This window comes from Tasmannia lanceolata, unplaced genomic scaffold, assembly GCF_043159265.1.
Source record: "Tasmannia lanceolata isolate RefF3 unplaced genomic scaffold, GAP_Taslan_0.1 ptg000026l, whole genome shotgun sequence".
NCBI classification, from domain to species: Eukaryota; Viridiplantae; Streptophyta; class Magnoliopsida; order Canellales; family Winteraceae; genus Tasmannia; species Tasmannia lanceolata.
In genome coordinates this window covers 9,237,636-9,381,814 of record NW_027518703.1, presented here as the reverse complement: position 1 = coordinate 9,381,814, position 144,179 = coordinate 9,237,636, and the positions used below count along the sequence as shown (strand labels likewise).

The 144,179-nt window shown below is 39.1% G+C and overlaps 8 protein-coding genes, 2 long non-coding RNA genes and 3 pseudogenes across 12 annotated transcripts in view; 7 read left to right on the top strand and 6 right to left on the bottom strand.

Moving 5' to 3' along the window:
- The window catches only part of LOC143858696 (uncharacterized), a 4,820-nt gene extending 518 nt beyond the window's left edge, over positions 1 to 4,302 (bottom strand). Inside the window, exon 1 of the long non-coding RNA XR_013239001.1 lies at positions 3,710 to 4,302. This is a non-coding gene — a long non-coding RNA (uncharacterized LOC143858696). The remainder of the gene's footprint in view (positions 1 to 3,709) is intronic.
- A 2,934-nt stretch (positions 4,303 to 7,236) lies between these two features.
- LOC143858570 (F-box protein At3g58530-like) lies at positions 7,237 to 19,674 on the top strand. 3 transcript variants are annotated; one of them, XM_077369236.1, is made up of 12 exons: positions 7,237 to 7,413; positions 7,973 to 8,032; positions 8,140 to 8,223; positions 10,441 to 10,571; positions 10,743 to 10,818; positions 13,565 to 13,635; positions 18,527 to 18,613; positions 18,749 to 18,821; positions 18,924 to 18,991; positions 19,082 to 19,150; positions 19,226 to 19,331; positions 19,436 to 19,674. In XM_077369236.1, the coding sequence occupies exons 1-12, from the start codon at positions 7,285 to 7,287 to the stop codon at positions 19,499 to 19,501; spliced, it is 1,020 nt and encodes a 339-aa protein (XP_077225351.1). In that variant the 5' UTR covers positions 7,237 to 7,284; the 3' UTR covers positions 19,502 to 19,674. The 3 variants fall into 3 exon arrangements, with proteins under 3 accessions (XP_077225351.1, XP_077225350.1, XP_077225352.1); XM_077369235.1 differs by having other exon boundaries at positions 7,237 to 7,417; XM_077369237.1 differs by lacking the exon at positions 7,973 to 8,032 and having other exon boundaries at positions 7,237 to 7,417; positions 8,145 to 8,223.
- Positions 19,675 to 20,325: 651 nt separating this feature from the next.
- On the bottom strand, positions 20,326 to 21,593 carry LOC143858656 (non-specific lipid transfer protein GPI-anchored 6-like). The gene is made up of 3 exons (XM_077369356.1): positions 21,081 to 21,593; positions 20,675 to 20,749; positions 20,326 to 20,533 (listed from the first exon to the last, which is right to left on the bottom strand). Exons 1-3 carry the CDS (start codon positions 21,424 to 21,426, stop codon positions 20,370 to 20,372), a joined length of 585 nt encoding a protein of 194 aa, XP_077225471.1. The 5' UTR covers positions 21,427 to 21,593; the 3' UTR covers positions 20,326 to 20,369.
- On the top strand, positions 20,379 to 21,686 carry LOC143858657 (uncharacterized). The gene is made up of 2 exons (XR_013238989.1): positions 20,379 to 20,790; positions 21,111 to 21,686. It is a non-coding gene; the product is annotated as an uncharacterized LOC143858657 (long non-coding RNA).
- A 2,315-nt stretch (positions 21,687 to 24,001) lies between these two features.
- Positions 24,002 to 26,463, bottom strand: LOC143858494 (non-specific lipid transfer protein GPI-anchored 6-like). Its single transcript, XM_077369131.1, has 3 exons — positions 26,118 to 26,463; positions 24,339 to 24,425; positions 24,002 to 24,165 (listed from the first exon to the last, which is right to left on the bottom strand). Exons 1-3 carry the CDS (start codon positions 26,461 to 26,463, stop codon positions 24,002 to 24,004), a joined length of 597 nt encoding a protein of 198 aa, XP_077225246.1.
- Positions 26,464 to 32,175: 5,712 nt separating this feature from the next.
- On the bottom strand, positions 32,176 to 34,799 carry LOC143858855 (non-specific lipid transfer protein GPI-anchored 6-like). Its single transcript, XM_077369563.1, has 3 exons — positions 34,385 to 34,799; positions 32,588 to 32,674; positions 32,176 to 32,414 (listed from the first exon to the last, which is right to left on the bottom strand). Exons 1-3 carry the CDS (start codon positions 34,728 to 34,730, stop codon positions 32,251 to 32,253), a joined length of 597 nt encoding a protein of 198 aa, XP_077225678.1. The 5' UTR covers positions 34,731 to 34,799; the 3' UTR covers positions 32,176 to 32,250.
- A 16,032-nt stretch (positions 34,800 to 50,831) lies between these two features.
- Positions 50,832 to 66,474, bottom strand: LOC143858521 (carbon catabolite repressor protein 4 homolog 1-like). The gene is made up of 12 exons (XM_077369164.1): positions 65,776 to 66,474; positions 62,631 to 63,396; positions 61,910 to 61,996; positions 61,738 to 61,821; positions 61,577 to 61,663; positions 61,386 to 61,472; positions 60,400 to 60,453; positions 60,203 to 60,294; positions 59,975 to 60,089; positions 59,751 to 59,901; positions 59,432 to 59,586; positions 50,832 to 51,261 (listed from the first exon to the last, which is right to left on the bottom strand). The coding sequence occupies exons 1-11, from the start codon at positions 65,931 to 65,933 to the stop codon at positions 59,441 to 59,443; spliced, it is 1,827 nt and encodes a 608-aa protein (XP_077225279.1). The 5' UTR covers positions 65,934 to 66,474; the 3' UTR covers positions 50,832 to 51,261; positions 59,432 to 59,440.
- Positions 66,475 to 81,745: 15,271 nt separating this feature from the next.
- Positions 81,746 to 84,126, bottom strand: LOC143858689 (CLAVATA3/ESR (CLE)-related protein 25-like). The gene is made up of 2 exons (XM_077369404.1): positions 83,581 to 84,126; positions 81,746 to 82,298 (listed from the first exon to the last, which is right to left on the bottom strand). The coding sequence occupies exons 1-2, from the start codon at positions 83,862 to 83,864 to the stop codon at positions 82,259 to 82,261; spliced, it is 324 nt and encodes a 107-aa protein (XP_077225519.1). The 5' UTR covers positions 83,865 to 84,126; the 3' UTR covers positions 81,746 to 82,258.
- A 7,228-nt stretch (positions 84,127 to 91,354) lies between these two features.
- LOC143858493 (germin-like protein subfamily 2 member 1 pseudogene) lies at positions 91,355 to 92,026 on the top strand (annotated as a pseudogene).
- Positions 92,027 to 96,176: 4,150 nt separating this feature from the next.
- LOC143858492 (germin-like protein subfamily 2 member 2 pseudogene) lies at positions 96,177 to 96,845 on the top strand (annotated as a pseudogene).
- Positions 96,846 to 113,403: 16,558 nt separating this feature from the next.
- On the top strand, positions 113,404 to 114,075 carry LOC143858491 (germin-like protein subfamily 2 member 1 pseudogene; annotated as a pseudogene).
- A 20,992-nt stretch (positions 114,076 to 135,067) lies between these two features.
- On the top strand, positions 135,068 to 135,736 carry LOC143858490 (germin-like protein subfamily 2 member 2). The gene has a single exon (XM_077369130.1). The coding sequence runs from the start codon at positions 135,068 to 135,070 to the stop codon at positions 135,734 to 135,736; it is 669 nt and encodes a 222-aa protein (XP_077225245.1).
- A 5,528-nt stretch (positions 135,737 to 141,264) lies between these two features.
- LOC143858489 (germin-like protein subfamily T member 1) lies at positions 141,265 to 142,218 on the top strand. Its single transcript, XM_077369129.1, has one exon. The coding sequence runs from the start codon at positions 141,265 to 141,267 to the stop codon at positions 141,934 to 141,936; it is 672 nt and encodes a 223-aa protein (XP_077225244.1). The 3' UTR covers positions 141,937 to 142,218.
- The last annotated feature ends 1,961 nt before the right edge of the window (positions 142,219 to 144,179 follow it).

The window sequence follows — 144,179 nt, the reverse complement described above, 5'->3', positions numbered from 1 at the left end:
ATGCGTCAATCAGCAACAGAGGGGATTTCATTCTTTTGGAGCATATATTGGTAAGCATAAGAATTTCAACTTATAAGTGAAAGAACTTCACATAAAATGCAATAGTTACTAACTGAATTGCAATTCTACAATAGGAAAGGAACACAGGTAAAGCTTCCCGGGTCATATTTGGGCTCCAAAACCAAACCCATTCTGTCGTTCTTAAAACAAGTCCTTACTAGTCAACGAGCAAAACCAACAGCAAGAGACGTTGCCCCGTTGATACTTGATAATCCATTTACATTTAGACATACAAATTGAAACCTTATCCACATGGACCAATATATAAGATCCAAAGAACCAGAGAAAGCACAACTGGATCATCCCCAAAGCCCTGGGAAATCACACACAGCTTTTCCAAGACCAAGCGAAATACTCTCCAAGGTCATGTGCAACAACACCCATGGTTGTAAGCTATACACGAGTGACAACATGTAATTCATCAGTCTCCTAAAAATAACTTCTACCAACCAAAGCACACGAGTTACATGTAATCCATCGGTATCCTTTAAAACAACTTCCACCAACAAAACTATAGTTATGAATCAATAGGTAGCTTACTGTTGCAACCTTTGGCTTGTGTAATTGTGTAACTCTTGACAACAGTCAATGCCAAGAAGTACCTGCCTTTCTTGGAATTTCCATGTAAAAAAATTATATGGGTTCACAATAAGAATCAACTATACAGATTTTAGAATTTGTTGGTATGTATTGACAAGTATATTACAAATTTGGATGTATATAAGAAACTTCTGTATCTTGTTTTATTAATACGACGGCCATTTCAAATCCATTTTTAACCTTCTCCTCTCCGTTCTCATTTTCTGATATTTTTTCTATTAATTTTTAAGCTATTGAAGTTTTAAACACATTTTTTCTCTTGACATTTTTTTCCCATCACTCGTGTTGCTAACTATGCTCATACATACAATATTCTTGATCAGAAGGAGCTAGAAGCCTACAATTAAAAAAATAGCTAGAACCATCAATTATAGGAGTGTAGGATGTGTTCCCTTCCTTTTTGTCTTAAATATGAGTTCAGTTAGATCACAGCTTTCTACTAAGTGTTTGGAAGTAGCTCCAGGAGTACCTCTCACTGAGAGATGAAAAAGGGTGGCACAGTGCACGAGGCTCCCACCATTGCGGATTCTGGGGCCACTGAGGGATGATAGACCATAATTTAAAAACCAGCACTTGGCTTAGAACTCACAAAAAGGCCGGCCTGAAAGAATCAACTAAGCCAAAATTTGGATAAAGTGAAATGTGTTTTTCATTTACTAGGCCAAGCTTTTCAGACTTGGTTCCTCTCTTTCAATTTTTCATTTATCAACTGGATTTTCAATTCTCCGTTTACTCAGCCTTTTTTCTTTTCTTTTTGAGATGTTTATTTTGATATTTTCTCTCTTATGCCACACTTAGTCAACACATCTGAGATCTGGGTTGACCATGTGAGTTTTTTTAAACGCTTATCTAGATGTCTTCTAAATTTCTAATATCACTTCAAGATGAAAGTGAAAGGAATGTGCACATTACATCAGCCTCACGTAAAAAATGTAGAACCATGCCTAGAATGTGCAGTTAATTTGAATGAAGAACTACACAAATTATTCCTAAGAGAAGTGGTGGAAGAAGAAACATAAGAATATGGAATGGAAAAACAGAGAAGTTGTGGACAGCTCACATTTAGAGATGGCTAAGGAAATCTTGAGATCTCGTTACAAAGAAACCATGACAAATGCTAAGGAAGTTTGAGCATCAACAGATGGGTCACTAATAGAAGATGGTGAAAATGATGTCAAGAAACCATGTATAACCATTTTGTGGTCTTCCAATCATTTATATGGATATAGATATGCACACTCATTTGTGTGATTGACTTGTGACTTCCATTTGCCTTAATTGTGATGGTGTTTTTTGTCATTATGCATGTAGCATATGTAGTACTAGTAGGACAAATAATGACAATGATAAAGTAGTATTATTTATGGTAGCAAGCCAGCTGTTTCTCAAACTGTAAACACTACTAACAGCTATCTGCTATTCACATGCTGAGGTGATCAGTCCCTTAGTTATGCATGTAAATAGAATGGCATGCCATCTAGGATAGGATCAAGTTGATCACTAGTATGCCAGAAAAAGGAAGAATACGAGAGGAATGAAGATGGGAAAGAAAGAGAACATGAATAGAAGCACAAATTTCTAACATGGAGAGCACGAACAAAAAAGTATCTGTTTATTGATTTCAAAGAGGATGTGTTGGGGACTTCGGTGTTTTTATTTTTTGTAAAATAAGTCAGTCATTTGTATATGAGATTGGTTAATCTCCAGGCAGAGGTAACATTATTCCAAAGGAAGGAAGAAAAGCGTAGACTAAAGCTATTGCATGCAAACGACCGTGTTGGCCTTAGGAAGCCCCACAAGTTTATTCTAAATAAGCTGATTAGGCTCAAATGGAAAATATCATCAACTCATCCCCAAATCAAGATCACAAGCTAACTAATTTCCTAATGTGACACTGACCCTCTTGCACCTCCAAGATCCAATCCAGTTTGTTGGTTATAAAATTTTGTGTCCCTCTCATTGAACATTTCATGCTAGAAATGAGTACTATCTATGAGGACAAAAGGCTACGAAAAGCATTCAACATTTGGTTTGGTGGGATTGTGATTTCAACGGCAAAATAAAATAGACATTCAGCCTAAAATAAAGTAACAAACCCATTATTGAATTCACTCGCTTCAGCGTAAACACATTTTTGGAATGTAAGCAATACCTATTAGGTTTCATTCCCGTGAAACAAAAACCAAAAAAATTGCAAGTTATGTTTACAAAAGTCCACGTAATGATCTGTTTTCCTATGCAATTTGAGTACTGGGGTTTTGGGGCATTCAATCAAAACCACAGTATTAGGGTTTTGGAGTAATCCATCAAAACCCAAATTGGAGTATTCGGGTTTTGGAAAACTCCATAAAAACCCACAGTTGCTTTGTTGGGATTTCGATAGCATTGGCTGACTGACTAAATATTACATCTAAAACAAACCCGCTGGGAAAATTGCCTTGTTTCCTATGCCAATAAGTTTCCAAGTTGTGGTTTTCTAAAAATCCCACCAAAGCAGGTATGGAAATAGAAGATGAAAGTTGTTCTCGGTTTTCTAAAAACTAGGTTTCTCTTTGGCGTAGAAGGCTCTTTGTGTGGTGGCTGCAAAGAGGAGACAAGAGAGAGAAGGAGAAAGGGTTTTTCTCAGGTTCCTTGGCTTTTCTCTTGGGTTTATCACGGGTTTCTCTTGTGTACAGTGTTGGTTGAGAGGACAAGGAAAGGGTTGCCAGATTGTGTTAATCTATTGTAATCCTGGTCGCCCGTGGATGTAGGCATCTTGGCGTGTTCATCTTGTGGTTTGTTTTGTTTTTCTTGTTTTTACTTTTCCGTTTATTTGTGCACAATCCGATCTGATTTGCCCAGCAGATTTTCTCAACAAAACCCTATATAACAAATTGTTAAAATGTAAGAAATAGTCTTAATGTTTTATGCCTATGAAGCAAATTCGAGTATTTGGCTTTAGTACTCTATCCAAACAGTAGATCTTTAACGACTAATCTAATGAAAGAACATATAACAGAATATCAAATCAAAAAAAGAAAAGCGAAGTAGAGAAAAAAAAAAAAACTACCTGCAAGAAGCTTTTACGGGCGCGTTGAATAGAACCCTCAGCCTTGCAAGATCGAACGGTCTTGAACTGCCCAATTTGAAGTTTCTTAGTAATCCATCCAACCTCAAAATAGATGGAATCAGAGTTCGGCAAATCGACCCTGATCTCGTCCACATCAAACCAAAGAAAGAGTCTCTTAACCTGAATCCCTTTCAGATCTTTAATCGACCCGTATTTGATCGTACCACTAATTCTTCGATCGTAATAAACCAAATACTCGAACTGAATATAACAGGGTCTCTCCAATTCAACAAAGAAATTTCCATCTTCGGATAGAGAGAAATTTGTAACAGAATCCGGTAAGAGTCCGATGGGCAGTCCGAATTGTGGGAGCAATTCGTATACCGTACCGTTGGATACTGAAATCTCAGAAAGAACAAAAGTGGAAGAAAAAAAGAAGAAGAAGAAGAAGAAAAAGAGAAGGGGTTTCGAAGAGGGGAGCATTTTATTGAGAGAAATGATTTTGGGTTTTGGGTTTTGGGTTTTGGGGAAGAGGAAGGGAAGGTTTTTGCAGGAGGTTTTGAAGGAAAAGATTTGTATTGGAGAGAAAAGATTTAACCGTTTAAATAAAGAATGAGAGATTTGTTGGACGAAGACTATCACAAAAACAGTCGGTTTTGGGGCCGTACGGGGAATGGGTATGGAAAATCAAGACCGTTGATCTTGTAGACTGGACATCTTGATGGATCAAAGGACTAGATCATCTGATCAAGATGTCTCAACGATATTTGGCCGGAATTAAGGTTGTTGATCGGATAAAGGGATCCGATCACGTACATGTGTTAGAAGTGGGGCCCAATAAGTGTAGACCAACAAGCTCTCTTATTGGAGGCTTTTCATCTAGTGGGTCCCATTATTGTAGATGCCCTAGAGTAAAAAATTAAAAATCACTCTATTCGATTGACCTACAGTAACGAATCATTTAGAGGTCTTGAATTTGGATTAACTTCTTAGAGGGGTTTTATTTAAGGCTTGGATCATGCTGATGTCCTGTGGGTGGGCCCCAAATAAACCTTCCATATGCTCCAGTGGGCCCCATCATCGATGATAAATCTATGGTATAAAAACCAAATAGTAGCATGTTCATCCAGCAGTGGGCTCCATCATGGATGATAATCTATGGTATAAAAAACCAAATGATGGAATGTTCATCCAGTGGGCTCCATCACGGAAGATTAATGCTACACAGATCAAGTTATGGCGTGGGGCCCATTATGGTTGCCTATTGTACAAAAATCAAATTCTGAATGTCTATCAAGGGCGCCCAGCATAAATGAACTCTGTACACTTCCTTATGAATGCTTCTTCTGGTGTGGTTTTGACCTTTGGATCTCTCATGTGGTGGGTTCTTGATAGAATCAAAGAGAATTGCACCAATCTTGTTTGAATTACAATGAGCCTAACGATTGTTTATGTAGAACACTGAAAGGAAACGTAAAAAGATAAGCATTGACTGTGGAAAGATAAAGCATACTAATCTAACCTAACTACCCGGTTTAGCATAGTTGCTTAATCTAGCACCTTAATCAAATCTCATCTAACATATTTTAATATGCCCCATCAAACATATGTGGATTGAAAAATCGACATACATTTGATAATAATAAAATTCCAAAATATGAAAATAAAATTTTCCACCAGAATTCTCCGTAAAAATAAAATAAAATAGAATCCTCCGATTTGAAGCGCACTGTCAAAGTTTGATAATAAATATTCCCTGAAGCTTTGATGATGGCTGATACTGATTGGCGAAGAAGATGCCGCTTGTTGATGCGTTGCGAAGAGAGCTGACAATGACTGTTAATTGTATGTTTTCAAACCCCATTCAATGAAAACAAATCGGAGTGTTGGAATTGTTTGATGGGAGGGGATTTCGATGCGTAGCCCTTCCATAGCGAGGCTTAACTGAGATCATTGAACAAAGTGGGCCCCACCAGTTCTTTTGGATGCTCATTTGCATCCATTATATTTGACAGAAGTAGAAGTAGGGTCCAGTGTTTCCATGATCCAAGCCATTCATATGTTACGCCTTGCTATGGATGGCCATGCATCAAATTGAAGGGTAAGAATCGTCCAATCCATGTGGTTTTTGATGATGCATGGCCCATCCATAGCAATGTCTAACATTTTAAATGGTGGTTTTGATAGTACAATAAGTAAGACCAACTTGTATTTCTATCCACCCAAATTTTCTTTGAAAAATTAGAGGAATGAAATAATTATTCCCTTTTGGATCTTCCCTTGTTACCCCCTTCGGTGTAAAAAGAGTACTCATAAATACAATAGAGTTGGGGTTTCAATGGATTTACTCCGGATCTGATCCCCCTGTCTTAGTCACTATCCATTCAAATTCCTTATTGGTTGGATCGGATTCGGAGTGTTATTCACATCTTATTTCCCGTGTGTCTCACAGCCCATTTCAAATCCGATCATCCATTGGAGTGTCGTAGTTGGTCTTAAATACATTTAACACAGTCAAAATTCTCAAAAGAGTGCAACCGAGGGCAAACACGAGCGTTAGCTGCAGCGGCCACAGCGAGTGGGCTAAGGACTTTGGGTCAATATATGTGGTCAGGAAGAGGGCGACTTCAGACTTCAGACTTCAGAGAGGGATCAATGAAAAAATATAAAAAGTAGGAATAGTTATAAAAAATGCATGACTTATTTTTACTAAAACACCCCTGAAATAATACTGAATGTGATAAGAATTAGAGCGTATTTTTGTAAAATAGTATAGTAAATCAGTTTTAGGATTGTCCCACAGGCTACTCTTAGTAGGGGTGCAATTCAGGTCGGGTTTTCCAAAAGCCTACCCTACCCTAGAATTATCTTAGGTAGGTTAGGGTCTAATTTTTTATAGAAAAACTCGAGATTCGTAAACACAACCCTACCCAAGATAGTTTCAAGTCGGGTCGGGTCGGGTTTTCATTTTTAGCGTAGGATGGTGACTAATTTTAAAGATTGTAGAAAAAAACAAAGCTTCATACCAAAAATCTCTAAATTTATGTCATCAAGTGTATAAATTTAAGGACACTATATTTTCACATAACAGACATGATCACCTCAATGAAAACAATTGTATTAGTATATTAGAAAATAATTTACTATGTTATTCAAGAGATATTTAAGAAAGTCACGGTACGCCCTTATGAGTCGGGTAGGTTTCAGGTTTTTTTCTATAAACCTGGTCCTACCCCAAGATTGAGTCAGGTTTTCCAATTTAAAACCCGATCCTACTCAAGACCCATGATTTCTAAACACGACCCATGTTATTTTCGGGTCGGGTCTATGCGGACCCAAGTTGCAGCCCTAATTGTTAGTTGTCTAGGTCCGTTCCGTAATAGTTCCGGATCCTACAAGAGGGTCCCGAAATGTGTCCACGGATCATGGTAGGATGTCTAAATCCTGTCCGTTTAAGTCAGGATTCGGGTGGTCCATCGGACCGTCTGGGTCCATTAACACCCTTAAATAGAGGGTTGGCCCGGGGAAATGAAAATACACAGGAGAATGGAAGAGAAACAGGAAGAGGAAGAGGAATGGAACAAGGTGACTGTGCCTCTGGTGTTTCAGATAGTGAGCACCAGGGTTCCACAGAGAGATGCCATTTCCCTATTGCTCGTCAGCCCATGGTGTTATCGAACACTCGTGTCCCATCCACCTCTCTGGCAGGTCTTCTCTTCCCCATCTTTTTTTTTCTCTCTTTTTGGAATGAAATGTGCAATTCATTCAAGGATGCAGAAACCCAAATTGTAATATGATGTTATACTCTTGTCTAGTTATAAACTTATAATAACATATGATCCTGTTTTCTTTTTGTAATGAAATGGGCAATTCATATGAAGATGCAGATATAATAGCATATGATACTGTTTTCTTCTTGAGTGACCTCTGTTGTAAAAATCATGAGGTCATGGGTTCAACCCAGCTCACCTATAAAAAAACACCCCTTTGCTTTCATCCTCAAATTCTCTCCAAACACCCCTTTTTCTTTATTATTGCCTTTTTTTTAATGAGGTGGGCAATTCATTCAAAGATGAAGATACCCAAATTGTGATATGATAAATAATATTGTCTAGTTATAATAGCATATGATCCTGTTTTCTTCTTGAGAAACCTTTGTTGACTCTCAGAAACTAATGGTCACACTCATCACTTATTCTCAAAAGCAATTAGTCTCAACCCAATATAATTTCTAATGATACTCTGTGATTGTTTATTTTATAGTCCCTTGATTTGCATGAAATGAGTAATGCTGGCGATCGACTGATTGCTGCTCTTTCACTGGTCAGTTATATCTCTCTCTTGCTGAATAAGCTAGCATTAGCTAATTCAAATTGATTGGCATATCAGTGATAGTTCAATGTTGATGATCTTTGGGTTTTATTTTTCAGACCAGATACCGCTATATTAAGGAGATAATTCTTGAGTTTGCGCAAGATATTGAAGATAAACATCTTACTGTGCTTAGAAGCAAGGTAACACTGTAAATTTTATGGGATTCGATTGTTCTTGATTTTCCGAGTTCACTTATTTAGTTAGAACAATTGAAAGACACAATAGAGTAGGCTCAATGCACCATTACAGCACAAAGACCTACTTCTCCTTTGGCATACATGATTTCCTCTCTTTTATACTTTTTTTTCAATGATAATCTTCTAAGCACATTGATTTGGGTCTCTGAATTCTTCTTTTACGTACTTATACCTTGCAAATACGGAAGTTGTTGTTGAACCTATTTATTCAGTTGAAGTCTGTAATGATGTGTAGCAAGTTAGCAACTGGCTGGAATTTACTTGAAAATCATAATGGCATGATAAATTTCAAACCAAAAACTTCACACACACACACACACACACACACACACAATTTCAATTTTTTGTTCAAAGGTCGCAGAAGTGTAAAAGAGCTTTTTTTGTAGGTCTTTGGGGCCACACAATATATACTATCGGTGAAATATTACACATTCAACATAAAAGATGAAAATGTTGGTTATATACTCGTTTCTGTTCAATTATAAAGGTCAGGCTACATAGAATGCCGAAGCCCGAGTTCAATGGCGTGTAGTTGTTAAGGATTCCCCTGGTGGGGTTAGGAAGCCTTACTGCATAAAGTGGTGCGAATAGACTATATAATACGTATGTATATATGTATATAACCCATTCTTGAACAATATATAATACCAAACTGGTCCTACCCCCATGTACCATGGTTTGAAGGAGGTCTTTACTGCCTATTGTGTACTCGTACCCTTTACCAGGTTTTCCAATGTACTTAGTAATTATGCCCTCACCTTGCAAAATACTCCTTGTTCACCCATTTAAGGTGAACTGCAAAAAATCATTGCTTACTCAAAACCCATGCCCAATCTCAACCATGTAGGATTTCTCCTCTGATTTCCTTCAAAAATCATCCCCTTCTCTCATCCATCAAGGATGACGGTTTCTCTTGTATGGAGTTCGCCACCTCTCATGTTGCCCTTTTAGCATCCATTTCTTACTTTGTCTTTTGATCATTTGATGTTTATACCATCTATCAGGGGCGGAGGCACATATAGCATGAGGGGGGCCGTGCCCCCCCCCAATGACTAGCAAAATCCCTTTTATGGGTCATGGCATCATTGGCATGCACATGCATGCTTGGATAGTTTAATGGCCTTGGACCCCCAATGACCAATGCAAACCAGTGGAAATTAGTCCGCCCCCCCTCCCCAAGTGTAAATTCCTGGCTCCGCCCCTGCCATCTATAAAATTCTATCTATTCCTTACACTTGTTTTATCCTTGTATTGGTTGTCAGAAGTTATCATCTTACTTGCCATGTTCTCTAGTCTTATCGTAGTTGTTAGTATTCCTCTATAAGTGTGAATTGAGTTTCGTCATTTGATCATCTCTTACTAATGAGAAAGCAGGCCCAATGCAGTCATCCATTGTATTTCTAGCTGCTGTACTTTTGCTGGGCATCTTAGTATTAGATTCTCTCTTTTATCAGTCACTTTCTTCTGCCTATCTTACATGCATGTATTCTTTTTCAGTGTCGTGATTTTTTCAACAGGTCATTATTATTCAAGTATTTTTTGTATTCTGTCCCACTCAACAAAATAAAATAAAATATTAGTCCCTGTTTGTTTTAGATTTTGACAACCGATTGTGAGTCCAAAACCAATTATTGGACTCAAAATCACGTATAATTTTGGGTCCAATAACCGGTTTTGGACTCACAATCGGTTGTCAAAATCTAAAATGAACAGGGCCTTAGTATTATGTTTTAGTGTTTCTGATTTTAAGTCCCTTTATAAACAAGTAGATCATGACAAACAAGACTGGAGCAAGAATAAACGAAAATCTAGTACATTTAAGATGAGGGAATTGATATCGGCATTTTGTTGTTTCAATAGTGGCACTCCGATCTTTACTTTACACTTTTCTAATTTTCTTTAAAGGGTGTTACAATTCCTAAGATGCTCCCGATAGCCAATTAGAGAAGCGGTTAATAAAGTGTGGAGTGCCATTATCTAAACAGGGAGTATGTATATCATTTCCCTTAAGAAAAATATAACAACATTTGGCTTGGTTCACGAAGCCAATAGTGTATAACAAGAATTGCTCTAGAATATGGTTTACCATTATAACATTGGAAAGATTTTCCTTTTATTCTCTAAATATTCTGTCATGTAGTGATTGTTGTGAATTGTCAGTGTATGGGGTCACTTCAAGACTTGCAGTCTCTAAATCTGAATGGCTGCCAGAAGATCTCTGATAATGGAATTGAGGCTGTGACTAGTGCTTGCCCAAAACTCAAGGCCTTCTCTATCTATTGGAATGTAAGGTAATACCAATCTTACCTGTTTTATATGGTTACTTATGATGCTTTCAATGCAGTCTTTAAGATAAATTTATCTTATTTACTTGTAACTTATGTTGTGTTAAAAAATCAATAGTCTCTAAGAGACAATTATCGTCATTGCTACTAATATGTTAGGATATGAACTGAGCTCAGGGTAACAGATTTAGGTATAAAGCATCTTGTGAAGAACTGCAAAGGGATAATTGATTTGAACCTGAGCGGATGTAAGGTATAAACATCATTTGCTGTTTTTTGTTTTTTGTCTTGGGAATTTTGGTGGTATCCTTGTAAGTTCTAACTATCGCAGTTGGCCACCAACTGAGTGTTATTAATGCATAAACATATTTTATTATTCAGTTGTTTTTATGCAGACTAGCATACTCCACATATTTAATTAGTTGATGAAGATACCTTGGTGTCTGAGTATTCTCGTTTATATCAGCTTGCAGTTCCAAATCTAAATTTTAAGTTAATTAGAAATTTATGGCTGAAAACAAAACATTTTGAAGTTATGTAGGTAATAGAGTATGATTTTTCTTTTTTTGAAATGAAGGTATTAGAGTATGATAGATCATATCTTTTCTATCTTCTTCTTTTCAATTCTCCATGATTATTAGTTACTTCTCACATCAGTGCAGAACTGCAGATGAAAGATGTTAATTTTATTATTGAATGATGGAATTTGATGCATTTTTGCTTGCTTTAAATTGTTGATTTCCTCGTTGAGGGGTTCTTGTAACTCTCAAGGTAGCAACTTTTGTAAGGCTTCTTAGTTTTTCCACGTCTTCCCTTTCTATACTCGTTCTCTCGTTCATCAATAAAGCATGCCACTTGTTGAAGAAGGATAAATTGTGAAGTCTAATTTTATTAGATTTTCTATTTTCTTCTAAAGCACAAAAAATGATATTCTGAGTTTGGGCGGTTGAAATGCTTGATTCCAAACCTAATAAAATGATCCTCTTCGAAAATTGAGCTCAAGTCACATCACCCTTGAGTCAATAAGTCAGCTGGGCAAACATAAAATATAGCATAAGAGAAATGATACAATGAGGGGCATCCTGTGATAATATGATGATGCATTCCTGTCTTGCAAATAGGTGGACCCCCACCTTCCATTGATCAGACAATCCACCTGGTAAATCCCACCTTGGATTGCCTGTGCAAAAATTGCTTTGATTGGATGATCCTAACCATCTGGTAAATGTATTTTTGGGCCATTGCATGGGAATTTTCTTTTCATCATACATTTGCAGGATCTTTTGATGGTTGGGATTGTCTAATCAGAGGCTGATGGTGTGGATCAAGTGATCAACTAAAGGTGCAACCACCTATTTTCAATGACGGTGTGCCTTGTTGGATACTTCTCTTTGCTTTGGCTTGATGATATGGTTGAATCTTCTCTTATGAAGATGGCGTGGTGATCTTTGCCCGTGCAGGACCAAAATTGCTTAACCAATGCAATGGTGGGGGAGATCCTTTCCATAAGGGAGGGAATTAAACTCCTTGCAAAAAATTACTTGTGGTTCTTTGGATCAAGTTAGCCAATGTAATCAAATGGGTAAGGGGAGATTCTTCTCCCTAGCACCATTACCCAAAGCTTCAAAAGATGGACCTTTCATTTATAGCAGTTGACTTATTTTCACAGGCATGTAAAGAGATATATAATTTCTCAGACAAATGGAAAACCGCAGAACCATTGTGATTCATTGTTAACTTGGCTCTCCATGCAAACACATGTTTGTCATGTCTTGAGTTCTTCATAATAGAACGAAACCTTTCACTTTTTAAGTTGTTTTACCTAGTAGATAAGTTGAGATGCTTGTTGCTTGACCATGAGTCGTGATATTAGAGCTTCCTAAAATCCCATTCATTACCCAATAATTTCTGACGAAAATTGTATCTAAAAAGCAATAGCGATTATTGTTTTTTTATTACTTATGATACAGTGGACCACCACTTGTCCAGTATGTTTATCATGTTCATTCCTTCCACTATGGATGAGTAATCCACCATCTTTATTCCTTCAAGTATTCATAAGAACACTGTTGGAGTGAACATCTGTTACGCTACTGATATGATGTGATAACTGTCAAGATTGTTGTACGTTGAGAAGTGAAGGAGATGAAAATAGAGGAGAGGCAAGCTCTAATGTCGCGAGGTTCGATCCCAGCTTACCTACCAAGAAAAGGTGTCTATTTAGAAACAGAGTATATTTAAAACTTAAAAAAACTGATTTTAAGTTTCAAATAGAACTTATTTGATATTTTTTTTCGTGAACTTAATGTTATCTCTAAATAAGTAAGACATCAAGCTTGTAAAACTCTAAATCCCTGAAACTTGTAATTCTAGTTAGCCGTGAAGTCCTCTTTGACTAATTGTAATCCTAACCTACACGAACCCATCCTCCTAACTTACTATAACCATCTCCTTTTTTACGTGCTTCTCATTCACTTTCAATGAAGCTTATTACATGCATAATTTTCACTTGACGCTTCCCACATGTCTCCTCTTTACTTTCCCATTACTTCCTCAGTGATATTATGCTTCCCATATTTTCTCTTTTTTAGATCCCATCTTTTTGCTTATGCTTCCCACGTTGCTTCTCATTTCGACAACTATGGTATATACACAACATATACTATGCCAAAGTCCCAAACTGCATGACTTTATACACTACAAAGGTGTGTATATAAGCTACTTTCCACAATCAAAACAGCTTTAGGCGCATAAAATATGTAACTTGATGCATGCAATACATTATAAAAGCTGATGAGGTACTGTGTAGGGGTTTATTGACAACATTGTAACATGCTAAGAAGCTTTCTGTCTACTCATATGTAGAATGCAAAACTACTTAACTACCAAATATTTTCTTGTAATGGTTCCCATATTTATCTCCTGACTGGTAAATCTTAAGATATGTTTATCTTGAGGCATGTTTTCTGATTAATTTATTTTGGTGTGTTTACTTGCAGAATATTTTAGATCAAAGTTTGCACTTGATTGCTGACAATTACCAAGAATTGGAAATACTGAATTTAACAAGGTATGCAAATTCAATGCCTAAATGATCTAAGCTTTGAAAGTAATCAAATATATCCATCAGTTGTAATTAGTTCCACTTCTTAAATAACTGCTGATGTATTCTTTTATTGAAGAAGAGGAGGATAAAGCACTGTGATAGTCATACCTGTTTTCCTTGATTTTCCATACACTAAGCTTATTGTATTGTGGGAAATGATATATTCGTCCCTTTTTTCTACTTGAGGCAGCCCCTTCCAGTGGAAAAGAGTAGTCATAACTAGACGGGGCTGTCCCAAGTAAAAAAAGGGACTGATATATTACTTCCCTTTATTATTTATAATTGTACCTTTAATTCCCTACTAATGTTTAAACATGTCTTCCAAGGTCAATAGAAAGAAAAACTTCTCTCCATATTATTTTCTTCAATCTTCGATATATATATATATATATATATATATATATATATATATATATATATATATATAGAGGAAACTGTCACCAAACTTATGGTGAGCTAGCTTGCCCAATCACATGGGGGCCCACTTTGTTAGGATGATCCAAACCATTCATTTGCAAGGCCTTATCATAGATAGGGGGTGTACCAAAAATCAGCTCCATAGGATCATCCTAACCCCTCCATTTGTGGAGGACAAAAATGGGGCAAATTTGTGTCTGTCCATTTTTCTCCTCCACAAATGGAGGGGTTAGGATGATCCTATGGAGCTGATTTTTGGTACACCCCCCATCTATGTAAGGGACTTTCAAATGAATGGTTTGGATCATCCTAACAAAGTGGGCCCCCATGTGATTGGGCAAGCTAGCTCACCATAAGTTTGGTGAGCTTAAGCTCACCAACAGTTTCCTCATATATATATATATATATATATATATAGAGGAAAGTGTTTCTGCGCAGGTGCGTAGAGGAGATATCTGCGCACTAACCAATCCGGTGTAATTGTCATATTTAATTATTATTTTCTTTGTAATTGTCATACTTTGTCACCCTTGTTTAGTAATATTTCATTTAAAACTTATCATTTCTGTCACAGATCTAATAAACCGTAATGATTACTCTTTTGTTTTCTACTTTTTCTAGCAACATTTGCACCAATTTACTTCTTCCAATCTTTGCATCCGGACGGGCCACAAGCTGAGCAAGTGGAATCGGCGAAGGTGGCTAGCAAAGATTGGAAGAAGTAAATGGGTGCTATGTTATCGGCACTACTTATTTTGATGAGGTCACTCTTACTTTATTAAAAGTACGGTATGGACCGCATAGGATGATCCAAACCGTCCATTAGATGGGGCACAACCTTTTATTAAAAGTACGGTATAGACCGCAATATAGGATGATCCAAACCGTCCATTAGATGGGTTGTGGTCTGTTATCGGCACTACTTATTTTGATGAGGGCACTTACTTTATTAAAACGGTATGGACCGCAACATAGGATGATCCAAACCGTCCATTAGATGGGGCACAACCTTTTATTAAAAGTACGGTATGGACCGCAACATAGGATGATCCAAACCGTCCATTAGATGGGCCAAAACCCATATAGGTTGTGCCCCAAAAATCATTTCCGTAAGTTGATCCTAACCCTCGGATCTGAATGTTAGAGGGTTGATCCAACCACCTAACAATATTGAGGGTACCACCTTTCACTGTGAGATTGTCCATTTCTCTTCTTCTTGCCATCAATCACGGTTGCCATATAGGGGTGTGAATTTATTTTTCTCCTAAAAAAGCTAGTAAATTGAGACCTTTTTCTATTGCATTACGAATCAAGATTTCGCACCTAGTATACTTAATCAATGTCCTTGAAATCAAGTAAAAATCACATTTTTTTGCAACGAATCCTGTGAACCCAACTCAATGGCTTTGTTGAGTTGAGTTGGGTTCACAGGATTCGTTGCAAAAAAATGTGATTTTTACTTGATTTCAAGGACATTGATTAAGTATACTAGGTGCGAAATCTTGATTCGTAATGCAATAGAAAAAGGTCTCAATTTACTAGCTTTTTTAGGAGAAAAATAAATTCACACCCCTATATGGCAACCGTGATTGATGGCAAGAAGAAGAGAAATGGACAATCTCACAGTGAAAGGTGGTACCCTCAATATTGTTAGGTGGTTGGATCAACCCTCTAACATTCAGATCCGAGGGTTAGGATCAACTTACGGAAATGATTTTTGGGGCACAACCTATATGGGTTTTGGCCCATCTAATGGACGGTTTGGATCATCCTATGTTGCGGTCCATACCGTACTTTTAATAAAAGGTTGTGCCCCATCTAATGGACGGTTTGGATCATCCTATGTTGCGGTCCATACCGTTTTAATAAAGTAAGTGCCCTCATCAAAATAAGTAGTGCCGATAACAGACCACAACCCATCTAATGGACGGTTTGGATCATCCTATATTGCGGTCTATACCGTACTTTTAATAAAAGGTTGTGCCCCATCTAATGGACGGTTTGGATCATCCTATGCGGTCCATACCGTACTTTTAATAAAGTAAGAGTGACCTCATCAAAATAAGTAGTGCCGATAACATAGCACCCATTTACTTCTTCCAATCTTTGCTAGCCACCTTCGCCGATTCCACTTGCTCAGCTTGTGGCCCGTCCGGATGCAAAGATTGGAAGAAGTAAATTGGTGCAAATGTTGCTAGAAAAAGTAGAAAACAAAAGAGTAATCATTACGGTTTATTAGATCTGTGACAGAAATGATAAGTTTTAAATGAAATATTACTAAACAAGGGTGACAAAGTATGACAATTACAAAGAAAATAATAATTAAATATGACAATTACACCGGATTGGTTAGTGCGCAGATATCTCCTCTACGCACCTGCGCAGAAACACTTTCCTCATATATATATATATATATATATATATATATATATATATATAGAGAGAGAGAGAGAGAGAGAGAGAGAGAGAGAGAGAGAGAAAACGGTTCCTACACATGTGTAGATAAGTTATCTACACACTAGCTTAAAATACAGTGGGGGCCACATTATTTGGGTGATCCAAACCATTCATTTTTAAGGCCCTCACATAGATAGGGTGTCCACAAAAATCAGATCCATAGGATCATCCTAACCATTCGAACTGTGGAGACAAAAAATGGATTAATTTGTGAAGGTTTAAAGACATCCATTTTACCTCCACAAATCATAGGGTTGGGATGATCCTATGGATCTGATTTTTTGTAGACACCCTATCTATGTGAGGGCCTTTAAAATGGATGGCTTGGATCACCCAAACAATGTGGGCCCCCACTGTATTTTAAGCTAGTGTGTAGAGAACTCTCTACACATATGTGTAGGAACCGTTTTCTCATATATATATATAGCGAGGTTTTTGAGCTATAGCTCAGCCTGAGCAATCCACTATAAACACACCATCTCCATGTTGTTTGACTCGTCCAACCCATTCATTCCATAGAACCTCACATAGATAGGGTGTTCCTAACAAACCATCTCCATACAATCATCCTAACCACTCGATCTGAAGAAGCCCACTTTCTAGCCGTCCATTCTAAAACTCCACAAATCAACAGATACCATGACCCTATGGAGATGATTTCTTAGGGACACCCTACCTATGTTAGGTCCTATAGAATGAATAGGTTGGACCAAAAAAAAAAAAAAAAAAAGGTTGGATGAGTTGAAGTCAAACAACATGGGAGATGGCGTATATAGAGGTCTGCTCAAGCTGCGCGATACCTTGGAAACCTTTTCCTCTGTGTGTGTGTGTGTGTATTTTGAATAGTTTCAATCTTCAATATTTATTAGGGAAATGATAAATGTGCCCCTTTTCATCACTAGGGACACCAAACTTCAGTGTACGTGGCAATCAAATCTGTTGAATCCTTCTGACGCGAAGTACATCAGCAGCCCCTCTGCAGTCATTGATACACTGCTGTTGGGTGTCCCTAGTGATGAAAAGGGGCGCATTTATCATTTCCCTATTTATTATGGTATCACTGTGGAAGAATTGTGATTGATGATTCATTTTCCAATAGATCCCCTGCCAGATTGATGATTCATTTTCCAATAGATCTATTGGCAGGGGATGTATTATATACTTCATTCTAAACTGGGACAAGTAAATTGGCAACCATTGTTGCACTTGCACTCATGTATTTGTAATTTGGGATTTGCTAGGGACCATCTTAGAAGGCATATAACAGATCCCCTGCCATTTTACTTGTCTCAGTTTAGAATGAAGTATATAATAGATCCCCGGCCAACCATTGTAATTGATGATTCATTTTCCAATAGATCCCCTGCCAGAATTATGATTGATGATTCATTTTCCAATATATCCCCTGCCAGATAGCATATAAACTACTGCAAAATAAGGATACAAAGTGATTTTCATGCCAAAATTTTTCCATACTTGGTAGTGTACAGAGCTGGGTAGATTCTTTCACCTTCTTCATGAAAATTTTCTAAAGGATTCATTAGCCGACCCCAACTAGTTTGAGAAAAAGGTTTAGTTGAGTTGAGTTGAGTTGGTAGTGTATAGAGAGAGAACTAGTGAATGTTGTTGGAAAAAGAAAGGCTGAGTAGAAATGACGCACCAAGGGCCAGCTCCAGAGATGTGGCTGCAGTTCTCACAATGTGATTGAATGGTGGTTCCTAGACCCCAAGTGGCAGCGACAATTTTCATAACACAAAATAATTATACACATTTGGAGTAGAATACGTTTCGTATTGATGATCTATTGGCAGGGCCGCAGGGGATCTAATATATGCTTCATTCCAAACTGGGACAAATAAAATGGCAACCATTGTTGCACTCATGTATTTATAATATGAGATTTGCTAGGGACCATCGCAGAAGGCATTTCACAGGCCGCCTATTGCATGAGTGTAGTATAATCTTTTCATTGTTCTTATAGGTGCATCAAGCTAACAGATGGTGGATTGCAACAGATACTGCTCAAATGTTCTTCCCTCCGAAGTTTAAACCTTTATGCCCTTTCGAGGTACACAATAACAAAACTATTGTTCTGGTTCAGTTCATATTTAGGTGCATGCACATCTATGATTTTCTTTAGGGTCTTTTATTTGCAATCTTGAACAAGCATTCATCATGAAACAAAGGCGGGTTTTGCTTGCAGCTTTACGGACAATGCTTACAAAAAAATTGCATTACTACCTCAGCTGAGATTCTTAGATCTCTGTGGTTCACAGGTAACATTGCGCTGCAGAAAACATCCATGATCCACACTCAAAAGTCACAATTTCTTTACTAGCTGAAACCCTGAAACTAATAATTGAAACTTTTGATGCCAGAATCTATCTGATGAAGGTCTTTGCTGTATAGCCAAATGCAAGAATCTTGCCTCCCTGAATTTGACATGGTAAGTTAAAGCTCACATCTCCCATGACCAATTTTTTGTCACGAAAAGATGCAAGCCATGAAATTTTTGAAGCATATGTGATCTCAACAGGTGTGTACGTGTCACTGACTTGGGAGTATTAGCCATTGCAGAGTCTTGCACCTCTCTTGAGTTTCTCAGGTAAACTTTAAGGTGATTTTCAGTCTTTTCTATATGTGGTTTACAGATCAGTAATATGTTATAAGTGAAATGCAGTTTGTTTGGAATTGTTGGGGTGACCGACAAGTGCATAGAGACGCTCTCAAAGTTCTGCTCAAACACGCTTACAACGCTTGATGTGAATGGGTGTATTGGCATTAAGGTCTGGATATGCTGCTACATGCGGATCTTCTTTTCTCTTATGCCTTTTCACAGCCAATACTTAGCAATCTGTCTCATTGTCTGTCAATTTTTTTCCCTTTCCAGAGACGGAGCCGCGATGAACTGCTTCAACTGTTCCCACATTTGAGATGCTTCAAAGTTCATAGCTAATGGTTTGTTTTTGTATACTTGCACGGTTGCACCTATTAGTATCTATTATGGTGGCTTCTATCATACTCCCATGTTTAAGTTGCTTGATATGAGTAGCAAGCCATCTACAAAGTACAAACATGGTTAAGTTGTACGAAAATTTAAAATTCCATGCAAACAACTTGCACTGTAAATTCTGTATTATGGGCAGGGTAGCCAATCCGTGGGGTTTATTCAAGATGGAATTATCCAATCAGGGTAGTAAATCCCAGAAACATCTTATTCAAGGATTTCTATCCCTGTAGAAAACAGCCCCATTCAATGGGAATAGCAATATAGGGTTTATTTTATCCTTAGATAGGATTGCTATCCTCCATTTACGAGGTTATATTGTACAAGCAGGGCAGCCAATCCCAAGGGTTCTCTTAAGATAAAAATTATCCAATCAGGGTTGCCAATCCAAGGAATAACTTATCCAAGATTTCTATCCTTACCATTTATAGCTGGGCTTGGTTTAGGCCCACAGCAATGCATAGGTTACTATTTCTTTGCCTAAAAAAGGTCAACACACAATGAAGTGGTGAATTCACAAGAAATTGAAAATTGTGTATTCCCACAGAAAACTGTGAACTCCGTAAATTTATGTGAATTCTACAAACGTACATGAATTCTAAAAATTTGCAAAAGGTTGTGAATTCATGTAAAATTTGAAGAATTTACATAAAATTTATGTAAAATGTTTACGAGCTTTTTCAAGGGCGATGATATTTTCACCCCCTGATAAGGTGATTTGACGTAAAAAGCGTGCGGCACGCTGTCTACTTTAATGAGGTATTGAGAGAGAGTTCTATGAAAAATTGAGATTGAAGTGCATGGGTTAGGAGTCTTCCTAACCACTAAAAATCACAAGGCATACAGAAAACAATATACAAACCCCAACACTTATATCCTTCAGAAGCCACCCTTTATCACTTCTCCCACCATTACTGTTCCCCACATTCGTTCCACCACTGCTGCTCGGACTACTGTTCACAACCGTCGAGTTCCCATTCCCTGAAAAAACCACCAAACAAAATTTAGTAAAAGATATGCCCCTCCCCCTTTTAACCTTTTCCACTCCTTTTTGTCTGTCTTTTCCCACATGAAATATCAATACTCCACAAAAACCCACCTCAAAAAAAATAAAAATGTTACCAGTAGAAGTGTGCGTGCCATTAGATTGCTGGAACACCGTAGCCTCTGCCGACTGTGGAACCAAGTGTAGAAGATCTACCATGAACACAAGTGGGTCTCATCAGAAGCATTGTTAAGTAAGTAAATAATATAAATAGGCCAGGTTATATTTAGGGAATTGGGGTCGATTTATCACTCCCCTATATTTATTCGTGCGTACAAAAATGTAGGAAATTTTAGAAATATTCTCTCCTTCAAAGCTTTTTCAGAAAATTTCTTCGAATTTCGGCCTTTTCCGATATTTCGAGAAATTGTAATTTAGAAAAAGAAAAAATATGTTACAAAATTTCGGCCGAAATTTTGGTTTTTGGAATGACCAAAACTGGTACCGAAATCGAAATTTTAAACCATGATTATGTGTACTTACCTATGCATTGAGTCATATTTGCGTTTGTAGAGGAATTGCAAGCGGTGGGGAGATAGACAGCTAGGGAGCCGTTAATCTTAAACCCGAGTTGTGGATCATCTCTATCCTTGATGAGGATGCAAATACATTTCTTGTTCTTCTCTAGGACTTGCCCCAGACCCGTGCAACAATCTGGTGTGGGCACCTTTATACCTCCCTGTACATAAGAAAGACAAGGGGCGATAGGGGCTAGGGAATTGGCACACTCGGCACTATCACTAGCAAAGTCCGATCTCGCAATTCCGATCAACAAAAACACTACGATCATCGATAATCCGAAGGTTGGTATGCCTCTAGCTGTTGCCATGGTTGTGAAGAAAGAGGATGAAGAGGTTGTTGGGTATGAAGCTGTGTAGTGTTCACCCCTTATAAACTATGGTTTTCTCTTTGCAGAAGGGAAAGAAATGAGAAAGAAAGGGATGGGTAAGAGGGCCTGCAAAATATAGATAGTTTAAAAATGGTAGAGGCACCGGTGTGAACATTGACCAGAGGTGCTTGACTTGGACTTTGAGGTAATTTGTTATGGGATAATGATGGATTATTATTTCAATCGATATATGTTGCTTTCTTCTTGTCTTTTTGGCAAGTTTTCAAATCTCATTGACTGTATATAATAGTTAGGGAAATGATATCAGCACAACCATGTTTTGATATTTGCACTAAACCATCTTGTCTTTTATTATTTAAAGAGCTCTCAAACATCATTATAGGTTCCAAAAAGCGTTCACAAGTCTGTTAAAAAAGATACAACAAGATAGGTTTGTGCAATTATTAAAACATGGTTGTGCTGGTATCATTTCTTAATAGTGACATTTGAGAATAATGAACCATGGAATGATGGCCGCCAAGTAAGGGTGTCAATTTTGGCTCGGGCTCGGAAGCTCGAATCCTTAACAAGCCGAGCCCGATTTAGGCCAGGCTCGGCTCGGCTCGGCTCGGCTCGGCTCGTTAAGGCTCGTTAAGAATTTAATATATTTAAATATATATATATATATATATTATATATTAATATATACATTAAAAGGGCTGTCCAGGGAGTGAAGGGGGGGGGGGGCAAAATATGTCACTTCATTTTTGGAACCCCATTTGTTACTAGGACCACCCCCCATAGTGTAAAAAAAGTAGTCAAATTACACTAGTAGGGCTGTCCAGGGAAGATGAGGGGTGCGAACTTAATATAACCCGAGCTCGGTAAGGCTCGCGAGCCTAGCCGAGCCTGACGGAGCCGAGCCGAGCTTTTGAGCTTAACGACCCGAGCCGAGCCTGGCCAAGCTCGGCTCGGCTCGGCTCGTTTACACCCTACCGCCAAGGATAAGTATTTTACATGGGTTGTTTATTTTTCTAGAATAGAACTTTGGCCTATAAATCCCTAATCTTTAAAATATTTCCAAATTAGCCATTGAAAATGATAACATTAAAAGAACTAGGCTCTGTGCTTTCTCACATTTAAAATTATTGCAATATCATAGGATATAAAATAAAAAATTTAGGCAAAAAATCATGCTTCTAGAGCTATTCGAAGGGAAAATATTTTTTAAAACTCCATAAATACTAAGCCGAACTTTTTACGATAAATTTAGCATAAAAATTATGTGAGGAACGATAGATGCAAGGGCCCTCTTTATGTAAGGGCCGGAGAAAGGCCCTTGAATAGATCCACGTCATTTCTAAAGTCGGTTGAGAAACTGAATTCGGTTGGAGTTAATGACGTGGATCTATTCAAGGGCCCTTCATTAGCCATTGCATAAAGAGGGCCCTCGCATCCAAGGTTTAAAATTTCAGTTTCAGTACCGGTCTTGGACCTTGAAAATTTGAAATTTCGACCGAAATATGAGTGAAATATTAAATTATATATTAAAAAAAAAAAGATTTTTTGGGTCAAATTTCAGAAAAACCGAAATTTCGACTGAAACTATGAAATTTCGACCGAAATAAATGACCGTTTCGGTTTTTACCCATTTCGGTGTCGGTCGGATTTCGGTCGAAATTTAAAACCATGCTTGCATCTATCATTCCTCAAATTATGTTTATTTTTTTTCTCATATTAAAATTGATTGTAATTATAGAGAATAAAAATACAACAAGGTACGATCATTACTCTCTCTCTCTTTCTCTAAATGATTTAGATCTTGGAGAAGGTGGACCCCATAAAAAGTATGTAATTTTTAAAAGAATACATGGACTTACCTAGTTCAAAGATCCAAACCACTCATTTGTTGGGCCCCAACGTGAAGAGGCATCGCTCATAAAATCATCTCCATAGGATGATCCAAACCCTCCGATCAACCTTTACGAATCAGAGAATTAGAATTCATCGTAAAGAGATGATTTTATTTAGGAAAGGCCTATTTACAATGTGGTCCTTCAAATGAAGGGTCTGGATAATGGAATAATGTGGTCCGCAATGAATTTTTTTTAAATAAATATGAGTGCACGTATTTTATAAAAATAGAGTTGACCCGTCTGGTTCAAAGATCTAAAAGGGCGCGTCGCACTTTTCAGCCACCATAATTTTTGGGGCGTCCTTCGACAATTTCAAATAACTCAACTTGTCACATGAGAGAGAGAGAGAGAGAGAGAGAGAGAGAGAGAGGACTATGGTACTAACTCTACTTGTCATGAGAGAGAGAGAGAGATTCACGTTGCATGAAATGAGGTAACACGTTGCGTAACAACATAGTAATATAATGTTGAACTATGAAAAATCTAAGCTGAAATGAATTGGGGTGGAGTCTTCCTAAACCCTAACCACCAAAAATACAAGGCATACAAAACACGAGAGAGATTCACGTTACTGCATTACTGGAATGAGGCATAGTAATATTATGTTGAACTATGAAAAATCTAAACTGAAATGAATTGGGGTGGAGTATTCCTAAGTCCTAACCACCAAAAATCACAAGGCATACAAAACCCCATATATAAAACCCAACAATCATATCCTTTAGAAGCAACCCATTAACACTTCTCCCACCATTACTGTTCCCCCCATTCGTTCCACCACTGTTGCTCGGACTACTGCCCACAACCGTCGAGTTTCCATTCCCTGAAAACACCACCCAACAATTTTTACCAAACGTTAAAACATAGAGGAAAAAGATATGCTATCCCCTTTTTCTGATTTTCAACTCCTTTTTGTTTGTCTTTTCCCAAACAAAATATCAAAATTACACAAAAACCCACCTAAAAAAAAAAGAAAAGAAAAAACTTGTTGATTACCAGTAGTAGTGTGCGTGCCATTAGTAGTGGCAGCAAATTGTTCGAACACCTTAGCCTCTGGCGAATGTGGAACCAAGTGTAAAAGATCTATACAAAATGAACCAGAGCACGTACACTTGCCATGTTAGTAAATAATATATCCATATATTGGGGAAAAAACGAAATAAATGTAATTTCTGCCCCTAAGGGATTTGTTATGGAGTAGGGACCATCCCAGTAGGCATTTCGCGGATGGGCTGTTGCATGTGAGAGCAGCAACCTCAGTTGAATTACATGAATAAGACAAAATCTGAGCCTGTGTGGCTGCTCTCACACGCAACAGCCCATCCGTGAAATGCCTTTTGCAATGGTCCCTAGCAAATCTCTAATAAAAATATTAATGAAAAAAGGTTTCCTTTTACCATCCATGATTTAGAAGGAAATGATACGATTACGGTTAGTTTCTAGGGATATAATCATAAATAGAAGGTTCCTCTAATAAAAAAAAATATAGGGTTGGTTCAAGTAGGAAATTTTAGAATTTTTTTTCTTTGAGGACTTTTTAGACAATCCTTGCAAGGGAAATGATAAATTGCCACCATAATTTGAGGAAGAGCCAGAGATCTAGGAAGTTGAATCAGAGGATGGGTGACGTCTTGGAACTTGGGGTTAAAGTGGTTCGTTTGCTTGGATATTATTTGTAAGGTTAGGTCCTGTCTTTGCTCTCTTTGTATGTATCCTTATTCTTGCGATTAGGGGTACAACTCGGGTCAGGTTGAGGCCAACCCGAGATAGCATTCCGTTAGCACTAAGCCGACCCAACCTGAGCCTCGGGTTGAGGATGGTCAACCATAACCCATCCTGCCTCCAAATCGGGTCGGGTTGGGTTCGGGTTGAGTCGAGTTGGAGTCGAGTTCATCTAAGGCAAAAAACATAATCCTAAGAATATCATGAAAAAATTAGAGGACGGAAGTTGGGTTTGGGTTGGGACAGGTTGCCAAGGCCTCAATCCTAAGCAAACCCAAAATTAAATCGGGTTGGCTTTTGCAAACCCAACCCTAGAAAATGCCAACCCAACCCGAACCAAAATCGGGTTGAACCCGTCGGGTTCGGGTTGAGCCCGACCCAAGTTGCTCCCCTACTTGTGATAGGGTTAATGCTGTGTGCTCGCTGGTTGTAATACTTTTCACATTTTAATAAACCGGAGGGGTCCCCGCCAAACCTCAGCTTACTTATCAAATAAAAAAAGGAAATGATAAATTCGTCTCTTTCCTTTATATGGGACAGCCAACTCCAGTTTATTATGTGGCAATTAGGCCCATTAAACGCCTCCCGCGTGAAGTACATCAGCCCCCTTTGAGATACAGGGGAGGAGTGGATATATCACTTTCCAGTTCCCATAAAGGTTGTTACAATTCCCAAAATGCTATCAACAAACGATTTAAAAAGGGACATGATATCAGTACAACCATGTTTTGATAATTGCACTGACCCATCTTGTCTTCTATTATAAGGGCGTCAAAGGGTTACTACAATTCACAAAACGCTCTTACAAACCAATTAATAAGGAAGACAAGCTGCGTTTATGCAATTATTTAACAATGGTTATGCTGATATCATTTCCCTTACTTCAAAGAGTAATGTCCTGAGAATTGTTGAAGTATAAATGATTAAATAACACAATCTCTAACAACTTAAGCTTACGGAGTAAATGCTTGTTTCACATGGTATCAGAGCTAGTGCGTCCCAAAATTTTTGCCTCTCTTAAAAAACCTATGAATAACTATTGTGTGTACTTACCGATGCATTGAGTCATGTTCACATTTGTAGAGGAATTGCAAACGGTTGGGAGATTGACGGCCAGGGTGCCATTGATCATTACACTGAGCTGTGGAGCATCTCTATCTTTGATGAGGATACAAAGGCATTTCTGGCTCTTCTCCAGGGCTTGCGCCAGAGCCACGCAACATCCCGGTGCGGGCACCCTTGTGTTTCCCTGTATATAAGAAAGACAAGGGGAGATAGGGATTATCGAATCGGCACACTCGGCCCTATCACTAGCAAAGTCCGATCTCGCAATTCCGATCAACAAAAACACTACGATCATCGATAATCCGAAGGTTGGTATGCCTCTAGCTGTTGCCATGGTTGTGAAGAAAGAGGATGAAGAGCTTGTTGGGTATGAAGTTGTGTAGTGTTCACCCCCTTATAAACTATGGTTTTCTCTTTCTAGAAGGGAAAGAAATGAGAAAGAAAGGGAATGGGTAAGAGGGCCTGCAAAATATAGATAGGTTAAAAATGGTAGAGGCACCGGTGTGAACAATGACTAAAGGTGCTTGACTTGGACTTGAGGTAATTTACTAATTTGTTATGGGATAATGATGGAATATTATTTCAATAGATATATGTTGCTTTCTTCTTGTCTTTTTGGCAAGAATTTGGAAAGTTTCCAAATCTCATTGACTGTATAATAGTTAGGGAAATGATATCAGCACAACCATGTTTTGATATTTGCACTAAACCATCTTGTCTTTTATTATTTAAAGAGCTCTCAAACATCATTATAGGTTCCAAAAAGCGTTCACAAGTCTGTTAAAAAAGATAGAACAAGATAGGTTTGTGCAATTATTAAAACATGGTTGTGCTGGTATCATTTCTTAATAGTGACATTTGAGAATAATGAACCATGGAATGATGGCCGCCAAGGATAAGTATTTTACATGGGTTGTTTATTTTTCTAGAATAGAACTTTGGCCAATAAATCCCTAATCTTTAAAATATTTCCAAATTAGCCATTGAAAATGATAACATTAAAAGAACTAGGCTCTGTGTTTTCTCACATTTAAAATTATTGCAATATCATAGGATATAAAATAAAAATTTTAGGCAAAAAATCATGCTTCTAGAGCTATTCTAAGGGAAAATATTTTTTAAAACACCATAAATACTAAGCCGAACTTTTTACGATGAATTTAGCATAAAAATTATGAGAGGAACGATAGATGCAAGGGCCCTCTTTATGTAAGGGCCGGAGAAAGGCCCTTGAATAGATCCAGGTCATTTTAAAAGTCGGTTGAGAAACTGAATTCGGTTGGACTTAATGACGTGGATCTATTCAAGGGCCCTTATTTAGCCCTTGCATAAAGAGGGCCCTTGCATCCAAGGTTTAAAATTTCAGTTTCAGTACCGGTCTCGGACCTTGAAATTTTGAAATTTCGACCGAAATTTGAGTGAAATATTAAATTATATATATAAAAAAAAGATTTTTTTGGGTCAAATTTCAGAAAAACAGAAATTTCGACCGAAATAAATGACCGTTTCGGTTTTTACCCATTTCAGTGTCGGTCTCCACCGAAATCCGAAATTTTGGACGAAATTTAAAACCATGCTTGCATCTATCATTCCTCAAATTATGTTGATTTTTTTCTCATATTAAAATTGATTGTAATTACTAATTAGGGCAAATCATTAAAAAAATGCAAAGTTTATGCGAAATTGTGAATAAAGGGTAGTGATTTGAAATTTATAAAAAATGTGTTGTCAAGTGAGAGAAGAAGGCTTTTAGGACAAATATACCCCTCCTACCTCTTTTTTCTCTCCACCTTTTTGCACTTATCCCTATGCACTTATTACCTTCTCACCTACCACATTCTTCTTCCTCAAGACTTTTCTAACGTGAAAAACTCCATGGAAGGGTTTTGAAGGTTGCCATTTACAACAGGGTTTGGTAATTATGAGGGTTTATTCATGATAAACTTATCGAATGAGTGTTACAAAATGCAGAGAAAATGAATTTTGAGTTTAAAACTGAATTTTGTTGTTTTCCCCATTTTCAAGATAAATCCATTTTCTTTGCATTTTTTTATTCTAAAACATCAAAATCAAGCTTCAATTTATGGTTGCCTGCATGACACTAAGATCACAATGTATATCCCTATTATCCTTCGAATTTTTACTCAATTTGAAAATAAAAATCTTTGGAATTATCCCTATTCTACTGGCTTCCGAATGGAAGCCAGTATACATAACCAAAATATTGGTTCCATTCGGAAGTCCGAAGGTTTGTTCGGACTTCCGAGTTGGACTTCCGAACAAACGTTCGAACTTCCGACGGAAGACAGTCAAACTTTGTAGTTCGGTAATTGTCATATGTTAGTGCATTCTTTTGGTATTTTTTTCTTAATTTTAATACTTTGCTTCCATTTTTTCGTAATTTTTAGTTCGGTAATTGTCATATGTTAGTGCATCCTTTTGGTATTTTTTTCTTAATTTTAATACTTTGCTTCCATTTTTTCGTAATTTTTCATTTAAAACTTAGCACTTCAGCCACAAATCCGTAATGATTACTATTTTTTGCAAGTAATGATTACTATTTTTTGCAATTATGCTTTTGCTAGCCACCTTTGCACCCATATTACTTCTGCCAATTTTTGCATCAAAGGATGGGCCACAAGCCGAGAAGTTGCCTCGGCAAAGGTGGCTAGCAAATTCCCATACAAAAAAGGGAAATGTTATCCACACTACTGTATTTTGATGAGGGCACTCCTCATTTAATTAAAAGTACGGTATGGCCCCCCATAGGATGATCCAAAGCGTCAATTAGATGGGCCACAGCCTAAATTGGTTGTGTCCCAAAAATCATTTCCATAGGTTGATCCTAACCCTCCGATCTATAGAGGGTTAGGACCAACCCTCTAACATTCTAATCAGAGGGTTAGGATAAACCTACGGAAATGCTTTTTGGGGCACAACCTAAATTGGTTGTGTCCCAAAAATCATTTCCATAGATTGATCCTAACCCTCCGATCTATAGAGGGTTAGGACCAACCCTCTAACATTCTAATCAGAGGGTTAGGATAAACCTACGGAAATGCTTTTTGGGGCACAACCTATTTAGGCTGTGGCCCATCTAATGGACGGTTCGGATCATCCTATGGTGCGGGCCATACCGTACTTTTAATAAAGTGAGGAGTGTCCTCATCAAAATACGGTAGTGCGGATAACATTTCCCAAAAACATCTTAAAAAATACGGCAAAAATCCGGGTGACATGCGGGTCGACCCGGCCCGTACGGGCCCGGCGTGAGAACCACATTTTCTACTCCGGAACCACTAGGGAACCAAATTTTATACCTCGGAACCACTAGGGAACCAAATTTTATACCTCGGAACCACTAGGGAACCACATTTTATACCCCGGAACCACTAGGGAACCACATTTTCTACCCCGGAACCACTAGAGAACCATATTTTATATGCCGGAACCACTAGGGAACCACATTTTTTACCTCGGAACCACTACGGAACCACATTTTATACCTTAGAACCATTAAGGAACCACATTTTATACCTTGGAACCACTATGGAACCACATTTTATACCTCGGAACCACATTTTATACTCTCGAACCACTACCGAACCACATTTTATGCCTCGGAACCACTATGGAACCACATTTTCTACCCCGAAACCACCCCGGAACCACTAGGGAAACACATTTTATACCTCGAAACCACTAAGGAACCATATTTTCTACTTCGGAACCACTAGGGAACCACATTTTTTACTCCAGGACCACTAGGGAACCACATTTTCTACCCCGGAACCACTAGGGAACCACATTTTATACCCCGGAACCACATTTTATACCTCTGAACCACTACGGAACCACATTCTATACTCCGGAACCACTACGTAACCACATTTTATACTCCGGAACCACTAGGGAACCACATTTTATACTCCGGAACCAGTAGGGAACCACATTTTATACTTCGGAACCACTACGGAACCACATTTTATACTCCGGAACCACTACGAAACCACATTTTATACCCCGGAACCACTAGGGAACCACATTTTATATCCCGGAACTACTAGGAAACCATATTTTATACCCCAGAACCATTACGGAACCACATTTTATACACCAGAAACACTAGGGAACCACATTTTCTACCCTGAAAGTACTACGGAACCACATTTTATACCCCGGAACCACTACGGAACCACATTTTATACCTCGGAACCACTAGGGAATCACATTTTATACCTCAAAACCACTAGGGAACCACATTTTCTACTCCGGAACCACTAGGGAACCACATTTTATACCCCGCAACCACTACGGAACCACATTTTATACCTCGTAACCACTAGGGAACCACATTTTATACCCCGGAACCACTAGGAAACCACATTTTATACTCCGCAACCATTACGGAACCACATTTTATACCTCGTAACCACTAGGGAACCACATTTTATACCCTGGAACCACTAGGGAACCACATTTTCAACCCCGAAACCACTTGGGAACCACATTTTATACGCTGGAACCACTAGAAAACCACATTTCATACCCCAGAACCACTAGGGAACCACATTTTATACCCTTGAACCTAGTACGGAACCAAATTTTATACCTCGGAACCACTGGGGAACCACATTATATACGCCGGAACCAGTACGGAACGACATTTTCTACCCCGGAACCAGTACGAACCAAATTGGGTAGAAACAAGTAATGGTCTTTTTCCAACAGAGAAAATTGTGGTTCTAACTTTCTTTTAAAACCCAAGAAAACAATTATACAACTAACATAGAACAAATTGGGTAATTTCTCTGTTTTTTTGAACACAAAACAATGAAAACAATGAAAACCTTGATAAAATGTTAAAACCCAACAAAACTGAAAACCTTCATAAAATGTTAAAACCCAACAAAATATGAAAACCTTCATAAACTGTTAAGCCCTATTCAAGTAGAGGAGCATAGACCTACTTGGAGCTATGTTTATCACCGAAGTTCAAATTTCTCACAAATAATGGTGTTTTTTTTTTAACAAAATACAATGGGATTTGAGCTTCCAAATGATGCCAATGGCTGCACTGGGTGTTTTTCACGTTGGATGGGTGAGGAAGAAGAAAGAAAAACGTGAACATAGGGATTAGAGCATAAAAATGGTGGGAAAATGAAAGTGGGGGTATATTTGTCCTAAAACTCATTCTCTCTCACCTGACAGCCCTTTTTTTACAAAATTTATATATCTACCTTTTATTCACAATTTAGCATAAACTTTGCATTTTTTTAATCATTTGCCCTTGTAATTATAGAGAATAAAAATACAACAAGGTACGATCATTACTCTCTCTCTTTCTCTCTCTAAATGATTTAGATCTTGGAGAAGGTGGACCCCATAAAAGTATGTATTTTTTAAAAGAATACATGGACTTACCTAGTTCAAAGATCCAAACCACTCATTTGTTGGGCCCCAACGTGAAGAGGCATCGCCCATAAAATCATCTCCATAGGATGATCCAAACCCTCCGATCAACCTTTACGAATCAGAGAATTAGAATTCATCATAAAGAGATGATTTTATTTAGGAAAGGCCTATTTACAATGTGGTCCTTCAAATGAAGGGTCTGGATAATGGAATAATGTGGTCCGCAATGAATTTTTTTTAAATAAATATGAGTGCACGTATTTTATAAAAATAGAGTTGACCCGTCTGGTTCAAAGATCTAAAAGGGTGCGTCGCACTTTTCAGCCACCATAATTTTTGGGGCGTCCTTCGACAATTTCAAATAACTCAACTTGTCACATGAGAGAGAGAGAGAGAGAGAGAGAGAGAGAGAGAGAGGACTATGGTACTAACTCTACTTGTCATGAGAGAGAGAGAGAGATTCACGTTGCATGAAATGAGGTAACACGTTGCGTAACAACATAGTAATATAATGTTGAACTATGAAAAATCTAAGCTGAAATGAATTGGGGTGGAGTCTTCCTAAACCCTAACCACCAAAAATACAAGGCATACAAAACACGAGAGAGATTCACGTTACTGCATTACTGGAATGAGGCATAGTAATATTATGTTGAACTATGAAAAATCTAAACTGAAATGAATTGGGGTGGAGTATTCCTAAGTCCTAACCACCAAAAATCACAAGGCATACAAAACCCCATATATAAAACCCAACAATCATATCCTTTAGAAGCAACCCATTAACACTTCTCCCACCATTACTGTTCCCCCCATTCGTTCCACCACTGTTGCTCGGACTATTGCCCACAACCGTCGAGTTTCCATTCCCTGAAAACACCACCCAACAATTTTTACCAAACGTTAAAACATAGAGGAAAAAGATATGCTATCCCCTTTTTCTGATTTTCCACTCCTTTTTGTTTGTCTTTTCCCAAACAAAATATCAAAATTACACAAAAACCCACCTAAAAAGAAAAGAAAAGAAAAAACTTGTTGATTACCAGTAGTAGTGTGCGTGCCATTAGTAGTGGCAGCAAATTGTTCGAACACCTTAGCCTCTGGTGAATGTGGAACCAAGTGTAAAAGATCTATACAAAATGAACCAGAGCACGTAGACTTGCCATGTTAGTAAATAATATATCCATATATTGGGGAAAAAACGAAATAAATGTAAGTTCTGCCCCTAAGGGATTTGTTATGGAGTAGGGACCATCCCAGTAGGCATTTCGCGGATGGGCTGTTGCATGTGAGAGCAGCCACCTCAGTTGAATTACATGAATAAGACAAAATCTGAGCCTTTGTGGCTGCTCTTACACGCAACAGCCCGTCCATGAAATGCCTTTTGCGATGGTCCCTAGCAAATCTCTAATAAAAATATTAATGAATAAAAGTTTCCTTTTACCATCCATGATTTAGAAGGAAATGATACGACTATGGTTAGTTTTTAGGGATATAATCATAAACAGGAGGTTCTCTAAATAAATAAAAAATATAGGGTTGGTTCAAGTAGGAAATTTTAGAATTTTTTTTCTATGGGGACTTTTTAGACAATCCTTGCAAGTGAAATGATAAATTGCCACCATAATTTGAGGAAGAGCCAGAGATCTAGGAAGTTGAATCAGAGGATGAGTGACGTCTTGGAACTTGGGGTTAAAGTGGTTCGTGAATCCTTTGTGTGTTCACTTTTGCTTGGATATTGTTTGTAAGGTTAGGTCTTGTCTTTGCTCTCTTTGTATGTAGCCTTATTCTTGCGATTAGGGGTACAGCTCGGGTCAAGTTGAGGCCAACCCGAGATAGCATTCCCTTAGCACTAAGCCGACCCAATCTGAGCCTCGGGTTGAGGATGGTCAACCATAACCCATCCTGCCTCCAAATCGGGTCGGGTTGAGTCGAGTTCATCTAGGGCAAAAAACATAATCCTAAGAAAATCATGAAAAAATTAGAGGACGGAGGTTGGTTTTGGGTTGGGTCAGGTTGCCAAGGCCTCAATCCTAACCAAACCCGAAATTAAATCGGGCTGGCTTTTCCAAACCCAACCCTAGAAAATGCCAACCCAACCCGAGCCAAAATCGGGTTGAACCTGTCGGGTTCGGGTTGAGCCCGACCCAAGTTGCTCCCCTACTTGTGATAGGGTTAGTGCTGTGTGTTCGCTGGTTGTAATACTTTTCACATTTTAATAAACCGGAGGGGTCCCTGCCAAACCCCAGCTTACTTATCAAATAAAAAAGGGAAATGATAAATTCGTCTCTTTTCTTTATATGGGACAGCTAACTCCAGTTTATTATGTGGCAGTTAGGTCCATTAAACATTTAAACGCCTCCCGCGTGAAGTACATCAGCCCCCTTTGAGATACAGGGGAGGAGTGGATATATCACTTCCCAATTCCCATAAAGGTTGTTACAATTCCCAAAATGCTATCAACAACCGATTTAAAAAGGGACATGACATCAGTACAACCATGTTTTGATAATTGCACTGACCCATCTTGTCTTCTATTATAAGGGCATCAAAGGGTTACTACAATTCACAAAATGCTCTTACAAACCAATTAATAAGGAAAAGACCAGCTGCGTTTGTGCAATTATTTAAGAATGGTTATGCTGATATCATTTCCCTTACTAAAGTGCAAAGAGTAATAATGTCCTGAGAATTGTTGAGGTATAAATGATTAAATAGCACCATCTCTAACAACTTAAGCTTATGGAGTAAATGGTTGTTTCACATGGTATCAGAACTAGTGCGTCCCAAAAATTTTGCCACTCTTAAAAAACCTATGAATTACTATTGTGTGTACTTACCGATGCATTGAGTCATGTTCACATTTGTAGAGGAATTGCAAACGGTTGGGAGATTGACGGCCAGGGTGCCATTGATCGTTAAACCGAGCTGTGGAGCATCTCTATCTTTGATGAGGATACAAAGGCATTTCTGGCTCTTCTCCAGGGCTTGCGCCAGAGCCGTGCAACAACCCGGTGCGGGCACCCTTGTGTTTCCCTGTACATAAGAAAGACAAGGGGCGATAGGGATTATCGAATCGGCACACTCGGCCCTATCACTAGCAAAGTCCGATCTCGCAATTCCGATCAACAAAAATACTACAATCAATGGCAATCCGATGGTTGTAATGCCTCTAGCTGTGGCCATGGTTGTGAAGAAAGAGGATGAAGAGCTTGTTGGGTATGAAGTTGTGTAGTGGTCACCCCTTATAAACTATGGGTTTCTCTTCTAAAAGGGAAAGAAATGAGAAAGAGAGGGAATGGGTAAGAGGGCCAGCAAATTTTACATTGGTTAAAGATGGAAAATGGACCCATGTGAACATTGACTAGAAGTGCTTGACTTGTAATTGAGAAAATTTGTTCTAGAATAATGATGGATGATTTTAATGGAAAAATACCTAGCCAAGTATATAGGTCACTTTGTGCTTGTCTTTTTGGCAAGCATTTGGAAAGTTTTCTTTGAGCTTATTACAGTTATTAGTCACTTCTGAGAATAATGACCATATTTCTAAAAAGTCCCTAAATACTACAAACTTTTTATTACGAGTTTCACATTTGTAGAGGAATTGAACTGAGTAGTGTTCACGTTTCACGTTTGTAGACGAATTGCATTGAGTCTCGTTCACATTTGTAGAGGATTTGCATCGAGTCATGTTCACATCTGAGTCATCCTTGAAGGACAAATATTCGTAAAAAGTCCCTATTTACCAACACAAAGTATTTATGATTTGGATGATCTCAAACAGGATCACTTGGAACTCTCTGAAAATGTTCAAAATCCCTTCGACACACAAAATTTTCAAAGAAAGTAAAACCCTTGAGAAATTCTAATTTCGGCGGATCAAATGAAACACACTGGAAATGAAAAAAAAAAAAAAAGCTTTTAGGGATCAAATGAAACACACTAAAAATTCTATTTTTTTAAAATTTTCGCCGGGATAGAAAATTTAAAACTCAAAGGGGCATTTTTATAAACAAAAAGTTAGTGCTGCTTGTATGTGAACATAAGTAGCATCAAGGGACTTGTTGGAAATGTTTTTTAAAAGGTTAAACTTTTAGCTTAAGTCATAATTCTTGATGATTAATCGGCATCCATTCTTTCAGCTAAAGATCTAATTTTTTAATTAGTATTAAACTATTAATTGACTGTCAATCGAGGTTTAGAGATTAGCGTGATCAATTCTCCAGCCCACAATTTTTGGTTGGTTGATACCTGTCTCGTTTTTTAGAATCTGTGATTACCCGTGTGTCGCCATGCATAGGATGGTTGTGATGATGTGGGCCCAATCTTAAAATCTCATTTACCCCATGTCATTAAATTAAGCGGGTGATTATTTAAGTGAATGCAGGATTAATTAGTGGAGACATGAGAGGTGAAGAGTAAATGCATTTGAGAGGATGGGGCCCACTTCTAATTGAAAATGTGTTGCTTGAGAGCTTGGCCGCGGCCAGAAATATTTTGGTTCTTGGGACTTTTGTGGAATAAAAAACTTCCTGGGAGATTGGTGGGAAAAAAAACTCTCTGGAAGTATTCCGGTAAAATAAAAATCCCATGTTTGGTTGACCGGACTATGGTGGGAAAAAGGAACCAAAATAACTTTTTTCTTCCCAACAGTTCAAGCAACCAAACAAAGCAGGATTTGAGAGGATGGGCCGACTTCTAATAGAAAATGTGTTGCTTGAGAGCTTGGCCGCCCACAGCCGACTTAGAGATAGAGAGACTTGGAAACTGGAGAGACCTCTGAATGTAGACCTTGGAAAATCTCATGATGCCGGTCCTGTAGTCAGTAGTCTGCACCAATCTTCAATAGACACGTGGGAGACGGCAAATGCAGCCAATTAGAAGGGACCATATTGAATTGAATTTTACTAACACCCTTTCTTCCCCGGTCTACTCCCTCGTAGCGTGAAAGGAGTCAGAAACATGGTTTCAAATTTCAACCGAAATCCATATTTCGGTCAATACCCAAACCGAAATGCTCCGAAACCGAAATTTACCAAATTGACTCAAATTTCCTTAAAAAATATATATTTTTTTTACCAAAATCCTGCCCAAAGAAACGACATTTCTTTGTTTTTTACCGTATTTCGGTTGAAATTTTGAGACTTGGGCAGAAATTTGTACCGAGACCGAAATTTAAAACCATGGTACTTATACATGGTTTTAAATTTCGACCGAAATTCGACCGACACCGAAATGATGAAAACCCAAAACGGTATTTTATTTCGGTCGAAATTTTGATATTTCCGAAATTTCACCCAAAAAACCTGATTTTTTTAAGTTAATTTAATATTTCACCAAAATTTCGGCTGAAATTTAATATTGAATAAAATAGTCTTTTCTTTGTTGTACCGGATTTCGACCGAAATTTTAAACCATGCTTATAAAATACACTAAAAGGAGGTGGCCGGGGAAGAAAAGGGGGAAATATATCACTTCCCTTTTACCCATTCAATGTGAAGTAGTTGGCTAATTCTATTTTGATTGCCCATTGATTTATCAGTAGGAACACTCGACACGCAACAATTTGATAGAATTTGAAACGAGTCAAGTGACAGGCCCCACGTGAAAGGACATTTACACCTTCAATATGAACTGCTATCCGTGATATATTAGGCCCTTTTTTCACTTGGGACAGCCGCATCTAGTGCATTTATGACTTCTCTTTTACACTAGTGGGGGCTGTCCCAAGTAAAAATTAGGGGCGAATGTCATTTCTCTTTTGTCTTGGTCGTCTGTTTTTTATCTTCCACGCCCTAAAAACAACGTTAACCAAGAAACATGACAATTGACTAGAAGGATACTTTCTTTTGGAAGTTTTCATACAGTGTATTCTTTAGGAAATTACGTCAAACGGGTCAAAGGGTTCGATTTTGCTTTTCCTAACAAGTTTTTGAACGAAATACCCTTCCACCCTCGAAATACACATTAAGGCATAAAAAATAGATAAAACAGTGTTCCCTTCTTTTTCTACCAACCCTTCTTTTCCCCTAATCCCCATTAACGCCCGGAACAAAAAAAAGAGAAAAATGTGAGTTTTATTTTTGTCATATTAAGGTTTGTGCTTGTAACCCCTAATATCTCATCTAATATGTTTGATAACTCTGCCTTTTTATGATGGTGTATAAGGGTGTATTAAGGGTTTATAAGGGCTCATAAGTGTTATTAATGTTTGATGGCCCTACCATTGAGTTGAACCCTTGCTATGTATTTCTTAACTGTCGTGATTAGGGTTGTCTACGGGTTTATAAGGGTTGATAAGTGTTATTAATATTTGATGGCTCTGTTATTGAGTTGAACCTTTGCTAGGTATTTCACAACTGCCGTGACTAGGGTTGTCTAAGGGATTATCCAAAAAATAATCTCTTATTTTTTAGCTTTGATAATCCCATAGAAAATATATCACTTCCCTTTTACCCATTCAATGTGAAGTAGTTGGCTATTTCTATTTTGATTGCCCATTGATTTATCAGTAGGAACACTCGACACGCAACAATTTGATAGAATTTGACACGACTCAAGTGACAGGCCCCACGTGAAAGGACATTTACACCTTCAATATGAACTGCTATCTATGATATATTAGGCCCTTTTTTTTACTTGGGACAGCCGCATCTAGTGCATTTATGACTTCTCTTTTCCACTAGTGGGGGCTGTCCCAAGTAAAAATTAGGGGCGAATGTCATTTCCCTTTTGTCTTGGTCGTCTGTTTTGTATCTTCCGGGCCCTAAAAACAACGTTAACCAAGAAACATGACAATTGACTAGAAGGATACTTTCTTTTGGAAGTTTTCATATAGTGTATTCTTTAGGAAATTTCGTCAAACGGTACCTCAAAATATCTGAAATAGTGAGATGGAACTCTTGAATTTCAAACTTGTCAAAGGGTTCCATTTTACTTTTTCTGACAAGGTTTTTGAACGAAATACCCTTCCACCCTCGAAATACACATTAAGGCATAAAAAAGGGATAAAAAAGTGTTCCTTTCTTTTTCTACCAACCCTTCTTTTTCCCCAATCCCCATTAACACCCGGAACAAAAAAAAGAGAAAAAAGTGAGTTTTATTTTTGTCATATTAAGGTTTGTGCTTGTAACCCCTAATATGTACTGGAAACCACCTTTAAGTCCATGACCCTATTTTATTCCAATTTGTCCAATTGAAAACACCATAGATAAGCTCCATTAAGACACAACTTTATAGCTCCTTTTAGAGTCTTGAAGTTTATGTTAGAGAGTTTAGAACCCCTGTGTAAAATTATAGAAAAATGCCCGAATCAATGGTTACTCTTCTTTTACAGTATGATGGACATTTGAAGGATGATGTTTCTTGGGACTATGTCGGGGGGAGGAAGACATTGTTATCGGTTTTCCGCCGAATTAATTTTGATGAATTTCAAAGTGCAATCCAAACAAGAATTGGTATAAAAGAAATGAATGTTTTACTATCGATCAAATGTCGATACGTTGTTGATCCATATATAATCACTTTAATCGACGTTGATGATGATGATATCCTTCAAACAATGTTGAGGATGTTTGACAGAGACATGTTTAATTCTGTGATGATATACATAACGAAAACCATAAGTGAGGACGGTATTAATTCTTTGAATTCATCAATGCTTCCCCCAAACAATGTTTGTAGTAGTAGAACCTCTACTAATCCTAACATTCCATTTACTCTGATTCCGCTCCAAGAATGTGCACGCGAAGGAGATAATGTCAAACTTCGCCCGCGTTTTGAAGTGGACTTGCAAAAAGACTACGAAAGTGAATTTGTAAGTGAAGAGATCCTTGATACCAGTATAGGAGTTGGTCCAGGAGAACACAGCATAAGGTATTTTTGTTCTTTGGTAATCTTTCAAGACTTTCATAGTTCAAATTATGAATTAATCATATGGATCGAGGCTGATTATATATTTTCGAACTATACAGGTCTCGATTTGACTTAAATGAAACATTGGCAAGTGGTTTGCATGCTAACCATGTTATCGGAGGTATGGATGAGTTACAAAATGTTGGAGATCAACGCAACATAGGGTATTTTTGTTCTTTGGTAATCTTTCAAGACTTCCATAGTTCAAATTATGAATTAATCATATGGATTGAGGCTAATTATATATTTCTGAACTATACAGGTCTCGATTTGACTTAAATGAAACATTGACAAGTGGTTTGCATGCTAACCATGTTACCGGAGGTATAGATGAGTTACAAAATGTTGGAGATCATGAAGTGGACGTCAATAATGTTTCTGAAAATGATTTCTGTGTAAGAGGTTTAGATTATGAAGAAGAAAGAAATGATGATAATGATGATGATGATTATGATGATCATGAAAATATCGTTGTTAGTCAAACCGCTCAGCCTATCAACAGAGGCTACAACGGAGGCTTTCCTATCAGAGGGGGTACTCCTATCAGAGGTCGTACTCAATCGGTTCTGAGTGACGGTAGTGGGCCAATGGAAGTATATGACATGTTTGTTGGAGCCAAGAGATAGAAGCTGATACATTAAAATTTGACCAGTTAACAGTTGGGGCAATGTTTTATGACATGAGACACTTCAAGAAGGTTGTTCGAGAATATGATATTCGACAGAGATTCATCTTTAAGAAGGCAATGTCATCACGCAAAAAGTACTCCGTTCGATGCAAGGAAGATGGTTGCAAATGGCGTATAACGGGTGTGAATCATATGATTTTTGTGGTAGTGAAGTTGTTTGTTGCGGACCATACGTGTACAGCTAAAATAAGGGGCAATGATCACCCACTCGTTACAGCAGCTTGGGTAGCTGAGACATGTTTACGTTTATTCGCTCGCCCAGAGGACGTCTGTCCGTAAAGTCCCTTGAAACTACAGATTCCGTCGATTTGATAACTCGAACGTGTAGTTGTCGTGCCTTCCAAACATATGGACCTCCGTACGGACATGCAATCGCAGCTATTAACATCACAGAATTCGAGCCGTATGATTACTGCGACGAATGTTTTGATGCAGAGAGGTATCAGGATACATATGCTAAGGTTGTACACGCAACAGTAGATCGGACACAATGGCATGAAAATCCTGAACCGTTGATGACAATATTACCACCGCTTGCGAAGCGACTCCGCGAAGGCGACGTACGAGAAGAACGGATAGCGAGTTGAAAGGTGGATTACATTACAAGTGCACCCGATGCCGACAACTTAGTCACAATAGAAGAAGTTACAAAGAACCTCCCGTCGTCGGACCGAATCTCGACGAAACTGCTATTGGACCTTCTGCACCAATACTCATGAGGTCGGGCATACCTTGTTAAGCTCCCTTCTTTGCATAAGGGTGTGGTTTTTTTGAGGAGAAGTTGTATATGATTTTTTTATCTACTCATATACTCTTATGAATTTTTTTGTTATTTTGTAAACAGTGCTTGTATTCAGATACACTTATAAATTTTTGGGAGTAGAAGTCACCCTGTTTTTGAAACGGTAACGGATCGATTGCTCAATTATTACAGTGGGTCCCACAGTTTAGCATAACTCGGCCTGATATGGTCAAGTAATAATAGAGGTCCCCTCCATCCCTAGTGATTTCTAAATTTTCATATGTGATACTCCCATTTCATCTCTTGGTTACCCCATTTTCATATGTGATACTCCAATTTTCCTTGACCTCGTAACCCCTTCCAAGCCCAACAGACATGAACCAAAAAGTTTCCAGGTGTGATAACCCCCAATTTCATCTCTTGGTCACCCAATTTTCATATGTGATACCCCCATTTTTCTTGACCTAGTAACCCCTTCCAGGCCCAACAGATAAGAACCGAAATTTTTCCAGGTGTGATACTCCCATTTCATCTCTTGGTCACCTCATTTTCATATGTGATACCCCCATTTTCCCTTACCTGGTAACCCCTTTAAGGCCCAACAGACATGAACCAAAATTTTTTCAGGTGTGATGACCCCATTTCATCTCTTGGTCACCCCATTTTCATATGTGATACCCCCATTTTCCTTGACCTGGTAACCCCTTTCAGGCCCAACAGACATGAACCGAAAATTTTCCAAGTGTGATAACCCCATTTCATCTCTTGGTCACCCCATTTTCATATATGATACCTCCATTTTCCTTGATCTGGAACCCCTTCCAGGTAAAAGAGGGTTGTAAGCCTGTAATATTTTTAAAATAAACAAAACCGCCTGAGGGGTATTTAGTTAAAAAAAACATGTCAGAAAAAGTAAAATGGACCCATTTCACAAATTTGAAATGTGGGGGTACCGTTTCACTATTTTTGCTATTTTTTGGACCCTTTTGACCAAATTTCCTATTCTTTATAGAATAAAGTGGGACCTACATTATTATAGGATCCCAACGTGGTCTCTTGGGCCTTAACAAAGTAGGCTCTGCCTTAAAAATTATCTCCATAGGATGATTCCAATTCTTGGATCTGTTGAGCTTTCTATAATGTCCTGTCCTACTACATATCAGCCCTAGGATCATACCATGTAGATGATATTTGGAGCACGACCTATTTAAATTGGGGCCCAACAAATGAAAGGTAGATAAAATCCATTTAAAAGTGGTGAATTGTATTTACACCATCAAAATGTATTCAATTTAAGAGTGGTAAAAATTTAGAGTGGTAAAACCTATTTAAGAGCGGTAAATAGTATCTGTAACTGCAAGGCTTATCCGGAGTTTGTAGGAGCAGTAAAACATAAGAATGGTAAAATCTAATCTAATCTAATCTAATCTAACTACTATATATAAAGGCAAAATGATGAGTTAAGTTCTTCCACCCTTTGCCGTTATTTCCGCTTGTGTCCCACTGCCATAATTCCAATTGTATCCCACATGTAAGGGCATTTGTGTCATTTGCCGTTATTTCCTCTTGTGTCCGCCTTTTGATCCACACGTCAGGATTACTCTAACATCTGTCTCTATGAGAAATTATTTGAGGGTAAAATCGCAATCTACATACGAAAAGTACCGACACAGGGTACCTGTCTATGACAATTATGGCAAAAAACTACCAAGAAGAAGTAAAGACATATGACAATGATGAAAGAACTACTTTATATTACTCATGCAGGACACTTGTAAAATATTGATGGATTTCGGGCACCTGAAGAGGAACAATAATTATGGAAACCCCTATCGATTGGAGGGCTAGGATTAGCCTATATCGATTGGAGGGCTAGGATCAACCTATGGAAATGGTTTTACGGGCACAACCGATTGATGTCGTGTTCCATCACATGACGGTTTAGATCAACCTATAACCCTCTATAGATCGGAGGTTCGGATCAACCTATGACAATTATTTTTGGGGCACAACCTATGTAGGAAGTGGCCCATCCAAAGAAATTTCTTTTCTTTTTGTCTGGGATTTACACGTCAGCATTACTCTTCTACCATTAACCCCTTTGTTGATATCTAACATCCATCTCTATGAGAAATTATTTCAGGGTAAAATCGTAATCTACATACGAAAAGTGCCGACACAAGGTACGGGCCATACCGTACATTTTAATAGAGTGAGGAGCGCGATCATCAAAATACAGTGAGTAGTGCCATTATAAAATATGGTAATGAGAACATTAGCACTATATATAATTCCAAACCTTCGTTGTTACCTGGATGTTCCCACGCAGGTTGGGTTCAACCCGAATTTGGGTTGGGTCGGGTTAAGCTTTTTCGCAAATCGGGTTGGGTTGGGAAAAATCAACCCCAATTGAAAATCGGGTTGGGCTGTCGGGCAACCCGACCCGACCCGAAACCCTAATTTGGGTTCCATATGAAGAAGTTCTGTATATGTGTGTTTTTCTTTTTCAACATTGAAATAGTCTCCACAGTCCAGGGTTGGGTTGGGAAAAATCAACCCCAATTGGAAATCGGGTTGGGTTGTCGGGTAACCCGACCCGACCCGACCCAAAACCCTAATTTGGGTTCCATATGAAGAAGTTCTGTATATGTGTGTTTTTCTTTTTCAACATTGAAATAGTCTCCACAGTCCACAATAGACAGTTTGGATAATCCTATGGTGCGGGCCATACCGTACTTGAATAAAGTGAGGAGTGTGATCATCAAAATATAGTAGTGCGGATAATACTTCCCTTTGTTAACTGTTAGCCCCTATTTGGTTTGGATTTTGAGAACCGATTGTGAGTTAAAAACTGATTATTGTTGACTCACTATTGGATCTCAAAATTCAAAACAACTCGGCTTGAGTTGAGGTGGTCAACAATTGGTACCATATCAAATCGGGTCAGCCCGACCCAACCCAACCCGAATTAGGTTGGGTTGACACCCAAGTTGCACCCCTAACGATGACGAAAAAACTACTTTTCCTTATTCACTATGTGCGGGTCAAATTACAGAAATGTTGATATTACGAATGCAGGACACCTGTAAAAATATTGACAAATTCTGGGCACCTTAATAGGAACAACAATCATGGAAACCTCTATAGATTGGAAAGCTAGGATCAGCCTATGGAAATGATTTTACGGGCACAACCTATTAATGTTGTGTTCCATCACATGGACGGTTTAGATCAACCTATGATGTGGTATGTACAATTTTAAATGGATAATTTAAATGGATAGCACGTGCATCGCACGTGCATTTTTACTAGTTAATACAAGGACAAAACATAAACTTAATTAGAACGATAAAAAGGGGAAATGTTATCAGCACTACTGTATTTTGATGAGGACAATCCTCACTTTATTCAAAGTACGGTATGGCCCGCACCATAAGATGATCCAAACTGTCCATTAGATGGGCCACAGTCTAAATAGGTTGTGCCTCAAAAATCATTCCCATAGGTTGATCGATCCTAACCCTTCAATCTATAGAGGGATAGGATCAAGCCTCTAACATTCAGATCGAAGGGTTAGGATAGATCAACCTATGGAAATGATTTTTGGGGGCACAACCTATTTAGGCTGTGGCCCATCTAATGGACGGTTTGGATCATCCTATGGTGCGGGCCATACCATACTTTGAATAAAGTGAGGAGTGCCCTCATCAAAATACAGTAGTACTGATAACATTTCCCAAAAAAAGTTTATTATCATTACTTTCTGTTCTTCCGCATTTTCATGGTTTTTATTCTTCATCTTCCTTCACTTTTTTTACACGTTTTCGGATTAGTTTTATTTTGTTCCATTCTTGATATTTTGTATAGATTTTTACCTATTTTCGAATATAATATGACTGAAAAACTTGGTTCCAAACCAATAAATCGAACCGAACCGGGCCTTTCGGTTTGGTTTTTCTGGGCAATGGTTCGGTCATGGTTAAGACTTTTACCAAACCGATCCCATCACCCCCTTCCTGCACAAAAATAAAAATAAAAATGGCACCTCCCTTCTTTTGTCTTCTTATTAGAGGGAATTTTTGCCATTTTGGATAGTCTAGGGGAATCATGTCAATGCAGTCACCTAAGGGTATCAAACCTAGATATAAATGTAACATAAAAGCCTCATTTGAGGGAGGATTTTGTTTTAAGCTGTGCAAAGCTACAGATTGCAGAGAAAGGAGAGGGCTGGAGTGTTAGAGAGAACGAGTAGAAGAGAGAGCTAAGAGTTGAGGAAGAGAGAGAACAGAGAGGAGAGAAGGGAAGGAAGGCAAAACCGAACCGGTCAAAATTGGTTCAGTTTGGTTCGGTTATACCCCCCATCAGTTCGATTACGGTTTGGATTTTTTCCAAACCGATGGGATTGGTTCGGTTCAAAAAACCTCCCTGAACCGAACTGGACTGAACCATGTGCAGCCCTAGTTTGACTTCGACCACTGAACTTGAAAAAATAAGACGACGACAAAAGACAGGAAGAAGAAAAGGGGGAAGAAAGAAAAATTCAAAAAATTACATAGGATAGGAAGAATACAAAACGAAAAGAAAAAAGAGGAAAAAGCATGGGAAGAAAAAAAATAGAGAAATAAAAGAGGAAAAACCATGGGAAGAAAAAAAATGGAGAAATCAAAGAGGAAAAAGCATGAGAGAGAGAGACTTCGGTCATCATCTGAAAAACAAACGAACCAATTGGGGCAAACTTTGGTATCATTTGACAAACAAACCTAAACAAACAAACCCACAAGTGTGTATGTGCATATGCCGGGATAATAAACTCTACTTTACAAATAAAGAATGCAAAACCGAAGAGCAAGAAAGATAATAAGTGCAAGCACAAACTAAACCACAACACCAAATTTACTTGGAAAGCCCTCCAAAAGAAGAAAACAATGGGACAAATCCAAGAAAGATCCACTAAAATAAAAGAATAGAATATCATATTATTTTCCTTCTCAAGTTCTCTGTCCTAAACTTGAGGTTTATCATAAATATGAAGAGACAAGAAAGACAGAGTGATACAAGGTTACCTCAAATCACTTTTCTCCCCGCCACGAAACACCAAAGAATTAGGGGTGCAACTCGGGTCGGGTCGGGTTGAGGCAACCCGACCCAACCCGAGGAGCTCAATCTCCAACCCTAACCCAACCCAAGCCGATTCTCAACCCGGCATGGCTAACCCAACCCAACCCAAATTGGTTTTTCCCTAACCCGAACCCAACCCAACCCAACCCGAATTCCCAAGTTGGATCAGTTTAGACACTTCAGATGAAATATTTAGGAAGGGAAATGGCATCCAAGTTCAAAACCCAAGGGAAAAAAAACACTAATAGAACATGTGCACAGATTAAATAACTGCAAATGAAGCAAGGAAAGCATGACAATCACAATCACAAGGACATGCACCCTCTGTATCTCCACCTCATCTACACAACAGCAGCCATCTCTCCAGAGAATTATAGTTTTAAGGACAAAAAGTAGAAAAAAATAAAACGTCAAAAACTAAAAAAGCCAAAAAAAATGTTAATGTTTGCCGGGTTCCGGGTCGGGTTGCCTGATGCCCAACCCAACTCAAATTTTGGTTGGGTTGCCAAATCCCAACCCAGACCCGAACCCAATCCGAATTTTGTCAACCCAACCAGCCCAAAAATCGGGTTGAACCCGTCGGGTTTGGGTTCAACCCGACCCAAGTTGCACCCCTACAAAGAATAAGCCTTCTAACGAGTTGGATATGATCCGGTGTACAACCACAACAATACCCACTTTCCGTATAGAAAACCTCGAGGTTGGCTGTTAACAAGTAAGAATAGTCATGAAGCAATGTACTATTCTTCTTCTTCAAGTGCCTCAAACGAGGATGAATTTGATGGCTTCAAAACTTCCCTGGGAATACACCCTGAGAAAACACATTTTTTTCTATACTTTTTTCATCTCTTATCGAGTTTTTCCTTTCTCCCACGACATCTCATATCTCATCGCTCTCTCCCTTTTAAAAATAAGATCCTATTTCCCATTACAATTAAGAAACTCATAGTGGGTGTGTGTGTAGATATATGGCCCGTCTCATGGGATGGACGCCAACAATCTCCCCCTTTAGACCTATGAGGAGGGATACCCCATAGTTAATGCTCACATGATGCTCATCCCTACCAAGTTTCTGCATAGTTCAAGCTTCTCCTTTGGCACTGTCATCGTCATCATATCGAATGGTATATATGAATTCTCCTTTGGCACTGTCTTCGTCATCATATCGAATGGGTTTCAGTCTATATGAATCTTCTCAAACATCGTGAGTTCATTCTCTAGCACATCTCTCATTGAGTGATCTTCAAGTTAATATTGTAACAATGATCCTTTAGTAAACTAGTTAACTTTTAAGTTCTCTATTAATATAGAATCTTAATCATAAAAGGACACACATAAGAATCAAAATAACCTACAAGGGTGTCTGTGCATATGCCGGGAAAAATAAATCACACCACAAATAAAGAAAGCAAACCCGTAGGGCAAGAAAGATAATAAGTGCAGGCACAAGCCAAACCACAACACCAAATTTACGTGGAGAACCCTTCGGCATGAAAGAAGAATCACATGAAAAATCCGATAGAGATCCATTAAAATAACAGAATATTATACTATTTTTTCGTCTCAGGTTCTTTGTCCAAAACTTGAGGTTTATAATACATATGAAAAAGCCAGAAACAAATAGAGAGAGATATGGTTACCTCACATATCACTTTTTCTCCCCTCCAAGAAACACCAAAGAATAAGCCAAATGACCGAGGATACAATCACAACAACACCTACTTTCCGGGTAGAAAAGATTCAGGCTATAGATAACAAACTTGCCAAAGCACGCTGTCATTAACTTGTGAGAATAGTCCTGATGCGATGTGCACTTTTTCAAACCAAAATCGAATTGATGGCTTTAAAACTCCCCTGAGAACACACCCTGAGAAAATCACACTTTTTCTGTACTTTTTTTCTGGCTTCTTTTTTCTCTTTCACACTTCTTTTTCTCATCGCATCTCACGTCTCATCTTTCTCTCCTTTTTTAAAATAGGATTCTATTTCCTATTATAATTTGGAAACTCATAGTGTTATGTGTGGGTATATTGGCCCATCTCATGGGATTGACCCCACAACAATCTCCCTCCCTAGACTTACGAGGAGGGCTCCCCTGTATTTGGTGCTAACATGAAAACATGGCCGCCAAGGCTCTACATAGCTCATGTTTCTCCTTTGACATTGTCTTTGTCATTATATCTGATGAGTTTCGGTTTGTATGAATCATGTCATGAGTTCAGTTCTCTAGCACATCTTGTATCCAATGATACCTAACATCAATATGCTTAGTTTTTGAGTGATAAGTATCATTCTTATATCCATATCGCTTTGACTGTCAGTTTAGCACATACTTTGGTTCAAGTCCAATTCTTGAAGACACCTCTTCATCCACAACATCTCATTGTCGGCTTCAACACCTCTATATACTCAACTTCTATACTCGACTTCTAGAGTGGATAAAGCAACAAACTTCTACAACTTAGACGTCCGTGAAACGGCTCTCCTTGCAAAAGTAAATTAGTCTAAAGTAGACTTCCTGGTGTCCAAGTCACCAGTCATATCTGCGTTTGTGTAACCCTGTAACACAGGTTGTGAGCCTCCAAAACACAAACACAATTTTCATGACCCTTTTAAGGTACCTGAAAATCCATTCCATTGTGGCCCACAAGAAGCCCGCTAACCACACTGACGACATGTGCAAGATATATTGCCTTGTGCAAACCATAGCGTACATCACTCTCCCTAAAATTGATGCATGGGAACTTTCTCCAGTTATGATTTCTCCTTCTCAATTGAAGGACACTACTTGGAAGATAGCTTGAAGTGATTAGCAAGCGGTGTGCCAACTGTCTTAGCATCTTTCATATTGAACGTGTCAACTGTCAAGTACTCATTCAATCTACTTTTCTTGTGACAAACATAACTTAGCCTTCTTGTAAAAAATTATCCCCATGCCCAATATTTGCTCTGTTAATCCTAAGTCCTTCATGTCAAGGATTCGTTAAGCTCCTTTTTCAACTTATTAATCACATTAATATCTTGACCCACAATTAGCATGTCATCGACATAAAACAAAAGAATATTTAAGTTAGTTACAGAAAAGTATTTAGAATAGACAAAACATTTGTTCTTTTATATAATCTTGACCGACTATGAATGAGTCAAATTTCTTGTACCATTGCTCGGGGCCTGTTTCAACCTCTAAAGGCTATTCAACTTGCAAACTGTGTACCTTACCTTTTTCAAATCCCTTTGACTGCACCAGGAAGAAAAGTAGTTTTAACAGCTAATTACTCAAATTCCAGGTCTCGACTTGCAATTAAACCTAATATCACTCTAATCGATGTCATTTTTACCACGAGAGAAAAGATCTCATCAATACCCTGTTTCTGCCTGAAACCTTTCACTACCAATCTTGTCTTATATCAACTTGATGTTTTGTTCTTATGCAAGGCATCCATTTCCTCTAAATAGTTTTCTTCCACTCACAATTATGCTTGTCAACTTGGGCTTCTTAAAAAACTTTCAAGTTCACCCTCATCTATAAGCATTACATATTCGGCAGGAGACTATCTTTTTGAAGGTCATTTCTCAAGTGGATCTTCTCGAAAGAACTATTGATCATTCTCGGGGCTCTTGAGGATGGTGCTCAACATTATCATATACCGGCGCATCATTTTCAATTTCTTGACATTGGTCTTCTTGGATCTCTTCTCCATCTTCAACATGCGACATTGGAGGAACTGAAGTAAGATCGGGTACATCACCCACAACTTGTGGCTTCTCAACTTAATTAAAGTCTTCAATGGTCTGATCTTCATGGAAAACCATATCTCTACTTCTTAGCATTTTTGTATTTTCTAGATCTCATAATCTGTATCAAAACTCATCATCTCCATAACCCAGAAAGATGCAAGGTATAACCTCGTCATCAAGTTTAGACCTTTTTTCTTAGGTGCATGCATAAAAATCTTGCAGTCGAACACATTTAAGTGAGAATAAGAGACTTCTTTCCACCCATACCTGTTTTCGGGATATGATCATCTAAAGGAAATGGAGATAGATTAATTAAGTAAAATTTTGTTCCTAAATCCTCTCCCCAAAACGATTGAGGCAAGTACGTCATAGAGAGCATGCATCTAAATCTCTCCACAATGACGTGATTCATCCTCTCAGCTACACCATTGTGTTAGGGGTATGAGGACCTAGCTTCTCACGTCTCATCCCATGTTTAGCATAGTATCTGTCAAACACATAGAGGTATATTCTCCCTCACTATCAGTGCAAAGATACATCAATAGTCTACCTAGTTCTCTTTCAACCACAGCATTAAAAATTTGGAAATGTCTCACAAATCACTTTTCTCCCCTCCAAGAAACACCAAAGAACAAACCTTCCAACGAGTTGCATATGATCCGGTATACAACTGCAATAATATCCACTTTCTAGGTAGAAAACATTCAGGTTTGAAATAGAAAACCTGCCCAAACACTGACCTTAACCTGTGAGAATAGTATTGATGCAATTTATCTTCTTCTAACCGCTTCAAACCGACATCAGTTTGGCTTCCAGATGGCTTCAAAACTCCCCTGAGCACAACGCCCTTAGAAACACACACTTTTTCTGTACTCTCTCTCTCTCTCTCTCTCTCTCTCTCTCTCTCTCTCTCTCTCTCAAATAGGATTCTATTTAGTCTGGCGTGTTCGGATAAAACAAAAAACATGCAATAATTGTGAAGTTATAATAGTAATATTCCGAACAAAAAAACATATAAAAAAGATCTAGAAGTGTGAGAGAGAATCCTTAAGTTGGACACGAGTAGTTGGCCCATTTTTAGAAGGGATAAAAATAACTCATCAACAGATACATCAGATCTTTTTTATTCATATGTTGAGTCAACAAAGGCTCTCAGGCTTACAAGCATGCCCTTTGGCCTCCAAAACTGATCTGCGAACCCATATCATTCATATCTATAAAGCTTTGGTGAGGGGAAAAGAAAATCTCTAAATATATTGAACATATGATGGATAATTTCTGAATAATATTTATACTAGATAACGGCCAGAACATGAATAACCCAAAAATTTCAATAAAGACATTTCATAATTTTCTATGAAACAAAAACGGCATGATACATGTAGATCAATGCACTCCTTAAGCAATCATCTGGAAAGAGACTACAAGGAGCGGGATCTACCACCGTCGGATCCATCTCTTTGACGGTATTAACTTATCCATCAGCTTCTCTCAAAGAAAATCACCAATTCAAGGACCTACAACAGACGGCGTCGTACACAAAATTAGGCCATATACAAACTAATGCTGTATGGAATTTTAACACAAGAATGACGAGAAGTTCAGCACAAGTACTAGCATCCCTTGACATATTTTTTCTGAGCTCAAAATTATTGGTTAAGATGTTGTTCAGTTTAGTGGACAGGGGCTTGCAGTAAACATAACTACACATTGGTTTCAGTGCATATTATTATTAGGGAAATGTTATCAGCACTACTGTATTTTGATGAGGGCACTCCTCACTTTATTAGAAGAACGGTATGGCCCGCACCATAGGATGATCCAAACCGATACCTAAATAGGTTGTGCCTCAAAAATCATTTCCATAGGTTGATCCTAACCATCCGATCTAAATGTTGGGAGGGTTGATCCTAACCCTCTATAGATTGGAGGGTTAGGATCAACCTATGGAAATAATTTTTGGGGCACAACCTATTTCGGCCGTGGCCCATCTAATGGACGGTTTGGATCATCTTATGGTGCGGGTCATACCGTACTTTTAATAAAGTGAGGAGTGCCCTCATCAAAATACAGTAGTGCTGATAAAATTTTCCTATTATTATTATTATTATTATTATTATTATTATTATTATTATTATTATTGAATGATTTCAGTGCATATTATCTATAACACTAATATTTCAAAATCTTGTATTAAGCCAAAGATGAGGACTTCCAACAGGTAAGGCCCTCATGCTAACCTAAGATGGGATCCAACTTGGACTTCCAAACAGCTTACAACAGATTGGGCTTTCCAATACTTTTGCAGGTCAGATTGTCTATGACATCGCATGGATTTAAATGACGGAAATACAAATAAAGCTAAATAAAGTCATGGGATTGGATAAAAAACAACTTAGAACAGAGAAATGCCTGTTGTGTGATTCTGGAATCCTCGGGATTTTCTTGAAGTAATGACTGGTGTAGGTATCTGGAATCCTCCCAGCTGTGTTACTGGGGCTAATGCAGTTTTGCTTGGGAGAGTGGATCCCTATGGAGGCCCCTATCGCTTAGCTAGTGGTGCTAATCTTATCCCATGGGAAGCAGGGAGAGCAGAGGGTACCAGGTTGATGGAAGGAGGTCCTAGCAAGCCACATCAGGAGCAAGGGTGGATGATCTCAAAAGGGAAGAGAGCAAAAAGAGTAGACCGAGTTCATCGAAGAAGGACAGAAGGAGGGTTAGGGGATTGGCGGTGCTGCAGGTGTGGCTTCAAAAACTTCAAGAAAAGATTAGTGTGCTGGGAATGTAAAAAAGTGTGGTCAGGGAGAGACTTCAACTTTCCCTTTCAGAAGAGAGACAAGGGTCCAGAACCGGGGAGCTGTCAAGGGGAGATTTCGCCGCTAACTTCTGAAGGTGTGGCCATTAACTTAGAAGTTATTTCCTTGAAATCCATAAGTAATGCGGATATGGGTATCTGGGGTTGATTGGATCTGGATGGTCTGGAGATCTTCCGGCAATGGAAGAATGGTTATCTAAAAGAATTGACGGTCATGGGAAGGTAATGGTGTATAAGATTGCTGAAAGGGAGATTCTGGTCATCCTCCAAGCGGGGGTTGACAGAAGGATCTCAATGGAGGTGTGGAAGAAAGCTATCAATTCCCCTTTCCGTGAAATCTCGTTATGGCTAGATAAATTCAAAGGGGATCAAAGTTCTCAATGGTGGTCAATAGAAGGGGTACCGCCTGAGGTGTGGTGTGAGGAGAACTTTGTAAAAGTAGGAGAAAGGATTGGTAAGGTTTTGGAGTTGGATTCTTCCTACAAGGCCGGTTCTGGATATGCAAGGGCTAGAATGCTAATAGTCACAGAAGGAGTCCCTGGTCATGAAGTTGTTTTGCAAGTTTCTCTTAGGGGTTCTATCAGATGGGTTAGAGCGTCTCGAGAGATGGAGGTGGAAGGTATTCTGGAATCTGAGGAAGAAACCTCAAATGAAAGTGGTTCGTTGGGAAGTTTAAGTGATAGAGAAAGCTCCCTGGGTGATGATAATCAAAGCTTGGAGGGGGGATTAATGGCGGTTGGTGAGGTGGGTGACAGTTTCGTTAGCATTCCCGAGGTAGGCAGAGAAGCTGAAGGGGCGCATGTTAGCATGGAAGGCTATACTGCACCACAGAGGGTGTACGTAGCCTTCACAGACCTGGCGGCTTTTTTGAATTTCAAAACGGTGGGTCTCCTAATGCTTACAGGTGGCGTAGCATTATAGGTGGGAACCCTATCGAGACGGCAGTGGTGGACCCCACATCTGTTTTGAGTAGATATGGTGAATCTTTGAATGTTTATCCCTTTGACTGTGATCTTACGATGGCCCAATTATCGCCAAGTATCTCTTGGGCCTCTTCTGGTGGAAGCCCATTAGGAGAGACTAATCATTGGGCCTTGAACTCTTTAGAGGCCTCTGGTGATAGTATTCTGCAAAATAGCCCTCGGACGGTTCGTTATTTTCAATCGGGTTCTTTTAGAATTCAAGTGAATGGGTCCAAAAATGAAGGGTCTTTTCTGTCCTTAAGCTCTCTGTGCGAACAGACAAGGGATAGAAGAAATATAGGTAATGAGGATTTTAGAGCTTCTTTGATGCTGCAAAGAGAGGTTTCTAATCCTGAAAGGGAGAGAAGGTCTTGGGTTTTATGTCGGAGATGCAGAAACGTGGAAGAATTGCTTTGTGCTTGGACTTTGAGGAAGAGGAGCAGAGTTTCTTCGAAAACAGCCTCATGGACAGGGGTAGTGGCGATCTCATGGGGGAGCAAACTCTGGAAGAGCAGAGAGGTTACTCCTTATGTGGGGAATTTGATAAGAGAATTAGTTAGTAGTCTAAATGCCCAGAAGTCCACGTCGAAATCAAGGTATAAGGGGAGGAGAAGCCTCTCTATTTCGTTGGAATCCTCCGATGAGGGCCCAATTATGAAAATATCAGTTGAAAATTTGGTGAATGCATCTATGGTAGATATTATTGGTGTGGGTAGTATCATCGAAGATTGCTTTGGAAAGCTCAGTAGCATGATTGGGTGTATTCCTAGTGAAAGGGTAAATTGCCAGGAGGGAAGTCTGGCGAGAGTAAATCACCTTTCACTGGTTCCTGGGGTCTGTGAGGGGGTTTGTCTTGACCCTAGGGTTGAGGGGGGTGGAAATGATTTTTGGGATGGGAAGTTAGAGCTGGCGGTAGGGGTTTTCAAGAATTTGGGGGTGGTAGCATCTGGGGGTGAGGAGAATCTTAAGGACCAAATTAGATCCTTAGAGGCGAGGGATAGGGAAGCTCAAGACTATGCTAAGAGATCAGCTGAGTCAGCCAAGAAGAAGGAAAGAGAATTAAAAAGGTTAGAGTCTGGGATCAATTACAGTGGAGGCCAGTGTGAGGAGAGGTCTGGTATTGAACAGGGAGGAAGAATAAGTGAAGGCCACAAGGGGAGGAATACCTCTAAAAAAAGTAATCCATGAAGATTGTGTCATGGAATTCAAATGGGTTGGGGTCGCAGGGGAAGAAATTGCAAGTTAAGGAGCTGGTAAAGAATGTTAAACCGGATTTGATTTGTCTGCAAGAAACAAAGTTAAATGTGGTGACGAGAGGGGTCATTGAGGGTATGGGCCCCAGGGAGGAGTGGGAGTTTGACTTTATTCCGTCTCAAGGGGCTTCTGTAGGAGTTGTTGTGGCATGGAAGGATAGTTGTTGGAAGAAAATTGATTTATGGAAGGGTAAGTATTCTCTTTCAGAGGCGCTTAAGAAGGTTGAGGATGGATCCTTGCGGTTGTTTTCAAGTGTCTATGGTCCGTTTACCAGGGAGGCAAAGCAAGAATTTTGGGAGGAATTGGGTCGAGCTAGAAATTCGTGCCCCTTTCCTTAGTGTATAGGTGGTGATTTCAATGTAATCAAGGCAGTTGAGGAAAGGCTTGGATGCTCAAGAATTTCGCAGAACATGCAAAGCTTTATAGATTTTATTGCAGATAATGAGTTAATCGATCTGCCGTTGGCAGGAGGATCTTTTACTTGGGCCAGAGGTGAAAGGAGCCGATCAGATCGTTTTTTGATGTCTTCAGAGTGGTTGGAATTGGCCCCGGAGGTTTTTCAAAAGACACTTATACACTCAGTCTCGGATCACTGCCCCATACTGCTTGATCCTTGATTGGAGTCATGGGGTCCCAGCCCCTTTATATTTGAGATTGCATGGCTTATTACCCCCAAATGGAGGAGAAGATGGAAGAATGGTGGGAGATGTGTACGGTAGAAGGTCCAGCTAATGTGGTGATTGGCAAGAAATTAGGGTTTGTGAAGAAGAAACTAAAGGAGTGGGTAGCGGTTAAAAAAGAAAGTTTGAATGAAAGGAAAAGTTGACTGGAGTGTAAGCTAGTAGAGCTAACTGCTCTAGAAGAGAGTGGTTTGGGGGGCGAAGAGGAGTGTCAGGAGATGGGGAAAGTAAAACAAGAACATCAGACTATGTTGTTGCATGATGAGATCACGTGGAAGCAGAAGTCCAGAGTTAAGTGGCTGGTTGAAGGGGACAAAAATACAGCGTATTTCCATGCAATGGTAAGTGCTAGAAGGAGAAGGAATAGAATTGTGGTGCTCAATGAAGATGGTAGGATGGTGTCATCAAAGGAAGGTATTTGTTCAGCCAATATAACTTTCTATTACAAGCTCTATTCCTCTGAGAATTTATTCCGTCCTATCCCGGAAGATGTTGCTTTTAATTGTCTTTCTTTGGAGGAAAGTTCAAAGCTGGAAGTTCCGTTCGGTGAGGAGGAGATTGAAAAAGCCCTATTCTCTCTTTCAAGGGATAAGGCTCCTGGTTCAGATGGTTTTTGTTTGACATTTTTCCAGTCTCGTCGGTCGGTGGTGAAATGTGACATTTTCAGATTCTTCAAAGAATTTTATGAGGGTTTGCAACTTGATAAAGGAACGGGAGCCACGTTTATTACCTTGATCCCCAAAATGGAAGGAGCCTCAAAGATTTCAGATTTCAGGCCAATAAGCTTGGTGGGATGTCTATATAAGGTGCTTGTAAAGGTGCTGGCGGATCGAATAAAAGTAGTGTTGCCTAAGCTTATTTCCAATAGCCAGAGTGCTTTTGTGAACAAGAGGCAGATTTTGGATCGTTCACTGGTAGCCAACGAAGCCATTGATGATTATTTCAGACACAGAAATAAAGGGGTGGTTTGTAAGTTGGATATGGAAAATGCTTATGATAGGGTAGAGTGGGATTGTTTTGACTATCTTCTGGGTAAAATGGGTTTTAGTAATGCATGGAGAGGTTGGATTAAAAGATGTATTTTGTCAGCGTGGTTCTCAGTGTTGGTTAATGGTTCGGCAAAATGATTCTTTAAATCATCGAGGGGGTTGAGGCAAGGGGATCCTTTATCTCCCTTTCTTTTTGTCATCGTGGCGGAAACTCTCAGCAAGCTTATTCAGAAAGGTAGCGAAATGGAGCTAATAGAAGGTTTCAAGATAGGAAAGAACAAGGTGGAAGTTTCAATTCTTCAATTTGCGGATGATACATTACTTTTCGGTGAACCGGATAAAGTTAAAGTGATGAATCTCAAGGCAATCCTTAGATGCTACGAGGTGATTACAGGTCAGCAATCTAATTTTGCGAAATCAAGTATGTTCGCAATCAATTTATCTTCTTTTGAAACTAGAAGTTGTACTGCTATTCTGAGGTTGACAACCTTCCTTCTTCTTATCTTGGTCTTCCATTGGAAGTGGGGAGGCCTAATAAAGCTCTGTGGGAACCAATAGTTGCAAGAATTGAGAAAAAGGTTGGAGACTTGAAAAAGAAGAATATTCTCAAAAGGGGGTCGATTGACCCTAGTTAAGGCAGTTTTGGCAAATCTTCCAGTTTATTTCCTATCGCTATTTAAATGCCCGGTAAGTGTGGGGTTGAGGATAGAGAAGATACAAAGAAGATTTCTTAGGGGGGGGTCGAATGAAAAGAAGGGTATTCCACTGGTTAAATGGGAGAAGGTTTGTGCTCCAATTAGAAAAGGTGGTTTGGGAATTAGGAAAATTAAGGGTTTCAACTCTGCATTGTTGTGTAAGTGGTTATGGTAGTTTGGTGAGGAGGATCAAGTTTTGTGGGCTAGAGTAATTGGGAGTAAATATGGGGTGCTTGCTGGTAACTGGGAGACGGCCGATGCTTTCGAGAGGAGAGGGACTTCTATTTGGAGGGATGTGCTTCGCCTTACAAATGTATTTAAAAAGGGTTGCAAGTTCAGAGTGTATTCTAGTAGGCGTATCAGGTTTTGGCATGATGTTTGGTGCGCAAATGAGCCCTTGGGATCGCTATTTCCAGATTTACTGAGTGGCTGCAGATAAGAATGTTTTTGTGTGCGACTGTTTTGAAAGAGTGGATCAGAAAGTAATTTGGTGTCCATGGTTTCGAAGAAATTTTTTTGAAAGAGAATTAGAGGATCTATTTTCCTTGTTTGAGGTGCTCGAGAAAGGCTATATTAAGAAATCCGGTGAGGATAAAAGATTATGGATTTGGAATTCCTCCAGAATCTTCTCCGTGAAATCTGCATATGCTAAGATTGTTCCAGATGGTGATGATTCTTTTCTGGCTAAGGTTTGGTCCTTTCATTGCCCCCTAGAGTGTCTTTTTTTGGTTGGTTTGTTAGCAGTGGGCGTATCCAAACCATTGAGTTTTTGAGAAGAAGGGGCTGATCACTGTCCGTTATGTCTGGAGGATGGCGAATCTATTGATCACTTGTTTATACATTGTAAAGTAGTAAGGGTGATATGGGGTTTAGTTTTAGTAAGATTTGGTATCCAATGGGTTTTCCCTCAATCTTTACCTATGCTTTTGGATTGTTGGGACTTTGTCCTTTGGAAAAAGAAAGGGAAGGTGATGTGGAGGATTTGCTTGTTAACTCTATGGTGGGCGGTATAGAAAGAAAGGAATGGCAGGGTTTTCGAGGGCACAGCCACTTCACCCTTCAGTATTTATCAGAGGATTATAGCTATGTCTATCCAATGGGCGAAGAGTCTTCCTATGTTCAGATTCGTGTCGGCTTACGATTTGGGGGAAAGATGGGATGTTATCTGTATGGAAGGGTTAAGAACGCAAAAGACAATTCAGAAGTGGGCTCCGCTGCCTGTGGGTTTCAGCAAGCTAAATGTGGATGGATCATCCTTCGGGAACCCGGGGTCTTCAGGTTTTGGTGGCCTGATGAGGGACAATGTATGGGCTGTGGAGTGGGCGTTCTCTGAACCGAATGGGATTTCAGATTCGTCAGAGGCGGAAGTAAAAGCAGCATATTATGGTATCCTTCACATTGAAAGACATGTCTTGGATAAAGTCACTGTGGAAGGGGATTCCTCCAATGTTATTAGATGGATTGCTGGTAAAGCTCCTCCTCCTTGGAGATTTCTAAGCCTTATTGAGGAGATTTTGGACTGGGTGTCAGGATCGGAGATTTCTTTTGCCCATGTTAGAAGATCAGCCAATGAAGAAGCTGACGGTCTAGCTAAATCTGGGGTCATTAGGCAGGGTATAGAGTGGTTCGATTATTTACCACCTTAATTGTATTTTGTTTCTCTGTTGTGTTTTCTCTTCTATCTTCTTTCTCTTTGTATTCTGAGGATCATCTCGGTTCCATTTAATCAATATATCTCGCCATTTCCAAACAAAAAAAAAAAAGAAGTCATGGGATTGGATAGATATGCAGTCCAACCAACTACCAGTGAGCTACAGACGATGGCACATTTGGAATTGAGGTAAATGCTCCGCACAAACAATCCATGTTTGTACCTCTCAGGCCAAGAAGATAGAATGGAAGTTCCACATTTCCAAGATCACTCAAGCCCTACTTTCTAACAGAGGTCTACATGAAAAGAAACACAAAATACTCGACATTCCCTTGTCATCAAAACAAGACTTGGCCAACATAATGACAATAAAAGGTGAAGCACTAACAAAATATCCACAAATGTCCGACACTTTGAAGTGCTGACTTGGGAATGCCTAGAAAACTACACAATCCAAAAATGAAGTATTGGCTAGGATTCTGGCCCAGGAAAAGGCAAGAGAAGAAGTTGATTCTCAAATCCTAATAATGCAAATCCAACAGGTTGAGAAAGAAAGCCCAAGTTTTGGTAGCATGGATCTCTGTCTAGCCAAACGAAGTTAACATTAGAATAGAAGCAAGAAAAAAAAAACAGTTGCATACCCTACAGTGTCAGCGTCTGATTCTAGGTTTGCAGCGGAACTCTGCTAAAAGTGCTATGTGATCAGAGGACCACTCTGGAGAAGGAAGTGCCGTGTCTTTGCGTAAGCTTTCTTCATCCAAGAGCTCTAATAATGATTCCACCGTCAAAGAATCCGCTGAAACACAGCCCAATCTGACATCAGAACCCAACCACCAAGTTTTCCAATAATGTCTAAACAATGAATTGCAACATGGATGATGAAATTAAAATATTAAAAAAAAAAAACTGGAAACTAGAAAAGAAAGCCGGGACAGAAGAATCTTGCAATGAGGACTCTACCAGTGTAAAATATGTAATCGAGGGTGCCAATGAAATCTCTAGTGCAGTTTGTAAATAATGGTTCATTTGTTGTGGGGTCCATTCTCCGTCTTTGTTGGTCTAAACCAGTTCTAACTCCCACCATTCTTGCAAAGGATGAGTAAGCACTAACCTGTAAAAAGGTGGTGTCAGAACCAACACAAATACTCAGATTACAAGGAAAGCACTACGAAATGTCGTGTTACCAATGGAAGTTGATGAGTTAACTTGCTGGCAGGTCGCAAGATTCCTAAGGGGTCCACTTGCAAGTCGGGATGCATCGGATCAACCTTCCCCATTGCAAGAAGTGCATGTGGAGCGCTGCCATCAAGTCCAATATTCTTTTAAGATAATCAAGAGATTGCTAATTGCCTCGAGACCAATTACATATTTTGCATCAGAAACTAAAATTTTATCAGAAAAATGGCACATACCTTCCAGGACTCGAATTAAAATCCCCACAAACCAACATCGGTATGTCTGCACTAACAGCTATTTTCTCCAATCCTTTTAAAAGAGTATGTACCTGAGATGATTAAATAAATATCCAAGAAAAAATTCAAGTTGAATGGCTACGAATCCAAAAAAACTACAATAACTCCACAGAAACAGAAAATGCCAGGATGATAACCTGCCAGAGCTTAACATCCTTGAGATCTTGATGGACATTTACATGTGTGTTCGCCTGTTACCACATGACATGAGAAAATAAATAGTCACAAAATGTGGCCAAATAATGCAACACATCCATATATTCAGCCTTGAACAAAACAGCAATATCATACCAACAAATGTTGTAGAAACAAAAAAATCATAAGAAAGTTTAAAGATTTTGTGAAAATGGTAATGCTATGACAAATGGAGGTCATTTTTTAACATTACGTGGCAAGAGAAGACTGAATTGACCAAGAACTCGCACACATAATACTAATAGATCAATGATGGTGTGGAGACGAGGGATACACACACACACACACATAATACTAATATATACACATATGAATACATAGAAACAGGCGTGTGCGTGTGTGTGGGTCCCGCTGTATTAGTACTCTTTTAGCTTCTGAGCAACGTAATAATAGACAAAAGAAATGAATTTTCTAAAATTTAAAATATAAGGATGTAATAGTAACCAAAGCAGAAATAAAAAAAGGGAGGAAAGCCACCACTCTCAAATGCAAAATTAATGAAGAAAGGGAAATGGCAGAATCACAAAGAAGTGAATTATCTGACAGATAAGACGGTTAATTGCCCAATCAACTTTCCTTCCGTCTATACTTAGACTAGTCTACATTACCCTTTTACCTATACAACTCGCACAGTTTGTTTTCCTTCCGCTTTGCTTAGTTTTTGGCAACAATCTGTGTTTTCTTAATTCATAGAGAATGACTATGCAGGCAGAACTGTAAGCAACGATGTAGGTACAGAGCAAATTGCATTCATCTTGTCATAATGAAACAGAAAGTATAGTCCTGTACAGATTTAGGTAGTGCAAAAAATAGTTCCATACATGAAAAAAAAAATTGGACAACAATTATGGAAATTCAAATGCAAGTCATATTGCCATTTATGCACACAAGAATACATAATTAAAAAGAAGTAAGCTAAGTTTCTCACCACACAAAGAAGCTGTCGTTTTCCAGCAGGATCGGCCCCATGGTTACTAAATCTTGCTTCTAAGACCGCAATCAACGCAACATTATCCTATAAACAGGAATATGACGGTTAAGACCGTTTAAAAATCAAAATATGTCTGTGGTTTGAGGGAAAAACTGGGGATAAGCTTAAATAGAGTGCGGTAAACCAACCTTAAGCAATCTATTTAGAGCAGTTTTCTTCTGAGCACTTGGAACCAATGCATCCGTCAACGACTGTGCAGCTTTATTGAATTCAACCTGCAGACAAGAATGATGCACTCAGCATGTGAAAGAATGCTAGAGACCGTGATTTACACAGAATGTGTACGTACCTCGTATTTTTTGACATGGGAAAACCGGTCTCTACGAAAAAAAATAGCACAACCATCAATTGCAGAGGCACTTCCACTGTAAACCTGCAACCAATAACAATAATTTAATAATACAAAATATGAAGAAACCTTGCAGGCTACAAATTTGAAAAGTTACAAATTGTAAAGCAACCTCCGCGGTCTTTTTCTTGTAGAGAGCTTGATATCCATGTTTATCCAGTTCAGGGGCAAAAAACTCCTCAAAGTGATCGCTCAGAACCTGAAAAAAAGGAAGACAGGGATTGGGTTAGGTGAACTCACAAATGAGGGTCTGTTAAGTTCGGAAACTGGGAAGAGCTCCAAGCAGTAAGGACATCCATGCAGTTTACAAACTTGAAAAATAAATTTGGTATTTCATAGATGTTAGGGTTGTAAGGCATGTCAACTTGGCAAAGATATAGAAAACTTCAGGTTAAGGTCGGGGTGAAGGTTCCAAATCTTGAGCTTTTTGTTCAAGACTAGGCAGGTCCCATAACATATAGCCTCCAGTTGAAAGGGCCTAGAATTCTAGTCCGATGTTTAATCTTTGAAAAAGTGTTTCTTGGACAAATGTTAAGGTTCAAATATATAGTTTGACTGAGGCATAGAACAAGGTGTACAAACTACAAATATGGAATCCTAAAATTCGGTCGATAAACATTTCCTAGTTCCCATTACTATTTCGGACTTCAGAGCCGGCTAAACCTAAGAAAAATATGGGCCTATAATTCAGATTTTTGGAATTCAAGCCTATCCACTTGTAGTCAAATAACACGGGCCTGAGAAACACAGGAAAAGGTGCTAAAAAATACATTCTTTTATCCCCCAAAGCAAATAAATCGACAAATGAACTGGCTTAGTAAGCGTTCGTCTACCTCCTGAAGACAAAGGATGTCCGCATGATAGCCAACAATTTCTCGTAAAAGATTCTGCCTGCGATAAGCCCACGAAAGGGCCCACGATGGGCAATAGCTGTATTGCTCGCTTGTAGCATACACCTCTGACAGAATGTTGTACGATAGCACAGTGAAGGTTCCGGAAGATGCAGTACGCCCATCTGAATCCAAATGTCCCATCACATCAACTCCATTCACTGGAATCAAGCGGCGTGGAGTAGGGGAGGGAGCCGGGATGACACGTGATGTCAAAATGGTGTTCACGGCTCCCACGGGTATTCTTGTTTCCGAATCCACAGCTACACACTCAAACTTCAGAACGTGGCCAATATCATCAGCAGTTGGTGTATATGTTTTAGATAGTCCAACTTCAAACCAAGTCTCACCACCATTCCTTTCCGAAACAACTGAAGGATATGAAGGTGTAGAACCATTATTCAAGCTTGGATTTTGTCCTATGGTCGATGTTGAACCAGACAGTCCAGGATTAAGGGCTGAAGCTCCAGAACTACCAACACGCCCAAATAACTCTTCCTCGTCATTTCCATTTTCATTCACGGCACTAGCTGCTCGATCATGCAAAGCTCGATGGTGTTGCCATGCATCTGAAAAACACCTAGGAGAGCAATGGTAACTCTTACCTACAGGTATTTTTGCCTTAACGCAACCTAGGCACTGGAGGGTTGCTTGTTCAGATGGATGTATACTACATACGGCAATTTTTTTGTCGCTCTGTATGCGATACCTGCAAAACGGAATAAAGGAATCAGATATATGAAAAATGTCTAGATAAGGCAAGACAACTTCCACAAGTTAGCCCAAGTACCACAATAAAGCATGGACGAAACACCACACTGTATCGCAAGTTCAATGATTTTAGGGGTTGGACCTGTAGCTCAATGGTTGAGAAGTGGTTTCTCAACCTTGAGGTCGCAGGTTCGATCCCAGCTTACCAACCAGAAAAAAGTTCAATTGTTTGCATTCTTTTTTTCTAAACAATAACAGAAAATTATATTTAAAAAAAGAAACAGACAACTATAGCAACGGCATAGATCGCCCCAGACATATGATGGTCCATTTACTCCCTTTCTTGCAAGCCTTTTCCACTAGCTCACTAGCCTCGCTTCCAACATGAACAAAAGAAACACATATCATCTACTAATATCATTAATTTAATTAATCAGAAATGCAACCCTCCAAGGACCCGAGCTATAGTTTGATGCCCATGTTTGATGAATCTCCTTCCACCAAAAGCGCACCCATCCACCCCCACCCACCATTGTCATTTATTTCAAAACGTTCGACCAATGTTTCAAGTTTCAGTTTTGGTATCTGTTTCAGTTGCGCCGGAAATGGAAATATGCACTTTTAGATGGAAAAATCAGTGGAAATCCTATAAAATATGATTTTTTTAATGATGAAAAATATTATTAAAGTAAGAAACCCTAGGACCGAGATGTCCTGTAAAATATGATTATGTGTTAGATACCGATATAGTATAGCACTAATACACTTATGATTTTAGTTTCGGTGTGCGTTTTGATGGGGATAGAAATGTACCAATATAGTATACCACTAATACACTTACAGCTATGTTGCATCAGCACGGATACGTGTGTCGGAATCCGACACGGGTATCGAGTGTCGGATTCAGCAAACCTAAAAAAGGACGATTCGTGGATTCGCCAAAATATGTTAATCAATTTTTAATTTTTTATATAATAATTTGAATATAATAAGCAATATATTGAACATTTTAATTGGCTAAGTAGATATAATATTTTATTTCCATTTAAAAAACTTACTATTAGATGGGTAAAACTCAAAGCATGCGGTAATTGTAAGGTTGTAGTCGTAGTATTAAAAGAAAGGATAAAAAGATCTAGACGTGTCTTAGAGAATCCTAAAGTATTGGAATCTGAGACGTGTCTGACACGGATTCTTCACCCATTAAGAAGAATCCATGTAAAATGGACTTACAGTTTTAGTTTCAGTGTGTGTTTTGATGGGGATAGAAATGGGAACATTTTGTTTGTTTTGTCACTTTGAGTGGAAATTTAAAACCAAGCGTACAACCAAACCATGCCGCCCTGATGCAGGCCAGGAGAAGAGAAAGAGAAGAGGAGAAAAGGAGGAGAAGAAGAGAAGAGCAGAAGAGGGTAACAAAGAGAAACGAAGGGAAGAGAAAGGAAAAGGTAAGAAGAAGAAAGAGGGGAGAAAATATGTAATCAATCTTATTCCAAAAACTACCAAAGTTCACTTAATGAGGCCTATATATAGGCAATTGAAATAATATGGAAATAAAATAACATGGAAATAAAATCCCTAAATCTAAATAACATGGAAAAAATCTAAATAACATGGAAATAAAATCACGAAAAGTCCTATTGGGCAAATATGCCACTTATTGGACCCCACACGCCTACGAAACTCGTCACTAGTGCTTTCTTTTGCCAAAAACTTAATATATATTATATCATATTGGACCTTAAGCAAAATTTCTACTAACGATCTTTCAAACCTTTCAATGTATTACATGTCAACATTCAATATCCTTAGATGTCAACATTCAATGTATTACATGTCAACATTCAATATCCCTAGAGAGATACTTGGTAAAATTGTAAAGCTTCAAAGGGAATTCTTGAGGGAAGGATAGGAGAAAGGAAAGTGCCTAAAGCATATTTTTAATCAAAAAATGTGTAAATCTATGAGGAAATTGGAAATCAAAAGTTGAGGAAGTATTAAATGTCAATGTTCAATTCAATATCCCTAGAGAGATACTTGGTAAAATTGTAAAGCTTCAAAGGGAATTCTTGTGGGAAGGAAAGGAGAAAGGAAAGAGCCTAAAGCATATTGTTAATCGAAAAATGTATAAATCTATGAGGAAATTGGAAATCAAAAGTTGAGGAAGTATTAAATGCCAAAAACAAGTCAATTACCATCAACAATATTGATAAGTTTAAGCAACCATATAACAGAGTTACTAATAATAACAAGGTCTCCAGTACAAATCAAGTTCTCAATGAAGCAGGGCAGGAAGTAATCAAACAGCAGTCATTCAAAAAAAAAAAGTAATAAAAAAAAACAAAAAACAAATCAAAGGGGTTTAAAAAGACCTTACCATTTGTACCTCAAGTAGAAACCATCTTGAGGGGCCGATTCGGGAACATCATCAGTTGTAATTGAACTATCAGGGTGGCGCAAAAGCACATACGGCGTAAGCTCGCAGCCTACAATGGGAATATCGGACGGAAGGTGCACACGCAGCACACTCAGCATACTTCCCAACCCAACAATTCAGCACCAATACCGTCGTTTTTCGCTAACCCTAACCCTAATCCAAACCCTAATATCGCCGATTCTGCAACCTCTAAGAAAGCAAAATGAAAACCAGGCGGATCCGCCATCAGCAGACCTTGAAATCCGCCAGCGTTAATCAATCCGAACAAAACCCTAGAAATCAAATTCCTTCAAATCCACATAAAAACCTCGAGAGATTTCAAAAACCCTAAATACAAAAAGAGACTTCAATCTCTTTCTCTTTGTCTAAATAATGAAAAGAAGGGGGGGGGAAAAGGTTCGATTCGAAGATACGAAGTGAAAAATCAGATTTTTAGACTCCCGATCGTTACAATGATAAAGGGAAAAGTCTCAAACAGTGATGAATCGAGAAAGAAGAAGAAAAAGGAAAGCTAGGGTTTTACACGGGGGGGGAATGAACTGACCTTGTTTTGTTGGTCTCTCTGGTTTTTCCCTTTAGAAGAGAAAAAAATAAGAATAATAAAATGGCAAAATGGAGAACACGCTATATCGAGGCTGCTCTCTATCTCTCTACCCCTCTTATTTATATAGCTAATAAAAAAATAATGTGAGATGATTAAGATGTCCCTACTTTTATTATTATCTTGAAATAATGTAAGATGATTAAGACACATTTATTATCTTGAAATTAGAGGATTAAGCTAATGTTTTATTATCTTTTATTTTAATTTTTTTTTGTTAATCGCTATGTTTATCATTTATTATATGGAAAACACTTTCAAAACAGAACTCTTCCTGATTTGGTAGGAGTTCTGAGAGCGAGGCTTCATCCTTCGCCGGAATTATGGGGTGCGGTCTAGATGTCTTTCCCGCTACCTATTTGGGTCTACCTCTCGGGGTGGGCCGTCCGAGACACAACCTATGGGCTCCTATTATACAAAGGATTGAGCGTCGATTGGCCACATGGAAGCGCCGTTTGGTTTCCAAAGGAGGTAGATTGGTGCTTATAAAGGCTGTTCTATCTAATATGCCTATTTATTTTCTATCCCTTTTTCATTGTCCAGCTTCTGTTGCTAAGCGCATAGAGCAAATTCAGAGACGATTTCTGTGGGGTGATTCAAGGACTTCCAAGGGGGTCTCCCTTCTTAAATGGAGTCTAGTCTGCTCTCCAATTAAAAACGGAGGTTTGGGTATCAGGAGAGTTCAACTCTTTAATCAGGCCCTTATGGGCAAGTGGTTGTGGAGATACGGAGAAGAACACTCCTCTTTGTGGGTTCGGGTCATTGACAGTAAGTATGGTTCATCTCCTGGGAATTGGGACTCCGTTGATACTTTCAAAATCAAAGGAATCACAGTATGGAGGGACATATTGCGTTTGAAGTTCTTTTTTGCCCCTGGAGTTCGCTTCAGAGTCTATAGGGGGGATCGAATTCGGTTTTGGCAGGACCCTTGGTGTTCGTCCCATTCTCTTCAAGTTTTGTTTCCTGACTTATATATTGTATCTTCTCAGAAAGAAGCTTGGGTATCGGAATGTTTCGAACGGGTCCAAGGGCAAGTGGAGTGGATTCCCAAGTTCCGTCGAGCCTTTTTTGTTCGGGAGTTAAGCGATTACAGCGCCCTCATCTCCTTATTGGACTCTTGCTTCATCAAGTCTTCGGGCTTAGATCGTCGTATTTGGATTTGGAATCCGTCGGGGATTTTCTCTGTTAAATCTTTTTATCTCCATCTGATCCCCACTCTAGTGGAGCATGCGTCCTCCGCGGTTTGGCGCCTCGCATGCCCTCCAAGAGTTGCTTTCTTTGGGTGGTCGGTTAGCTGGGGACGAATTCAGACGATAGATTTCTTACGGAAGAGAGGAATGTGGCTGGTGGATCACTGCCCACTATGTCTATCCGCCGGGGAATCCATCGACCACTTATTTATACATTGCCAGGTTGCTTCATATATTTGGGGTCATCTCTTTTCTAGATTTGGAGTCAGTTGGGTTGCTTCCAATTCTATGGCCGAATTTATTACGAGTTGGGACTGGGCTCCGTGGAAGAGGAAAGGTCGAATTTTGTGGAAGATGTGTCTCTTAGCCTCCTGGTGGTTCTTGTGGAAAGAGCGGAATGCGCGGGTCTTTGAAGGGAAGGTCAGGTCCCCATATTGGATTTATATACAGGTGGTAGCAGCGGTCATCTCCTGGGCCCGTTCCCTTCCTCTTTTTCGGTTTGTTTCTGCGTATGCCCTTTGGGAAGGGTGGTCAACCATATGCATGGAATCGGTTACCAAAGTGAAATCTCGACCCTCCTGGTCCCCCCCGCCACCGGGGTCTCTGAAGCTCAATTTTGACGGTTCCTCTATCGGTAACCCAGGAGCGGCTGGAGTGGGGGGGTTATGTCGGAACCATAAAGGGGAAGTCATTTGGGCCTATTCGGGGCCTCTTGGATTTGCCGACTCGTCTGAGGCGGAGGTTCGAGCCGTTCACAGTGGGATTCTTTCCATGCCTCGCTTGGAGTGTGACAGTCTGATAGTCGAAGGCGATTCCGTAAATGTTATTCGCTGGCTTTCGGGAGACGCTTCTCCCCCTTGGAGATTTGTGCATTTCTTTGAGGAGATAGAGGATAGAGGAAAGGGCTACTCCATGGTCTTTCAGCATGTCCGGAGATCGGCCAATGTGGCAGCCGACTCTCTGGCTAAGAGTGGTGTTTCCCGGGCCGAATTGGAGTGTTTTGACTATCTCCCCCCTTGAGTCATTGTCTTGCTATTTTATTTGCTCATTGTTCCGACAGGATCATCTCGGTTCTGCTTATTCATATATATAAATATATATTCTGTTGCTTTCTTCAAAAAAAAATATAAGTAATATACTTGGGGAACAATTTATGATTGAACAAAGCAGTTCTAGCTACCATATCTAAAGAGAGGGACAGTTGCTTGCCCTGGTTTAATTTGAACAATGAGACTCACCTTTGGTATTCTATTTGGTTTGAAAAAAAAAAAAAAAATGAATTGATGAAGGCGTGGAAATGATAATTGGGTAGAATTAGTTAGGGGGGTACATGCTTAAATATGTTTCCCGCGCCGAGAGGTGGTATTTTGATTATGCCTCAGATGGAATTGAATCATTATATTTTTTATTTAAATTTCTTTCCATTCTATTCCAAGGTAATAGGAATAGGAATCGGATTATGATGCTGGTGTCGATACCTGATTCCGGTAATCCAAACGCAACCGAAACGTAATTTTTTGTACGCATCACACACTTTGATTGTCGTATACATTTATACTATGAGATCTGATATTGTTTTCCTTCTTTGGATCTGTATAATAATATAATGTTGCGGAATTTGAAGCTTTGTAGATATTTATATTTATATTTATGCTACATATTATATTAATTATGGGGTCTCCATGACAAGCACTAGACTGTTTTTTTTTTTAAATCAAAAATTGTATTTAACTATAGATAGACAGGTTAATTAATGTATACAATGTGGGAGATTTTATAGGTTGTACCCCACAAATCACTTTCAGGATGATCTCAACAAACCAATCTATAGAGGGACTACACATTATAGAAACATCTATAGATCGGAGGGTTAGGATCATCCTGACAATGATTTGTGGGGTATGGCCTATTTTGAGTTGTGGTTGAACAAATGGACGGTTTGGATCATCTTATAAAGAGAGCCCAACAGTAAATTTTGAAAAAAGAAATGGACTTCATGCGCACACATCAGGCTAGTATCTATTTTTTCTGTCATTTTGAAATACATTATTCCCTCTTCTTCATTCATACGACCCGTTTTTCTCTCTTGTGACATTTTCCACTGTCACCATCCAAAAACCCTAGAATTTCGTGTGATTCTTGAAGATTCAATCACATATCTTTCAGCGTCAAGTCCATTGAAGAAGGTGCAATCGAAAGGAGGAGACGGAGAATGCGGATAGGAACCAGAGAAGTTGGGAGGCCACATATGGTCTGATGTATGATATAGCAATGTTTGGCGAATTTTTGTGTGATTTATGATTTTTGCATAATATCATATTGCTTACCAGGATTCATAATTGTTTTTTTTGTTGTTGAAATGGAATACGAATACGGTTAATTTTTAGTGATATAATCATAAATAGAAGGTTCCTCTTAATAAAAAATAAATAGGGCTGGTTCAAGTAGGGATTCATAATTGAGAAAACGGTTTCTACACACAAGTGTAGATAAGTTATCTACACACTAGCTTAAAATACAGTGGAGGCCCACTTTGTTTGGGTGATCCAAACCATTCATTTGATTGGCCCTGACATAGATAGGGTGTCCATAAAAAATCAGTTCCATTTGATCACCTTAACCCTTCGATCCGTGGAGGCAAAAAATGGATAAATTTGTGAAGGTTTATACACGTCTATTTTACCTCCACAAATCGTAGGGCTGGGATGATCTATGGAGCTGAGTTTTTGTGGACACCCTATCTATGTGAGGGCCAATCAAATGAATGGTTTGGATCACCCAAACAATATACCCTCTACTGTATTTTAAGCTAGTGTGTAGAAAACTTATCTACACTTGTGTGTAGAAACCGTTTTCTCTTCATAATTATGTTTAGTTATCTAAATTTTGTTATTCATTTTTTCACCAATAACAGGGTTTCTCTTCAAAGCTAAAGGGGGTATTGTGTTGTATAAAGTAAGCGTTCTTTCAGTTATTTGGAACTGATCTCTTAGATTTTGTATTGGGCAGTGATAAATCGACCCCCCTAAATGATAAATCGACTCCTCATGTGTCTATCTCTCTCCTCTTTCTCTCTCTAGCACAGAGGAGAGAGAAAGACACATGGGGAGTCGATTTATCACTCCCCTTTTGTATTTCGTACTATTTTTGCTTCACTTCTCCTTTGTTCACTAAGAAGTGTTTTTTGTACAAAGCTGAAAGGGGTATTATATTATATATATTAACTACAAAGGGAAGCGATATATCCGCCCCTTTTGATTACTAGGGACACCCAGCGCCAGTGTACGCGGCAATCAGGCCCATTGAATTTTTCTAACGTCAAGTACATCAGCCCCACTTTAGTCATTGATACATTGTTAGGTCCCACCACATCCAAGAGTAAGTGAAAGGAGGCACTATTTTTGAGGTATAGTGCGGTAGAAAAAAAAAAAAACTCTGGGAACATTGATTTGACGGTCATTTCACACCACCACGTATAGGTCTTTTATATCCATCGCCGTTGGTCCACCATGATCGGATGATCTTAGCCCGTGATCCGAAGGCATCGTATTAAGATTTTAGGGACAATAATTTAACTAATTATCTTCTACAGTCCTCGGTCTAATGGATATGATCGTTGTTTACACGAGACTTATCCAAAGGCCAATGTGTTTTAAAAAAGAGAATACATAATGTACAAGCATTCTTGCTTGCAACTGATTAGCATTGCATGGCTAAGTTAGGATAGAGATATCCGAATAAATAACCTGAGTTATTGTATATATTGTATAATATATTGAGTTAGACTTGTTCAATTGCAGTGTTAGTGTCAATCCTAACAATCAACATTAGGTCCCATATGGAACATGCAGGTGTAATTGGACCGTTGATCTGGTGGACCATCATGAGGTGGGTGACCTTCATGCTGCTAGTTTCATGCAAAACGGGCACTTGATATGCATAAGATTAAAGCTTCTAGATATCAACGCTTTAGATTCTCTTGACAGAACCATAGACGAGACTTAATAGTTTAAGGGGCTAGGGCCATTCATCCAAGGTGGAGCCAATGACAATGGGCCAAACTTGTGTTCGCTGATCGGATTTAAAAAAACCCGATCGCATCCATGCGAAATGGGACCTAAAGAGTGATCATTAGGAAAAAATAACCTAACCATCATTTCTTTTTAACGTTTCTCTTAGTATAAACAAGAAATTAAGTTTAAAATTTTGAATTTGAATCTAAAGTGTCTATTAACAGTATAGAAAAAAAAATTGAATTTAAATTTAGCAGGGAAGTTGAAAAAAGAGGGATTTTAAGATTAAGTGAGATCTCAAGGTTTGATGGGATTCGTAGTCTAATGAGTTGTTTGAAGTTTATTGGATTAGGGTGATTCCAACGATAGAAGTTTAGTTTATTTTAGCTAATGGTTTAGTTTAGATAAGTAGATGCGATCTAAAATCTATGTTTAAAGTGACTAATTGCAATGGACTAATATTTATAATTTTTTATTAAAGTTAGGACATATAAGTTGAGTTATATGAATCGAATAAATTTAGTCTGACTTAAGATGCTGAATTGTCCACTTGAGATTCTAAGATTTTGCCTTTCTAGATAGCTTTAGATATGTTGCAATGTATGAATATACGTTTAGCCACAATAGTAAAAATGTCCAAACTGAAGAAGCTGTGGATGAAATGAAGTAACCCACATTTAAGGAGATTATAGCCCTATTTTGGACAATAATATATAGTGGTAATAGTAGACCTGGCAAACGGGTGGGTCGGGCCGGGTCAACGCGCGGGTGATGCGGGTGCGGGTCACACGGGTCGGGTGAGGAAATGACCGACATTTTTGCGGGTCAGAATTTAGGTGACCCGCGGGTGGGCCGGGTCAACCCGCGGGTGGGCCGGGTCAACCCGCGGGTCACCCGCAAATTCAAACATTTGCTTTTTTTGGGAAATGTTATCACTGGATTTTGATGAGGGCGGTATGGCCGGCACCGTGGGATGATCCAAACCGTCCATTAGATTGCCCACAGGCTAAATAGGTGTTGCCCCAAAAATCATTTCAATAGGTTGATCCTAACCCTCCGATCTATAGTGGGTTAGGATCAAGTGATCAACCCTCTAACATTCAAATCGGAGGGTTGGGATCAACCTATGGTGCTAGCCATAACCTATTCAGGCATCAAACCCTTAAAAAATAGATTAGCATGACAAAATCACCATCCTTGGCATTAGAAAAAAAAACCCATCTAACTAGATTAGCATAACAAAATCATCACCCTTAAAAAAGCGGGTGCCCGCGGGTTGACCCGACCCGACCCGTGTTTTTGCGGGTTGGGTCACCCGAGGGTTAGTTTTGACGGGTCACTAAAACTCAGACCCGTGCCCGCAAATTTGCGGGTGGGTCGGGTCGACCTGCAGGCACGGGTCGCGTTTGCCAGGTCTAGGTATAAGATGGCGACATGTTAAAACTAGGACATTGCATAAAATATGCTATAACAATATTTATAATTAAAACTATGTCACACGTCTACAGAAATTAATATAATTTAATATAAAGTGATCTAACCATGCAAATTACTAGAATACAAAGAAGGATTAAGAAACTTATCTCGATCGGTCATGACCGTGATCGATCGGGCAGGATCTTCTACTACCTCTTTGGTTTGCACGATCTCTTGTGGGAGAGATCTCATTTAAACAGGTTAGATGGCAACAAAGACTAACCCCTTTATTTATAGGAAATATCTCCTAGAGTCCCACTCACAATAGAACTCTATTTAGCTCAATTTGTTTAACCAACTACATTATCCAGACTTCGTTGATGTAGTTTAATTGGGCTACACAAGTCATCCATGTCTCAGAGCGATGCACCGATTACCCTTATACCATTTACTAATCACTCTGGTCAATGGGTAGCTCCAATAATTTCCCTCTTAGTCTCATTCTTCAATCTAGATTGTTGATCTTAGATCAATGACGGCTACACAAGACCTTACGCTACAAGCTAAAGTTAAAATTTTTAAAGTTATGACTTGCTTTCTTGGACGGTGATTTAACTAATATGCATATAGGATGTCAATAAATGAAGAATATTAATGTAGTAAGTATGTGATAGACAATTTCACTTCAGTTTCTCATAGATCGAGTTTAAGATAGAGAGAGTCATAAGAAGAAATGAAAAGAACCAGAATAAGCTGATTTATAAAGATTAGGTAACTGAGCTTTATATATATATATATATATATATATATATATATATATATATATATTAGAGGAAAGTGTTTCTAAGCACATGCTGAAAAACACATGTGACCCACATTTTTTGGGGGATCCAAAGCATTCATTTGGAAGGCCCTTCCATGGATAGGGTGTGTACCAAAAATCAACCCTATGGGATCATCCTAATCCTGCCATTTGTGGAGGGGAAAATGGGTAGAAACATGGACACACAGTGTCTCCATTTTCCACTCCAACTTTGATTGCGTTAGGGTGATCCTATAGGGCTGATTTTTGGTACACACCCTATCTATGGAAGGGCCTTCCAAATGAATGCTTTGGATCCCCCAAAAAATGTCGGCCACATGTGTTTTTGAGCATGTGCTTAGATAAGTTTATCTATGCACGTGCTTAGAAACACACACACACACACACATATATATATACAGTGGGGGCCCACATTGTTTGGGTGATCCAAACAATTCATTTGAATGGTCCTCACATAGATAGGGTGTCCACAAAAAATCAGATCCATAGGATCATCCCAACCCTATGATCCTTTTTTTTTATTTAATCAAGTGTAAACCAAAGTAATGTTTAGCTAAAATTTCATATAAATGAGGAGGAACCTAGACAAGATGCAATTTTTTTAAACCTAAACTAGATGCAATTATTCTGTTAAAAGTTCCTTTTTTGCATTCTTTCCTACAAGGAAAATTAAGTGGCACAAAATTGGATAGGGATGAATGTGAGAGAAAAAGCAGCTATAAGAAAATAATATATTTTTGGAAGATGATTAGAAAATAAAAGGAGGATGTATATCAATAGAGGGTATATATCAAGATGCTCCAGCTCACGCTCCTCATCCTCCATGGAAAAGCTCGCTCAAGCAGACGATTTGGGAGACCTAAACATCATCCCATTTCAGTTATCATGTCTTTTCAACCACTAGGCACAGTAACTGTTTGTTGAAATCCCTCACTATTCCCTGCAACCCTCCTTGTCCCCCCTCCCTTGATCTCAAAGGGAAGCCATGGACAATCCAATCAAGCTCTATAGACCTCTTCTGTGACATTAGTTACAAGGTAGATTCATAGAGAGCCTACTATTGTTAGCTAGTATCAACTTTTTGCTAAAAGCAAAACTTGCAACCTATCCTCAAAGTTCGACTACGTTGAACCAGAAACCCCAGCTGAAAAGCTTACAGCCCAGATTGAAGAAGGAGATCATACAGAAACAAAAGAAAAATGGACCCATTGTCTAGTGGGATATCTCGTGGGAAAAAAACCATATTCCTTGGCAATGAGAAGTTTTTTGCAACAGAAGTGGAATCTGAAAGGGGAGTTCCAGATGTTTGCCCTTGTCAACGGGTTTTTCCTTTTCGAGTTTGCAAATGAGAAGGATTGCTCCCATGTCCTGGAATCTAACAATAACACCTATGGAGGAAGACCACTTGTCCTTCAGAAATGGACTCCATAATGCAATCTGCCGGAAAGATTGAAGCTATCTACCATCCTGATCTGGGTAAAATTCTTGGGTCTTCATTTGAGGTTCTGGACTAAAATAGGACTCAGCAAGATCTCAAGCTTAATTGGTAGACCCCTATACATGGACACACCAACTTCAGAAGCAACTAGACTCATCTATGCTAGAGTCTGTGTAGAGGTGAGAGCAGAAAAGGAATTACCAAGATCTGTTCGCATCCAAACTCCAACTGGACTGGTATTTCAGCCTGTTGAATATGACCGGAAGCCCTCTGCCTGCAAGCATTGCAGAGATTTCAGTCATCAAACTGAGAGATGCCCAAATACCCCAAGTACCCAAGAGTCAAAACCAAACAAAATCAGGCAAAAGAGGATCCCAAAGAAGAAAACCATGGATAATAATCTGGAGGGTCTGGAAGATATAACTAAATCTCAGATAGCCAGAGTAGATCAAATCGTGGAACCTGCAGAGGAAAAACAGATAGCCGAGCCAATTACCACTTCAAACACTTTCAAATTACTGAAAAATTCAGACCAAGACGAGGAGAACGAAAGAGATCATCGAAGTACAGATCTTGAGATCCTAAACCCAAGCCATGGGTTATTGGGCTCTTCCCCTAACCCAACTATGGAAGATGGCTATGCTATACCCAAAGAAGAAGGATTAGAGAGTGAGGAGGACACTGAATCAGAGGACTACTCCGACCCTGAAGAGGTTCCCTCCTCATTAGAATCCTCATTAGAAAAGGAAGATGATCCAACAAACACAAAAGGTCCCAAAGAATCTCAAAAAAAAAGTATCATGGGCAGATGAATGTAATCTATTCTACCTGATCCCAGTCGAGCAAGAGGATACTTGTGAAGAACAGAATCCAAAACTTGAGGAGTCAATTGAATCATGGCGGGAAGTTCATAAGAAAAATTGGCCTAGACGTTCACAAGGAGCCCAACATACCCCTACCAAATTAGTTGATTATGTAATTCACCGGCATTTAGATCTCTTAGGTTTAGTGGTTGTTGCTCTTAGGCTTATTGTTTGTCACTCATATGTGCTGAGCCTTGGTTTCTCCCTCCCTCGCATGTTCCGAGTTAGGGATGGTTGTGTGCCTATTATTGTATCATCTTTCTTTTTATCAAATAAACAGGTAGGGGTCCTCACCAAACCCCAGCCTACCCATAAAAAAAAATATCAAGATGTAACCAGGATAGGAGTTTAATACCTAGAGCTTAAGTATCTTACAAGCAAAAGTACAAGAGAAAAATTCAGATTTAAGGTAGGTAGCTCTGAAATTTTAAAAAAAAATCGCAAATGATAATGATCTAAAGATCTCAAAATTTCCAAACAATAGCAAATAATCTAGATTTATATATCTTGTTTAACCTTATTATTATAACGGGAGAAAATTAGAGCCTACGCACATAACACAAGAAGGAGAAGGAAATCATAATAGGGGTTTAATAATCAAAACTTAGGTCTTTACGGGCAAAGAAACATGATCAAAATAATCCTGATTGAGGGTAGACAGATCTAAAATTTCCCAAAAATAACAAATAATGTATGACACACACACACTATCTTGGTGGTATAGAGGTGGAGAAATTCATAGCATTTGCATCAAATAAAGAAAAAAAATCTTAATCTTATGCAGCAATCAAAATAATTCCAAAGAGGAGTTTAGGCCTTCCCATTTTGTAAACTCCTGTTCCGTGGTGAATCAGTGAAGATATGCCATCAAGGAGGATGAGGTAGGTCTTGGAGACCTTGTTTGAAGGTCGTTGAAGGAGATGAAAAAATGAGGAAAAAGAATGCTTATGAAAGAGGGAGAACTTTCTTTGCTATGACATTCTCTCGATGAGAATTCTATGTAGATGATGCAATTAGATGGGTTTCTATAGGGGCAGAGAGGGAATGTACAAATCAATCCTGAGCTCTCAAAGGTTCACTTGAGGGTTTCTTTTGGGAAGAACTCATTCATTCTAGCTATAATTTTTTTCTAAAACAATTGTGAAGGGGGTGATTTCAGACCAGGTGGAGCAAGAGATGCGCTTTACAAATTTGGTAGGATTTTGAGATTTTTAGCTGATTTTTTCTGACAAATTTGGAAAGAAAATATGAATGGAAGGGTCAGAAACTTTTAGAGAGCAATGACACGTTTTGTAATTTAGATGGTGCTTTTTATTATTCTGTTATTTAAAGGAATCCCTAATGGCATGTCTATAGTTATGCAGAGTAGTTCCACTTTGCACTATTTTACTAGGTTTACAGGGAAGGACATGTGCTATAAATATAAAAGAAAATAAGGCTCTGTTCACTTGTTTTCCCGGGAAAGGAAAAGAAAATGTTTCCCGGGAATCTAACGTGGCATTAGGAAAAGAAATCTAGGGAATCTGTGCAGGAAAAGGTTTTCTGGACTGTTTCTGGACTGTTCACTTGCGCAGGAAAAGGTTTCCAGGGAAACTGCTTGCCCTTTTTTTTGCACTAGTTTTCTCGGGAAACGAAATCCGAGTGTTTTTGGTCTGAAATGAAATCCCTAAAGGGGGGAAAATGGGCTTTTCCATGTCATTTTTTGACTTATTGTAGAAATTCCACATGTGTAATTCTATTTTCCCGGGAAAGCAAGTGAACACCAGAATTCTATCTTGTCAAGGAAAAAAGAGGCTGTTTTCTAGGGATTTGCTTTCCCGGGAACGCAAGTGAAGAGAGCCTAAGGGCTGTTTGGAGGCTGTTTAAAAGTAGGGAAAGAAGACAAGGAATTTTGTATGAAAAATTTCATGTTTTTACTTACATATTAGTTTTCCTAAAATAAGTACACACCTAAGTGGGACCCATATGTCTAGACCCACCAGTGGACCTGATTCGGATTAAATCCACCCATGTTTGGGTCACAGTTCGTTTGGATTCTATTCAATCTTATCCTAATCGTATAATTCGTCATATCCTACTTTTGGAGTCTGGATCATGATCAATTTCTCATTGGATCATCCTGGATCAAACGTTAAAAAGTTCAGCTTGAAATGATTTAGTATATCAAGACCATGTTTTGGCTTTTTATGAGGATGAAGTTGTTTGAGTACCCGAAGCGGTGCGCAGTGCGGTTATGCAGTGTGTGATACGTGTGATGGGTGCGTGGGCATGCCATTGAATAGAATGGATGTCCAGTGTTCAATTCAAGGGGTATTCAATTCCATCCCATGGGATTGGATTTCATAGGATTGAAAAGAAGAGGGGAATGTCACTTCTTCCTTGGGCTCTTAATGCCTTTTAAACAAAGGACACTTTAAAAAACACATTGCCAATGTCGATGCACGTAGAATGCAAATGACTCTATGGAAATCGATAAGAGTTCGGTTAAATTCTTAACAGTAAACACAAACATGCGGTCAGTGCGATGAATATAGGATAGGAATTAAAGGGACATGGTCACCAGAGGTGATGAATCCATTCCTTCAATGCGATGAATATAGGATAGGAATTAAAGGGACATGGTCACTAGAGGTGATGAATCCATTCCTTCAATGCTTCAATTCCTGGAGTAAAACTACAACTAAGGAAAAATAAAAGACATTGCAGAAAAAGTAAAATAAATATTAAGATAAATGTAAATTATGACATGTTTTGGGTTTGTTCTGAGTCCTCTTCCTTGGATGCAACCATCTCTTTATATAGATTTCTATTAAAATCATCCACAACTGCTCTTGATTTTTATGAGGAAACCCATTGAGAATAAATATCATCCCCAATCTTTGGAAAAATGGCCATTGGTAAATAACTGCTTTAATTCTAATATATGAATAATTAACCAATGATTTAGTCTGACGTGACTGGTCTTAAATTAAAAAATGGGTGTAAACAAAAGTAAGACTTTTTTTTAACTTTTTTATAACTCATTTTCAAATGAAAATATAAAAAATTCTTCTCACTATTTAGTTGTGCATATGAAATACAAAGGATCATTTTCATACATATAGATTATAATCGGACATGAGACAAACAAGCAGAGTATCCAATTAGATGTTGAATTTTATTAATTTGTTATTTAAAGGAAGCGCTTAATGGCATTGTGTGGGTCTTTTGAGCTTCAAAGAAGGTATATGAGCCACTGATTTAGATTCCGCATGTACACTAAAGATCGGACTCGGTTTTGGGTAGAGTTATGGTGCTCTCAAATCCCACTAAAGGACCTTTTTCTCGATTTATTTGCAGTGCATAAGGAAGTTGTGGTGAAAGATTGTTTTGAGAGAAGTGGAAACCAGATCTTATGGAGGCCGGCTTTTAGAAGGAACTTCTTTGAGAGAGAGAGAGAGAGAGAGAGAGAGAGAGAGAGAGAGGTGGCGGCAGTGGTGTAGTTACTTGAAATGTTAGATGGGTGCTACATGAAGCAATCTGGCATGGATAAAAGGGTATGGATCTGGGAATCTACTGGGGATTTCACTGTCAAATCTTTCTACAACAAGCTTGTGCCTTGCCATGTGCTCTTAAGAGAAGCCAAAGTATGGAAAATCCAAGTGTTGTGAGCCAAACATTTGGGTTCCATTCTTTGGACATTTGAGGCCCTGTTTGTTTTGGATTTTGAGAACCGACTGTGAGTCCAAAATTAATTATTGGAATCAAATTTACACTAAATTCTGAGAAGCCATTGTGAGACCAAAACTGATTATTTGACTCAAATTTATGTTTAGGCCCTGTTTGCTTTGGATTTTGATTACCGAATGTGAGTTTGAAACTGATCATTGGGCTCAAATTTACGTTTATTTGAGTACAATGATAAAATTTGTATTCATTATTGGTTCTCAAAATCCAAAACAAATGGGCCGGATTCGGGTTATCCTCGGCCCACACCATGTACCAATGGGCTGAACCAACAATTTTATTGAAACCAAAATTTTACACTCCAACTGAACAATTTGGGGCAATTAATTTTTATGCAAAGGCTCAATTGGCCCAGCCCGTTAGCATCTATACTCCCAGAAAAAAACTGTCAGCTCCTCTTTGGTCCCCCCTAAGGCCCTTCTAACTTTTTATAATCTCAAATGAGCTCACAGCTGCAAAAATCTAGATTATCGTTCTTATAAAGACACCCATTATTTAAGGCACTGAGGGCCCCAAGCGCATCTGTTATTGGCACCATACTAGTTGGAGTTGTTATCATAGACTAGGCTTTTCTTTCAAGCCCATCTGCATATCTACTCTGTTCTTCATAAATTGTGAGACTCCTCATGTTCGACATCTTATTCTTATCCATGTAACTTTGGCCCTATTCGTTTTAGATTGTGACAACCGATTGTGAGCCCCCAAACCTATTACAGACTCAAAATTAAGTCCAATAATAGGTTTGGCTCTCAGAATCAGTTGTCAGTTGTCAGGTGGGCCTTCACACTATTAGATGGACTACAAAGATGCTTCTTAGACAAACATCAAAGCCAATCACAAGCTTAGCCTAGGTTGGAGCTTTCACAGCTTTTTGTGCCTTTGCCTTTAATCTAAACCAAGCCTATTTGAACCCATAACATATGAAGTAGACGTGAGTTATAGTTTGTATCATAGTACCGACACTCGATGACTCAACTTGAAACTCGGTTGAGTTGACTCAACAATAGAATGAGTTGACTCGAGGAAAAGCATAAAATGTTGCTAAAGAACTTGAACCCACTGCTAAAATCTTAAAACCTGAAAAAATCTACATGTAGTGAATTGATATACATACGTCCTGCATGCACTCAAGTTTTTATCGAGTCACTAGTGACTTAGTCGAGTTGACTCGACTCGGCCTATTTGCGAGTAGGTGTCTAGTTTTTGGGTTTTTCAATTATATTTGGTTTGTACATGTTTATACGTACCTATTAAAACCTTATCTATAGTTAGTGTGCATCTATCTATCTATCTATCTATCTATCACGGCGTTAAGGGCTCTAGTCTCCATGCATCGAATAAGAGGTCTTAATTTGAATCTTTTACTACTTTAGACTGGTCTTTGCTTCTCGATCCATTCAAAAGATGAAGCAAGAAAAGAAGTTAAAAAGAGAAAGTAGATAAAAAAGAAAGAGTCTTTGTTACTTCGATGTTGCTTTGCTTCGATGTTGCTTTGCGCTATTGTAAACTATTATCTTTTACCATTACCACGAGGCTGGAAGAATCCCCATGCAGTTTTGGACGTTTGAATGAACTGACGACAGTCGGAGATCAGTCCAAGGAGAAGATAACAAGTAGGGAAAAAACTCACGAGGAGATGTGTTAAGACATTTGATTGGTGGGGACTACTTTAGTTTTGGGACACCCAACCTTCTAAAAAAGCCAAAATAATAGTAAGATGATTGATTGATTGATAGAGATTGTTACTTGCTTTCTCTCTTCTCGTGTTTTACTAGAACATTTCTTGGGTTTTGTTCCTATACTTTTCCATAATTAGTAAATACTTGCTTGTTCTTTACATGCAAAGCAAATCTCTCTCTCTCTCTCTCTCTACATGCAAAGACAAGCACCCTCATACAAAATACTGAAAACACATGAAACATTAATCTCTCTCTCTCTCTCTCAAAACACTGGGGAAAACTTGAAGCATTAAAGTGGGTCCCTCTCTAAGTATTGGAAAAAACAAGAAGCATTAAAGTGGGTATCTCACTCCTCCCTCTCTCAATAAAGGGAACACATGGAATATTAAAGTGGGTGTGTCTGCCAAAGCTGTCCAATTTTTTACTTAAGGTTCTTTTCTATGGGTATTTTGTGTGTGAGTTTTTTATTTTGTGTGTGAGTTAGTGTGTGAGAGAAGCTTGGCTTCTTTACACCCCCACCACCTCCCCATTACACTGTATAAAGTACATCACTTTGCAAAATAGGGATTTTTTCTAATGTCTTAAGGAGTAATTATAGTTTTTTTAATACATCAAGGTGGCCCACATCTTGTCATTCATCATCTAAAAAGAAGAAGCTTCTCAATCCTCTGAGGCTAAGCTCGACCAGGAGGTTGTCTAGAATTCCCTGCTCTCCTAGAAATACACCCAACAAAAGAATAAATAATTAATAGTTGAATAAACATGGGGAAATCCTAACTTAGGTACAGGCAAGTATTATTTCACTTGGATAGAAGTGAAAGAAAACAGGAAAAAGAAAAATATGGAAAAGGCAAAAAGGTCCCATAAATGTAGACAACAAAATTAAGGAATAGATTAGCAGGGAGTAAACATGATTATGGATGTGGGTATGATGAATAAAGTGAAGAGACTCCTTTTTTCTTTTCCTTTATTGATTTGAAAGGGCAATAAATTAAACTGAGAACACTGAAACCCATGACTGTGGAGCCATGCAAACACAACATCTGGAATATGGCAAAAACATAGAAATTGTTGTTATGAGCTTTGATTTTGCAATGAAAGAAGTTAAATAAAAATACTAGAATTAAAGATCTTTTATCAGAATATTAGTTATTGATATATCCTTAATCACGGGCAAACGATAAAGTTATACAAAAAAAGAACCAGATCAAATTTTATGAACTCCGCGCAGTTTTTGTTTTTAAGACTATGGTGGTATGCTCATGAAATGTTAAGGACGGTATGTTTTTTGGTGGAAGAAATAAGGGATTGTTGTATGACTTAAGAAAATGGCCATAATGGCCCTTTTCTTTCTTAAGAGAAATAATAAAGGGCAGTGATAAAAAAACCCAAGTGTTCTTTAAGCTAAGAAGAATAGTTTACCAATGCATTTTGTTTCAAACTGCAAGTCAAAACATGTTTAAATATTGGAGGCCTAAATACTTACATTTGTGAGAGAGTTCAAAAATTTTGTAACTCAGAGAAATTATTAAGAATATCAAGCATAAAAGTTGGAAAAGATGAAAGGTGCTACAATCCAAAAATTTTGGAAATTTCAACATGAACATAAAAAAAATGAAATACATATACAAGAACGAATACAAAGTATTCACTACAAGAAATACAGTCATTGGCGGCAAAAAAAAAAAAAAAAGGGTCGCCAAAAGGTAAAAATTCGTCTCTATAAACCGTCCCTATAAATGGCTTCAGTAAATGAATATAGCGACAGATTTTGTGACGGTTCAAAGCGCGCCTAAATTCTCGTAACCATCGCAAAGGGTTTCATATAGTGACGGAAAAATGATCCGTTGCTATAAACTGTTTATACAGCGACGGTTTTTTTTTTTTGTTGTCTTCTTAGTAAGGTGTTTTTTCTTGTAGTGACTGAGAACATTATAATATTTTCTCCATGTCTTTCTAAAGAAAATAAAGGAAAAACAATTGAGGGTACGTGTACCTGTTATGAATGGGGTCGGGCCCATTAGGAACACGCCTCTTGTTCATGTAATTGGGGTCCAATTCCGGATGAAAAACAGGCCTTTCTCTTCCTTTAACATGCAAATGCTTGAGATTTCCTCCTGTTGGTGTAGTATTAGTAGTAGCAGTAACTGTGGTAGTAGTAGAAGTAGCAGCAGCAGTTGTTCGTCCACTTGCTAGAAACCCAACAAACAAAAACCAAATAAAGAACACAAAACCAATGACTCCTAACAAAGCCCTTAAAAACCCACCGCCAATACCCATCTCTTTCTTTCTTTTTTCCTTGATTTACCCTCTTTTCTCTCTCTCTAAAAGGCCACCTTGTGGTTGCTTAAGAAAGGAGAAGAACTAGATATCACAAAAACCATATTCTTGTATGTTGATGGAGTTTATGAAAGGATTGAAGCCAAAGAAAAAGGAGTGGAGGGAGAGAAGAGAGATAGGTGAATGGAGTAAGGCAAGTATTTTGGTGGGTTGGGTTTAGGGGTTTTGTTTTTCCCCTTGTGCCAAGGGATGATTTTTCTTTATATAGATTGGAAGTGATTCTGTTACACTTTCTCGGACCTTGAACGGGGAGAGGAACAAAAGCTTAGCTGGTTTCGAATGTGACATGGAGGGAATCAGCTTTGCTTTAAATCGATTGGGTCCATCAACAGCCTGCACAAACCTTACTTTGCTCTTCTTTGAGTATTTTCACGCACCTACAATAGCACAAAAGGGACCTCGCTATCTATATCTGTTCATCACGTACCCAAAAAGACAAAACCTTGGGTCTTTGTGCGGCTCTAGTCATGTAATGTAAGCCTCCATTCTCCTCTCTTTTCTTCTTTTTAGTACTACCATATCTGCATTACACTATATAATACTCTATAGGGGTGCAACTCGGACATGGTTGGGTCGGGTTGGGTTGAGGCCAACCCTAGCCCAACCCAAGATAACATTCACTCAAGCCTAACCTGACCCAATCCGAGCACCGTGTCAAAGATGGTTAACCCTAGCCCAACTTGCCTGTCTCTATAGATCTCTCAACCCTAACCCGACACGTCTAATACATTTTTTTTTAAATCGGGTCGCGTTGGGATCAGGTTAGCCGATCGTGGGGAAAAACCACTCACACACACACACACACACATATATATACTAGTAAACAACCCCGTGCGATGCACGGGCCGACAAAGAACTTTACAGACCACATCATAGGTTGATCCAAACCGTCCATGTGATGGAACACAACATAAATAGGTTGTGCCCCAAAAATCATTTCCATAGGCTGATCCACGCCCTCCAATCTATAGAGGTTTCTATAATATATTGTTCCTCTTAAATCAGATGGTTAAGATCACCCTATAGATTTTTTATTAAAAAAGCATAAATGAGAGGGGTAAGATTGAAATTATGTGGCTTTATAGATTGATCCAAACACTCCATGTGATGGAACACAACATCAATCGGCTGTGCCCGTAAAATCATTTCCATAGGTTGATCCTAGCCCTCCAATTGATATAGGCTGATCCTAGCCCTCCAATCGATAGAGGTTTGCATAATTGTTGTTGTTCTTCAGATGCCTGAAATCCGTCAATATTTTGCAAGTGTCCTGCATGCGTAATATAAAGTAGTTCTTTCGTCATTGTCATATGTCTTTACCTCTTCTTGGTAGTTTTTTTTCTCGTAATTGTCATAGACAGGTACCCTGTGTCAGTACTTTGTGGATGTAGATTACGATTTTACCCTCACATAGATAGCATGTACAGATATGTGGGGAGGGGCAAGAACGTCAAAATCATCCACATTGACTGTTAATTGGACAATAATTCTCCATTTTCTCTTCTGCTATAAAGTATTACATATATATACAGTAAAGTGTTCCTGCGTAGCTGCTCAGATAGCTTATCTGAGCAGCTGCTTCAAAAACTCATGTGGCCCCACATTTTTGGGGTGATCCAAAGCATTCATTTGGAAGGCCCTTCTATGGATAGGGTGTGTACAAAAAATAAGCCCTTTAGGATCATCCTAACCCTGCCATTTGTGGGTGGAAAAAATGATCAGAAACAATGTTTGTCGATTTTCCCCTCCACCTTTGATTGTGTTAGGATGATCCTATAGGGCTGATTTTTGGTACACACCCTATCCATGGAAGGGCCTTTCAAATGAATGCTTTGGATCACCCAAAAAATGTGGGCCACATGAGTTTTTGAAGCAGCTGCTCAGATAAGCTATATGAGCAGCTGCGCAGGAACACTATTCTCATATATATATATATATATATATATATAAGGTTGGGTTCGGGTCGGGTTGCCAAATGCCTCAACCCTAACGCAACCCAAAAATTAATTTAGGTTGGCTTTTCCCAACCGTAACCCAACTCAACCCAAGCCGAAATTGGGTTGAGCTCCGTGTATGGTGCATGATTTCAGTTCCTACTACTCTAGTGGATCTCTGTCTTACTTCTCTAAGGATTGGGTTCACCGAGGTATCCTTTTGTAACATGTAAAATTTTGGTAAAGGAAGGAAGTAGGCCTGGTGGGCTGAGCTTGGTTAATTATTGGATTCGAAGAAACCTAGACCAATTTACAAGATAACCTAGACCAATTACAAGATAGAGGGCATGTTTGATTGCAGGATAGGTTTTCATAGATAAGGCCTTATCCCCTGTCTTCCCTTGTACTTTATGATTGGTTGTAACCCATACGATTTCTATCCTTAGATGACTCTTATCTTTAAAAAGTAAGGATAATTGGGATTCCACCCTTTGGGTGGTATTACACGTATCCTCTTTTGATGAAGATACCGCTTTTCTAAATCATATCTTATCACGGACAGTCGTGCGACAAACAATAGACAACATATATCTTGGATTAGACTCACCTGAGACAATATATCCTGCAATCAAACTGCCTCAGGAAAAAAATCAGTGCCAAAGGAAAAAATGTCAGTGGTATGCACTGTTCCTATTGGTGGAAGCAAGATGCATGGGACCCACCCCATCAATTTGGTACTAAAAACATGTCCTAATTACCATTAAATAACCATTAACCGTTACAAATTATAGCTGTAAATCTGATCTTCATTAGCAACTGCTCTTTCTTGTGGAATAAAAATGTTGATTAAAAAAAGAAAATGGGTATCAAGGGCCTTTCAGTAAAATTCAAACAAACTTTGCCTTTGGCAAATTGGGTGTTTTTGGTTAAGTCTAGTCAAAGTGGGGAATCAGTATTTCTTCCAAGAAAAGAAAATCAAAACCATGAGATCCCTATAGTAGAAAGAAGCTTTCCTTTTTTCTTGTTGGGAGTTATAAGTGATGTTAAGTTGGCAACCAATCTCTCAATATAGTAAAGCTCAACCCATGACCAAGTCATTCTAGCACAGTAACTAATCTTGTCATTTACTCTAAACACTTATTAAACATGAGTGTGGGAATCAAACATGACCCATCTCACTTTATAATCCTTCTTAATTTGGTGGGTTTCTAGAATACATACATGGTCTCTTGGAAAGGAGATCCAATATTTGGGAATATGAAGATTATCTCCCACATGGGCATGAATTTAAATGAGATTAGACAAAGGCAGAAGCTGGTTCCTTGGCATGGATGCTCAGAGTAGGGAATATTGCATGCCTTGTTCTATATGGCCAAAGCATATGGCATAATATTTTGGCTTAGCCTCCCCAATAAAATGAGTCTTACACTTGAAGCCTGTGCAGGTCATGTGTTACAAGATAATCAAGATAATCAAGCTTTGTGTTACAAGATAATCAAGCTTCATATCTTAATTCAGCATTAATATATAAAATCGCACTACATCGAAGGGCAAAAATTTAGCTAAATGGGTCCCTCGGAATCTTCGATCTCCAACTGGGAACATAAGCGAAAAGACAATCACTCTTTAAGCATCCTATGCAATCAGTATAAGAACTCTCTTCCCTTTTGGTGGAGATGTACATCTCCTTTGAGGATTTGAAGTACCATATACTCCTTTGTACACCACTTATCCTAAACGACAGCATCAGACATCTTGCCTTTTCAAACCCCAGAGTTCTGATTCTAGGATACATCATCTATCCATGAGAGTGAGCAGTCCTAAGTTGGAATGAGTGGCTTTAAATTGGATTCCTCCCCCCTTCCTTTAGCAATTGTAGTTCAATGATTCGCGGTCCCACTTCTCTTTCCAATCCTTTTAGATTCTGTTATACATTCAAGGAAATGATATCCATACTCCCTTGTTTTGATAATGTCACTCACTTTAAGCACTTCTTCAGTTGGCTGTCGATAGCTTTGGATGCCATTATTAGAAATGCAGTCAAGTCCCGCATAACAAAAATTCTCATGAATTAGATGTTATATTGTTGAGTTGGGTGTCTTGAATTCAAACCCGCTTAGGGTCCGAAATATTGTGTGCGACCCGGATTAGGCCCATTTCTTTGGCCCCTGGCCGCTTGGCCCGACCCGTTTTATGTGTTTTTAGGCTCGATAAGACTAACTTAAAGCCCGTTTAATATAAAGGGGCTTTTAGGGCTTATTTCGAAAGCAAGTCATGTAAAGAGGATTGAGAGCTCTAAAGAAAGTGGAAAAGGGTGTGTTAGGGTTTCACAAGGGTTTGGTGAGAGAGAGACCGATCTTATCTTGTAATCTCTGAATCTTATAGTGGATTTTCTCGTCGCCTCTGCCGTGGAGTAGGCTTTTGCCGAACCACGTAAATCTTTGTGTCTTTGTGTGATTGCTTGTGTTTATTCTTTTGTTTTACTTTGCCATTGAAATCACATATTGCTATTTGGGGTTTTTTCACAACATATATGATTGGGGATTCTTTCAACATTCAATGAAAATCTCATCCACTTTATGGATTTGTACACTGATTTCTTTGTGCCTTAACTCCTCGCCTTTAAATAGACACTTATCTCTCCAAAGTTTTTAAGGCATGAAAAAAGTGATGTGGGTTTTAACTATTTTCATATTCTAAATGGCCCAAAAGGTTGATTATATGCCACACCTTCCAATAGATTTGGTTGCAAGAGCTTATACTTTTTTGTATGAATCTAAGGGCCTTTGCACTCATGAAGAAGCACTATCAGTGGGGTCACTTGAGAGACCCTTTTTCTTTCACAAGCTTCGTTTTGAGTGTCCTATAGTCATTGGTTCCTTTGCTTGATGCTATTCTCATTTCTCTTACCTCGTTTCTGATCAGTGGTGACTAATCGTGTTCATCACATACTATTACGGATGATCAAATCAAATTGTGAGGAGATCTGTTAAGAGGAGCCCAGATATTATTAAATCTAGGAACGTGGTTCATCGATCGACGGCTAGAACCATCTATTGAGGGAACAATTCCTTGATCAAGAGCTTCAATCATTGATCGATAGATCAGATGGATCAGACCATCGATCTATGGACGTGCAAGACAATAGTGGAATAGGAATTACGAAATTTATTTTTAGCATGTTTACTTTGGGTTTTCTTTGTTCTTTTCTTGGATAAATTCGTATTAATTTAGAATTTTACATGTATGTGCTTCAACTATAAAAGGCTTAAAAGCAAGTCAAATTTATAGACTCAGCAGAAATAGGGTGTTACTATACTTAAAACATGGGATTTGCAAGCCAATTTCACGGAAAGCCATTTCGCAGCTGGCTTTTGCATGTGAGAACAACTACACGGTTTGATTTTTTGGCAGATTCAGCTTATTCATTTAATTCATCTGAGGGGGCTGTTCTCAGATGCAAAAGCCAGCCGCAAATGACTTTCCGCAAAATTGGTTAGCAAAATTGCAATTACATTCATCTCAAGAAGATTACTTGAGAGTTAAAAGGAACAAAAACTGTTAGATATCTTTTATGAGAAGTTATCTGGTGGACGGCTGGCTGCCGTGCATGTACATGCAGCCCGAAAATACAATGGGGCCCACATTGTTTGGGTGCTCCTAACCATTCATTTGTTGGGCCCTGACGCAGATAGGGTGTGCCCAGAAAACCATTCCCATTTCCCGTAGGATGATCCTAACCCTCCTATCCGTGAAGGTTTTTATATTGTGCCGTCCATTTTAAACCTCCGAAAGGACTGGATGGCTGTTCTCACATGCAAAAGCCGGCCGCAATATAACTTTCCGCGAAATTGGCTACCAAATCATAATTACCGTACATCTCGAAGGAGATCACTTAAGGCTTAAAAGGAACAAAAACTGAAAGATATCTTTATATGAGAAGTTATATGGTGGACGGCCATGAATGCACATGCAGCCCAAAAATACAATGGGGACCGCAATATTTGGGTGATCCTAACCATTCATTTGTTGGGCCCTGACATAGATTGGGTGTGCCCAGAAATCTTCCCATAGGATGATCCTTACCCTCCAATCCATGAAGCTTTTTATATCCATTTTAAACCTCCACAAATCGGAGGGTTAGGATCGTCCTACGGGAAAGGTTTTCTGAGCACACCCTATCTACGTCAGGGCCCAACTAATGAATGGTTTGGATCACCCAAACAACGTTGGCCCCATTGTATTTTTGTGCTGCCCCGCCTGCACGTGAATGCACAGCCGTGCGACGTAAAAATTCTTTCTTCTTATATTCTAGAAGATATCTGCGGGATCAATGCCAATGTAATTTGGAGAAGCCCTTGTGTCCGGTTTCTCTAAGGGCTCATGTGAATTTAGCATCCATTTTACGTGTAAAGAAACATGCCAATGTAAAACCAATTTTGTGCCCATATTTTAACTTATTAAAAATGCATGTAAAATTTATTTTAGAACCCATTTTAAGTAGAAAGAAGCAAAACAAACGATGATAAGGAATGGAAAACACTTACAAAAACAAAGCATGGAGACTGCTAAGCAGTTGCTATGGACCAAACCGATGTAGAATATATCTATGTTGTATCGATCAAAAATTAAAGAAAGAGTCATTTATAGCCATTTTAGCTTTCTCAAGAAAAAATGTCTTCTCTTGATTAAAGATGGTTGAACCATGGGCCAAAAAATGCACTGATAACACAAATCTACCATATTGTCATTAGGCTTTTGCCTTTTTAGTATTAACCAGTCGTCTCTAGACAATTGATCGGATGGCTCAGATCACCTGATAGATGAGTTCTTGGATAACATGTTGTTGCAACACCAAGCGACCCAACCCTCTTTAAATAGGTGTTGTATAGAAAAGGAAACAGAGACGCTAGAGGTAAAGCGTAAGGACTTGTATACGTAACCTAAGAAACTGAAGAAAAGTATTCAGGGTTATGTCTTTACACTAATCAAATTTTTCCATTTTAATTACACCCATGTTTTAAGGAATATCATAGACGGTCCTTGTCTAGCTTTTACCTCCTCTTTACACATACCAGAATCGGAAAATAAATAGGGAGACATCTTACCCTTTTCTTTGCCTAGTCTAAATTTAATCATGACTTATAGGGATTTGCTAGGCAATTTCTGCCAAAGCCAGATCATGGCTTACTTTTGCAGGAGACAATAGCCACGCAGGCTCACCTTTCAGCAAATTTTGTCTTATTCATTTAATGCATCCGAAGTGGCTATTCTCTCAAGCAAAAGTCAGCCAGCAAATGCCTTTCCGCAAAATTTCCTAGCATATACCTATTGATTATTATGGTAACAATATAATTGGGTCTACAAATTGATGGTGCATGGACTTTATGCATATATAGACACATGTGTCCTATATATATAGACATGATCTCCCCTCCATATCTCAAACAACTCATTGAGAAATCATTTTACAGGAGAATTTAAAGTAGACCAAGCATGGCCTCTCTGTCCCTTGGAAGTTCCCCCTTGTTCCTAATCCTCTCCTTATCTGTGTTACTCCTTCATTCATGCAATGCAGCAGACCCTGATCCTCTGCAGGACATCTGTGTTGGACAACCAAACGCCACAAATATATTTCTGAATGGATTCCCCTGCAAGAATCTGTCTACAGTAACGTCGGACGACTTCTTCTCCGAACTCGTAGCCGAAGAAGCCAACACAACAAATATCTTTGGGGTTGGTTTAACTCCTGCCGATGCCACGACTTACCCAGGGCTCAACACTCAAGGGTGCTCAATCCTCCGTATCGACTATAATCGCGGAGGGATCGTTCCCCCTCACATGCATCCTCGCGCGACTGAGCTCTTATATATATTAAGGGGAAGAGTGAATGCTGCGTTTGTGACCACTGATAATGTTCTCTACTCAAAGGACTTGAAGACTGGAGATCTTTTTGTGTTTCCTAGGGGGCTGGTACACTACAATTACAATCTCGGGAAGGGGAAAGCAGTAGCACTTGCATTTTTTAATAGCCAGTTGCCAGGAGCGCAGTTCATTCCCCTCTCCCTCTTTGCTTCAAATCCTACTATTCCTGATGAAGTTTTGGAAAAGTCTTTCCTAGTAGCCAAACAAACTGTGGAAGCCATCAAAGCCAACTTTACTTCCTAAGCTACTAATACTCCTTATGCTTCTCCGTATAGAATATCTTTCAAGGAGGATAATATAAGTCACTACTATCTTTGTCGCTTGTAATTCCTCACTAGAGGAGCTTTTTTTTTTTTTTTTGTGTTAAGAATAATGTGTTATGGTGTATTATGATGGGACCCATCATCACCAATGACATCTTGTCATTCCATATTATAGGAGACAATATCTAATAAAAGAATAATGAGAGTTGTGGGATTAGACATTCGACCCCCACAAATTCCCTATATATCCTCCTTTGTTTTCTTCCTCTCTCTTCTCTCTTCGACGTCTTGATTGTTTGTCTGTCAGTATTTCTTGCTTTTTCATTAACAACTTCTAGATTGTTTCACATCCGCCAATCGCCATGACAAATGCATCACCCGGAAATCAGTCCTTCACTTTTTTGTGTAAGGGTTGAAATTATAAAACATGACACACTTTGGCACGAAAGAGGTGAAACAACCTCAACAGCTATTAACCTCGCAAATAAGAAAGATCTTTCATGCTCAATTCAACAAATGTCAGCTATATCTCAAACATTAGAAAATGAACAAGTATATTCCATGGACCAACAACGAGGAGATAATTATATATATCAATAATGGTGATATTTCACTCCAATCTCAATGGTCCTCAGTCTATATTGCCTTGTTAGAGAAGTTTATTCCCTGTCTGATTTTCAACATGCTTCCTTGAATCCAACTTAAGATTGAGGAAAATGTGTTTAGGTTAGGCGGTACATTGGATTGAGCATACCTTAAGGAGTGAATACTCAACCATGGCACTACACATGAATTGATGTCGATTTCATTGATTCACGTTTCATTGATTCACCTAAAGATTTAATTTAAAATTGGAGTATGGTTATTCACGGTGTTCAATGATTTCTGTTAAGCGTACATGACTGAATCATCAAAGCGTCCAACTCATAAATGGCAAATTCATAGGTTCAATTCCTGCAGGATTCAATGAAAAAAGATTGGAGAAGAGTGCTTTATACTCAAAGTTGAATTTCCTCCTTGAGGAGTATGACGCAGGCCTGGAGAGGAATCAAGAGCAAACCATGAGGAGGTCTATTAAGAGGAGCCCATGTTTTATCAAATCTTGGAACTTGATTCATCGATTGATAAGATGGACCATCGATCGAAGGACCGGTTCATTGATTGAAAGGTCTACTCATCAATCGAAAGATCTTACCACCAATTGATGGGGGGTATGAAATAGCAAATGAATTTATTTTTTAGAATATTTTCTTTGTATTTTTCATTTTTTGGATAAATTTGTATTTGTATAGGGTTTTGCTTAAATATATCTAAGTGCTTCTACTTTAAAAGCAAGCACAAGTTGAGTTGTCAGGGAGATTATGAGGGATCCGGGTACAACTAGTCAACTAGCCCTTAAAAGCTAGGGGACGGTGCCAAATCCTTATAAGCCCATCCACATGCATGTTTCAACCTTTCCGATGTGGGATCTTTTGCTTTCACGTGGAACCCCAACAATCTCCCCCTCCACGTGGTAGGAACATGGGAACTACGAGATCTTCCTCGAGGGATTTTTCCATCCTCAGAGGCATACCGGGGTTATCGAGATTCTTCCCCAAGGTATTATTCCATCCTCGGAGGCACACGGGGGTTACCACGCCCCAGTTCTGATAGCACTTGAGGAATTCGGGTAGAACTCACCCTTAAAAGCTAGCCATTAAGGGGAGGGTGGCCAAATCCTTATAAGCCCATCCACATCTTTCAACCTTTCCGATGTGGGATCTTTTGGTTTCACGTGGAACCCCAACAGATTATGATGTTATGTTGATTTTAGGCTTTGCCTAGGCGAGTTCATACTCTATTTTGAGTGAAAATTAAGTGTAATTTTGTTCATCTTCATAATTTTGCCCATTCTTCTTATCGATGTATCTTGAAAGCTGAATTTTAATCCTCCAAATTGGTAAATTTTGCTTCTGCACTACATCAAGAAATCACACTAATTAGATGATTCTTACAAAAATTGGCAACATTTTTTTTTTGAATGGCAATGAATTAAAAGAAAAAGAAACAACAGGAAGACCACAACGATAGAGAAGATCAAGACAAAACAAACCACAAGAAAAAAAAACACAAAATAACCAAGAACTTATTAAGCGGGGGGGGGGGGGGGGGGGGGCAACTCCGCCCTAGACGCACCCTCCCTTGCTAGCCTGTTGGCCTCACTATTAGCCAATTTCCTCACGTGATGAAATGAGAATGAAGATCCCCACCAAATCTGAGATCTCGTCAATCCATCTTGCAAACCTCCAAGGGCGAGACACGCTTCCCTTCAACCATCTTATGGCGTTTAAGGAATCACCTTCCATTATCACCTTATCACAAATATTGTGATCCATCATCAACCTTAATCCTTGAAGCACCGCTCTAATCTCTGATTCGTTGGAGTCCGCTATCCCAATCGGTCCCGAGCACACCTCTAACCATCCTTGCCAAAGATCGTGCGCTGAGACAAAATGGAAGCTAGGCAATTCTCAGACCCAAGCAATGTTTAGAGCTAGAATCTTGATGTATAGGAAATGAGGAGATTTCACCTGTCCTCTAAACACCCTGCAGTTTCGCTCCTTCCACAATACCCATAATGTGGTTAATATAATCACATGCCAATTGGTTTTACCTTCTCTACAAAAATTGGCCACATTATCACAGTTAGGATGACATCTGATGAACGGTTATTGAGAGCAGCTTGGCAACTATAATTTATAGCAAACTTTGAAAGAAAAACATTAGAGAAGTAAATAAGAAGTGGAGAGTTGAGTATCATTATCAAAACAAGAGTGCTGATATCAATTCCATTAGAAAAGTGTAAAGTGCAGAGGGTTCCTTTTGCTGATTGAAGAGGAAGATGTTCAAAAGCAAAAATGATATCCCCCCCCCCGCCCGCCCCAACGTTATTCTTTAAGTTTTAAAGGTAAATAAAAACGTTGAAGGGGGTGAATTTAACCTCAGGCAGTGAACCATTCTCACAGAAATTGTTAGGGGGGAGGGTGTAAATATCATTCCCCAAATTGTTATTTTCTTATTAATAAAATTTAAGAGGCTGCCCCTCTTAAATTTGAGCTCACTTCCTTGGGTTCTTGTGCAGAGGGTTCCTTTCCACTGTGTTTTTTTGCATTTCATGGGGATTTGAGCTCACTTCCTTGTGTTCTTGTGCATGGGTCACAAAATAGGGTTTCCTCTTTATTTTCCAAACGACATCGCTTTTTGCTAGCAGCCCTCACAACAACTAGGAAGAGATATGAATTGTGTTTCAACTGTGTATATTCAAAGGGAGGTTGGGCCTGTAGCTCAATGGTTGAGGCTTGGTTTCTCAACCTTGAGGTTGCAGGTTTGATCCCAGATTACCAACCAAAACAAGGGCATATATTCAAAAGTTCAGGTTTTACCAGCTTTCAATGTATGTATTAACAGGTGACTTGGTCAATTTTTCTAGCTAAAGGCCAAATCAAAACATGGAGACTGCTAAGTAGTTGCTATCTACCAACCCATATATACTATATCCCATTTATAGCCATTCTAGCTTTATCCAGAAAAAAGCTTGTTCTCTTGATTAAAGATGGTTGAACCATGGGACAAAAACTGCACTTAGTGGACAAATCTACACCGTATGGTGAATGGACTTTTGCCTATTTTGTGTTAACCAGTGATCTGTAGAAAATTGCTCCGAAGGCTATGATCATCTGATTAGATGTTATTTTGAAATAGGTGTGATATTTCTTTTTTGAGCAAAGAACTAGAGAAGGAAACACATACGCTAGAGGTAAAACGTAAGGACTAGTATATATACGTACGTAACCAAAGAAAACTAAGAAAAGTACTTCGGGTTCTGTCTTCACTCATCAATTTTTTCCATTTTAATTACACCCAGCCTTAAGAGGTAAAACGTAAGTACTAATATTGTTGTTTTGGTTTTAAGGAATATCTTAGGCGTTCCAATGTAGTTTTCGGAAGAAAAAGAAGAGGCCATTGTGCATGGACTTTATGCATAGATAGAGGACGCATGTGTGGTATATATATAGACATGATCTCCCCTCCATATCTCAAAACAACTCATTGAGAAATCATTTTTCAGGAGAATTTGAAGTTGAACAAGCATGGCCTCTTTGCCCCTTGCAAGCTCACCCTTGTTCCTAATCCTTTCCTTATCAGTGTTACTCCTTCATTCATGCCATGCAGCAGACCCTGATCCTCTGCAGGACTTCTGTGTTGGACTCCCAAACGCCACAAATGTATATCTGAATGGATTCCCCTGCAAGAAGCCATCAAGAGTAATATCGAACGACTTCTACTACAGCGGCCTACAACAAGCAGGCACCCCAAACATATTTGGGGTTAGTTTTTCTATTGGCGTTGCCCAAACTTTCCCAGGGCTCAACACCCTTGGGGTATCAATTAACCGAATCACCTATCTTCGCGGCGGAACCAACACCCCTCACGTGCATCCTCGTGCGACTGAGCTCTTATATGTAGTAAGGGGAAGAGTGAATGCTGCGTTTGTGACCACTAATAATGTCCTCTACTCAAAGGACTTGAAGGCTGGAGATCTTTTTGTGTTTCCTAGGGGGCTGGTACACTACAATTACAATATCGGGAAGGGAGGAGCAGAAACACTTGCATTTTTTAACAGCCAGTTTGCAGGAACATCAGTCATTTCCCTTAACCTATTTGCTTCAATGCCTTCTATTCCTGATGAAGTTTTGGAGAAGTCTTTCCTAGTAAATGAACAAACGGTGGAAGCAATCAAAGCCAACTTGGCTTCCTAAGCTACTAATGCTCTCTATGCTTCTCTATATAGAATATCTTTTATAGTTTGGTATTTTTCCTACCTTCTCTGCTTGAGGGTGGGGAATCTAAGTCACTGCCCTCTTAGTCGCTTGTAATTCCTCACATTAGGGAACTTTTTATTTTCGTCAAGAATAATGTGTCATGGAGTATTATGATGGGACCCATCATCACTAATGACAACTTTGAGATTGTTTCACATCTGTCTGACTGTCTTGACAAATGCATCGCTCAGAAATCAGTCTTTCACTTTTTTGTGAAGGGTTGAAATTAAAAAACTTGTTTTTTGTGAAAGGCTGATTTCTGGTGACACAGGTGAAACAACATTTTAAACTTGCAAATAAGAAAGATATTTCATGCCTAATTCAACAAATGTCAGCTATATCTCAAACATGAGGAAATGAACAAGTATATGCCATGGTTGTTGACACTGACATGAGCTAATTATTTTTCATTGTTAAACGATAAAAGAATAAATAATGCCATCTCCAACAGCTTAAGCTTTTGATGTAATTTGTTGTTTCACATGGTATCAGAGCAATTGTGAAAATCTTTGATAGTAAAAATCCACATGTAATGACCAACACAAAAGAGCAGCCACATGTACCATGTGTAGGCCAGTCCTAAAATTAAAAAAGAGGGGCCACACGTGAGGGGAGTGTTAAACTATAAAAGATTAAATAATGCCATATCCAACAGCTTAAGCTTTTGGAGTAATTGGTTGTTTCACAATCAATAATGGTGATATTGCACTCCAATCTCTCTCTCTCTCTCTCTCTATATATATATATATATATATATATATATATTGCCTTGTTAGAATATGAATATGAATTTGTGAAGCAGCCTAGGATGGTAAACCGTAGGCCTATGTTGATTGTTGTTTCTCTCTCTTTTCATTTATTTCAATATGTTTCCTTGAATAGAACGTAAGATTGAGGAAAATGTGCTTAGGTCAGGCGGTGGATTGAGCAAACTCTTGAGGAATGAACACTCAACCATGGCACTAAATATTTGAATTGATTTCATTTCATTGATTCATGTTTCATTGATTCCTGTGAAGATTTCATTTAAATTGGAGTTTGTTTATTCACCGTGTACAATGGTTTCTGTTAAGCATCCATGGATGAATGATCAAAGCGCTCATAAATGGCAAAATCGTAATTCCTGTTGGATTCAATGAAAAATTATTGGAGAAGAGTGCTCTATACTCGAAGTTGAATTTTCTCCTACTTGAGGAGTATTATGTTAAATTATAAAAGATTAAATACTGCCTTTCTCCAAAAGCTTAAGCTATTGGAGAAGTTGGTAACTTAACATGGTATCAAAGCAAATGCCTGGGTTTAAACCTCCTTGATAGCAAAATCCACATGCAATGGCTAAACCCGAAAGTGGGGCTACATGTGCCACGTGTAGGCCAACCCAAAGAAAGAGGGGCCACACGTGAGGGGGAGTGTTAAAGTATAAAAGATTAAATACTTCCTTTCTCCAAAAGCTTAAGCTATTGGAGAAGTTGGTAAGTTAACATATTATGCAGGCCAGGAGAGGCAATCAAGATCAAACCAGGAGGAGGTCTATTAAATGGAGTCCATGTTTTGTATCTTGGAATTTGATTCATCAATTGATAACCCGAACCATCGATCAAAGATGGCCTGACATAACAGCAACTGACCTAGACCTAGCCAAAATTTAATCCATTTACAATCATATAACATTTCTTGATGGGAACTCCTATTTGAAAATAAAGACAAAGTGAAAGGCTACTGATATCTGCGCTGCCATGTTTTGATAATGACACAAGCTCACCTTGTCTTTTCGTTTTTAAGTGACTGCTGAGAGTTTTTGGGAATTGTAATAGCTTTTGGCAGCTGATTAAATAAGAAAATGTAAAATCTTTCGACAGCTGATTAAATAATAAAAGACAAGGTGAGTTTGGTCATTTTCAAAACATGGCAAATGCAAATATCAGTAGCCAAGTGAAAATGGGCGACTATTTGGTCATTTCAAAGAAAAAGAAAAAGAAATGTATGCTACTTCAGTTCTGGTGACCGAGGATCATACACAAGAAAATATCATTTTAAAAATCACAGGGTAACACCAACCTTATTGTGTATTTTGGTGAGTAAACTATCAACCTTATTGTGTATTTTGCACTGATTGGAAGATTGGAAACTGATCTCAAATAGTTGGTGGGGGGCAGGAAATCAAAATAAAGTGTCATACATAAAGAAAGATGAAAACCAAAACTGTAACTGGAGTATCTATGGAGAAATAAATTAAAATCAAGGATTCGAAGCTTACAGAATGCAAAACAAATTATAAACAGCTCTAAATTGTAATGCCCCGACCACACTGTGTAAATATTGTCCAACCCTTGGTTTTCCCACCCTCCTCGATTTGTTTTCCAGCAGCACTAACCGTGCCCGACCCACTCTGCGGGGCCCAACTCTTGGAGATTCTGAAAACGCTTCTACACAGGGAGAAGGAGAGTTCACATATATTGCCCAAGAACTTTCTCTCTTCTGGTATGGGATCTTAGAATCCACCATGTTAGAGCTTAGCGTCCTCACTGGAACACCGTACTGCGGGAGGTACGGCTCTGATACCACTTTAACTGTCACACCCCGACTTGGGATCCGCCGTCCGGAGCGTGCAACAGCCACGAACATGCAAGGCATCTACTCCACTCATTGCATACATAGAAACAAGGCTGCTACTAAATTGCAGAAATAAAACTAAATCAAAGATTAAACCAGTAATAATATGAGGGTTCTACTCATCCCTCTACCACCACACTTAACATTATTACATTCACCTCGAAATAAGAAGTCCAAGTAAATGAAGCTACAAATAAAGCTGGAATATAAACTTTTCACGAATGGCCACCCCTTCAATAGGATCCCCCAAGCCAACGATTTACTGCTCCCGAGTATATGAAAATGTTTATCCACCTAATGAGCTAACAGCCCAGCCAGTTTACCCAATCCAAGTTATTAATCCTAAGCTTGATAACAACACTTCAACATGATAAGGACACCCATACATACATACATACATACATAATTTTTTTACATGCGTCCGGGTAATGCATGAATAACTTTGATAAGTTGGATAGGAAGGATAGTTGTATTGGACTCATAGCAACACGACCAAAAGCATCACACCAATGGGTTTTAAGGGCATCACACTAAAGTAGATCAATGAATCATGCTAGGAATTGTAGATATCACATCCACGAAAATTGCAAGGTTGTAAAACTTTAATTTTTTTAATTAAATTATTGTAGTAGATGGCCATGAGGCATGAGGCTTACAATATATAGAGAGATCTGGGGGACTCCTAAAGCAACTTAGCAAGTTGAATCCTATTCAAGCACTAGTAATGACAATGGTTTTTTCTTCTTCTTAAAATTCAACTGTTAAATAAGGGTATATATTTTGTCATTTGGGCATCATTTTGTTCACCCAAATGGAGTTCCATTTTAGAAATATTTTCTATAAGGCTCCTATTCCTCGGAGTTTGTTTCTTTCAACCTAAAATGGGTTTAAAACAAATTCTAGGCCCATTTTCGATGTAAAAATGGCTGTAAAATTTATTTTATGCCAATTTTACATTGACAGAGTCAATGTGAAATGGGCGTGAAATAAATTTTGCGCCCATTATTTACTTAAATATGGGCATGAAATTTGTTTTAGGGTCCATTTTAAGTAGAAAGATGCAAAACTAAAGATAAAAACAAATAGAAAAGGATATGAATTGTGTTTCAACACTATTTCAAAAAAAAAATGAATTGTGTTTCAACAGTAAATATTCAGTCAAATGTTCTGGTAGAACAAACCGTGTCATTTGACTAGCTTTCAAAGTATGTATTGACAACTGACTTGTGCAATTTTTCTAGCTAAAGACCAAATCAAAGCATGGAGACTGCTAACTTGCTAAGCAGTTGCTTTCTGTTGGGGTTTCACGCAAAAGCAAATAGTCCCACATTGGATGAGTGAAATGGATGGGGATGGGTTTATAAGCAAGGTTTTAAATTTCGGTCCTCACCGAAACCGAAATTTTAGCCGAAATCCCGTAATTTCGGCCGAAATTTGGTAGAAGTTCTCGAAATGTCATTTTTTTTAGCCCAAATTACGGTAATTCATGTTGAAATTTGGTAAAGGAATTAAAAAAATATTATTTTATCAATAATTTTGCCAAAATTTCAGAAATTTCGGCCGAAATTTGGTAGATTTCGCTTGTTTCGGTTTCGGAACGTTTCGGTGTCAGCCCCGACCGAAACCCAAAATTTCGGTTGAAATTTAAAACCATGGTTATAAGGGAATGGGCACCCTCCCTCTAACAGCTAGCTTTTAAGGGTGAGTTCTAACCGGTTAAATCCCTTACAAATGGTATTAGAGCTCAGGGCGTGGTAACCCATATTTACCTTTGAGAGCGGAAATGTCTCTCAGGGGAGATCTCGGAAACCCCGGTGTAGTATCTCGTATTTCCCACATTGCCGCCACGTGGAGGAGTGAGATTATCCACGTTGCTTCCACAAGGAGGGGGAGATTGTTTGGATTTCACGCAAAAGCAAATAGCCCCACATCGGATGAGTGAAATGGATGGGGATGGGTCATCGGGAATGGGCGCCATCCCTCTAACAGCTAGCTTTTACTTTTAGAGGTGAGTTCTACCCGGTTAAATTTCCTACACTTTCTACCAAGCCCATGTGGATTGTATCTCTGCTGTATTCGAAACTTAAAGAAAGAGTAATTTATAAGGCCATTTAAAATTTTTATAGAAAAAAGATTCTTCTATTGAATGAATATGGTTGAACCATGGGCCAAAAATTGCATTGATTGGGCGAATACAGCTTGAAATAGGTGTCATGTAGGAAAGGAAACAGAGATGCTAGAGGTAAAGCGTGAGGAGTAGTGTACGTAACCGAAGAAAATTAATTCGGGTTCTGTCTTCACACTCATCATGTTTTTCCAATTTTAATTACACCCAACCTTAAGAGGTAAAAAATATTTTAATTAGACCCAATCTTAAGAGGTAAAGCGTAAGGACTGATTTTGTCCTCCTACTCTTTCGTAAAAACCAACGAGGAGACATCTGTCCATTTTCTTTTTCTTTTCCTGTTGCCACGTCATTCCGTCAAAATTTAATCTATTTTTTGGGATTTGTTAGGCAATTTCTGCAAAGCCACATACCCTATCTTTTTAGCAGATTTTGTCTTATTCATTTAATTCATCTTAGATGGCTGTTGTCTCCTGCAAAAGTGACCTGCGAAATTGCGTAGCAAAACCCTTATTTATAATTTCATATAGTTATTTGCTGTGGGTTCATCGCAAAAGGCATTTCTCAGATTGTTTGTCGCATGTCAGAGCATCCACCTCATGAATGAAGACAAAATCTGCTGAAAATCTCTTTGAGGGAGTAGAATAAGTCACTACCCTCTTTATCGCATGTCAGAGCATCCCTATCCTGCTTTCTCTTCTTCCTCTCTTCCACATCTTGGTTGTTTCTCTTAGTATGTCTTCTTTCTTTTTCATTAACAACTTTGAGATTGTATCACATCCGCCGTGACAAGTGTGTCGCCCAGAAACCAGCCTTTCACCTTTCTGTAAAGGGTTGCGATTTAAAAACAAGTTGTCTTTTTTGTGAGATTGATCTCAGTCCTTCAAAAGAAAGTAAAAGGCGGATTTCTGGGTGATGCACTTAGGCACGACAGCGGTGAAACAACCTCAGCAACTTTTAACCTCGCAAATAAGAATGTTCTTTCATGCCTAATTAAACAAATGTCTGCTATATCTCAGACATGAGGAAATGAACTAAATATATAGCATGGTTGTCGACACTAACTGCAAGGAGCTAATTATATATCAATAACGGTGACATTGCACTCCAATATCAATGGTCCTCTATCTGTATTGCCATGTTAGAGCAATTATTCCCAGTCTATTTTTCATTTGTGAAACAGCCTAGCTAGGATGGTAAACCTTAATCCCTGTGTTGATTGTTTTCTCTCTTTTCATTTATTTCAATACATTTCCTTAAATCCAGCGTAAAAATGGGTGGAATGTGTTTAGGACAGGTGGTACATTGGATCGAGCAAACCCTTAAGGAGTGAACACTCAACCATGGCACTGCATATTTGGTTTTGGTTGGATAACAACGAAGCAGGGATACCAAAAAGAAGAAGAAAAAGGCAAGCTCTCTCAGTTCGATGATCCAAGATTTGAATTGATGTTGTTTCATTGATTCATATTCCGTTGATGGAATTTGGTTATTCAAGGTGCACTAAGGTGTACAAAGTTGTGTTCATGGCTAAATGATTAAATCGTCCGACTCATTACTGGAAAATTCTTAGGTTCAATTAACGCTGGATGCACGCCAATGGGAACAGCCTCCTACCTTGAATATGTCCTTGAGTCCAAAAAATCAAATGCTATTAAACAATGAAAAGTGATGGAAGAAAACACCTTCACGTACAATATAGTCAATACATGTAGAGTTTTCATCTTCCCTTTCTGTCTGACTTTTTAACCAACTCAAAACTCCACTTCCTACCTACTCCTTCTAAGGCTAAACTACTACACACTAATTGTAATTCCTTCTAAGACTTATAACTCCTTACACATCCCACTAACAAACTTCTAATTCAACTAGGACTCTAACTTACATAACTTAAGGAAATAAGATTCTAGATTTCTTTGACTAGCTCAGACCCTACTAACTAAGAAGTCATCCTACATCAAATAAGGACATCAATTTATCTCCAACGATCAGTAATTCTGAGTTTTAAAAGCATCAAAATGGGTGTGCATACATGATTGTGATGTTTGTGATTTTGTGTTCTACTGATTTCATGGCCTGAATTATCTTGGACTGGTATTGCGTCTTCAAGGACTATTTTTTAATTTACGGAAATTTACTATATTAAAAACAAAAAGAGATTACAAATCCTTACATTTGATCCCTAAATAAGCTTATACCATACTGTAGTGAAGAGCACGAACCTCCGCTTGAAGTTGAGTCCATCATTCCAACCAGCCTAGATAGAAGACGTAGATGATATCGCCATTATTATCTCTAAACACCCGTCCATGGACCAATGCGTCTGCAAAGACAAAGGAGATATATACTAGAAGAGAAGAGAGGGGACCTGAAATAAAATCCTAGAGGGGGAGAGGTAAGGATGCCAAAGGCCACACGCTACGGTTTACATTTTCATGAGTATCATACATAAGAAAACTTTTGGTGGATATTATTTTGTCTAGCATCACTGGACAGGTGAGCTGACATAAAGCCAACTGATCGAGACCTTGTCAAATTTTAATCCAAATAGATTTTCATATAATATTTATTGATGGAATTTTTTTTTTTTTTTTTAAATAGCGATTTGTATTGATTAGAATAAAAAGACAAGGGAGCACCCGAGAAGGGGCAACCCAGAGAACAGAAACAAGAAAGAAGAAACAGAGAAGAAGAAGAAAAGATACAATAAAAATAACAAAATTATATTACGGGGGAAGATGATCGAACCAGAGAATACTCTCCCTCCCAACTCTCTGCTTGGCTAACACATCCGCCTTTTCGTTTGCCGACCTCTAAACGTGATTAAAGACAATAGCCGAACCCGCAACAAAATCCTCAATTTCATCAAATAACGCCAAAAATCTCTAAGGAGGAGTTACACCACCCTTCAACCACCGAATGACATTCAATGAATCCCCTTCAACAATAATATGGTCTAATACTTCTCTACTCAACTTCTTGATCCCAAAATAGGCAGCTTTGACTTCCGCCTCAGAAGAATTACACACACCAATAGGACCAGAAAAAGCCCAAAGTATCTCATCAAACTCATCACGGCAAAGACCGCCCACCCCCGCTGGACCCGGGTTTCCAAAACAAGCACCATCAAAGTTGATTTTCAACATTCCTAGCCTCGGAGGCTCCCATCTTTGGACTATGTTAATTTTCCTCTCAGTACTAAAGCACACTTCCCTCTAATGTTCCCAAAGATCAAAGGCCGATACAAAAAGAAAGGATGGAAGACATCTAACCCATGATATGACCAATGCTATAATCCGCATGTACAAATAATAAGGTGATTTGGCCAAACCCTTAAACACCCTAGAGTTTCTTTCCTTCCAAACCACCCACCACGTAGCTAGCAAACACACATTCCACAATAATTTTCCTATCTTTTTCCATGGCATAAACCCCCAAATACTCAAAAGATTCTGAATAGTTCTAGGGAAGACCCAAGTGATTCCAAGCCTCAGAAAGATACATCTCCATATGATCCTGGTGAAAGAACAGTGCATGAACAAATGATCCACATATTCCCCATCATTAAGAGAAAGAGGGCAGTGATCAATTAGCAACAACCCACGATTTCTCCAGAAGTTAATGGTTTGTATCCTTTGACGACAAACGGCCCAATCGAAGATACTAACCCAAGGTGGGCAATGAAAATTCCATTCCTTTGCTGAAAATGCAGGAACAGAAGGAGGCATCGAACCATTATAAAAAGATTTGACAGAGAAAATGCCGGATGATTCCACTGTCCATATTCTTTTGTCTTGACCCCCACGTTTTACATAGCACTTATTAAGGAGCCGCCGCAACCGAGATTCATCCTCACTTTCCCACTCAAAAAGGATTCTTCTAAAGGCAGGACACCATATCAACTTACCACCACTACGATCAAAACATTCACAAACAAAGGCTTCTTTGTTAACAGCCACCCGATACAGCCTAGGGAACAAGATCCTTAACTGCTCCTCTTCACACCACACATCACTCCAAAACTTAATTCTTTCACCACCATAGACCCTGAACCTCACCTTTAGATTAAAGGAGCAAGCTAATTTCAGATATCTCTCCACGCAGTCAACCACTTTTTCTTATATTCGTCCTTTGATTCCCACCCACTCGGAATACAGCCATACTTACTACAAATCACCTTAGCCCATAAATTAGACTGCTCTTCCTCAAATCTCCACAACCATTTCCCCAATAAGGCATGGTTAAACTCCTTAAACCTCCTAATGCCCAAACCTCTAAACTTTATAGGTATACATACATCCCTCCAGTTTACCAAAGAGATGCCTTTCTTCTCCTCATACCCACCCCACAAAAATCTACGCTGAATCTTTTCAATACACAAGGCAACACTAACCGGACACATGAAAATTAATCGTAGTGGTGGTAAGTTGATCACTTCCAAACACTCCCAAAAAGAGAACATTTATTGATGGAAAATTGATCTCCTTTTTTGAAAATAAGGAAGAAATTGAAAATTACAAACGATTTGGTCATTTTCACAAAGTTTGGTGGGGATTCAAGGTCTCTTATTTATGTTTTTTTGTTGCACGTATCATGATATGAGATTCCCCTTTTTTTACACAAAACGGATTTCCATTTTGCCAACAGTCCTCTTGATGGCAAACACTTCCAAAAAGAGAACTGTTATTTGAAAATAAAGGTAAAGTAAAAAATGACCGATGATTTGGTCATTTAACAGTATTTTTTTTATGGGTAAGCTAGGGTTTTGCGGGGACCCCTACCGATTTATTTCAAAATAGAGATGATACAAGGAAAGCACAAAGCATACCCTAACTTGGAAAATGCAAGGAAGGGATGAACCAAGGCTCAACACACATATGAGTGAGCAGACACTAAGCCTAAGAGATCAAGATGCTCAATACTTCTGACTTACATAATCGGCTAATTTGGATGGGATATGTTGGACTCTTTGAGAGCGTTTTGGCTAACTTTTCTTACGAATTTCCTACCATGTTTCATTTGGTTCAACTTCTGGGATTACTTGGGCGGCCTCTTTATCCTTCTTCTCAATGGAAAATTTTTTCTTTTCAGGATTTGAAGTTATCCCCTTTGCAGGACGTGCTTTCGTTGTGAGTAGCTCTTGCTAACTCCTCCTCGACTCCTCGTAAAATGCTTACGTATGAGTGAGCATTTTACAGTAATTTGGAGAAGCCCTTGTGTCCGGTTTCTCTAAGGGCTACTGTGAGTTTAGCATCCATTTTACGTGTAAAGAAACATGCCAATGTAAAACCAATTTTGTGCCCATATTTTAACTTATTAAAAATGCATGTAAAATTTATTTTAGAACCCATTTTAAGTAGAAAGAAGCAAAACAAACGATGATAAGGAATGGAAAACACTTACAAAAACAAAGCATGGAGACTGCTAAGCAGTTGCTATGGACCAAACCGATGTATAATATATCTATGTTGTATCGATCAAAAATTAAAGAAAGAATCACTTATAGCCATTTTAGCTTTCTCAAGAAAAAACGTCTTCTCTTGATTAAAGATGGTTGAACCATGGGCCAAAAAATGCACTGATAAGACAAATCTACCATATTGTCATTAGGCTTTTGCCTTTTTAGTGTTAACCAGTCATCTCTAGACAATTGATCGGATGGCTCAGATTACCTGATAGATGAGTTCTTGGATAACATGTGGTTGCAAGTTGCAACAACAAGCGACCCAACCCTCTTTAAATAGGTGTTGTGTAGAAAAGGAAACAGAGACGCTAGCTAGAGGTAAAGCGTAAGTCTAAATTTAATCATGACTGATAGGGATTTGCTAGGCAATTTCTGCCACAGCCAAATCATGGCTTACTATTGCAGGAGACAATAGCCACGCAGGCTCACCTTTCAGCAAATTTTGTCTTATTCATTTAATGCATCCGAAGTGGCTATTCTCTCAAGCAAAAGTCAGCCAGCAAATGCCTTTCCGCAAAATTCCCTAGCATATACCTGTTGATTATTATGGAAACAATATAATTGGCTCTACAAATTGATGGTGCATGGACTTTATGCATATATAGACACATGTGTTGTATATATATAGACATAATCTCCCCTCCATATCTCAAACAACTCATTGAGAAATCATTTTTCAGGACAATTTAAAGTAGACCAAGCGTGGCCTCTTTGTCCCTTGGAAGTTCCCCCTTGCTCCTAATAATAAACTATTGGGATAATTACATTTACACCCCCTCTAGTTTCTGACACATCCACTTCAACCCCTATAGTTTAAAAAGTGACAAAGACATCCCCTCTAGTTTCGTTTTGTTTAAGGTTTGCCCTCTCAGCTGAAGGTTCGTCCATAGATTGAAGGGTTAGGATGATCCGATGGCGCTTTGGATTCGGGTATGGGCCCACATTATTTGGATGATCCAAAGCGTTCATTTGATGGGTCCTGACATAGATAGGGTGTGCCCAAAAAATCAGCTCCATCGGATCATCCTAACCCTTCAATCTATGGACGAACCTTCAACTGAGGGGGCAAACCTTAAACAAAACGAAACTAGAGGGGATGTCTTTGTCACTTTTAAACTATAGGGGTTGAAGTGGATGTGTCAGAAACTAGAAGGGGTGTAAATGTAATTATCCCTAAACTATTATGATCATTTGGTGGAAAGAACTTTCCCAATAAAAAAGGCGTATAAAATTCCACCCTCTTCTCTGTCTTTTCTCTGCAAGAAGCTAAACAAAAGGGAGTGGAAATATAATCATATTTAGGGAGAAACAAGCAAAAGGTGGAAATATCATTTCCCAATATATTAAATACTGTTACTCAAATAATTAGATTCTCTGGGCACATGATGAAATTGTAACATATTTACAAGAAATAGCACGCGCGATGCAGTGATGCAGAGATGTGATTAGGGCTGGCAATTTCACTCGGAAAAGCGGGGATCCGCCCCGCCCCGCTTGGGGAGGGGATTCCCCGATTTGAGTGGGGAAGGGGAAGGGGAAGGGGAAGGGGATTTAAAAAATTCCCCGGTGCGGGGAAGGGGAGGAGAAGGGGATGGAGTTGGCCCTGCCCCGCCCCGCCCCGCATTAATGCCATTTTTTTCTTGTATTTTTTAAGTGTTTTTTTTTTTTTGGGAAAACTACTAGAAACCCCTTGGATCAAAACATATCTACAAGATTCTCCCAAAATTTTCATAATTTCCATTAGTATAGTTTTGTCCCTGACATAGCTTTTTATGTTTTCTTTTACCCATAATCCATTGGGCATTGTCCCTCATTATATTAGTATATTACCCTTAGAAATCCCTAAAATCTCTCCCTCGAACTATTACTGTAAGGCAACATTAAATTCTTTGAAAATCTCCCTCCCCCAAATAAAGGCAACATCTCTCTGATGAGTGATGAGATTTTATATGGTGTGTGCTCGTATAGTCCATTATTTTTCAAAAAGTAATGTATGGGCTACGCCATAGGATGGTCCAAACCGTCCATTTGATAGGCTACAATTTAAAAGTACTTTACAGGCCACACCATAGATCATCCAAACCGTCCATTTGATGGGCCACAACGTAAATAGATTGCGGCCCAAAAATCATTTCCATAGGATGATTGCAACCCTCCGATCTATAGAAGGTACCATAATATGCAATTCCTCTATATAGCAGAGGGTTGGGATTATCCTATGGAAATGATTTTTGGGCCACAACCTATTTACGTTGTGGCCCATCAAATGGACAGTTTGGATCATCCTACAATGTGCCCATCAAGTGGAAGGTTTGGATCATCCTATGCCTATGGTAGTATGGTGTGCCCATCAAATGGACGGTTTGGATCTTCCTATGGAGTGGCAAGTACAATACTTTTTAGCAAGTGGGATTGGGAATTAGGGATCTGCTAGGGACTAGTGATCAATTAAATGAATCTGAGAGCAACCACCTTTGTCCCCAGGTTAATAAAATGAATAAGACAAGCTACTCTCACATGCAACAGTCAAGCCGCAACATGCATGAAGTGATTGTCTCTATCAAATCTTTAGTTTTAAACCTAACATTTAACAAAGTAAAATGAGAAAGTAAAGTGACTGTCCCCGAAGGATGCGGGGCGGGGAAGGGGAGGGGATGGGGATTAGATATTCCCCGTCGGGAGGGGAGGGGGATTCCCCACCATCCCCGCAGTGGGGAGGGGAAGGAGAGGGGGGAAATTCCCCGCAGAGGGAAAGGAGTAGGGGACCCCAACATCCGGCCCCGACCCGCCCCGTTGCCAGCCCTAGATGTGATTCATGCAAAACGAATGTGCTATTATAACCAATATTTAAAGGAAATGATATATTCGCCCCCTTTTTCTTCCCTGAGCCACCCTCTTCCAGTGTAAAAGAAGCAGGAGGTAGCCATGGAAAGAAAAGGGATCGAATATATCACTTCCCATATTTTATTGGTAAACTTTAGAAATCATACATTTTTAAGGTTTAAATAATAGAGTGGGGTCGGCAAGATGACCTAACTTTTCCCGTGCATAGGTATTTAGTATAGATAAGGTAGTTATTAGTCAATGAGAAATTTACATTTATAAGCTATTTAATATTTATTAATAAATTGACTTGAGGTTATTTAATAGTTAGATGGGGGAGCCTTGTAACTCATTCCATTCTTTAACACAGTGGTAGGGGTCATGCAAAACCCCAGCTTAAAAAAAGGGCAACCCAGTGCACAAGGCTCCCCCATTGCGGGGTCTAGGTGCAAAACCCCAAGCTTACCGACCAAAAAGAAAAAGAAATTTACATTTATAAGATATTTAATAGTTAAAAGGAAACTTTTACAAGGTTTTAAGTCGCACCCCAGGTATTCTCCCCTCATGTGTAGTATAAACTTATATATTGTACATAGATAGACATGATACTGGTAGCTATAGAGAAATTTATGCCCGATATGTTTCGGTTTGCAAACAATCATACCCATAATATAAAAAAAATTGTAATGCACACATTACTCGTCAAAATATGATCGTATAATATCCGTTATCGTATAATCCATTTGGATCTAGGGTAAAAAAATGTGTTTGGAAAAAAATCATGAAAAATTAACCTTCCATCAAATAAAATTTCTGGGGTCAAGCATATCAAAATCTACCTTGAAAAAGACGAACATTTTAATTTTGAAAATAATTTTTATGAAAAAAATGAGTTAGCCAAATAGGGGTGGCAACGGGGCGGGTCGGGGCCGGATGTTGGGGTCCCCTTCCCCTTCCCCTCTGCGGGGAATTTTCCCCCTCCCCTTCCCCTTCCCCTCTGCGGGGATGGTGGGGAATCCCCCTCCCCTCCCCGCGGGGAATATCTAATCCCCTTCCCCTTCCCCTTCCCCTTCCCCTCCCCGCATCCTTCGGGGACAAAATCCCCGCCCCGCCCCCTCTTTGGAACCCAACCAAACCAGCAAACAGAGCTTCTTTCTTCTACGTCCATTACAGACAATATTGTGATGAATGCTATGATTCTATTCATGTGATCAACAAACAGATAGACAAAATAAGAAATGCATGGATGAGACAACAAACATAAATAACAACAGGACCTCATCTTTCAGCAATTTTCTGCATAAATTATGGAATGATAAATAGGAAATGAGCACCAGGATTACCTTCATTAACAGGCAGCCAATGTGCAAAAAGTAACTATTTCAGTAGTCACAATGAACTTTAAAAGTCCATAAGTGGGCGCTCACACACGCAAAATAATGTTCATTAGTTCATTCTGTATAGCATGTTAACCCCCAGATGAGCATGAGAAATGAGAATGGAGAAGAGAACAAAATCAACAAATGACTTATTTATTTAACTGCAATTCAGTCTAGTGCTGACATGAAACAAATTTCTAGTAGCTAAATTTTTCTTGTTGAAAATTAAAACCTGCAATCCAACCCTAAAATTCTGTTGGCACTACGATTTTTTGATAATTGCATACACTCAGCGTCTCAGGCTCTCAGCTTGTCTTTATTATTTCAACATCTGTGAAAAGGTTATTATAGTTCCCAAAATGCTCTCAGAAGCTAATTAAAAGGAAAAGACAAGCTAAGTTTATGTTTGGGGGAATCTTGTAGCCGATCCACAGAGCTTCTAGTAGTTTTCCTTAAAAAAAACACTTAAAAATTTACAAAAAATGGCATTGATTAGCGGGGCGTAGCGGGGCGGGGCGGGGTGGGGCGGGGCGGGTCGGGGACAACTCCATCCCCTTCCCCTTCCCCTCCCCGCACCGGGGAATTTTTATATTCCCCTTCCCCTTCCCCTTCCCCTTTCAAATCGGGGAATCCCCTCCCCAAACGGGGCGGGGCGGGGCGGATCCCCGCTTTTTCGGGTGAAATTGCCAGCCCTATAGCCAAATGCTGAAAAACTCATTTTCAAGGAAAAACTTTCCAAGTTTTTTTTTTTAAATTTTTTTATCTTTAATGTCACAAGGTTTAAGAAGAAGCATGGTTGGTTTGCAACAGCCAAACTTTATCAAACCTAACTTTATGCTTGAGTTATCCGTTTTCCCATCGGAAGAGACATTTGAGTCAACTAAAGTAGGCAGAATGTTAATTTGTGGAGCAATTTATCCCCAATGCTTACGTATGAGTGAGCATTTTACAGTAATTTGGAGAAGCCCTTGTGCCCGGTTTCTCTAAGGGCTCCTGTGAGTTTAGCATCCATTTTACGTGTAAAGAAACATGCCAATGTAAAACCAATTTTGTGCCCATATTTTAACTTATTAAAAATGCATGTAAAATTTATTTTAGAACCCATTTTAAGTAGAAAGAAGCAAAACAAACGATGATAAGGAATGGAAAACACTTAACAAAACAAAGCATGGAGACTGCTAAGCAGTTGCTATGGACCAAACCGATGTAGAATATATCTATGTTGTATTCAAAAATTAAAGAAAGAGTCATTTATAGCCATTTCAGCTTTCTCAAGAAAAGAAAGTCTTCTCTTGATTAAAGATGGTTGAACCATGGGCCAAAAAATGCACTGATAAGACAAATCTACCATATTGTCATTAGGCTTTTGCCTTTTTAGTGTTAACCAGTCATCTCTAGACAATTGATCGGATGGCTCAGATTACCTGATAGATGAGTTCTTGGATAACATGTGGTTGCAAGTTGCAACAACAAGCGACCCAACCCTCTTTAACCTAAGAAACCAAAGAAAAGAATTTGGGGTTATGTCTCTACTTACACTCATCAAATTTTTCCATTTTAATTACACCCATTCTTAAGAGGTAAAACGTAAGGACTAATATTGTTGTTTTGGTTCCAGAAGAAAACGCAGAAGATTAACGGTCATTATCTGGCTTTTGTCTCCTCTTTACACATACCAGAATCGGAAAATAAATAGGGAGACATCTTACCCTTTTCTTTGCCTAGTCTAAATTTAATCATGACTTATAGGGATTTGCTAGCCAATTTCTGCCAAAGCCAGATCATGGCTTACTATTGCAGGAGACAATAGCCACGCAGGCTCACCTTTCAGCAAATTTTGTCTTATTCATTTAATGCATCCGAAGCGGCTATTCTCTCAAGCAAAAGTCAGCCAGCAAATGCCTTTCCGCAAAATTCCCTAGCATATCCCTATTGATTATTATGGTAACAATATAATTGGGTCTACAAATTGATCGTGCATATGCATATATAGACACCTGTGTCCTGTATAGAGAGACATGGTCTCCCCTCCAAATCTCAAAACAACTCATTGAGAAATCATTTTTCAGGAGAAATTAAAGTAGAACAAGCATGGCCTCTTTGTCCCTTGCAAGTTCCCCCTTGCTCCTAATCCTCTCCTTATCAGTGTTACTCCATCATTCTTGCTATGCAGCAGACCCTGATCCTCTGCAGGACATCTGTGTTGGACAACCAAACGCCACAAATATATTTCTGAATGGATTCCCCTGCAAGAATCCAACTACAGTAACGTCGGACGACTTCTTCTCCGAACTCGTAGCCAAAGAAGCCAACACAATAGATATCTTTGGGGTTGGTTTAACTCCTGGCAATGCCACGAGTTACCCAGGGCTCAACACTCAAGGGTGTTCAATCCTCCGTATCGACTATAATCGCGGAGGGATCGTTACCCCTCACATGCATCCTCGCGCGACTGAGCTCTTATATATATTAAGGGGAAGAGTGAATGCTGCGTTTGTGACCACTGATAATGTTCTCTACTCAAAGGACTTGAAGACTGGAGATCTTTTTGTGTTTCCTAGGGGGCTGGTACACTACAATTACAATCTGGGGAAGGGGAAAGCAGTAGCACTTGCATTTTTTAATAGCCAGTTGCCAGGAACACAGTTCATTCCCCTCTCCCTCTTTGCTTCAAATCCTACTATTCCTGATGAAGTTTTGGAAAAGTCTTTCCTAGTAGCCAAACAAACTGTGGAAGCCATCAAAGCCAACTTTACTTCCTAAGCTACTAATACTACTTATGCTTCTCCGTATAGAATATCTTTCAGGGAGGAGAATATAAGTCACTACCATCTTTGTCGCTTGTAATTCCTCACTAGAGGAGCTTTTTTTTTTGTTTGTTAAGAATAATGTGTTCTGGTGTATTATGATGGGACCCATCATCACCAATGACATCTTGTCATTCCATATTATAGGAGACAATATCTAATAAAAGAATAATGAGAGCTGTATTTTTCATTTTTTGGATAAATTTGAGTTATTAGGGAGATTATGAGGGATCCGGGTACCACTAGTCAACTAGCCCTCAAAAGCTAGCCATTAAGGGGAGGGTGCCAAATCCTTATAAGCCCATCCACATGTTTCAACCTTTCCGATGTGGGATCTTTTGGTTTCACGTGGAACCCTAACAATCACCCCCTCCACGTGGTAGGAACATGGGAACTACAAGATCTTCCCCGAGGGATTTTTCCATCCTCAGAAGCATACCGGGGTTATCGAGATTCTTCCCCAAGGGATTATTCCGTCCTCGGACGTACACCGGGGTTACCATGCCCCGGTTCTGATAGCACTTGAGGGATTCGGGTAGAACTCACCCTTAAAAGCTAGCCGTTAAGGGGAGGGTGGCCAAATCCTTATAAGCCCATCCACATCTTTCAACCTTTCCGATGTGGGATCTTTTGGTTTCACGTGGAACCCCCAACATATTATGATGTTATGTAGATTTTAGGCTTTGCCTAGGCGAGTTCATACTCTATTTTGAGTGAAAATTAAGTTCATCTTCATAATTTTGCCCATTCTTCTTATCGATGTATCTTGAAAGCTGAATTTTAATCCTCCAAATTGGTAAATTTTGCTTCTGCACTACATCAAGAAATTACACTAATTAGATGATTCTTACAAAAATTGGCAACATTTTTTTTTTGAATGGCAATGAATTAAAAGAAAAAGAAACAACAGGAAGACCGCGACGATCGATAGAGAAGATCAAGACAAAACAAACCATAAGAACAAAAAACACAAAACAACCAACAACATATTAAGAGGAGGGGGGGATCAAAAACTGCAACTCTGCCCTAGACGCACCCTCCCTTGCTAGCCTGTCGGCCTCACTATTAGCCAATTTCCTCACGTGATGAAATGAGAATGAAGATCCCCACCAAATCAGAGATCTCGTCAATCCATCTTGCAAACCTCCAAGGGCGAGACATGCTTCCCTTCAACCATCTTATGGCGTTTAAGGAATCACCTTCCATTATCACCTTATCTCACAAATATTGTGATCCATCATCAACCTTAATCCTTGAAGCACCGCTCTAATCTCCGATTCGTTGGAGTCCGCGATCCCAATCGGTCCCGAGCACACCTCTAACCATCCTTGCCATAGATCGTGCGCTGAGACAAAATGGAAGCTAGGCAATGCTCAGACCCAAGCAATGGTTAGAGCTAGAATCTTGATGTATAGGAAATGAGGAGATTTCACTTGTCCTCTAAACACCCTGCAGTTTCGCTCCTTACGCAATACCCATAACGTGGTTAATAGAACTACATGCCATAAGGTTTTACCTTCTCTACAAAAATTGGCAACATTATCATAGTTAGGATGACATCCGATGGACGGTTATTGAGAGCAGCTTGGCAACTATAATTTATAGCAAACTTTGAAAGAAAAACATTAGACAAGTAAATAAGAAGTGGAGAGTTGAGTATCATTATCAAAACAAGAGTGCTCATATCAATTCCATTAGAAAAGTGTCAAGTGCAGAGGGTTCCTTTTGCTGATTGAAGAGGAAGATGTTCAAAAGCAAAAATAATATTTCCCCCCCTCTGACGGATAAAATCACTCCCCCCCCCCCTTCCCCTTCCCCTTCCCCTTCCCAACGTTATTCTTTAAGTTTTAAAGGCAAATAAAAACATTGAAGGGGGTGAATTTATCCTCAGGCAGTGAACCATTCTCACAGAAATTGTTAGGGGGGAGGGTGTAAATATCATTCCCCAAATTGTTATTTTCTTATTAATAAAATTTAAGAGGCTGCCCCTCTTAAATTTGAGCTCACTTCCTTGTGTTCTTGTGCAGAGGGTTCCTTTCCACTGTGTTTTTTGCATTTCATGGGGATTTGAGCTCACTTCCTTGTGTTCTTGTGCATGGGTCACAAAATAGGGTTTCCTCTTTATTTTCCAAACGACATCGCTTTTTGCTAGCAGCCCTTGTTAGAAAAAACTGATGTGCAAATCTGTAATTTAGGATTCGAAAAATACCTTATAAGAAATTAATCTCACAACTTGAAGACAGAGATTACTAATACTATTTTCTGCAATAATAATCTGTGAAGGAAAAAGAAATCGTTAGATCACTTATCGAGTTGAGGCACGAAGAATCTTCGCTGTCCATAAGGCAAATCTCGCCCCCACTATGACGAATCAACGGTGCAGATGGGCGTCTCGGCGTATGCCTCCAGGATACAACAACTCTCGCTCCAGGGGTGTGCACTCACACAGCCCGGATGCCTAAGAACTCGCTTATATTTGCCAAAAGCCTTGAGCAGAAAACCAGAGAGAAAGCCAGAGAAGAGAAAGAGCAGAAGAAGAATCCGTCAAGGATCATCTTCTGTTTTCTCTAAAACCGATTTATATAGAAAGGTAATCGATCCGTTATGATGAAACGTCTCACTCTTTTAGTGCGTGAAAGACGTTTTCCAAACGGTCACTAAACCACGATTAAGGAATCTCAAACGGTAAAAAAAGAATTAAAACAAAATAAATAAATTCTTGACCGTTAAAAGGAAAAATAAATAATAGAAAAAGAAAAGCCTTAGGTCCACGCGCGCGGCCGGCCGAGCCGGGTGGCGCGCGTGTGTGGTAAGATCAAAAGCCCACCGGACCCAAGTGGGCGATCCGTGCGCGTAGGATCCCCATAACCTCTTGCTCATTTACAAGGTTAAGAGAGTGAAAGTATATATATGGCCACTCTCATCCTCTCACACTTCCCATCTAGGACTAAAGTTTTCTCATGACTTTAGTCTTTTTGGAGGGAAGCCCAAAAGCATACATAAAATTACTAAAAACACCCCATTGTAAGTTTGAATTACAAAAAGACTTCTTTTCACATAAAGAGTCAACAATCCCCCACTAATTCAAAATTACAAGAAATAAATAAATCATAAATGTAAATAGATTTGATCAAGGCAAGATGTGTTATGCGTCAGTAGAGGTGTCTTTTGGACTTGAACCTTTACTTAGTGTAGGTATATCGAGTTTATCAAGTACTCGGTGAACATACGTCTTGAACCAAGCACTTTTAGTAATAAACTGAGACAACATACCACACACACAACACAGAAGGCATAAGCAAGTTCATACGGTGTCGCACTTTTCAGCCATGTGCTATGTCCTGCTTTCATGAGCGCTCTAGAGAAATTAGCCCATTCTCATAGGAAGCGGCCACACTTCCACACTCATATAGGTGTATCTATCAGGAGTGCCCTGTAACTACGCACCCCACTGACAATCAGCTAGTCAGCTATAGATAACATTAAGAGTCCTACAACTCATCCTCTTTTTGTTACAGGTTGCACCCACATCATAGGGATAGGCTTAGTGAACTTAATTCACATACAACTTGGTGCAAAACAGATCACTCAAATAACTTGTTTTTCCCATTGAACCTACTTCTTGGGATCTCCAATCAGATAGGTTGGGTTCCTGTTATAGGTGATCTAAACAATGGGCTTCAGCCCCATCCCCCTCGATGTGCTCATGACTAAATTTGTATTTAGTCATTTTGTAAGACAATCTGATATATTATCACTTGATCTTACATAATCAATGGTTATCACTCAATTCTTCAACAACTGTCTTATGGAGTTATGTCTCCGACGAATGTGTCGGGATTTACCATTATATACATTATTACCTGCTCTCCCAATAGCAGATTGACAATCATAGTGGATTGTAATACCCGGTACTGGCTTATTCCAAAATGGAATATCAGTTGGAAGGTTTCTAAGCCATTCAGCTTCCTCACTTGCTTTTTCTAAAGCAATAAACTCAGACTCCATAGTTGATCTGGCTATACACGTTTGCTTGGTTGATTTCCAAGAAACTGCTGCACTTCCTAGAGTGAAAACATATCCACTCCTTGATTTGGTCTCAAATCCAGATACCCAATTTGCATCGCTATACCTTTCTAGTACAACATGATATTTAGTGAAATGCAAACTATAGTCTATGGTTCCTTTAAGATATTTCAATACTCTAATTAGAGCTTCCCAATGATCACTACCAGGATTACTGGTATAGCTGCTGAGTCTACCTACTGCATAGGCTATGTCTGGCCTAGTACAGTTTATTAAATACATTAGACTCCCTATAACTCTAGAGTATTCAAGTGGATTTACTCCACTTCCTTTATTCTTACATAATCTTATACTAGAATCATATGGGGTAGCCACAGGTTTACAATCAAATTGATTAAACCTTCTAAGAATTTTTTCTACATAATGAGACTGAGATAGAATTATTTCTTCTCGGTTTCTTTTAATTTTGATACCCAAGATTACATCTGCCTTTCCCAGATCTTTCATATCAAAATTATTCGATAAAAAATTTTTAGTGCCTTTAATTACACTAATGTTTGTTCCGATGATTAACATATCATCTACATACAGACAAACAATAACACCACTATCCCCACTAAATTTGTTGTATTCACATTTATCTGATTCATTTATTATGAATCCATTTGATAGCATCACACTATCAAACTTCTCATGCCATTGTTTTGGGGCTTGTTTCAAACCATATAGAGATTTTATAAGTTTACACACCTTTTGCTCTTGGCCTTGGATTACAAAGCCTTCAGGTTGATCCATATAGATCTCCTCATCTAATTCACCATTCAAAAATGCAGTTTTGACATCCATTTGATGGATTTTCAGGTTATAGATTGCAGCTATGGCAATTAAAATTCTTATTGTAGTTATTCTGGTTACAGGTGAATAGGTGTCAAAGAAGTCCATTCCTTCTTTTTGCTTGAACCATTTAGCTACTAATATAGCTTTATATTTATCTATAGTTCCATCAGTTTTTAATTTCTTCCTAAAGATCTACTTGCAACCAATAGGTTTGCAACCAGGAGGCAGATCTGTCAAGATCCATGTCCCATTACTCAAAATGGAGTCTATTTCACTCTTGACAGCTTCTTTCCAGAATGAAGAATCTGGAAGGGACATTGCCTCTTTATGTCTTTGGATCTCCTTCTAGAAGATAGGCAATGAACTCTGGACCAAAGTTTTTCTCTACTCTTGCCCTTTTACTTCTTCTAGGCTCTATTGATTCTTCAGACACTAGATGGTCTTTATTTATAGATTCAATGGGTCTTTTAAGTGTGTTCTCATTTAGACTAGTCTTATAAGGGAATAAGGTTTCAAAGAATTCAGCATCTCTGGATTCTATGATACTGTTAGGTTGCATATTAACATGATCTGACCTATAAATCAAGAACCTATATGCACTACTGTTTTGTGCATATCCAATGAATGCACAATCAACAGTCTTAGGACCTAACTTAGTACTTTTAGGATCTGGAATCCTAACTTTAGCTAAGCACCCCCACACTTTAAGGTATTTATAATGTGGTTTTCTATTCTTCCATAACTCGTAAGGAGTTTTGTCAGAATCTTTAAAAGTTATCTTGTTCAGAATATAACTGTAGACACCCACATTTTGCTTTACTTTAACCAACAATAACCTAATATATGTTTTAGGTCATTAATATCTTGATCTGACTTTACGGATCATCAATCGGGACAAAATAAGATAGGGTCACTTCATAGCCCGAACCCTGATTCCATTCCGAGACCCGATTTCCGTAAATCGTTAGATCAATGGCAGATCTTGACCTGGGTCTAACCATCCAAAACCACCTAACCTCTCCTCTCATCCTAACCATCCAAACCTCACCTAACCTCACCTAACCTCTCCTCTCATCCTAACCATCCAAACCTCACCTAACCTCACCTAACCTCACCTAACCACCTAACCTCACCTAACCTTACCTAACCTCACCTAACCTCACCTAACCTCCTATCCCATTCTCCTATAAATACCCTCTCATCCCACCATCCAAGAAAAAAGAAGAAAAAGAACCCCTCTCTTAGAAAATTCATCCCTCTCCCTCATCTCTTCAAGGGTTCGGCCATCCTTGCCGGATCGGGTGATTTTATACGTTGGGTGATATATATCAAAAGCAGTCATTATCAAGCAAGGAATCATCTTCAAGGAATTACCATCAAAGAAAAATCGAACACAAAGTGGGTTTCCAAAGAGGTAGGCATTTATTTCAATTCTATGTAGGGTCTGTTTTCATGCATATCTTTTACTTTAAAAGAAAAACCATGTTAGGAAGCATGTAGGGTCTGTTTTCCCCCTGGTTAGCCTCTGGTTAGACCCTGGTTGCACCCAGGTTCGCTGCTGGTTGCACCCAGGTTCGATGCTGGTTGCACCCTGGTTCCCTACTGATTCGCACCCTGGTTCCCTGCTGGTTGCACCCTGGTTCCCTACTGGTTCGCACCCTGGTTCCCTACTGGTTCGCACCCTGCTTCCCTGCTGGTTGCACCCTGGTTCCCTACTGGTTCGCACCCTGGTTCGATATTGGTTCGCACCCTGGTTCCCTGCTGGTTCGCACTCTGGTTAGACCCTGGTTGCACCCAGGTTCGCTGCTGGTTGCACCCAGGTTCCCTGCTGGTTGCACCCTGGTTCCCCTGCTGGTTCGCACCCTGGTTCCCTGCTGGTTCGCACCCTGGTTCCCTGCTGGTTCGCACCCTGGTGCACCCTGGTCCGCACCCTGGTTTGTACCCTGCTTCCTCCTAGTTAGACCATGGCTAGTCTCGGGTTTGCTCCTAACTTAGACCCGACTCACTTGACCCTAACCATTAACCCAATCCAACCAAGTCATATCCCAACACAATCCGAGTCGCATGTCTGAATCCATTTGGCCGAATCTCATAAGCCCGCCCACTTTGAATTCCGAAAATTCAAACCCTTGATGATTCCTATATGCTCAATTCTTTGATGCAAATTCCCAATTCCAAAATCCCATTGATAAATCAATGTTTCTGAATCTCAAGTCCAATGCTCAAATACAAACCCGATTCCTGATCCAAATACCAATTCTGTTTTCCAAAATCCAAGTAACCTCCCCAGCGGAACTACGTGTGGCTTGATCCCCATCGCGGGGTACGTAGGCAATTTGGCACTCCCAAGTTCAGTCGCACCTTTCTCTATCTTTCTCATTCCCTCACACTATTTCATCATCTCTTCCATCCCTTTTTTCACTAACCTCAAGAACTGAAATCGATTCACCTCGTGTCTCTCGGAACCGTTGGATTACGGTTTCCGTCGTAAGGACCCTTAGAGCCCAATTTAGGAACACCGGTGTCGTGTCGTGTCCTAAGTTTTAGGGAGTCTTAGGTTTTAGGGAGTCCTAGAGTTAGGAGTCGAGCCTCATCACGGACGTTTGCTATGTATAGCAACCGTGCCATAGGTCTAGTTACACTAGTCACCCAATCTTTCCCTAGGACAAGCTAGTAAACTAGGATGTAGGCAAACCTGCATTAGTCTAAGGGACCATTTGCATTTAGATGAGAATCATATAGCATCTTAGATGAAATCTTAAGATAATAAAATCCTCAACTTGAATTAAATAACTTCTCCTAAAACTGTTGAAACAGTCAATCCCGTCTAGGTCGGTGTCCTAGTTGAGTTAGGCATAAGTAGCTTAGCTTAGGTGCACCGAACTACGTCGACTCTGATCCCAGTGAGGCTTGGGTACGTAGGCAGCTTGGATGTCTGACGGCATACCACCCGCGAGTCGGCACCACAACAAATTGTGGTGTTTTATATATTAATTTTCTTGTAAATGCTTAATTAAATCACTTAGGATTTTCCATGAAATTAGAATTCTAGGAGAACTGTCACTTAGATTGAATCCAGACAAATTAATAAATCAAGATACACATCTAGGATTCACATTGAAATTAGATTCTAGGATGCATGTCACTTAGTTCGCACATTAACATAGAGTTGAATGAGCCATTTAAAATAAATTTAAAAGAGTTAGCTTTTGGAATCGAAGACCGATTATCGGGCAGGAATGGTGCATGTGGCGGATAACTCCCCATACCTTCCATTCTCGTAACCAGGTAGCGAGTCTAGATTTCTGGTTAATTACGGGTCCTAGATCCCACATCTAGGTGGCGACTCTGTCAGTCTCTTTCGTGTGGAATTCGGATTGCCTTAGTGATCCCAAGTTCACAGGAAAGATTAATTCAAATCAACATTAAAAGGCACACGCCAATCGCGTGGGTACGAGAGACCAAAAGAGAGAGTGCGAGGCGGCTCGCGCCCCACACTCCCTCACGGGATCCAGGTACCACAGTTTGGCGACTCTGCTGGGGATCACCTAACTTCATTAAAACTTCAAAAGATAATTCATTTGAATTTAATTTTAAATGGCTCATAAAAACTCTATACTTGTTAGATTAGTTTGTCTTGTTTTATTTTCTCATCACATTTTACTCAAACTTAATTTAACAAAACCTGAAGGCATCATAGATTGCGCAAACATATTGCACACACTTACATCACTTGCATCTAAACCATGCATCTCACGTGCACACACATCCTATTTTAGGAACCCGGAGTGTTATCTAGCATGGTTGACTGGGATTTCATCACCTGGTGCCTCTGTGCTAGAGAAGCATTCCACCCTTAGCCTAGTACCTTTATGGTACGTAAACGGATCCCTTGTTCACGTACTGATACGCCGGACACTGGTACAGTATATCGAACATGGATTCGCGCTAAGGGAACTCTTGGCCTTACCCCTAGATTAACCCACACATGCATGTAATATACGAACACATGTGCATCACGTGTGTGAGCCTAGTTTAGGATATTCTACCTATTTGTGTCTAGATTAGGCCGTAGTCCATCTTCCAATGGCTACGATCGGTCCTTAGATACACGAACAAAGGCATGAGTCGAGATTCTCTCTCCACTCCGATAGATTAGGATTAGGGTTGATGCCTTCAGGTAACACTGATAAAATGTGAAAAAAAAAAAAAAAAAATTTCCCTTTGGGTTAGGATATAAATCCCATCATTTCCAAAAATCTCATAGGATTAGTCATTCATGATCTATCCGTTGAAAGCAATCTTATGCTATCTCATCTAATCTTTTGATCGTGCGTCTTTCGTTCTTCTGTCATACGATTCGATCGTATCTTCATGCCATCCCCTAACTGGCAGATGCAGAATCTCACAATCTTTCTATTATGCATTCTCATGATCTGATCATGCCTGGTCCAGATAATCCAATCTTGCTTGTACCCCTGGTCTCTTCCTCCTCTAGGGGCTACCTTTTCAAGATTATTTTGCTAAGTCCTTCAGAGTTCACTCTCAGAATCCTTGAGCTAGGGGCATTCCCCTATGCGAATCAGTCATCATTGTCCAAAATTGAAAGTATCAGCCATGATGATGTTCAGAACGAACCAGCCTTCGCCGAGCCTTCAACGCCAAACAGTTGCAACAGTTAAAGTTTTAGTCACTTACTATTTTATGTTGAGTCAGTCATCATGGTCAGTATAATTGTTGAGTCCGGTCTTACAGTTAAAGGTCAATGCCTAGTCCAGGCAAGTTATCTTCTGTTTCCCTTTCTTATTTAGAGTTGTGAATCCTGAGCATGTTCAGGATAGGTCGTCTGATGTAATAGCTTTTCTTTAAATAAAATTTCAGTCAGTTCCAAAAAGTTCACTTGTGTCTGTTTCTTAAGTGTGCTTCTGATCTTAAAATAAGACTCCCTCCTCAAATGAGGACAAAATTGACGAAACTCCACTTGAGTCACAGCAATTACTTGAACGAGAGGAGGAGCGCCAATCCCAACCTTTCAAAGATGAAATTGAAATGATAAACACTGGCACTGAAACTTTGATTCAGTGAATGCCGATTGAAAATACATTACCCTCTAAAGAGTGTGAAGAATTGATAAAATTATTTCAAGAATAAGAAGATTGTCTAGAAAAGCTACAACCGATACCAGGGGCAAGACATAGATGGAAAGCTCAAAGAAAATGAAGAAAGTGAGAAGATATATGCTATACAAGGGGCATAGAGTGGAAACAACTTTCATATTTCTAATCAATGACCTTGGTTCTCAAATTCATAACATAAAGCCAACAAATTCAAGATGAAAAGTTCAAGAGCAAACAATGAAAAGTGATCATCAGATATCGAGAGTACGAATCCATAGATGGAGGATGTCAAAGAACAAGTTTCGCTCTATGAAAGTCAAAAGCACGTATTAGAATCTTGAAAGAAGAAGATCCATTATCTCTTACCTGGAAATGCCGTCAAACTCCGCGAAAAAAAAAAACAAAAGAGAAAAATAATAATAAATAAATAATCAGTACGGGACTCTAGTAACCTGGATCGATTCCCAATTTGAACATCAGAAGGCCTCCTTTGGCCGAATAAATCCCAAAATCAGAACCCAACGTCAAAAGAATACCGATTGCAAACCCTTCGAGCCTGAGTAAAATTTTCTTGAAAACCCATCAAACTCGGGGCATTCGCCCCCGAACTACGCGAGACCTGATCCCTACACTGGGGTACGTAGGCAGCTCGGTTAAACCGAATTCGGTCGATTCAAAAAAAAGAAAAGAAAAAGAAAAATCAATCGTTCCAAAAAAAAAAAAAAGAGGGACAAGTTCCAAAAGAAGAGAAGTTAATTATTCCAGAAAGAAAAGAAAAAAGAAAAATCAATTAACCTTCAAACAATTTATCTTCAAACTAGGGGCATTCGCCTTGACCTACACACGACCTGATTCCTACCTTGGGATATGTAGGCAACCTGTTCACAGGTTCGGTCGAAATCTTTGTTGAGCCTTAAGCCATTCTTTGAAAAACCCTATCCTACCTATAAAGTCCTTCCGGTGTTCAGAACTAATGAGCTAGATCCCGAGACACAATAAAAAAAAATGATGAATAAGAAAAAGAACGGAGTTTGAAGATCTGCTAGACTGAAAACCTGAAAGGGCGGTCTAGGCAAAATTTAAGATCATTCCCCTGCTAAGTTGAAAACCCAAAAGGGAGGCTTAGGCAAAAGCTAAGGGGATAGCCTGCTGGATCGAAAACCTAGAAAGGTGGTTCAGGCAAAAGTTAAGGCTAGCGCGGTCCGCCAAGTTAAAAACCCCGAAGAGGTGACTTGGTCACGGTAAGAGAATCATTATAAGAAGGCTACAGCTGGTATCAAGACTGAAGATCAACTGAAGTTCAAGCAAATTCAAGTGATATCCTCAAAACTGGGGGCATTGAAGCTAAGCAATCTTAGGGGGCGTAATTAAATCCTTGAGGCATTACTGTTTTAAGGAAAAAGTCCAGTGTTTACCAATTGAAAAACTATTCCTCGAAAGGATAGACTTACCAAACAAAATATTAACTAAGTCAGAAGCATCACTGTGTTTGTCAGTATAGTCAGTCAATCTTTGTTATTCTAAGTTCACTCCTTCAGGGCTGCTCAATCCTTTGAGTAGTGCCTTTCATCTAAGTTTTCTCTTTAGAAAGAGTCAATCGTCGTTCCTATGTCCAAATGATGTAACTGTCTTGGTGAAGGAGGCCCGGCCTAGGCAGCTCCCTGCAATTATACCTGAAAGGGTTCGAGAATCTAGTCAAACAGCTACATTTCAAAGAAGATCAACTCAGAAGAGTTCAGAAGTAGAAACATCAGAAAGCCCAGCTTCCGTAAAAAGATCATACCCCAGGAAGGCACCTTAAGCTTGGAAGAGCCCCAGATGCAATGGTGGTTGAGCCAATTTCTCAGAAAGATGAACCATTAAAATTCAGAATTTCCTTCCGGTTAGTTAAATACTATCCTGGTCAAGAAATGTTCATCTAAGCACCTGTCAAAAAACAGATCCCGCTTTTCCATGTTAGAGAGCCGTTGTTCTAAATTACCAATTTCAAGTATCTTGTTCAAGGTTTCAGTTATCAAAATCCCCAGAAGACAAGACCAACAGTCTCATTGAGAAAAATCTTGTTGAAGTTTCATAAAAGTGTTCCTAATCCATTCTTGTTACTAATGGTTCTTCGTTCATAAGGTTGGTCGTCTCATCATTCGTCAAAGTCTTGGTTTCCAATATCTTTACTGGGCACGATCTATAATGTCCCCGATTTCATTGAGTTCAAAAAAAAAAAATAAAAAAAAATCCAAAATTCATCAAATCCAATCCCCGATTCAAACAAATCCAATCTTACGTCAAATTCAAGTTCATGAAAAATCTCATGTCCTCTTTGAGCCCTTTTGTGAAAGGTGCCTCATTTCTCGAGTCCATTTGTGAATGGTCTCGTCTTCTCCTTGAACCCGTTTGTGAACAGGTTTCTCATTCTCTGAGTCCATTTGTGAATGCTCTAATGTCCTCTTTGAGCCCGTTTGTGAACGGTGCCTCTGTTCTCGAGGCCATTTGTGAATGGTCTCATCTTCTCCTTGAGCCCGTTTGCGGACGGTACCTCATTTTCCAAAAATAAAAAAATTTATCAAATCCAAATCCTTAATTAAAAAAATAAAAATAAAAAAAATCCAATCCTACGTCAAATTCAAGTTCATAAAAAATCTCTAAATTCTTCGAGCCCGTTTGTGAACGGGGCCTCATTTCTCAAGTCCATTTGTGAATGGTCTCGTCTTCTCCTTGAACCCGTTTGTGAACAGGTTTCTCATTCTCTGAGTCCATTTGTGAATGCTCTAATGTCCTCTTTGAGCCCGTTTGTGAACGGTGCCTCTGTTCTCGAGGCCATTTGTGAATGGTCTCATCTTCTCCTTGAGCCCGTTTGCGGACGGTACCTCATTTTCTAAAAATAAAAAAAATTTATCAAATCCAAATCCTTAATTAAAAATAAAAAATAAAATAAAAAAAATCCAATCCTACGTCAAATTCAAGTTCATAAAAAATCTCTAAATTCTTCGAGCCCGTTTGTGAACGGGGCCTCATTTCTCAAGTCCATTTGTGAATGGTCTCGTCTTCTCCTTGAACCCGTTTGTGAACGGTGTCTCATTCTCTGAGTCCATTTGTGAATGGTCTCATCTTCTCCTTGAGCCCGTTTGTGAACGGTGCCTCATTTTCTGAGTCCATTTGTGAATGGTCTCGTGTCCTCTTTGAGCCCGTTTGTGAACGGTGCCTCATTTCTCGAGTCCATTTGTGAATGGTCTTGTCTTCTCCTTGAGCCCGTTTGTGAACGGTGCCTCATTTCTCGAATCCATTTGTGAATGGTCTCGTCTTCTCCTTGAGCCCGTTTGTGAATGGTGCCTCATTTCTCGAGTCCATTTGTGAATGGTCTTGTCTTATCCTTGAGCCCATTTGTGAATGGCGCCTCTTTTCTCGAATCCATTTGTGAATGGTATCGTCCTCCTTGAGCCCGTTTGTGAATGGTGCCTCATTTCTCGAGTCCATTTGTGAATGGTCTTGTCTTCTCCTTGAGCCCGTTTGTGAACGGTGCCTCTTTTCTTCGAGTCCATACAACTATGGTCTCTTATCCCCTTTGAACATCATACAACTATGATGTCTCATTTCCTTGGAATCCGTACAAATACGGTATTTCATTCTCTTCAAGTCCATACAACTATGGTCTCTTATCCTCTTTGAACATCATACAACTATGATGTCTCATTTCCTTGGAATCCGTACAAATACGGTATTTCATTCTCTTCGAGTCCATACAACTTTGATCTCTTATCCCCTTTGAACATCATACAACTATGATGTCTCATTTCCTTGGAATCCTTACAAATACGGTATTTCATTCTCTTCGAGTCCATACAACTATGGTCTCTTATACCCTTTGAACATCATACAACTATGATGTCTCATTTCCTTGGAATCCGTACAAATACTGTATTTCATTCTCTTCGAGTCCATACAACTATGGTCTCTTATACCCTTTGAACATCATACAACTATGATGTCTCATTTCCTTGGAATCCGTACAAATACGGTATTTCATTCTCTTCGAGTCCATACAACTATGGTCTCTTATCCCCTTTGAACATCATACAACTATGATGTCTCATTTCCTTGGAATCCGTACAAATACGGTATTTCATTCTCTTCAAGTCCATACAACAATGATCTCTTATACCCTTTGAACATCATACAACTATGATGTCTCATTTCCTTGGAATCCGTATAAATACGGTATTTTATCTTGCCCAAGCCCATTCAAAAATGATGCTGCATTTTCATTAAGAATCTTTCAAAAGTCATCCATTATTCTCTCTGAGACCATTTGAAAATGACGTCTCATTTCCTCTGAAGCTGTTCAAAAGCGATATTCCTTTCCCTCCGAAAATCCATTTGAAAATGGTATCCCATTTCTCTCGTTGCCAGCGGCACCGCAGCGGGTTTGTTTTATTGCATTCCAATTCTAGGATTTCATCTAAGGTCTTGCATTATATTAGGTTGCATTGTGTTTAGGGGGTTCCTTTGTCGATTAAAGTTACGCAAAATGGTTCTGTCATTTTAACTTTGGTATTCGATGACTACGTCGTCTCTACCAAAGAGGGGCATCTGTAGACACCCACATTTTGCTTTACTTTAACCAACAATAACCTAATATATGTTTTAGGTCATTAATATCTTGATCTGACTTTACGGATCATCAATCGGGACAAAATAAGATAGGGTCACTTCATAGCCCGAACCCTGATTCCATTCCGAGACCCGATTTCCGTAAATCGTTAGATCAATGGCAGATCTTGACCTGGGTCTAACCATCCAAAACCACCTAACCTCTCCTCTCATCCTAACCATCCAAACCTCACCTAACCTCACCTAACCTCTCCTCTCATCCTAACCATCCAAACCTCACCTAACCTCACCTAACCTCACCTAACCACCTAACCTCACCTAACCTTACCTAACCTCACCTAACCTCACCTAACCTCCTATCCCATTCTCCTATAAATACCCTCTCATCCCACCATCCAAGAAAAAAGAAGAAAAAGAACCCCTCTCTTAGAAAATTCATCCCTCTCCCTCATCTCTTCAAGGGTTCGGCCATCCTTGCCGGATCGGGTGATTTTATACGTTGGGTGATATATATCAAAAGCAGTCATTATCAAGCAAGGAATCATCTTCAAGGAATTACCATCAAAGAAAAATCGAACACAAAGTGGGTTTCCAAAGAGGTAGGCATTTATTTCAATTCTATGTAGGGTCTGTTTTCATGCATATCTTTTACTTTAAAAGAAAAACCATGTTAGGAAGCATGTAGGGTCTGTTTTCCCCCTGGTTAGCCTCTGGTTAGACCCTGGTTGCACCCAGGTTCGCTGCTGGTTGCACCCAGGTTCGATGCTGGTTGCACCCTGGTTCCCTACTGATTCGCACCCTGGTTCCCTGCTGGTTGCACCCTGGTTCCCTACTGGTTCGCACCCTGGTTCCCTACTGGTTCGCACCCTGCTTCCCTGCTGGTTGCACCCTGGTTCCCTACTGGTTCGCACCCTGGTTCGATATTGGTTCGCACCCTGGTTCCCTGCTGGTTCGCACTCTGGTTAGACCCTGGTTGCACCCAGGTTCGCTGCTGGTTGCACCCAGGTTCCCTGCTGGTTGCACCCTGGTTCCCCTGCTGGTTCGCACCCTGGTTCCCTGCTGGTTCGCACCCTGGTTCCCTGCTGGTTCGCACCCTGGTGCACCCTGGTCCGCACCCTGGTTTGTACCCTGCTTCCTCCTAGTTAGACCATGGCTAGTCTCGGGTTTGCTCCTAACTTAGACCCGACTCACTTGACCCTAACCATTAACCCAATCCAACCAAGTCATATCCCAACACAATCCGAGTCGCATGTCTGAATCCATTTGGCCGAATCTCATAAGCCCGCCCACTTTGAATTCCGAAAATTCAAACCCTTGATGATTCCTATATGCTCAATTCTTTGATGCAAATTCCCAATTCCAAAATCCCATTGATAAATCAATGTTTCTGAATCTCAAGTCCAATGCTCAAATACAAACCCGATTCCTGATCCAAATACCAATTCTGTTTTCCAAAATCCAAGTAACCTCCCCAGCGGAACTACGTGTGGCTTGATCCCCATCGCGGGGTACGTAGGCAATTTGGCACTCCCAAGTTCAGTCGCACCTTTCTCTATCTTTCTCATTCCCTCACACTATTTCATCATCTCTTCCATCCCTTTTTTCACTAACCTCAAGAACTGAAATCGATTCACCTCGTGTCTCTCGGAACCGTTGGATTACGGTTTCCGTCGTAAGGACCCTTAGAGCCCAATTTAGGAACACCGGTGTCGTGTCGTGTCCTAAGTTTTAGGGAGTCTTAGGTTTTAGGGAGTCCTAGAGTTAGGAGTCGAGCCTCATCACGGACGTTTGCTATGTATAGCAACCGTGCCATAGGTCTAGTTACACTAGTCACCCAATCTTTCCCTAGGACAAGCTAGTAAACTAGGATGTAGGCAAACCTGCATTAGTCTAAGGGACCATTTGCATTTAGATGAGAATCATATAGCATCTTAGATGAAATCTTAAGATAATAAAATCCTCAACTTGAATTAAATAACTTCTCCTAAAACTGTTGAAACAGTCAATCCCGTCTAGGTCGGTGTCCTAGTTGAGTTAGGCATAAGTAGCTTAGCTTAGGTGCACCGAACTACGTCGACTCTGATCCCAGTGAGGCTTGGGTACGTAGGCAGCTTGGATGTCTGACGGCATACCACCCGCGAGTCGGCACCACAACAAATTGTGGTGTTTTATATATTAATTTTCTTGTAAATGCTTAATTAAATCACTTAGGATTTTCCATGAAATTAGAATTCTAGGAGAACTGTCACTTAGATTGAATCCAGACAAATTAATAAATCAAGATACACATCTAGGATTCACATTGAAATTAGATTCTAGGATGCATGTCACTTAGTTCGCACATTAACATAGAGTTGAATGAGCCATTTAAAATAAATTTAAAAGAGTTAGCTTTTGGAATCGAAGACCGATTATCGGGCAGGAATGGTGCATGTGGCGGATAACTCCCCATACCTTCCATTCTCGTAACCAGGTAGCGAGTCTAGATTTCTGGTTAATTACGGGTCCTAGATCCCACATCTAGGTGGCGACTCTGTCAGTCTCTTTCGTGTGGAATTCGGATTGCCTTAGTGATCCCAAGTTCACAGGAAAGATTAATTCAAATCAACATTAAAAGGCACACGCCAATCGCGTGGGTACGAGAGACCAAAAGAGAGAGAGCGCGGCGGCTCGCGCCCCGCCCCTCTCGCGGGATCCGGGTACCACAATAACAAGCAGAGAGAAGAGCCTCTCCCCATAAATTTTGAGGTAATCCTGAACTTCCTAACATAGAATTTACCATGTTCATTAGAGTTCTGTTTTTACGTTCAGCAACTCCATTTTGCTGTGGAGAGTATGGTGCAGTAACTTGATGTATTATGCCTTGTTTTTCACAAAATTCACTAAAAGCATTAGAAATGTATTCACCACCTCTGTCAGATCTTAAAATTTTGATCTTCTTTTCTAACTGATTTTCTACTTCAGTTTTATATGTAATGAATTTATCAAAAGATTCATCTTTATTTCTAATAAGATAAACAGTACAATATCTAGAGAAATCATCTATAAATGTAATAAAATACCTTTTACCTCCTCTAGTTAAAACATTGTTTAAGTCACATACATCACTGTGAATTAAATTTAATAGTTCTGTTTTTCTTTGTTCTACTTTGTGAAAAGGCTTCTTAAAGTACTTTGATTGCACACATACTTCACATTTCTCTACTACTTGATCACTTTTAGGAATTAAACCTATTGTCATCATTTTCTTTAAAGATGCATAGTTAACATAACCTAGTCTACCATGCCATAAACAAGAAGAATCAGTAATATAAGCAGAAGAAGATGAAGCTTTATTCATAATGTTCTCAGTTACATTCAGTTTGAATAAGCCCTCACTAGAGTAACCCTTTCCTACAAATTCACCACTTTTAGTGATTACAAATTTATCAGCCTCAAAAACCAGTTTAAAACCTTTCTTGATCAGAAGTGACCCAGACACCAGATTCTTTCTTATATCTGGTACATGAAGGACATCACAGAGTTTCAGAACTTTTCCAGATGTAAGCTTCAACAGCATTGTTCCTTTACCCACAACAGATGAGGACGAGTTTCCCATGAAAAACTGCTCTCCATCCCCTACAAGCTCGTAGGAAGAAAATACACTTCTGTCACTACAGATGTGTCTGGTGGCACCAGTGTCCACCCACCAGTCCTTCACGTTACTAACCAGGTTCACTTCAGATACTACGGCCGACAGATATTGATCTTCAGCCACATTAGCCTGATGCGCAATGTTTCCTTGAGGGTTTTTCTTCTTATCATTTTTCCGACAGTTTTTAGCATAGTGACCTGCTTTCCCACACACAAAGCAGTTACCCTTCTTTTTCTTGAAATCCTTATTATTTTTCTTGAAATGACCTTTTCCTGGTCCAGATGCAAGTTTAGAAAAAGTTTTCTTTCCAGATGAAGATTCAGTGAGATTTGCCTTAGAGTTAAACTCATAGGCCTTAGATTTCAGTTTTCTGAAACGATTTTCATCTTCAGTTCTAAGATAAACAAACAAGTCTTGAAGAGAAAAATCATTTCTGTCATGCAATAATGTGTCTTGAAATTTCTCCCATGAAGGTGGTAGTTTTTCAATAATTGCACCAATTTGGATCTGTTCTTCTATTTTGATCCCTCTAGCAAGAATGTCAGAAACAATCAATTGGATCTCATTCACTTGATCCATAATGGATTTTCCATCTATCATCTGATGTCGAAAATATTTTCCAATTAGATGTTTCTTAGAACCCGCTGCTTCGACTAGGTATTTCTTCTCTAGAGTTTTCCACAACACTTTTGCAGACTCAATTCTAAAAAATACATCAAATAATTGATTACTGAGACAACTCAGTATATGACCTTTACAGAGATAGTTATCTCTTTTTCTTTTCTCAGTGAGATGAGTTCTTGCAGGTTCTTCCTCATCAGGTAATGAGTCAGGATCCTTCAAGATATAGTCTAGGTTTAGAAAAGTCAGAAAGAATCGCATATTTTCCTGCCATCTACCGAAATCCGATCCGTCAAATTTCTCCGGTCTTTCGGTTTGGGAAGCCATGATGAGTAATTCCCACTAATCGAAATCCCAAAAAATTACAGATCACAGATCGAAGATTTGCCTTAAGAATGTTAGAAAAAATTGATGTGCAAATCTGTAATTTAGGATTCGAAAAATACCTTATAAGAAATTAATCTCACAACTTGAAGACAGAGATTACTAATACTATTTTCTGCAATAATAATCTGTGAAGGAAAAAGAAATCGTTAGATCACTTATCGAGTTGAGGCACGAAGAATCTTCGCTGTCCTTAAGGCAAATCTCGCCCCCACTATGACGAATCAACGGTGCAGATGGGCGTCTCGGCGTATGCCTCCAGGATACAACAACTCTCGCTCCAGGGGTGTGCACTCACGCAGCCCGGATGCCTAAGAACTCGCTTATATTTGCCAAAAGCCTTGAGCAGAAAACCAGAGAGAAAGCCAGAGAAGAGAAAGAGCAGAAGAAGAATCTGTCAAGGATCATCTTCTGTTTTCTCTAAAACCGATTTATATAGAAAGGTAATCGATCCGTTATGATGAAACGTCTCACTCTTTTAGTGCGTGAGAGACGTTTTCCAAACGGTCACTAAACCACGATTAAGGAATCTCAAACGGTAAAAAAAGAATTAAAACAAAATAAATAAATTCTTGACCGTTAAAAGGAAAAATAAATAATAGAAAAAGAAAAGCCTTAGGTCCACGCGCGCGGCCGGCCACGCCAGGCGGCGCGCGTGCGTGGTAAGATCAAAAGCCCACCGGACCCAAGTGGGCGATCCGTGCGCGTAGGATCCCCATTACCTCTTGCTCATTTACAAGGTTAAGAGAGTGAAAGTATATATATGGCCACTCTCATCCTCTCACACTTCCCATCTAGGACTAAAGTTTTCTCATGACTTTAGTCTTTTTGGAGGGAAGCCCAAAAGCATACATAAAATTACTAAAAACACCCCATTGTAAGTTTGAATTACAAAAAGACTTCTTTTCACATAAAGAGTCAACAGCCCTCACAACAAATAGGAAGATATATGAATTGTGTTTCAACTGTGTATATTCAAAGGGAGGTTGGGCCTGTAGCTCAATGGTTGAGGCCTGGTTTCTCAACCTTGAGGTCGCAGGTTTGATCCCTGATTACCAACCAAAACAAGGGCATATATTCAAAAGTTCAGATTTTACTAGCTTTCAATGTATGTATTAACAGGTGACTTGGCCAATTTTTCTAGCTAAAGGCCAAATCAAAACGTGGAGACTGCTAAGTAGTTGCTATCAACCCATATATACTATATCCCATTTATAGCCGTTCTAGCTTTATCCAGAAAAAAAGCTTGATTAAAGATGGTTGAACCAGTGATCTGTAGAAAATTGATCGGAAGTCTATGATCATCTGATTAGATGTGATTTTGAAATAGGTGTGATATTTCTGTTTTGAGCAAAGAACTAGAGAAGGAAACACATACGTACGCTAGAGGTAAAACGTAAGGACTAGTATATATACGTACCTAACCAAAGAAAACTACGAAAAGTATTTCGGGTTCTGTCTTCACTCATCGATTTTTCCCATTTTAATTACACCCAGCCTTAAGAAGTAAAACGTAAGCACTAATATTGTTGTTTTGGTTTTAAGGAATGTCTTAGGCGTTCCAATGTTTGTTTTCGGAAGAAAAAGAAGAGGCCATTGTGAATGGACTTTATGCATAGATAGAACACACATGTGTGGTATATATATAGACATGATCTCCCCTCCATATCTCAAAACAACTCATTGAGAAATCATTTTTCAGGAGAATTTGAAGTTGAACAAGCATGGCCTCTTTGTCCCTTGCAAGCTCACCCTTGTTCCTAATCCTTTCCTTATCAGTGTTACTCCTTCATTCATGCCATGCAGCAGACCCTGATCCTCTGCAGGACTTCTGTGTTGGACTCCCAAACGCCACAAATGTATATCTGAATGGATTCCCCTGCAAGAAGTCATCAGGAGTAATATCGAACGACTTCTACTACAGCGGCCTACAACAAGCAGGCACCCCAAACATATTTGGGGTTAGTTTTTCTATTGGCGTTGCCCAAACTTTCCCAGGGCTCAACACACTTGGGGTATCAATTAACCGAATCACCTATCTTCGCGGCGGAACCAATACCCCTCACGTGCATCCTCGTGCGACTGAGCTCTTATATGTAGTAAGGGGAAGAGTGAATGCTGCGTTTGTGACCACTAATAATGTCCTCTACTCAAAGGACTTGAAGGCTGGAGATCTTTTTGTGTTTCCTAGGGGGCTGGTACACTACAATTACAATATCGGGAAGGCAGGAGCAGAAACACTTGCATTTTTTAACAGCCAGTTTGCAGGAACATCAGTCATTTCCCTTAACCTCTTTGCTTCAATGCCTTCTATTCCTGATGAAGTTTTGGAAAAGTCTTTCCTAGTAAATGAACAAACGGTGGAAGCAATCAAAGCCAACTTGGCTTCCTAAGCTACTAATGCTCTCTATGCTTCTCTATATAGAATATCTTTTATAGTTTGGTATTTTTCCTATCTTCTCTGCTTAAGGATGGGGAATCTAAGTCACTGCCCTCTTAGTCGCTTGTAATTCCTCACTTGAGGAACTTTTTATTTTCGTCAAGAATAATGTGTCTTGGTGTATTATGATGGGACCCATCATCACTAATGACAACTTGTTGTTCCATATTATTGGAGACAATATTTAATAAAAGAATAAGAAGAGTTGTGGGGGTTAGACTTTCAATGCCCACAAATTCCCTATCCTTCCTCTTTTCTTCCTAGCTCCTCTCTTCCAAGTCCTGATTATTTTTCTCTCAGTATTTCTTCTTGCTTTTTCAATAACAACTTTGAGATTGTTTCACATCTGTCTTGACAAATGCATCGCTCAGAAATCAGTCTTTCACTTTTTTGTGAAGGGTTGAAATTAAAAAACTTGTTTTTTGTGAGATTAACACTCCTCCATAAGAAAGTGAAAGGCTGATTTCTGGGTGACACAGGTGAAACAACATTTTAAACTTGCAAATAAGAAAGATATTTCATGCCTAATTCAACAAATGTCAGCGATATCTCAAACATGAGGAAATGAACAAGTATATGCCACGGTTGTTGACACTGACAGGAGCTAATTATTTATCATTGTTAAACTATAAAAGAATAAATAATGCCATCTCCAACAGCTTAAGCTTTTGGTGTAATTTGTTGTTTCACATGGTATCAGAGCAATTGTGAAAATCTTTGATATTAAAAATCCACATGTAATGGCCAATACAAAATAGCAGCCACATGTGCCATGTGTAGGCTAGCCCTAAAATTTAAAAAGAGGGGTCACACGTGAGGGGGAGTGTTAAACTATAAAAGATTAAATAATGCCATCTCCAACAGCTTAAGCTTTTGGAGTAATTGGTTGTTTCACAATCAATAATGGTGATATTGCACTCCAATCTCTCTCTCTCTCTCTCTCTCTCTCTATATATATATATATATATATATATATATATATATATATATATATATATTTATTTATTTATTGCCTTGTTAGAATATGAATATGAATATGAATTTGTGAAGCAGCCTAGGATGGTAAACCGTAGGCCTATGTTGATTGTTGTCTCTCTTTTAATTTATTTCAATATGTTTCCTTGAATAGATCGTAAGATTGAGAAAATGTGCTTCGGTCAGGCGGTGGATTGAGCGAACTCTTGAGGAATGAACACTCTACCATGGCACTAAATATTTGAATTGATGTCATTTCATTGATTCATGTTTCATTGATTCCTGTGAAGATTTCATTTAAATTAGAGTTTGTTTATTCACCGTGTACAATGGTTTCTGTTAAGCATCCATGGATGAATGATCAAAGCGCTCATAAATGGCAAAATCGTAGGTTCAATTCCTGTTGGATTCAATGAAAAATGATTGGAGAAGAGTGCTCTATACTCGAAGTTGAATTTTCTCCTACTTGAGGAGTATTATGCAGGCCAGGAGAGGCAATCAAGATCAAACCAGGAGGAGGTCTATTAAATGGAGTCCATGTTTTGTATCTTGGAATTTGATTCATCAATTGATAACCCGAACCATCGATCAAAGATGGCCTGACATAACAGCAACTGACCTAGACCTAGCCAAAATTTAATCCCTTTACAATCATATAACATTTCTTGATGGGAACTCCTATTTGAAAATAAAGACAAAAGTGAAAGGCTACTGATATCTGCACTGCCATGTTTTGATAATGACACCAGCTCACCTTGTCCTTTCGTTTTTAAGTGACTGCTGAGAGTTTTTGGGAATTGTAATAGCTTTTGGCAGCTGATTAAATAAGAAAATGTAAAATCTTTCGACAGCTGATTAAATAATAAAATACAAGGTGAGTTTGGTCATTTTCAAAACATGGCAAATGCAAATATCAGTAGCCAAGTGAAAATGGCTGACTATTTGGCATTTCAAAGAAAAAGAAAAAGAAATGTATGCTACTTCAGTTTTGGTGACCGAGGATCATACACAAGAAAATATCATTCAAAAAATCACAGGGTAACACCAACCTTTTTGTGTATTTTGGTGAGTAAACTGTCAACCTTATTGTGTATTTTGGTGAGTAAACTATCAACCTTATTGTGTATTTTGCACTGATTGGAAGATTGGAAACTGATCTCAAATAGTTGGTGGGGGGCAGGAAATCAAAATAAAGTGTCATACATAAAGATAACTGGAGTATGTATGGAGAAACAAATTAAAATCAAGGATTCGAAGCTTAGAGAATGCAAAACAAATTATAAACAGCTCTAAATTGTCACGCCCCGACCACATTGTGTAAATATTGTCCAACCCTTGGTTTTCCCACCCTCCTCGATTTGTTTTCCAGCAACACTAACCATACCCGACCCACTCTGCGGGGCCCAACTCTTGGAGATTCTGAAAATGCTTTTACACAAGGAGAAGGAGAGTTCACATATATTGCCCAGGAACTTTCTCTCCTTTTCCGGTATGGGATCTTACAATCCACCCGTTAGAGCTTAGCGTCCTCACTGGCACACCGTACTGCGGGAGGTACGGCTCTAATACCACTTTAACTGTCACACCCCGACTTGGGATCCGCCGTCCGGAGCATGCAACAGCCACGAACATGCAAGGCATCTACTCCACTCATTGCATACATAGAAACAAGGCTCCTAATAAATTGCAGAAATAAAACTAAATCAAAGATTAAACCAGTAATAATATGAGGGTTCTACTCATCCCTCTACCACCACACTTAACATTATTACATTCACCTCGAAATAAGAAGTCCAAGTAAATGAAGCTACAAATAAAGCTGGAATATAAACTTTTCACGAATGGCCACCCCTTCAATGGGATCCCCCAAGCCAACGATTTACTGCTCCCAAGTATATGAAAATGTTTATCCACCTAATGAGCTAACAGCCCAGCCAGTTTACCCAATCCAAGTTATTAATCCTAAGCTTGATAACGACACTTCGACATGATAAGGACACCCATACATACATACATACATACATACATACATACATACATAATATTTTTACATGCGTCCGGGTAATGCATGAATAACTTTGATAAGTTGGATAGGAAGGATAGTTGTATTGGACTCATAGCAACACGGCCAAAAGCATCACACCAATGGGTTTCAAGGGCATCACACTAAAGTAGATCAATGCATCATGCTAAGAATTGTAGATATCACATCCTCGGAAATTGCAAGGTTGTAAAACTTTAATTTTTTTAATTATATTATTGTAGTAGATGGCCATGAGGCATGAGGCTTACAATATATAGAGAGATCTGGGGGACTCCTAAAGCAACTTAGCAAGTTGAATCCTCTTCAAGCACTAGTAATGATCGACAATGGTTTTTTTTTCTCTTCTTAAAATTCAACTGTTAAATAAGGGTATATATTTTGTCATTTGGGCATCATTTTGTTCACCCAAATGGAGTTCCGTTTTAGAAATATTTTCTATAAGGCTCCTATTCCTCGGAGTTTGTTTCTTTCGACCTAAAATGGGTTTAAAACAAATTCTACGCCCATTTTCGACGTAAAAATGGCTGTAAAATTTATTTTATGCTCATTTTACATTGACAGAATCAATGTGAAATGGGCGTGAAATAAATTTTGCGCCCATTATTTTTTTAAATATGGGCATGAAATTTGTTTTAGGGTCCATTTTAAGTAGAAAGATGCAAAACTAAAGATAAAAACAAATAGAAAAGGATATGAATTGTGTTTCAACAGTAAATATTCAGTCAAAGGTTCTGGTAGAACAAACCGCGTCATTTGACTAGCTTTCAAAGTATGTATTGACAACTGACTTGTGCAATTTTTCTAGCTAAAGACCAAATCAAAGCATGGAGACTGCTAACTTGCTAAGCAGTTGCTTTCTGTTGGGGTTTCACGCAAAAGCAAATAGTCCCATATTGGATGAGTGAAATGGATGGGGATGGGTTATAAGCAAGGTTTTAAATTTCGGTCCTCACCGAAACCGAAATTTTAGCCGAAATCCCGTAATTTCGGCCGAAATTTGGTAGAAGTTCTCGAAATGTCATTTTTTTCAGCCCAAATTTCGGTAATTCATGTTGAAATTTGGTAAAGGAATTATAAAAAAAATTATTTTATCAATAATTTGCCAAAATTTCCGAAATTTCGCTTGTTTCGGTTTCGGAACGTTTTGGTGCCAGCCCCAACCGAAACCCAAAATTTCAATCCGAAATTTCAGATTTCGATTGAAATTTAAAACCATGGTTATAAGGGAATGGGCACCCTCCCTCTAACAGCTAGCTTTTAAGGGTGAGTTCTAACCGGTTAAATCCCTTACAAATGGTATTAGAGCTCAGGGCGTGGTAACCCATATTTACCTTTGAGAGCGGAAATGTCTCCCAGGGAAGATCTCGGAAACCCCGGTGTAGTATCTCGTATTTCACGCAAAAGCAAATAGCCCCACATCGGATGAGTGAAATGGATGGGGATGGGTTATCTGGGAATGGGCCTCCCTCTAACAGCTAGCTTTTAGGGGTGAGTTCTACCCGGTTAAATTTCCTACACTTTCTACCAAACCCATGTGGATTGTATCTCTGTTGTATTCGAAACTTAAAGAAAGAGTAATTTATAAGGCCATTTAAAATTTTTATAGAAAAAAGATTCTTCTATTGAATGAATATGGTCGAACCATGGGCCAAAAATTGCATTGATTGGGCGAATCCCGCTTGAAATAGGTGTCATGTAGAAAAGGAAACAGAGATGCTAGAGGTAAAGCGTGAGGACTAGTGTACGTAACCGAAGAAAATTAATTCGGGTTCTGTCTTCACACTCCTCATGTTTTTCCAATTTTAATTACACCCAACCTTAAGAGGTAAAACATATATTAATTAGACCCAATCTTAAGAGGTAAAGCGTAAGGACTGATTTTGTTTGGCTTTTTCCTACTCTTTCGTAAAAACCAACGAGGAGACATCTGACCATTTTCTTTTCCTTTTCCTGTTGCCACGTCATTCCGTCAAAATTTAATCTATTTATTGGGATTTGTTAGGCAATTTCTGGCAAAGCCACATACCCTCTCTTTTTAGCAGATTTTGTCTTATTCATTTAATTCATCTGAGATGGCTGTTGTCTCCTGCAAAAATGACCTGCGAAATTGCGTAGCAAAACCCTTATTTATAATTTCATATAGGGATTTGCTACGGGTCCATCGCAAAAGGCATTTCTCAGATGGTCTGTCACATGTCAGAGCATCCACCTCATGAATGAAGACAAAATCTGCTGAAAATTGAGCCTGTGTGGCTGCTCTGACATGCGACTGACCATCTGAGCAATGCCTTTTGTGATGGACATGGACGCTAGCAAATCTCTTTCTTATAATATTTATTGATTATTATGGTAATAATATAACTGGGTCTACAAATTGTGCATGGACTTTGTGCCTAGATAGACACATACATGTGGTATATATATAGACATGATCTCCCCTCCATAATTTCAAAACAAAAAGCATGGCCTCTTTGTCCCTTGCAAGTTCGCCCTTGTTCCTAATCCTCTCCTTATTAGTGTTACTCCTTCATTCATGTCATGCAGCAGACTCTGATCCTCTGCAGGACTTCTGTGTTGCAGACTTGAAAGCTCAAAAAATATCTGTTAATGGATTCCCCTGCAAGCCCCCATCTAAAGTAAAATCGAACGATTTCTTCTTCGATGGCCTAGCCAAAGAAGGAAATACAACAAACATCTTTGGGTTTGGTCTGACTAGTGGCAGTGTCCTAGAATACCCAGGGCTCAACACACTTGGGGTATCAATGAACCGCATTGACTTGGCCCCCGGTGGGAGTGTTCCCCCTAACTTACATCCTCGTGCAAATCAGATGGTGTTTGTACTAGAGGGAATAGTGAGATTTGGGTTTGTGACTACTGCTAATGTTCTGTACACAAAGGTCTTGAAAGTTGGAGAGATTATTGTGGTCCCTAGGGGACTGATACGCTTCGCTTACAATGCGGGGAAGGGGAAGGCAGTTTATCTCGCAATTTTTAATAGCCAGTTGCCAGGGGTAGTGTTCATTCCCCTTGCCCTCTTTGCTTCAAATCCTTCTATTCCTAATCAAGTTTTGGCCAAGGCTTTCCAAGTAGATGAACACATTGTGAAAGAAATGAAATCCAAACTAGGTTCATAAGCTATTATAAGTCCTTTTACGTCTCCATGTACTATATCTTCTTGTTTGGTTTTTCTGCTTAATTTTCACCTTGAGGAGAATGTAAGTTACTAACCTCTTCGTCACTTGTAAGTCCTCACTTGAGGAACCCCTTTTTTTGTTAAGAATAATGTGTTATGGTGTATTATGATGGGATCTATCATCACAAATGACAACCTGTACTTTAATATTGTTGGAGACAATACCTAATAAAATAAAGGGAGTTAAGGGTTAGACTTTCATCCCCCACAAATTCCCTACACTCCCTTCCCTTCTTCCTCTGTTTCTCCCCTCCCACTCTCTTGATTGTTTGCATCAGTAATTCTTCTTTCTTTTTCATTAACAACTTTGAGATTGTTTCACCTGTCATGACTAAGTGCATCGCTCAGAAATCAGTGTTTCACTTTTTTTTTTAACTGAAAAGATCAAAATGATCATTAGCTTAAGCTTTTCATTTGTTGCAGGGAATCAAAAGCAAGAATTGTGAGTGTTGAATACATGATTGTGATAATTGTGAACTGGGCCATTGATTTCATGGCCTGAATTAGCTTGGACAAGTTGCGCGTCTACAAATCCTTCGTCTGAAAGAGAAGAGAGATGACCTGAAAATCCTGTAAGGGGAGAGGGATGGATGCCAAAAGACAGAGACTATTTTTCATGATTATCGTACATAAGAAAGGTATGCTAGCTACTTCAGGATCTAGGATCTAGCCCCTCTTAGAAAACCTTCTAGGACAAGATCCTCATGATGAACCACAACCGTCAGATGTGGATTATAGATCAATGTGCCCTTTGTGCGAGAGATGATGAGACATAAATCACTTGTTTGTTCATTGTCTCTTCTTCTTCTTCTTTTCTTTGATAGGTAAGCTGGGGTTTGGCAGGGACCCCTACCGGTTTATTAAAATTAGAAAGATGAAACAATTAGCACACAAACTCTAACCCTATTCCAAGAATAGGGATACAAACCAAAAGAAGTAAAACAACAAGACCTATCCTTAAAAGCAGAGACTAAGGAAAGGTGAACAAAAGAACCTAACTCCTAATAAACAAGAGCCTCTATCATCTTCTGACTGAACTTCCTAGCTCTCTGGCTCTTCTGCAAATCCTAATGATTCCAGGCAGAACTGCCTATCATGAGCAGAGGAATGGTCATTGTCTCTTCGCTAGGGAGGTTTGGTTTCATTTAAAATTTTGGGATGTCTTGGATTTTTCCTCATCGATTGGCTGATTTTTTTGGAAAGTTGGTTTCTAGTGCCCTAGCCTTCTAAAGGAAGGATTCTATGGAGAGTGGAGATGCTACCCACCATCTGGATCCTTTGGAAGGAGAGGAATGCTAGGCTCTTCAAAAATCTATCTAAGGGCCCCTTATACACTTTCACAGGTCCTTTCCATCACAAGATCATGGGTGAGGATCCTCCCTCCTTTCAAATTCTATACAAGCCTATTCACTTAATAGTTGTTGGAAGGAGATATGCTTTGGATCAGACAGGGTGGAGCCCGCTTCTCCTAGATGGACTTCGCCTTATCCTGGTTGGCTAAAGTTAGATTTTAATAGCTCAAGTTTTGGCAATCCCAGGCCTGCAGGGGTTGGATGATTGCTTAAAGTCGAGGACGGAGATTTTTCAGGCCCCTTTGGTTCATTGATTCTAATGAGGTAGAGGCGACATCGGTTATTCTGGGCATCGAGAATACTGATAATAGTCTCTTGGACAGGCTAATTGGGGAGGTAGATTCCTTAAACACCATTAGATGGTTGGACGGTAGCAAGTCTCAACCATGGTGATTCACGGAGTTGGTTGATGAGATCCTAGATCGGGTGCAGTGGCATTTTTTCCGATTTCAGCATGTTGTCGCTCGACCAATAGTGTAGTGAGGCAGACCAGATTGTGAGAGCTAGGGTGAACGGAGGAAGCTTGGGAAAATTTTGATTATCTTCCCCTTGAATATTGGTTTCATATTTGTTGTTGTACTTCTTGTTTTTACTTTGTTTTTGTTGACCTCCTCTGTCTTAGGGTTTTCCCCTCCTTAATAATAATATTTGCCTCATTTCAAAAAAGAAGTAATGTTTGCTACTTCACTTTTGGTGATCGAGAATCATAAGGAAAAACCAACCTAATTGCGTATTTTGGTGAATAAACCATGAAGCATGTGGATACAGATTGTTTGTCCTCTAATTTTGTAGTTCCAAACTAAAGACACTGATGTAGTATGATATGAGAGGG

Coding starts and splice junctions, on each gene's coding strand:
- LOC143858570 (XM_077369235.1), top strand. CDS start 7,238: ATGAAAATACACAGGAGAATGGAAGAGAAACAGGAAGAGGAAGAGGAA. Junction 7,418..7,972: donor CCCATCCACCTCTCTGGCAG/GTCTTCTCTTCC, acceptor TTTATTTTATAG/TCCCTTGATTTGCATGAAAT. Junction 10,819..13,564: donor TGAACCTGAGCGGATGTAAG/GTATAAACATCA, acceptor GTTTACTTGCAG/AATATTTTAGATCAAAGTTT.
- LOC143858656 (XM_077369356.1), bottom strand. CDS start 21,426: ATGGCAACAGCTAGAGGCATACCAACCTTCGGATTATCGATGATCGTA. Junction 20,750..21,080: donor AAATATGACTCAATGCATAG/GTAAGTACACAT, acceptor TGTTCATGGTAG/ATCTTCTACACTTGGTTCCA. Junction 20,534..20,674: donor TGGCACGCACACTTCTACTG/GTAACATTTTTA, acceptor TGGTTTTTTCAG/GGAATGGGAACTCGACGGTT.
- LOC143858494 (XM_077369131.1), bottom strand. CDS start 26,463: ATGGCAACAGCTAGAGGCATACCAACCTTCGGATTATCGATGATCGTA. Junction 24,426..26,117: donor GAACATGACTCAATGCATCG/GTAAGTACACAC, acceptor CATTTTGTATAG/ATCTTTTACACTTGGTTCCA. Junction 24,166..24,338: donor TGGCACGCACACTACTACTG/GTAATCAACAAG, acceptor TGGTGTTTTCAG/GGAATGGAAACTCGACGGTT.
- LOC143858855 (XM_077369563.1), bottom strand. CDS start 34,730: ATGGCCACAGCTAGAGGCATTACAACCATCGGATTGCCATTGATTGTA. Junction 32,675..34,384: donor GAACATGACTCAATGCATCG/GTAAGTACACAC, acceptor CATTTTGTATAG/ATCTTTTACACTTGGTTCCA. Junction 32,415..32,587: donor TGGCACGCACACTACTACTG/GTAATCAACAAG, acceptor TGGTGTTTTCAG/GGAATGGAAACTCGACGGTT.
- LOC143858521 (XM_077369164.1), bottom strand. CDS start 65,933: ATGCTGAGTGTGCTGCGTGTGCACCTTCCGTCCGATATTCCCATTGTA. Junction 60,295..60,399: donor AGGATGTTAAGCTCTGGCAG/GTTATCATCCTG, acceptor TAATCATCTCAG/GTACATACTCTTTTAAAAGG. Junction 59,902..59,974: donor TAACTCATCAACTTCCATTG/GTAACACGACAT, acceptor ACCTTTTTACAG/GTTAGTGCTTACTCATCCTT.
- LOC143858689 (XM_077369404.1), bottom strand. CDS start 83,864: ATGGGTATTGGCGGTGGGTTTTTAAGGGCTTTGTTAGGAGTCATTGGT. Junction 82,299..83,580: donor CCCGACCCCATTCATAACAG/GTACACGTACCC, acceptor GTGTATTTCTAG/GAGAGCAGGGAATTCTAGAC.
- LOC143858490 (XM_077369130.1), top strand. CDS start 135,068: ATGGCCTCTTTGTCCCTTGCAAGCTCACCCTTGTTCCTAATCCTTTCC.
- LOC143858489 (XM_077369129.1), top strand. CDS start 141,265: ATGGCCTCTTTGTCCCTTGCAAGTTCGCCCTTGTTCCTAATCCTCTCC.